Below are 115,000 nucleotides of genomic sequence, written 5' to 3' on the forward strand. Positions count from 1 at the left end.
AGCAAAAAGTCGAAGTGAATACTGCTAGCAAAGAAGACATCACTAGGTTGGAAAAAAAGATCGAGGAGTTAAAAGTAGTACAAAACGAACGTTATTATCAACCTAACAATTCAGGTAAGAAAGATTGAATAAATAAAGATAGATTTTTTTTTCAGGCTTTCTTTTCGCAACTGCAAAAGTTGCGTATATAACTGCGATGATCTTCCTTCATATAATTCTTCACTCCGCAGTTCACATATATGATTTTCATGTATTCATAACTTCATCGTCATCCTTTCACGGGTTTATAACGAAACAATTCAACCACCTGCTCCCAGTTGGCTTGTTAGCTTAATTGGTAGAGCGCTGCATCGGTATCGAAGAGGGTTCGAATCCCGTACGAGCCTGAATTTTTTTCCAGGCTTTCTTTGCGCAACTGCAAAAACTGCGTATATAACTGCGATGATCTTCATTCATATAATAAAGATTGAATAATCGCCTATACTCGAAACTTGAAACACTGAAAATTTTGGACCAGTCTCAGAAACCGGTCAGTATCGGTTTGGGCAAATTAAATGTCGTGCAAATTTCAAGATCGGTAAATTCAGTTCGGACTCACATATATATACAATTATACAATAACTCATCCCCATTTAACGAGAAATATCCACGAAAGCCTGTGTATGCAACTGATATCAAATATTTTCCGCTTTGAACTAGCCTGCGCCACAGACGAAACTAAACTCTAGTTAAGTCCGTCTGCGAATCAGCGCCGAAATCCTTTTTCAGGTCCCCCACCTTTGCTCCCAGATTTGAGTACGAGCCACGAATGGCCTGTTTAAAAAGCCATTATTATCACTACACTAGGCCAAATGATAAACTGTCCTCTCTAAAACGCTCCTTTTCACGGGCCAAACAGCAAATTGCAGGTTGTCAATGGAATTTGCAGCCCGCAATATGCTTTCATGTCAAACAATCACAAATAAACTATATGCCCTCCAAAAGTCATGTGATTGTTCTGTTAGGGCCGTTTATACCAGAGAAAATAATCCGCGGCTTACATAAGACGCGAAGGGAACCATTTATACGAGTACAGCTTACATAAGACGCAAACTACTCGTATAAATGGTTCACGGCTTAGTACTCGGCCAAACCGGTCCAATGATGACGTAGATTGTTTTGGTGCCTCGTGTAATTTGCAGCAATGGCTCGAGCGAGCAAAATTGGTCAGGAAAATCGCCATATTTTACTCGGTCTTTTTCGTTTCAAATTAACATTTCCGATAAGATAAGTGCCGGGCTGTTGCGAAACTTGTGTGGAAACCTCGACGAAAAATTTGTCAGCGATCAATCGAGTGGTTTGAAAGAGATATTCCAGCGAATGATAAGGTAGAGTTAAGACGAAATTTCTGGCTCTCTCGTGCAGGAGGTTATTTTCCCGCCACTGCAGCGTGTGTCTCTCGGCCGTGAAGCTCTGGAATATAATTGAAAACAGAGCATGCGCAGCAATCGTTCATGGCTGCAGCAAACAGCGGACAACGTTTCAGTCGATTTATACGAGTACGTTCTCGTCTGCGGTAAGTCTAGCCCAAAACTCCTCGGCCGGGATAAGCCGCGGCTTGAACTGGCCGTGGGTTGAATAAGCCGTGAACGTAGATTTTGTACCGTTTATATGGGGTGTTGGCGTCTTATATAAGCCGTGGCCAGAGTAAACAGCGGCTTATTTTCTCTAGTATAAACGGCCCTATTGTCGATTTGCCAATCAATATGAAAGGAATGTAACGCATTTCCGGTAACTCGTTGAATTCGTTGAGGGCCCAGAACAAGGATCTTGGGGACGCTGCTTCGCAGACTTTATCAACTGCGGTTTATCATATTTAGGCGTTTGCGACGAAGGCTCCTTGGAACTTATGACCGGGAAAACGGGACCAGAAAGGTCGTGTACCATTTACTTTCCAACCGGAACATTCGAATCGATCCAATAACATTTTGTAAATTATAATAACCACTCGAAGAAGTTTCAGACTACCTTGTTCTTAGATTCTCTCGTCTTTCCCTCTCCTAACAGTAAGAAAACGCGAAAACGATTGGAAAGGGCGAATGACCAATGTATACTTAGCAGCATTCAGGTTGTTAAGAAACAGTAAATAATCTAAGTCATGGAGAGTTAAACTTTGATCAGAGCTTTTTTATGTGTGAAAAGGGAAAACATCTTCTTCTATAGAGAAACGGCCTTTGGCCATAACCTTTTTTTAAAGGCCTCCAGATTCCTGGAGCATCAGTTTTTGTATGGGTAAATTAACAGAGTTTATTGACTGAAAGAATTTAATTTCTATCTTTTATTACTTGTTAAAGTGACAACCCCTTTTAATAAAGTTCAACTATATATATTTTTGCGTATGATACCTCATTATTTTAACTTTCCTTCTTTCACCATGTATGCTAGACATAAAGCCAATAAGAGCCCCTCTTCCCTCAATGGTTCCTAATTTCACTGGGCGACAGAGCGAGGTCGAAGAGATCATCGGACACGTAACTTCCGAATCTACCCGACTGGTGTCGATCTGGGGTTCACCTGGATTCGGAAAAACATCAGTTACAATTGCAGTGGGACACGCGCTCCAGTCTCAAGGGCTACCCGTCTATTGGGTCTCATTACGGGGACTTCAGTCAAAAGCAGATCTGACTTCAAAGTTTCTTCGCCTTTTAAGGCAACCAACCATCAATAATCAACCGTCCGATCAGCGTCTGTCCCCTGACGATGAAATTTCCCAGCTATTCAGCGAAATATCAAAACAGTCTGTATTTATTCTTGATAATGCCGATGATTTGTTAGAAAGTGGTTGCCAAAAAGTGAAGAAAGAGGTCATGCAACTTCTTGAAGAAATACTTAGGCAAAACCCAAGGGTGACATTCATTGTAACCACGAGAGAGTCTCTTGAGTTTATGAACAACCATTTTCAAGGCCATCAAGGCGTGAGAATAAGAACATTGGATAAAGCCTCTACACAATCTCTAATTCATGAGTTACTTCCAATTGCAAGTGCTGCGGATTGCACAGAAGTCGCGCATATCTGCGGACATGTTCCTTTGGCCATAAAATTAATGTGTTCTTTGATTTCTGAAGATAATTCTTTACCAAGCCAAATTATAGATGATTTCAAGGCGTCCTCTACAGAAAGTATAGGGAGCATGTTGGACATTTTTGACTCCTATTTCCAGAGACTTACTGCACTAGAACAAGAAGCACTAATTTCTTTGAGCATTCTCCCTGAGAACTTTACTACTGAGGTCGCTGCGGCCGTTTTAGGCACCAAAAGTGGTTTTGAAGCCATAACGATGTTACAAAACCTTCGGAGGAAGTCACTGATTGATTCAGGCTCTAAACCAAGGACTTTCACAATGCACAAACTATTGCAATCATCTTCGAGAGAGAAAGGAGACACTGACATGAAAGAGGCGATTCTCAACGCAAAGGGTCGTTTGAATGCATTCTATGTCTCGTACTTTGATAAACTAAATAAAGAATTTCTAACCGGGCATTCCATGGATGCATATATTGCATTTTATGAAGATAAGGAGAGCATTATTGAAAGCCTAGTAGAGGGATGTCTTGACTCCAAAACAGCTGACACTGTCTTTGACATATTGGTCAAAGGAGAGTTGTTTCTTGACTCGCTGTTTTGGACCGAAAGTGAAGCGAAAAACTTTGATGACATATACGATGCCGCCATAAAAGCAGCCAACCTGCATGGAAATGAAAAATACCACAGGCAACTACTTATTTCCAAAGCTTTTGCTAAAGCAACCTGGGGAAGAGAAGGAAAGACGAATCAGCTTCTCTCTGAAGTGAAAGTTCTGCAAGCAGCATCGTGCCTTGTTTCTAATCAGGAAAAAGGCAAATGCTTCTGCTATTCAGGAATCTGTTACCTTACCGCTGAAGAAACGAAGAGTGGAGTCCACTGCCTACAGCAGGCGCTTTCATCACTGGAGACTTGCAACGACCAAGAGTCGTTATTTCTAAAGTTTCTTATTCTTCAGATCCTCGTTTGTTATTATCAGTCCCTAAATGACTTCTACAATGCAAGTTACTACTATGACAAATCACTACATCTGTCCGCTGCAGTAGGAAATTGCAAGCTGCTTATTATTACGCCGATGAAAGGCAAAGCACAAAAAACTACCAATGAAATGCAGTTTGAAAAGGACTCAAACATTTTGCTGAATCAACCTTTCGAATTCCAGTTTGTCTGTCTCTTAAGTGAAGCTACAAAGTTGTTCCCTGCCATTAGAACCAAACAAAATACAAGTCACTTGGTTCTTCAAATGTTAGAGTGTGTCGAAAAAGACGTTACACCTTCAACTGGTTTGCTAACTTTTCACACAGCTGTGGTAGAGCTGCTCTGGAATTTGAATAGTGAAGACCCTGAAAAACTATTTAGGTCAAGAATAAATTATCATGAAAAAAAACTCAAGCAAAGCCAAGAAACTTTCCCCACAAGTCACGACTTTGGCGGTTATGGTCAAATACAAATTAAAGCGCTTGTGGACTGCTACTTAAACCTAGGTATAGTTTACAACAACAGAGGAATATATTCCGAAGCTCTTCAGTCATGCAAGCGAGCGCTAAACACAGCAACAAGTTCCTTTGAAAAAGAACATAAAAGCACTGCTGACAGCTACAGGCAACTCGGTGTAACACAAAACAACATGCATGACTGCAGCGCAGCTCTACAATCTCACCAGCATGCATTAGACATTCGTACTAAACTATTTGGAGAGGAACATGAAAGCACTGCTGACAGCTACAGGCAACTCGGTGTAACACAAAACAAAATGCATGACTATAGCGCAGCTCTACGATCTCACCAACATGCACTAGCTATCCGTATTAAACTATTTGGAAAGGAACATGAAAGCACTGCTGACAGCTACAGGCAACTCGGTGTAACACAAAACAAAATGCATGACTATAGCGCAGCTCTACTATCTCACCAGCATGCACTAGCTATCGGTATTGAACTATTTGGAGAGAAACATAAAAGCATTGCTGAAAGCTACAGGCAACTCGGTATCACACAATTCAACATGCATGACTACAGCGCAGCTCTGCAATCTCACCAGCGCGCATTGGCTATCCGTATTAAACTATTTGGAGAGGAACATGAAAGCACTGCTGACAGCTACAGGCAACTCGGTGTAATACAAAACCAAATGCATGATTACAGCGCAGCTCTACAATCTCACCAGCGAGCATTGGCTGTCCGTGTTAAACTATTTGGAGAAGAACATGAAAGCACTGCTGACAGCTACAGGCAACTCGGTGTAACACAATTCAACATGCATGACTACAACGCAGCTCTAAAATCACTCGAACATGAATTAGCTATCCGTGTTAAACTATTTGGAGAAGAACATGAAAGCACTGCTGACAGCTACAGGCAACTCGGTGTAACACAAAACAAAATGCATGACTATAGCGCAGCTCTACTATCTCACCAGCATGCACTAGCTATCGGTATTGAACTATTTGGAGAGAAACATAAAAGCATTGCTGAAAGCTACAGGCAACTCGGTATCACACAATTCAACATGCATGACTACAGCGCAGCTCTGCAATCTCACCAGCGCGCATTGGCTATCCGTATTAAACTATTTGGAGAGGAACATGAAAGCACTGCTGACAGCTACAGGCAACTCGGTGTAATACAAAACCAAATGCATGATTACAGCGCAGCTCTACAATCTCACCAGCGAGCATTGGCTGTCCGTGTTAAACTATTTGGAGAAGAACATGAAAGCACTGCTGACAGCTACAGGCAACTCGGTGTAACACAATTCAACATGCATGACTACAACGCAGCTCTAAAATCACTCGAACATGAATTAGCTATCCGTGTTAAACTATTTGGAGAAGAACATGAAAGCACTGCTGACAGCTACAGGCAACTCGGTGTAATACAAAACCAAATGCATGATTACAGCGCAGCTCTACAATCTCACCAGCGAGCATTGGCTGTCCGTGTTAAACTATTTGGAGAAGAACATGAAAGCACTGCTGACAGCTACAGGCAACTCGGTGTAACACAATTCAACATGCATGACTACAAAGCAGCTCTAAAATCACTCGAACATGAATTAGCTATCCGTGTTAAACTATTTGGAGAAGAACATGAAAGCACTGCTGACAGCTACAGGCAACTCTGTGTAATACAAAACCAAATGCATGATTACAGCGCAGCTCTACAATCTCACCAGCGAGCATTGGCTATCCGTATTAAACTATTTGGAGAGGAACATGAAAGCACTGCTGAGAGCTACAGAGAGCTCGGTGTAACACAAAACAACATGAATGACTACAGAGCAGCTCTACAATCTCACCAGCGCGCATTAGCTATCCGTATTAAACTATTTGGAGAGGAACATGAAAGCACTGCTGACAGCTACAGGCAACTCGGTGTAATACAACACAACATGCATGACTACAACGCAGCTCTACAATCTGAGCAGCATGTACTAGCTATCCGTATTAAACTATTTGGAGAGGAACATGAAAGCACTGCTGACAGCTACAAGCAACTTGGTGTAATACAACACAACATGCATGACTACAACACAGCTCTACAATCTGAGCAGCATGTACTAGCTATCCGTATTAAACTATTTGGAGAGGAACATGAAAGCACTGCTGACAGCTACAGGGAACTTGGTGTAACACAATACAACATGCATGACTACAGCGCAGCTTTACAATCTCACCAGCGGGCATTAGCTATCCGTCTTAAACTGTTTGGGGAAGAACATGCAAAAACCGCTGATAGCTACAGGCAGGTCAAGATCACTCAAGAGGCCCAGCGAAAGTTTAGAGAAGTGAAAAGAACAAAGAGAAAGTGCGTAATAGCGTAACTGTCATTAGCCCGGGACCAGGGTCCGCAGATGGGGAAAAAGGCAAAAAACGGGGTCAAATAGGAAAACTTGGCGAAGGAAGCGAGCCGAGGGGTGGCCTGGGGAGGGCGAAAGGGCGGCGCCACATTTTCCCCTCCTCAGACGGCCTCTCGGCTCGCTTCGCTCGCCGATTTTTTTCTCCTTTTTCCCCACGGTGGAGCCTGGTCCCAGGCTAAACTGGCATCGATAAACAAAATGACCTCCCCAACAGTGATACTGCCCCTTAAAATGGACATTGAGAAATAGTTAGTAGAGCTTAAAGCCTGGGGCTCAAAGATTTATGTAATAAGAAAATTTACGTCATAGCTTTTCAGTGAGTATATCTGAGTATGTATATAATTATAGATACTCATCCTTCACCCCATGTAAGGGAATAATCCTGCACAGTCTTGGATTCTGGATTCCACGATGTGGATTCCGGATTCCAAGTACTGGATTCCAGTATTTTTCTGTAAAACTGTAGAATTCTGGATTCCGATTGTTATTGGGATTCCAGATTCCTTGATCTGTATTCCGGATTTCAAAACAAAGGACTCCGGATTCCATAAGTAAAAATTTTCTGGGAATCCGGATTCCGCCAACAGGGCTTAAAGTTTAAATTTGAGTTTGGAAGCACTTGTGCTACTAGATGTAAATTTTTAAGCGTACTGCCGAAATTTTAGGTGCACAGCTGAAAATTTTAGGAGCACAGCTTATAATAGACTACGAGTAGTCCCCATTTTTCCTCAGGGATAGTAGAGCGAGCGAAATGCGGGCGCGCGTAAAAATTACCCACGCGAGAAAAGGCGACACGCGGCGGGGAGAGAGAAAAATGAGGGACTACAGACAAAGCCCAAGCTTTTGACCCTTCACGGCCGACTTATTTTGGAGTGTGAAGTTCGTATCCCCTTCCAAATCAATTAAGCGCATCCAATGGGATTCCTTCCCTCATTGAGCTGTCATTGCTCTTGTCAACGGTAAACTACGGGGGGATATTTATTGCAAGCAAAGGAAAACCCAGATACTAATTTTCTTCACGGCTATTTCGCGTGAAGAACTTGATAGTGTAGGCAACACACGACTTTTAGTCATGCTAAAATGCTGCTTGTTCCAATAAATTTTTTTTCCCAGACAGTTAGATTATGTTCTGAAGGAAAACGTTTTGACTGAGCAAATGTGATTTTTGCCGCTTATTTCATACTGAAAGGTCGTGAGACGCATATTAATTTTCTGCGGTTATTGTTTATGGTCTGCATGATTTGCCCTCTGATGCAAGAGCATTTTCTTTGACCTCTTTTGAAAAGTAAAGCTCTTCAATGCGGCTAAATAAGGGTTTTGGGTTGTTTAATTTCTCCCGCGATTGCCTCCTGGTTCTCAATAATTTTAAGCGATTTTCTTTTGTCCGTGAATGTGACGGTTTCCTGCAATGTTTTGTCACGCTGGGCCCAGCTCGTTAGCGTTTTTAGCAGGACGGATAGTGATATCCAAATCTCGAAGAATGGATAGCAGCTTAAACTAGAACTACTTCAAATATGGAGAACTGCGATGTGACTCAGTTATGACTGCTCGTGAATTTTAACTGCCGCTTGTTTTTCTGGAGATAATGTGAGTCTTTGGACTGGATTGCGTAGTTCCTCCCTTGGTGATAATCTTTGAAAAAGCTTACATTTGTAACAGCCTTGCGACTGTTCTGTTATTCCCACTTTGTGATCAAGCAAGACCATGGTTTCGGTTCTCCACGCGAACCTCATCAGTTGCCGGGTTGGCTTTCTTCTTAGTTGCTGCTACAAGAGCAAATCTAGTTATTTGTTCTGCAAATTGTGATTATGTCAAGCGTTGATAGCGGCTGGCGCGTTTTTGACAGATGTTGACAGATTTCCATGGAAGAGCCAATCAGAGTTTTGCGTTGTGAGAGCAACGCATTAGTTCAAAAGCTTGGGCTTTGTCCGTAGTCCCTCATTTTTCTCTCTCCCCGCCGCGTGTCGCCTTTTCTCGCGTGGGTAATTTTTACGCGCGCCCGCATTTCGCTCGCTCTACTATCCCTGAGGAAAAATGGGGACTACTCGTAGTCTAAGCTTATAATGTTGGGAGCATCTATTTCAAAAGAAAAAGTAAAAAGCTTTTAAGTGTTAAAACATCGCTACGTTTATACGTCATCTTCAGTTTGTTACTTTTATTTCAGTCCCGCTATTGATAAAACACAGCCGATTTGCCACGCAGTAATACCGTTGTGATTTTTGATACTAAATTCCCTTTTTGACAGTACAGTTGTGACTAAAAAAAACTTACACTTGAAAAAAAAATTCAAAACTGAAAACAGTGAGTATGTCGAACGAGAATGAAAATTTATCTTTAATGAATTTTTTAAATGCGCAATGACTTACATGTAACTGGGATATGAGTTAAAAACTTTCTTGCCTGGAAAAAAAGGCTCTTAATCCGCCCTTTTTTTGTTTTGATTGACCTTAAAACTGAACGTTCGACATGATCGTTCATTGCGCAAAACGCACGTGTTTCCTTTGTAGCATATTTGCACGTGTCAGCGGCGTTTATTACAAAAGAGAAGAGTCTGGGATGGAGTAAAACATCGAGACGAAAATGAACATTCGAGTTCGTGGAATCCATTGGGAGAAAAGACGAATTAAACATACACAGATGAAAGGAAAACAATGTAACTTATTACAGCAATTTTCGGATGACCTTGAAATAAGAACGCGGGAACAAAACAGAAACAGCAAACGAGTGGAAAGAGCGATTTGATTGGTTTATCGAACGGATACAAACGCGCGTGGGTGAAAATACTTCATTCCCGAGAACTTTCTAGAAATCAACCGATACTTCGCTTTGACGTCATACTGCAACACGATTGGCCAATCGAGCTATGCCCTCTCCATATTATGGTTTCTTTGGCGGGAAAACGAAGAAGCCATGTTCTGGTCTTTTCATCCATTGGCTGATAAAACAAATAACGAACACGTATCGAGGTCAAGGTCATACGAAAATCACTCTATCTGAAAAGTACATGTGCGAGCGGCACAAAAGAGGAGACGCGTGAGCGAACTTCGCCGCTCGCTTGCGCGGCTTGTTTCACTCGCCCACTGATGGATAGCTTGTTCGCAGGCTGGAGAAACATTTGAATACCCCTCTGCCTTAAATAAGCTATTAAAGTGACGAATTTTTAGTTTTACTTTAAAACTCTACAAAAAAAGACATTGGAATCAAAGAAAAACAGAACGATAACGGCTTAGTTTCATTTAAAGTTACTCTACTACTTTGAGTGTATGCCTGAAACTTTAATCAGCTTTAAGTAAATCGTTTTCACATGACGTCACGGCGGCCATATTTGTGTACAAAACAATGAATCAGCGGCCATGTTTGTGTACCAAAAAAATTCTTTGGGAATTGAACTGCTTTCACATGTTAATCTTTCTGTTATTCCAAGCAATTTGCAAAGCTGCTGACCACGTGACCAACAACGATCTATAAAGATAATTTAAAGGCAAATAAATTTACCCAATAAAACTCATGTAATCTACACAGCCGTACAGTTAACAGGCTCATTTCTCTAACTGCATACGCACCTGTGTTTAAATAAACCTACTTGCAAAAATTCTATGTCAAGCCGTTTATTCTTTTTATAATTATAACTATCGAATCATGTCAATCTGTGGTAATTAGGTGGAAAGTAGATCAGCAGAGCCTTAATATCAGTGTTACACCCCTCTTTTTAAATTGTGAGGAATACAGTGGAATTCTGACGTTTGGAAACGTTATTTTACGCCCTTCCATGTTATTTATTTATTCATTCATTTATTTATTTACAGATTTAGCATAATAAACAAGTAGGCTACTCAGACGTATTATACGTTTTAAAGAAGCAATAGGTCACTATTTAAGTCACCTACGAGTTTACCCCACCAGCAATTTATACTTTATAGGCAACTGAGTAGAAATTCTATGGACTTGTTTGCCGATCCTAGATAAACACTGTTCTTTTACCCTAGTTTTCCGAGCTAATCCAGTGCTGTGTTACTTTGAGGGTTGGAAATGTGGGGATTCCACTGTATAATAAATGTAATCTCTTGAGCAACAGTCAAGAAAATTGTTTGATGAACTCCTAGCTATAGGTGCCACTAGCGAAAAAGTTCTTTTAAAAATATCTACTTCGTATAACTACTAACCCTTCCCCAATATAAACTACTGCTATAATTTCTTTAAAATCTCTGCTATTGTTCACGTTTTTGTAATATATTTACAAAGTAAAATAATCTCTAAGATATAGTTTTCGTGTAACTGTAATGCTCTATTACATGTTAAGTTTAAGAATAATGTCTAAAAGCCATTTTCAGAGCTGAATTACTTGGTTCTTTCTAACCAGAAGTATCAATAATATCCTAAATGATTCCTTGGAGTGCTGTGGCATGTTTAATCGCTTTCTGTGCAACGGTTTTGAGAGCTAATCATCAAGAATGTTGAGTGTCACATGAAGATAAAGCGGTTTTTGCGTCAAAAGATTTAACCTCTTGCGGTGAAAGTCTGTTGGCTTCTGATACCTAAAAGAACAGGTTAATCCGGTTAGCTTTGTTAATTGAAAGCTAGCAGATTCAGTAAAATACGAGCGGTCCTTGACTACCTTCGGAGACAGCCTTTTCCAGGGATTGAGAGTGTGCAGTGCACAAAGAGAAGTTAGCAGAGATGGGGCGGCGAGAGGTGGATTTCGCGCCACTGTCCACAATCTAAACTTCTGGAACAGATTTTCTCAGGGATAATAGGATGTACAAAGTACGCGAGCGCCGGTGAAAATCGCCGCGAGACACAGGAGACACAGCAAAAACAGGAAAGAGAGACACTCGTTGGCGAGACAGAGGAAGAAGAGAAAACGAAGGTCTCTCATTTCTCTCCTTCCACCGCGTGTAGCCTGTCATCGCGGGCAGCGAATCTCACGCGCGCTCGCGTATTTCGTGAGCCCTAATGAGGGGGTAGTCGTTGCACACGGAACCAGTAGACCCACAAAAAATAAAAAACTTCGCCGTTTATAAACAAAGCCTGTCTACTTACAGTTCTATGCAGGCGGGACCCGGCTTGAACTCATCCTGTTCCATGAATGCGAAACAGCTCGTACTCACGATGTCTTTTTTGGGTTTGTAGTGCTTGAATTCGAAAAATATCGCTGTACCTTCGAACGAAAGACAGGACAGAACAAAAAAAAATAATTATGAGGAAAAAGATTTTCTTATCATTTCAACGTCTCGAAAGAAAGACACGTGCGTTAGCCTGGAATAAGCCTGCGTAGAAAGCGTTGGTTAAGTTTTGTGGTTAGGTTTTACGCTCTCCCTACAGACTGCGAGCAGTCTCTTATTTTCTTCAAAGTCGCTAGGGTAGGACGCGCGAGTCGCGGGAAACGAGGGCGTAAGCCCGAGACGGAAGAAAAATAAGTATTTTCTCGTCTCGCCCCAGTCCCTTTTTGGCTTAAAGCGTTCTCTGTGCCAAAACGCACCATGTCTGAGAACACGACGGATCTTAAGAGAAAAGACGCAGTCTACTCTCCCTAGTGCGCGCGCTTCCACGAAATTTCTCCGTTCGCCCTTACAAGACCGGCGCCTGCTACGCAGGTTAACCTTGAATAGTTATGTGCTCATTCACAAGTATAGTCTGACTGTCAGAAGGGGTGCGGTAGTTGGTTTGTCTTTTTAAAACTTCTTTCCGTCGTCAATTGGTTTGATCAAGAGGCCATCTCTTTTGGTAATCTCTTTTGGTCAGTGTTATACTTATGTCTCCCTTACTTTAAAACGATCTGACTATTTTTAAGATTTTACGCGATATTTTGATACAGCATTTTGTGTTGAAAGCAAAAAATCTCATGGTCATTTGGTAACAGCACGCGTTGTCATTGGCTTCTCCGAAGTCTTTGAGCTGGAAAAACAATCACATTGAATTGTTACGCGCGAATGTTTACCGCTGCTTTGTTGTGTTACTGCTGCGTTTGTTGTGATATTTAACACATCAGCCACTTCATGATTGGAATTTTTGAAAACTAGTTATTTTTGCTTTTCTGTAATCCAAGTGATTCCCCACGACGAAAAATATTTAGAACCCTCTGGGGAAAAAATAGTAAATAAAATAACTTTTTTCTTTGGAACCATACATAAAGTGTCATAAAAGCCATTTTTAGCTACGTTTTGGTTATCCGTAATTCAAAGCACGTGATGTTACCTTCATAAAGAACTGTTTCCTTCAAATGTCGCCCTATCCACCTGCATAATGTATGCAAGCGTATTCCCTTGAGAAAATCACATGGCCTGGGGGTGGTGGGGTGGGGGCTTCTCAGACTGCCCCCCCCCCCCCCCTCCTATATTCGTCACAGCTTATTATCATTTTTACCTCTTGGAAGCTTTTCTATTGGTTTTTGAATCTCCACATCAATGCCAAAGTTGATGTATTTTCCATCTTTTCTGTTTGACATGGGTGTATCTTGAGGCGGGGTCACGTTGACACTGTTAGCGTCTGCAGGAATGAAAAAACCATGTAACAAGTTAGGCAGTCTCTCTTATTTCTGAGACGAGACGAGACTCCCTCGTTTCTGGTGTCTCGCGGTGAACCTCCACTAAAAAGAAAGACTGCTCACGCAGTCTCAGTCTCTGTCTGACGCAATCTAATGAAAGGAAAGATTTCAAATTAAGCTCCTCTTTTCAGGGACGGGATAGTTAAGGAAAAAAAATAGTTGGCGGAGAAAAGAAATGTTCTGGTTATTTCAACTTGCTTCCTTCACGGGCGCTTTCCCTTCACCGGTGAACGGAATTAATGCTTTAGGTTCACGCAGGAGCCGATTACTAATCGGCTTCTGTTTCACGCCATTCTTGCTCAGAAGATAACATACTGGCCGGTGACAAAGACGAAAACGTTTTCCTGGCTGACAAAATTTCACGCTCTACAGAATACAAGCCCGCCACTTTTCTAGTAGAGGAACTGAATTCAATCTTGCATGCAATTCACGCTCGTTTCACATGTACTATAACGAAAAAAGCAGTATAACGCGCACTTCACAATATCGCAATGTTCGCGCTTTCTATATATACATGATTGTAAATGTAAGTTATCTAAAGAGCGAAAAGTTTATCAGTACCTTTAACAGAGACATTGATGAAAGGATTTAGGTAAATATGCGCATCTTTTAGACCGATCCGGTCAATTTGCACAACAAAACGATGAAATCCCTCTTCATATGGTATCCTTGGCAACAACGACCCTCCCTCGGCTGCAAAGCAACGACAGCCAAAAATTCAGTTTCTTGATGCAAAAGTTTAATCAGTGAAAGGAAATATAACTATCGGATGGGAAGAAAAAAAATGTAATGGTAAATTAATAGATATACGTCAAAAAGTCTCTTGTTACTCTCGAAGACATTTCTCACTGGGAGAACGGCTTTGTATGTTAAGGAAGTGCCAAAACCATCTCTTCTTGATTATAGATGCGTGGACAATATATTATCGACGTCCCCTCTTGTTTTAAAGAATTAGTTTGTCTTAGACAAACTGCTTTGTAAAGCCAAGAGTAAATTAAAGTCAACGTATTCTGGTCGGCTTTGGAAACCAACTAAAAACCAGTTTTTCTCAAAACAATTTTTTGCGGGTCAGTACAAGGACTAAACTTGAAAAAAAAAAAAAAAGAAAAAAAGGTAGCGCCATTTTCCTGTTCATTCGTTCGTGGATAAATACAATCACAAATAGTTTCTGTGTGATTATAAAGTAAGCTTTAACTTCTTTTTACTACGGACTCGTGTACTCACCTGCCGAGGCGACAAATTCACTTCCATTTTCCTCTCCATATCCTGCTATACCAGGTCCACTGTTAATACAAATAAAAATGGAGATAATATATTACATCATGATATGATTTACCTGACACGGTAAATATCCAGTACAGAATGAGTGTTCAATTAGCATGAGTATAGGGGGGTTAGGGGAAAGGAGAATTTAGAGAGTTGGGGAGGAGGTGGGAGGAGGGAAGACAGAGAGGAAGTCGCTGTCTCCCCTTCACTCTTCTCTCTACCCTATTTCCTCCAGAAACGCCTGATACTCAGGCTAATGTTCAATGAATTAATCACAAGTTAGTAATACAGATAATGCAAAGAGTTAAATTTGGTACCCAGAGACCAAGAGATAAAAGATGCACAGCCAAAAGAGTTCAGTTGTCAGGGATATCGGAGGAAGCACTGTCTGGAGTGTGAGATATACCTCTAAAATGATTAAAAATGCTTGAAGAAATTCAAGCTGGAGTTCATTATTTTTATTTTTATTTTTTGTCAATTTATGTATAAGATTTCCAAAACTCATTCAAGGTATAGATGATGTTACATGGCCACATGGAGATACAAAATTTCTCTTCAAGTGTTCAAGAATATTTCACGGATGAGAGCAGCAAACAAGTAAAATATTTTTTAACACAAGAAGCAAAATTTTGTATCTCCAAGTGGTCATGTAATGTTCTATTGATTATAGAAACACCAATGAAATACTAAACCATTTCACTTTCATATATTTTTTCTTGCTGCGCAAGGTGCAATTTATTATGTAGCCATAGCAACAGTGCTCTTTTCATTGTGAAGATAACATGTTATTTTGATGTGTGAAGATATCATGTCCTCATGCGAAAGCTCACCTGGTATTTCATTGGTATTTATATAATGAAGTGAATTATCAGTGCGGCTTGCACTGAGCCACATTGAACATGTACAGTGTAGGTGAGATAAATTAAAATGGGATGAATGAAATGAATACCAGCGTCACACTAGCCTCCCTGCAGATGTCCTTTGGGGTTTGTTTGTCACGCATTCATTTCTTCCTCACGGATGTCTGCTAAACACAGCTGACATTTACGTTCACCAATCACAGCCTGTTTAATGATTTTTGTAAAATGTAACACGAGCCGCTTGTTCAGATTCACACGATCAGTGAGGCTTTTGATCAGGTGTGCGAGAAATTTGTAATAAATACAGAGTTAAACAAGTATCAGAGAGAAGCTATCCTGCAAATTTTATAGAGAAGACCAATGAGTTCATACATTTGCCGACGGGATTTGGCAAATCCCTTATGTATCAAGCTTTGCCGCTTTTTTGCAACACAGTGTGTAGAACTGCTGGACATATTGTTGTTGTTGTTTTGCCCCTGGTAAATCTTATGAAAGATCAAGCTACAAAGGTGGCAATTATTGGTATTCCTGCTGTAACGCTCAGTGATATTAGCGAAGGGAATATGAGGGTTGTCGAGAGAGGGGCTTTCTTTGTTGTTTGCGGAACCCCAGAAGCTTGGTTGAAGATTGATCGGTGCAGGAAATGTTAGCGAGTGACTTGCTCAGTTAGTATGTTGCCCTTGGTCCGCGACTTTTCCAACCTGCAGCGTGATTAAATATTCCGTTGAGAAATAAAATATGGTGAAAAATGAAAGGTCCAATGATTTATTGATTATAAGCATTCTTTCTTTCATTGAAGGAGCCAAATTAAAGTTTGTTGACAGGTAGGTTAATTTGTCGTTCTAGCTTGAAGTTTGGACTTCGGCGGCACCGGGGTCATGTTTACTTAGCTTGTGAATAAATGAAATGCAACGGGAAGACGTGCCTTTTTGCAGAACAAGTTTTCAGATAACCTTTTTCTGCCGTTGGAAGCACATTGCTGTAGACTTCGAATTTTTTGTTTTACCGACTCTTGAAAAAAATATAACCAAATTTCGCGTATTGGTGCTTGGTCCGCGACCCATGACCTTGGTGGAATTACATTTTGCAAAAAAGGAAACAGCCTTTGTTTTCGAAGAATGCTTTGAAAATCTTCCCTATACACATTTCCGAATTCTCTTTTCTTAATACTTCGAATATATACAGAGTTAATAGTAACTGTTTTCAACCGTGCTGAAAACCGCTCCACGCTCGTGTGAGACACTGTTTTCTGTAGTCTTTCAAAGAAAAGCAGATTATTTTATACTTACAACAACTTCCGGAAAAACTGTACAGCTGACTACAGCTTTATTGCATCATTTCTGTGATTTTTTCAAAACATTTGAGTTGCCTCTGAGGTAGAAGATAGCTGTGCAAATAAATAATTCACTTGAAGAAATTATACAAAGAAACATCAACGTCCAGAGCACGTTTGATGAGGCTTGCCATGTTGACTGCGCTTTTTCTAAACACATAAACTTGGTCCTTTCCTAAATTACAGCTGCAGAGGAAACAAAAAACTTCTTACAACTTTCTTCGCAGTCTCATCCATGCATAGGCATGGAATAAATATTCCTATAAAAAAGCGAGAAATAATTCGTAGGTGCCGTTTCAGTTGTATTGCAGCTCGTTTTTGGCTGATCGTGACACAATAACTAACCGCTTATTGGCTTATTCAAACAAACAAGAACGTAAATGTTGGCTGTGTTTAGCAGACATCGTGGGGGAGAGATGAATGTCGTTATGTGTGACGAACAAACCCTAAAGGACGTCTGCAGGGAGGCTAGTGTCACACTGAAAAACACAAAATTAATGCATATTCCATTTTTTAAATAATAAAAGATAAAGAAAACAATATCGTATTTGAAGCAAACCTTGTTTTCTACTCTGATAGGAAATGGACCGATCCATCCATCATTTAAGTTCCTTAACACTACAAATTAGAGATAAGATAAATTCTGCATTATTAATCTACATTAATAATATGTAACCTAACATTTATAATCTGATAAATTATACCAGGATAATCTTGTTATTTACCTACCGTCGTCAAATTTTTTGATATCATCCAGGGAGAAGTCGAACCCGATCGCACAATTTGAGGAAAATCGCGTAATTCGTAAAAAAATGCTTCAGTCAAGTAAAGCAAATAATAAATTCTAACTTTAATCAAACATTTTCCCAATCTTAATGTTATTTAAAGTGATTTACCACTAAAGAAAGCCTTGCAAGACGTTTGAAACCTTCGATCACGATATCTGGGCAGCCATTTTGATTTCAGAGACAAGCAGTGCGGTCAGCAGTGTAACGGCGTCATGTAATATTAAACAAGTGTCCTTTTTTCTTGCCTTTTATTAGTTTTTTTCTGGGTCAAAAAAATTGGACAAATTTAACTATTTTGTTTTAAAATAGATGTTTTATTATTCTTTTACATTCAAATTGCCTGTTAAACAACATTAAAGTGATTTTTCTCCTTTGAAAACCTTGTTAAACAATGTAAATTAGCCCTGAAAAAATCGCATAATTTTTCGCATAATAGTCCTATCTTATCGCACAATCTACTCCCGAAATATCCAAAACAATTTCACCACATGTGGAATAATTACACCAAGATGAGGCTGAACATGCTCACTTAAATTTTTTCGTGGGCCATCCTGGGCGAGCAAGAGCATGGGCCCAGCTTGAGACCAAAGGACTCGTTTCACCTTGCCCGCTTGCGGAATCAGCCCTGTAATAAAATAAGTTAATTAGTCCCCGTTTTGGCAAAAGTTATGAAGAGAGAGCAAACCATTAACACTTCTTGTGGAAAAAAATCCTAAGTCGTAAGTAAACGTAATTTCGAAATATTAATTTTCAAAAACAATATTATATATGGTAGAAGGGATTTTGCACGCGCCCCTAGCCCCGGGCCTTAGCCTGCGTACGTAGCTAGGTGGCGGCATTTTTGTGAGGATTTCGTTTGTGCTTTGTAAAGAAAGGAACACGAACCGCGTACTTCACACTCATGGCTACTCAGGCCTATAGTCCCAGCTCCACTGAAACTTTTCTAGCGTGCCCATCTTCCCCGGGGTATTTGTTGGGCACTTTGAGGTACTTACAGCTTTCCGAAGAGAAAATGACACTTATGCCCGAAAAAGTGAGAAAACCCCGCGCGCTAAGAGCCCGAACCTCAGTATTCGAGGAGAATACTCGTTTACCAAGGCATGACGAATTAATCAAAACAAAACGTATCTCGAGGCTCTTCTCCCCTTCTACTTAATTGTGATTAATTAAACTTGATTGCACAAAAATATAATTTTTATTTAAAGGGTGCTTTCGATCGGGAAATCTTGATTTGGTTTTTAAAATACGGGTTTTAAAAAACAAATTTCTACAGGATTTCAACTTTGACAACTCCTTCGTCAAGATGAATTTTAAAGAAATCCAAATCCTGATTTCATGGATTTCCTTTTCTACCATTTTATTAAGATTTGCAAAACTATTCTCGTCAACAGTGGTCGTTTCTTCGCGCATTATCCTTACGCGTGGGAGATCGCTGTTCTTGAGAACAGTTTTTTTCAAATCCATTTTCAGCAGATTTCCCTATAGAACCGAAACAAAGAAAATCCAAGGACATATTTCTTAGCGTTCAAATTCGTGTCTTGATTTTGCGTTTTGTTGCAAATCCGAAATCCGGATTCCTAAATCAAAATCCAGATTTCCCAATCGGTCATGTTTGATGTCTTCTAAGAACACGTGATTTCTCCCTCATTTGACACCCCGTTCTCACCTGACGCTGAATAAAAATGGCGCAAAGGTAACGGCCAAAGCCCACGGCTTTGTACGTTGCTCCACGTGGATTCGTTCATTTACAGCTTTTTCTATGGAAACAGGACTCGGCTTTCACAGGTAACTCCCTTTTTTTTTTCTCTTTTCCTTTGACAATGCGGGGGGGGGGGGGGGGAGGGGGCGGATACACGTACTCTAGGCTAGCAATGATTTGTCGAGACTGTTTATCTTGTCTCTAACAAGAACATTGATCATTGCCACTGATAATTGTTTGTTTCAGGGAAAGTAACTGAGAAACACAAGCCCCCACTAGTCTGCCTAGGGGTGAATTGATTGCCATCACAAAAGACCTTTAAGCTGAATGATTGCCAACGAGGCAACCGAGCTAAGAAGCGAGGTTGACTCGGCGGCAGAATTATAACGCCGCGCAATGTAGGCAAAAACTCTCAAATTCTGCGTAACCCTCTAAAATTTGCATTTTTGATCATATTTGCGTGTAAGTAAGACCCCATATTTGGGTAGTGACGTCATGGTCTTGTATTTACAACTCGTGGTCCGAAATTGGGTGATTCAGTGTGCAGCTGTTCGTTGTCTGTTCAAGAGGACCTAAAAGGTGAGCAAGCCTTACTACGATTTCTAGTTTGAAAGGGCAATTTATATAGTGTTCTGGTTTGCTTATAAATTGCGTTTAAAGCAGCAGCTTTAAAAAATAGGGTTTTATGCTCAAATTTTGTCAGAACCAGGTTGTTCTTTGCAGCTCGATTTACATTCGCTTCTCGACTCAGAACCAGGGTTTTCAGTGTTCTCATTTCCTTTGTGAATTGAATTTTAAGCGGTAGTTGATCAAGGCATAGGGTTATATTCTCAAAACTTTTGTCAGAACCAGCGTGTTCTTCGCAGGTCGATTTACATTGAGCCAGTCCTCACCTCCCGTGAGGAATGCTACGTATTTGCGGACCTTTTATTTTAGAATTTATTCGAGATATTTTGTCAACCAGCATTTTGTTTTGCTGCTCGATTTACATTGAGACAGTCCAAAACTCTCGTGAGGAATGCAACGAATTTGCAGACCTTTTGTTTTGAAGACTGTCATTATGCCTTTCAAGAGACTCTTTGTCCTATGACATTCGCTCATTAGATCTTTGTATTTTATTCAAGTTTATATTTTTATACCTCTGATACATTCCGCCCCATTCTTGCACTTTTCACACATTTTACTTTACACCAATTTTTTCTTACGTATATTACCACGCGAAACATTTTAATTTCTTATCCCTGATGACGCTGTTGCTCGGAATTTAATTATTGTTTATAATTTCAGCAGTCAAAGGCCTCATTTGAAGTATCTTTTTCTTTCTAACGTTTATAGTTTTGATACAATTGAATTTTCCATGAAACGTAAGTACTAACTTGCTCATATTTACCAACAAAGTCTCAAGCCATGTTGTTATTGTTTGATAATAGGCCATTTGCACGATGGCGTCATTTTACTACTACGACCAGAATTCTTTTCGTTTTTCTTTTCATATTTAAATTTGGCAGCGCCAGTGAGGTTTAAATAACAAAAGCCCTAATTTGCACAAGAAAGCAAAACTCTGAAGGATCCTGGTCATAGTAGTAAAATGACGCCATCATGCAAATAGCCTATTAAAAAGTGAAAGCCTACAATGTGCCAAAGTTGTTGTTTTGAAGTTGGGTGCCATCCTTTTCTATATAGCGGAAGCGGAATCCATTTTAAACCTCTAAAATTATGAAAAAAAAAAAAAAAAAAAAAAAATATATATATATATATATATATTTACGAGTTCTCCCACTAAATGACGTCCACAATTATTTAAATGGTATAATTCACATACATTTGCAATTCACAATACTTGGTGACGTTGGGTTCATCTCGCGATCTTTGCATGGAATACGAATGCTTTTACTTTTATCCTGCTTTTATTAATAATGTCACAGATTGTTTTCATTCTCATTCTCATCATCATCATCATCATCATCAGAATAATAATAATAATAATAATTTATATAGCGCTATTCAGCTACTCTTTCATAGCGCTTTACAATGATGAGGTTAACGTAGAACCTAAAAGCTAAAACATATATTAAAATACCGAGATAAATTAGTTTCTAAAAATGAAAGTTAAAAATCTAAGATCTAAAAATACTAAGATAAAATTACAGATAATGAAAGAAATAAAAAAACGTGTATTAAAAATAAAAGTTAAAAACCATAGGTTTCTTTAAAAAGATAAGTCTTCAAATGTCTTATAAAAATAGCGATTTATGGAGATTTACGAATGCTAAGAGGCAAGTTATTCCATTGCCTTGGCGCAGCAATGCTGAACGGCTGATCTCCATAAGTCTTTAATTTAGCCAGTGGCAGTGAGCAGTTCTTGCCCACTGGAGCGTAAAGACCGAGAGCACTTACGATGGCTCAGGAGACTAGAAATGTAAGAGGGTGCTTTGCCATTGAGTGCTTTATAGACTAATAACAGGAGCTTAAAAATAATACGTGAATGTACGGGGAACCAGTGTAGCTTGAACATTATTGGGGTAATCGAATCATACTTCCTTGTTAACGTGACAATGCGAGCTGCCGCGGTATTCTGAACACGCTGTAATCTACAAACTAAGTATTTTGGAATACCATGTAGAAGTGAGTTACAGTAGTCAAGCTTAGAACTAATAAAAGCATGGATAAGAATTGAGCACAGTCCTGGGTGAGATATTCCTCGGATCTTTGATATATTCCTGAGATGATAATTTGCCTCACTACATATCTTTTTTACATGCTGCTCCATGCAAAAGCAATTGTCCATGATGACTCCTAGGTCACGTACAGTCAAATTGGGAGCAATGAACTCATCTCCAACCCGAACATATTCAAGATTTGGTTTATTTCGAAATTTGGAGCTAATGACGACAAGTTCAGTTCTGTCTTGATTAAGTTTCAATAGGTTTTTGCACATCCAAAGGTCAATTTCTTCAACACGGCGCTCAACACGCAACTTTGCCTCATCAAGATCAGCACAGCAATCGGTATTGAAGGAAACATATAGTTGCGTGTCATCAGCGTACAGATGGTATAGTAAGTCATGCTTTTTGATGATATCAGCAATCGGCGCAGTATAGACAAGGTACAGCAGTGGGCCCAGTACAGACTCCTGAGGCACCCCACGCAACAACGGTCGCCTTGATGACATGCCCTCTTCCACATTAACAAACTGTTGGCGGGAGGTTAAGTAGGACTTAAACCAGTCAATGCAGTTCCCTTCACCCCGAAACGGTTCGAGAGTCGAGATATTAGTATTGCATAATCCACCGTGTCAAAGCTGCTGAAAGGTCTAATAAAAGTAATATGACCGACTTGTTTTGATCCAAAGAACACAAGATGTCATTATGTACTCTAAGTAGTGCTGTTTCAGTTGAGTGAAATTCTTTGTATGCTGACTGAAACGTCCCGTCAAGATGGTTGGTCATAACATGTTTCGTCAGTTGAACTGCAACAGACTTTTTGACCAGCTTAGAAATAAACTTTAAATTTGAGATTGGCGGAAAGTTTTTTTTCATGCAATCTTGGTCATTTCTTTTTTTATTTGTTCTCAAGTTGTAAAGAGCTCTTTTAAATTTTGTCTCCGTTTCTTCATTTTTTTTCTTTGTAAATAGCTCCTACTAAGTTTTTTTTTTCGAGGCTTTCACTTGCTTGAATCCAAAATAATCTCATAAAAATTTTCAAAACCGCGTGCCATGTTGAACCAAACAAAGAAAAGAAGTTTCCCGTGACGGTATTCAGTATCTGTACTCTTATAGATCATGGACAACGACCAATCACAGCGCGCGTAGCATTCGCATCATTGTATAAATACAGTTAGACCATTTGTATGCAAAATGCTAAAATATGGGATGCGCAAATTAAATTTAAGCTACGATAAACGTGCAACCCAAACGGCATTTTGCTTTACAACACCGCTGCCAAACGAGTTACGAGCGATTTTGCGGGTTTTACTATCCACGAATCAAGCCTCTCTTGCTAAAATTAGCCAGCGGACGCAGACGTATTTTCGGTCGACGCTTCTCTCCACCTCAGCTTTTGAATGGTGGGAAGCGACGACTGAAAATATTTCTGCGTTCGCTGGCTAGCAAAAAATCAGTATGTTCGCAGGTTACGAAAAGATGTTAAAATAGTAAAGCTTTACTCCCTTTTATGGTATAGAATACAGGGTGTTCCAAAAAATTTTTTCATCTACTTTACGAGTCTGTAACGCAGTACGATTAGACTTGATAAGCAAATAGTTTAAACAAAAGTTTTGTCTTTCAATCTAATTTATTATTTCATACTTGTTGTGCCATCTTTTGACTCGAATATTCGATTTGTGTACTTTCGCGCCAAAGGTGCGCTGCACGAATAAATTTTCCCGCCATATATTTTTCGTATTTTGTAGTCCGAATTGCATGAACTCCTTCCTTTTTTTGTGAATATCATAAAAGATAAACCCTCTCAACGGAAAAACACTCAGCTGCTTAAGAGCTGAAACATGTATACTTCGACCTACTGGCTTATCAGTTAAAGAAATTACTAGAAAAAATGGAAAAATCCGAATGTTTGGTGATAAGATGGTCATAGGGAAATAGAGGTTTTAAAGACAAGAAACAAGGGGGAAGACCGCAAGTCCTGAATAAAAGCGCTAAAATAGTTTTAAAGAAGGCTAGGTACAAAAGAGGAAACCCGACGAGGTAGCTGTCACAACAGTTAGCAAGTGTGGAGCGGGGTTCATGAAAAGGAAAGTTTGGAGACCCCTGCGTTGGCAAAAAAAAAACCCTGAACCTACAATTGTAGTCCGCCAACCAACGTTCAGCCTGTCTGAAATTTGTAAAGAAGGACAAAAGCCTTACTGTGGTAAAGGGCCGGGATGATTATCTTTTCTTGGATCAATGCCCCAAATATTTTTTTTCCGCTGCGTAATGTAAAAAATTATATTGCTTGGGAGTCCAAGTGGCTTCTGCATATACCAGGCGATAAAAAAGCTTAAAATGAATCATCTGTGGCTTTACACGCAGCATGACTTATCCCACTCAATGCCGCAACTACTATAGAGTGTGAAAAAAAAAAACAAAACAAACCAAAAAAAACAAAGGGGTTATGCCGGTTACTGAACTTCTGAATACATGTTCCCGATAGAGCAATAAACATCTTTGCGAAATTTCATGTAAAAATAAAGTTTTTATCAAAAGTTGTAGCTCATGAAATTAGAGGAACGAACTCTTGGGACACCCTGTAGAGCACTATCAGCTATTATATTATAACCCTGAGCGAATTAGTGCGTTATATTCCTCCTATTATCATTTATATTCAGTTGTTTGTGTTTTGCTTGAACCCATGAGTTTTCCCAAATTTCTTATCGTGGCGCAAAGCGCGCTTAAGTTGCTAAACAAACTTCTTAAAAGTAAAGCGCGGATGTCGCCCAAAAATGAGATTATCATTTCCATACTTTATATCTCCTATATTTATACCCTACATATGCTTACCGCAAATTACATCCCTAAATTTTTTACCTTCTTTTTAGGAAATTAACAAGAAGGATTGATGGCCCAACACCAAGAGCTTAAGAGAAAGGTAGATGTTCTTGAACTGCCGGAAAAACATGATACTCCACCTCTTGTTTCTATTGAAATGCCCAAGATGTGTGACCTTCCTAACAAGTCCGAGCCTTGGAGCGATGATTGGCTCCCAGTTGACATTCTTTTGTTGACCGTGGAGGACTGTGAGTTCTTGGCATGTTACGCTTTCATGAAAAATCGCTTTAAAAGTTATCACAAAGACCTTGGAATTGTTTACTTTGGAAACGTGGGTGAAAGTGAGAGCGAACAACTGAAGGTCGCCCTGATGAAGTGTTGTGAAGGTTCTTCCGGTCCAGGTAGCTCGCTAATCGTCACCAAAAATGCAGTGGCGCAACTGAGACCTAAAGTTGTTTATTCTGTTGGCTGCTGTGAGAGTCTTAAACCAGACACGGTGAGGCTAGGAGATGTTGTGATATCCTCAAAGCTTTCTACCGAAGCCTTCAGAACTCCAGTGGGAAAAGATATTGGAAAACTCATTCAGCATTCTAGTGATGGCTGGAATCCACCATTGAGAATTCCAAACACTCGTGAAGTAAATGTGCACCGTGATGGCGAGATATTGTGTGGTGTGGGTCCACCTAGTGCTAAACTGTCACGTGTGTCCAACTCAAATGCGACTGCTGTTGAATCAGAAGGAGAAGGTTGGCCTTATTTTTGCTTTAAAGCTGATAATTTATATTATTTGTCTACGGTTGTGTATCATTTGCAGCTCAAATTCCATTGTAGTCCTCAACATGTTTAACAGGGGCACCCAAAGAGAGTATAGTTCAAAACCACATAAACATAGCATTGTTGAACGTTCTTTAGTATTTAAACGGTAGATAAAGGCTTATTTTTATCCCCTAAAAATTTTTCATCTGTTCGGATTTCCTAGCTGAAAGTATAGTGATCCGAAAATTATAGGGATCAAAATTTACCTTTTCGAAAATTTCAGCCAGAAAAAAGGCTCCCGAAAATTCTAGGTGACCTTTTTAGGGTTAAAATCCGTTAAAAATGGGCAATTATATGATTTTTTTGAAGTTCGAAAAAGGAGAGGCAGGCAAGCAAGAAATTTGTCAGAAAATGATCCGAAAATTCTAGACCTCAAATCGTCTTCCGAACAGATAATTTTCCGAAAATTGTCGTTGGGTGCCCCTGGTTTAACTTAGAGAATGAGCAGCAGTCAAGCAGTGAAGCTGGAAAAGTTTTCAACCCTTTTTTTTGTTTTGCAGAAAAAGAAAGGGTTCCACCTTTTTGTTTTAAAAGTTGTGATGACATGCTTCATATGGGTATCTTTAAAATTTTAGAAAAACTTAAGAATGACAAGAATGTCCTTTGCGCAACATTTCTCGTTCATGGCATAAAGGTATAGTGAGAAAAAAGGAGTTGATCAATTTGCGTGAATTTGAAGAGAAATTGCCACTTACTGCAAAGATTTCATGTGAAGTTTTATCTTATAAAGTGCTCCGTAATTAGAAAAAGCTTAAGGGAATCGAAAAGTAGTTTATTTTCTTGTGCTGTCGTCTGAGGTTCACTATTTGTTCACTATTTGTTGTAGGTGTCTTTGTAGCAGCACATGACATGAAGATTGAATGGGTGATCGTCAAAGGTGTTTCTCAATTCGCCAATGACCTCGACCCTCCTAATAATTTGTGGAAGTCGTTTGCCTGCACTATGGCAGCTTCTCTTGTGTTCAACATGTTAAATGACCCACTCGTTTTTAAAAATTGGCCTCATTTTGACGGTAAGTGTTCGTCTGCTTGGTTGACGTCGTTGCGATGTATAAACCCAGTATATCAACAAGGGTTCGAATCGTCGGATATGTTTGTACAAAAAGGGGGTCCACATTATTGCCATTTGTTCTGGTCACAGGATGTGTGTGGGTTGCCCAATGCACCCAAGCCATACTAAACGAAGGATTCTCTGTTTTAACGTGACGCAATATATGATATAAAATGGTCGCGTATAACGGATAGCGTCTCCCTTAAGATAGTAATGGAGTACTGATCTTCATTCGTTAGCTGGTGCGGGTGTCTGTATTATTACTGGATGTCTTAGCTTGTTAGAGGCGTTTAGAGAGTGGGGAGACATACGGCTACAAAAGTGGTGAGGATAAAGGGGAGTTCTCCTCTTATATTTCAATTTCATTGCGCTACACCCACTGTTCCCCCACTATGCAAATGCCTGGAATAGCTACAGGATTTCCGTTTAAACTTGCTGGTCCGTAAACAAGGTGTTAGCATCGACAGAGGAACGGGGTGTTGACATTCGCTGGTACGGTTATTCACATTTAAGTGTCTGTTCCCTATTAATTTCCGTATTCATCGATTTCTTACTCCATGATGTAATTTTTTCCTGGTCATATTACTGTAAAAACCAAACACAATAATAAAAAGGCGAAAAGGTGAAATTCTGAAACTTCAAATTTTGTGTCCAATGGCAAGTTATTTTCTATTCTTAGACAACATAAACGACAATCATGGGGAGGCAAGTGAGGAATTAGGAAAGATCGGAGGAAGGTTGAATGACAACGATTCATCAGGAAACACAACAAAGGGTAAGTTACAACCCTAGAAACTTCTCCACGAACGTTCGGTGAGGAAAATAGCAGCTGTCAAGAGAGGAATACAATGGAAGTCAAAAGTGTTGGGACCTTTCCAGTAAGCAGTTTCAACAATTTTCAAGGAAGCAGTACAAGCGCGCAAAATTAAAAGATCCTATTGACTTGATGTTGCACCTGCATTTACCAGTTACCCAAAGCTTTAAGACTGCATAAAAATGTCTCGCAAAATAACTTTTGTTGTATAGTTTTGAGCTTTCATTATTTGCACCCTGATCATGTGCTGTTTTGGCGGTCACCCAACTTTAATCGCAAAAAGTCGATTCTGGTATGTGTCAAATTTTAATGATTATACTACATGAAAGAGCTGTGACTCTTTTAGCTAGACCTGAAGAAGCGAAACCCGTGTAAACAAAGGAGAAAATCACACCAAAGTTATTTCTAGCCCACCAAACCTGCCACCAAAGCTAAAGAAATGATGGAAATTTCGGTATCTAAGTAGGTATTGCTATCTGAAAAGCTAAAAAGGTGAGATTGTCCGTCGAAAAATATAAAAAGGAAAAAAAAAACCTGAACAACGTGCAACTGAGAATCGCATCATAATTCTGAACTCGGAAGCCGTGAAAATGCTTCCGCCAGGTCAAGTCCAAAAGGCTTCAAGAACTGCTTTGGAAATGCCCCAATAAACTATCGACAAACTATGCCAGATGATAGATTTACTGTAGTAAACTGAACATGAACATAATACCGTGGGCGAATGATGAAGACCTTTGAATTCCAGGGTAACGAAAAGCCTCGCGAAATTTCAAAGGAGATTAAAATGATTGAACCGCACAAAGATTTATTTACAAAGTGAAACCGAACCGACAGTAATTTTAAAATAAATATATTTTTTTAAATATTACCGATCGCTTCCTCTGCAAGGCCGATTTTATTCTTTAAAAAAAATCCCTCATGACAGTTCAAACTTTTATATGGCAGGTTCGTAGATCTACAGCCACAGGAGTCTGAGAACTGACTGATACATTCTGATACATGCATAACACCTTAATAATCCTTGCAACATGGAACGACTTTGGGAACCGACCAAGAAACTGTCAAATGTTGGAAAAAAGGGATTCCATTCCTATGCAAAATTAAATACGCATGATTTGCTCGTTGCCACTCTATCGATAGGTATACCTAGTATATATATTTTTGTGTATGTGACCTCATTATTTTTACTTTCCTCCTTTCACCGTATATGCAAGGTACGAAGCCAATAAGAGCCACCCTTCCTTCAATGGTTCCTAATTTCACTGGGCGACAGAGCGAGGTTGAAGAGATCATCAGACACGTAACTTCCAATTCTACCCGACTGGTGTCCATCTGGGGTTCACCTGGATTCGGAAAAACATCAGTTGCAATTAGAGTGGGACACGCGCTGAAGTCTCAAGGGCTACCTGTCTATTGGGTCTCATTACGGGGACTTCAGTCAAAAGCAGATCTGACTTCAAAGTTTTTTTGCCTTCTAAGGCAACCAACCATCAATAATCAACCGTCCGATCAGCGTCTGTCCCTCGACGATGAGATTTGCCAACTATTCGCCCAAATATCAAAAAAGTCTGTATTTATTCTTGATAATGCCGATGATTTGTTAGAAAGTGGTGGGCCAAAAAAGAAGGAAGAGGTCATGCAACTTCTTGAAGAAATACTCAGGCAAAACCCAAGGCTGACATGCATTGTAACCACGAGAGAGTCTCTTGAGTTTATGGACATTCATTTTCAAGGCCATCAAGGCTTAAGAATAAGAACATTAGATAAAGACTCTACACAATGCCTAATTAATGAGTTACTTCCAAATGTGAGCCCTGCGGATTGCACAGAAGTGGCGCATATCTGCGGACGAGTTCCTTTGGCCATAAAAATAATGTGTTCTTTGATATCTGAAGATAATGCTTTACCACGCCATTTTCTAGATGATTTCAAGGCGTCCTCTACAGAAAGTATCGTGAGCATGTTGGACAATCACGATTACCCGCCAAGCCATCGATTACAGTTCATTTTTGACTCCTCTTTCCAGAGACTTACTGCACAAGAACAAGAAGCACTAATTTCTTTGAGCATTCTCCCTGAAAACTTCACTACTGAAGTCGCTGCAGCCGTTTTAGGCACCAAAAGTGGTTTTCAAGCCAAAAGGATGTTACAAAACCTTCGGAGGAAGTCACTGATTGATTCAGGCTCTAAATCCGGGACTTTCACGATGCACAAACTGTTGCAATCATTTTCTAAAGAGAAAGGAGACGCTGAGATGAACAAGACGATTCTTAATGCAATGGGTCGTTTGAATACATTCTATGTCTCGCACTTTGATAAACTAAATAAACAATTTCTCACCGGGCATTCCATGGATGCATATATTGCATTTTATGAGGATAAGGACAGCATTATTCAAAGCCTAGTAGAGGGATGTTCTGACTCCAAAACAGCTGACACTGTCTTTGACATATTGGTGAAGGGAGAGTTGTTTCTTGACTCGCTGTTTTGGACCGAAAGTGAAGCGAAAAACTTTGATGATATATACGATGCCGCCATAAAAGCAGCCAAGCTGCATGGAAATGAAAAATACCACAGGCAGTTACTTACTTCCAAAGCTTTCGCTGAAGCAACCTGGGGAAGAAAAGGAAAGACGAATCAGCTTCTCTCTGAAGTGAAAGTTATGCAAGCAGCATCGTGCCTTGTTTCTAATCAGGAAAAAGGCAAATCCTTCTGCTATTTAGGAATCTGTTACTTTACCGCAGGAGAAACGAATAGTGGAGTCCACTGCTTACAGCAGGCGTTTTCATCACTGGAGACTTGCAACGACCCAGAGTCGTTATTTCTAAAGTTTCTTATTCTTCAGATCCTCGTTTGTTATTATCAGTCCCTAAATGACTTCATCAACGCCAGTTACTACTATGACAAATCACTACCTCTGTCCTCTGCAGTAGGAGATTGCAAGCTGCTTATTATTCCTCCGATGAAAAGCAAAGCACAAAAAACTACCAATGAAATGCAGTTTGAAAAGGATTCAAACATTTTGCTGAATCAACCTTTCGAATTCGAATTTGTCTGTCTCTTAAGTGAAGCTACAAAGTTCTTCGCTGACCCTGAAACCAAACAAAACACAAGCCACTTGGTTCTTCAAATATTAGAGTGCCTCGAAAAAGAAGTCACACCTTCAATTGGTTTGCTGACTTTTCACACAGCTGTGGTGACGCGCCTGTGGAATATGAATAGTGAAGACCCTGAAAAACTATTTTGGTCGAGAATAAATTATCATGAAAAAACACTAGAGCAATGGAAAGAAACTTTACCAAATAATCCCGACTTTGGCTGTTATGGTCAAGTAAAAATTGCAGCGCTTGTAGACTGCTACTTAAACCTGGGTATAGTTTACAAAAGAAGAGAACACTATTCAGAAGCTCTTCAGTCATACAAGCGAGCGCTGGACACAGCAACAAGGTCTTTTGGAGAACAAAACACTAGGACTGCCGATAGTTACAGGGCTATCGGTGTAACACAGAACAAAATGCATGACTACAGCGCAGCTCTGCAATCTCACCAGCATGAATTAGCTATCCGTGTTAAACTATTTGGAGAAGAACATGAAAGCACTGCTGACAGCTACATGTCACTCGGTGTAACACAAAGGAACATACAAGACTACAGCGCAGCTATAGAATCTCACCAGCATGCATTAGCTATCCGTATTAAACTATTTGGAGAAGAACATGAAAGCACTGCTGACAGCTACAGGCAACTCGGTGTAACACAAAACAACATGCATAACTACAGCGCAGCCCTAGAATCACTCCAGCATGCATTAGCTATCCGTATTAAACTATTTGGAGAAGAACATGAAAGCACTGCTGACAGCTACAGGGAACTCGGTGTAACACAAAACAACATACATGACTACAGCGCAGCTCTTAAATCTCACGAGCATGAATTAGCTATCCGTATTAAACTATTTGGAGAAGAACATGAAAGCACTGCTGACAGCTACAGGAAACTTGGTGAAACACAAGACAACATGCATAACTACAGCGCAGCCCTAGAATCACTCCAGCATGCATTAGCTATCCGTATTAAACTATTTGGAGAAGAACATGAAAGCACTGCTGACAGCTACAGGGAACTCGGTGTAACACAAAACAACATACATGACTACAGCGCAGCTCTTAAATCTCACGAGCATGAATTAGCTATCCGTATTAAACTATTTGGAGAAGAACATGAAAGCACTGCTGACAGCTACAGGGAACTCGGAGTAACACAAGACAACATACATGACTACAGCGCAGCCCTAGAATCACTCCAGCATGCATTAGCTATCCGTATTAAACTATTTGGAGAAGAACATGAAATCACTGCTGCCAGCTACATGTCACTCGGTGTAACACAAGACAACATGCATAACTACAGCGGAGCCCTAGAATCACTCCAGCATGCATTAGCTATCCGTATTAAACTATTTGGAGAAGAACATGAAAGCACTGCTGACAGCTACAGGCAACTCGGTGTAACACAAAACAACATGCATAACTACAGCGCAGCCCTAGGATCACTCCAGCATGCATTAGCTATCCGTATTAAACTATTTGGAGAAGAACATGAAAGCACTGCTGACAGCTACAGGCAACTCGGTGTAACACAAAACAACATAGATGACTACAGCGCAGCTCTTAAATCTCACGAGCATGCATTAGCAATCCGTATTAAACTATTTGGAGAAGAACATGAAAGCACTGCTGACAGCTACAGGCAACTCGGTGTAACACAAAACAACATACATGACTACAGCGCAGCTCTTAAATCTCACCAGCGTGAATTAGCTATCCGTATTAAACTATTTGGAGAAGAACATGAAAGCACTGCTGACAGCTACAGGCAACTCGGTGTAACACAAAGGAACATACAAGACTACAGCACAGCTATACAATCTCACCAGCATGCATTAGCTATCCGTATTAAACTATTTGGAGAAGAACATGAAAGCACTGCTGACAGCTACAGGCAACTCGGTGTAACACAAAACAACATGTATAACTACAGCGCAGCCCTAGAATCACTCCAGCATGCATTAGCTATCCGTATTAAACTATTTGGAGAGGAACATGAAAGCACTGCTGACAGCTACAGGCAACTCGGTGTAACACAAAACAACATACATGACTACAGCGCAGCTCTTAAATCTCACCAGCATGAATTAGCTATCCGTATTAAACTATTTGGAGAAGAACATGAAAGCACTGCTGACAGCTACAGGAAACTTGGTAAAACACAAGACAACATGCATAACTATAGCGCAGCCCTAGAATCACTCCAGCATGCATTAGCTATCCGTATTAAACTATTTGGAGAAGAACATGAAAGCACTGCTGACAGCTACAGGCAACTCGGTGTAACACAAAGGAACATACAAGACTACAGCGCAGCTATAGAATCTCACCAGCATGCATTAGCTATCCGTATTAAACTATTTGGAGAAGAACATGAAAGCACTGCTGACAGCTACAGGCAACTCGGTGTAACACAAAACAACATGCATAACTACAGCGCAGCCCTAGGATCACTCCAGCATGCATTAGCTATCCGTATTAAACTATTTGGAGAAGAACATGAAAGCACTGCTGACAGCTACAGGCAACTCGGTGTAACACAAAACAACATAGATGACTACAGCGCAGCTCTTAAATCTCACGAGCATGCATTAGCAATCCGTATTAAACTATTTGGAGAAGAACATGAAAGCACTGCTGACAGCTACAGGCAACTCGGTGTAACACAAAACAACATGCATAACTACAGCGCAGCTCTTAAATCTCACGAGCATGAATTAGCTATCCGTATTAAACTATTTGGAGAAGAACATGAAAGCACTGCTGACAGCTACAGGCAACTCGGTGTAACACAAAACAACATACATGACTACAGCGCAGCTCTTAAATCTCACCAGCATGAATTAGCTATCCGTATTAAACTATTTGGAGAAGAACATGAAAGCACTGCTGACAGCTACAGGCAACTCGGTGTAACACAAAGGAACATACAAGACTACAGCACAGCTATACAATCTCACCAGCATGCATTAGCTATCCGTATTAAACTATTTGGAGAAGAACATGAAAGCACTGCTGACAGCTACAGGCAACTCGGTGTAACACAAAGGAACATACAAGACTACAGCGCAGCTATACAATCTCACCAGCATGCATTAGCTATCCGTATTAAACTATTTGGAGAAGAACATGAAAGCACTGCTGACAGCTACAGGCAACTCGGTGTAACACAAAACAACATGCATAACTACAGCGCAGCCCTAGGATCACTCCAGCATGCATTAGCTATCCGTATTAAACTATTTGGAGAAGAACATGAAAGCACTGCTGACAGCTACAGGCAACTCGGTGTAACACAAAACAACATAGATGACTACAGCGCAGCTCTTAAATCTCACGAGCATGCATTAGCAATCCGTATTAAACTATTTGGAGAAGAACATGAAAGCACTGCTGACAGCTACAGGCAACTCGGTGTAACACAAAACAACATACATGACTACAGCGCAGCTCTTAAATCTCACCAGCGTGAATTAGCTATCCGTATTAAACTATTTGGAGAAGAACATGAAAGCACTGCTGACAGCTACAGGCAACTCGGTGTAACACAAAGGAACATACAAGACTACAGCGCAGCTATACAATCTCACCAGCATGCATTAGCTATCCGTATTAAACTATTTGGAGAAGAACATGAAAGCACTGCTGACAGCTACAGGCAACTCGGTGTAACACAAAACAACATGCATAACTACAGCGCAGCCCTAGGATCACTCCAGCATGCATTAGCTATCCGTATTAAACTATTTGGAGAAGAACATGAAAGCACTGCTGACAGCTACAGGCAACTCGGTGTAACACAAAACAACATAGATGACTACAGCGCAGCTCTTAAATCTCACGAGCATGCATTAGCAATCCGTATTAAACTATTTGGAGAAGAACATGAAAGCACTGCTGACAGCTACAGGCAACTCGGTGTAACACAAAACAACATGTATAACTACAGCGCAGCCCTAGAATCACTCCAGCATGCATTAGCTATCCGTATTAAACTATTTGGAGAAGAACATGAAAGCACTGCTGACAGCTACAGGCAACTCGGTGTAACACAAAGGAACATACAAGACTACAGCGCAGCTATACAATCTCACCAGCATGCATTAGCTATCCGTATTAAACTATTTGGAGAAGAACATGAAAGCACTGCTGACAGCTACAGGCAACTCGGTTTAACACAAAACAACATGCATAACTACAGCGCAGCCCTAGGATCACTCCAGCATGCATTAGCTATCCGTATTAAACTATTTGGAGAAGAACATGAAAGCACTGCTGACAGCTACAGGCAACTCGGTGTAACACAAAACAACATAGATGACTACAGCGCAGCTCTTAAATCTCACGAGCATGCATTAGCAATCCGTATTAAACTATTTGGAGAAGAACATGAAAGCACTGCTGACAGCTACAGGCAACTCGGTGTAACACAAAACAACATGCATAACTACAGCGCAGCTCTTAAATCTCACGAGCATGAATTAGCTATCCGTATTAAACTATTTGGAGAAGAACATGAAAGCACTGCTGACAGCTACAGGCAACTCGGTGTAACACAAAACAACATACATGACTACAGCGCAGCTCTTAAATCTCACCAGCATGAATTAGCTATCCGTATTAAACTATTTGGAGAAGAACATGAAAGCACTGCTGACAGCTACAGGCAACTCGGTGTAACACAAAGGAACATACAAGACTACAGCACAGCTATACAATCTCACCAGCATGCATTAGCTATCCGTATTAAACTATTTGGAGAAGAACATGAAAGCACTGCTGACAGCTACAGGCAACTCGGTGTAACACAAAGGAACATACAAGACTACAGCGCAGCTATACAATCTCACCAGCATGCATTAGCTATCCGTATTAAACTATTTGGAGAAGAACATGAAAGCACTGCTGACAGCTACAGGCAACTCGGTGTAACACAAAACAACATGCATAACTACAGCGCAGCCCTAGGATCACTCCAGCATGCATTAGCTATCCGTATTAAACTATTTGGAGAAGAACATGAAAGCACTGCTGACAGCTACAGGCAACTCGGTGTAACACAAAACAACATAGATGACTACAGCGCAGCTCTTAAATCTCACGAGCATGCATTAGCAATCCGTATTAAACTATTTGGAGAAGAACATGAAAGCACTGCTGACAGCTACAGGCAACTCGGTGTAACACAAAACAACATACATGACTACAGCGCAGCTCTTAAATCTCACCAGCGTGAATTAGCTATCCGTATTAAACTATTTGGAGAAGAACATGAAAGCACTGCTGACAGCTACAGGCAACTCGGTGTAACACAAAGGAACATACAAGACTACAGCACAGCTATACAATCTCAGCAGCATGCATTAGCTATCCGTATTAAACTATTTGGAGAAGAACATGAAAGCACTGCTGACAGCTACAGGCAACTCGGTGTAACACAAAACAACATGTATAACTACAGCGCAGCCCTAGAATCACTCCAGCATGCATTAGCTATCCGTATTAAACTATTTGGAGAGGAACATGAAAGCACTGCTGACAGCTACAGGCAACTCGGTGTAACACAAAACAACATACATGACTACAGCGCAGCTCTTAAATCTCACCAGCATGAATTAGCTATCCGTATTAAACTATTTGGAGAAGAACATGAAAGCACTGCTGACAGCTACAGGAAACTTGGTAAAACACAAGACAACATGCATAACTACAGCGCAGCCCTAGAATCACTCCAGCATGCATTAGCTATCCGTATTAAACTATTTGGAGAAGAACATGAAAGCACTGCTGACAGCTACAGGCAACTCGGTGTAACACAAAGGAACATACAAGACTACAGCGCAGCTATAGAATCTCACCAGCATGCATTAGCTATCCGTATTAAACTATTTGGAGAAGAACATGAAAGCACTGCTGACAGCTACAGGCAACTCGGTGTAACACAAAGGAACATACAAGACTACAGCACAGCTATACAATCTCACCAGCATGCATTAGCTATCCGTATTAAACTATTTGGAGAAGAACATGAAAGCACTGCTGACAGCTACAGGCAACTCGGTGTAACACAAAACAACATGCATAACTACAGCGCAGCCCTAGGATCACTCCAGCATGCATTAGCTATCCGTATTAAACTATTTGGAGAAGAACATGAAAGCACTGCTGCCAGCTACATGTCACTCGGTGTAACACAAAACAACATGCATAACTTTAGCGCAGCCCTAGAATCACTCCAGCATGCATTAGCTATCCGTATTAAACTATTTGGAGAAGAACATGAAAGCACTGCTGACAGCTACAGGCAACTCGGTGTAACACAAAACAACATACATGACTACAGCGCAGCTCTTAAATCTCACCAGCATGAATTAGATATCCGTATTAAACTATTTGGAGAAGAACATGAAAGCACTGCTGACAGCTACAGGCAACTCGGTGTAACACAAAGGAAAATACAAGACTACAGCGCAGCTATACAATCTCACCAGCATGCATTAGCTATCCGTATTAAACTATTTGGAGAAGAACATGAAAGCACTGCTGCCAGCTACATGTCACTCGGTGTAACACAAAACAACATGCATAACTTTAGCGCAGCCCTAGAATCACTCCAGCATGCATTAGCTATCCGTATTAAACTATTTGGAGAAGAACATGAAAGCACTGCTGACAGCTACAGGCAACTCGGTGTAACACAAAACAACATACATGACTACAGCGCAGCTCTTAAATCTCACCAGCATGAATTAGCTATCCGTATTAAACTATTTGGAGAAGAACATGAAAGCACTGCTGACAGCTACAGGCAACTCGGAGTAACACAAGACAACATACATGACTACAGCGCAGCCCTAGAATCACTCCAGCATGCATTAGCTATCCGTATTAAACTTTTTGGAGAAGAACATGAAATCACTGCTGCCAGCTACATGTCACTCGGTGTAACACAAAACAACATGCATAACTACAGCGGAGCCCTAGAATCACTCCAGCATGCATTAGCTATCCGTATTAAACTATTTGGAGAAGAACATGAAAGCACTGCTGCCAGCTACATGTCACTCGGTGTAACACAAAGGAACATACAAGACTACAGCGCAGCTATAGAATCTCACCAGCATGCATTAGCTATCCGTATTAAACTATTTGGAGAAGAACATGAAAGCACTGCTGCCAGCTACATGTCACTCGGTGTAACACAAAACAACATGCATAACTTTAGCGCAGCCCTAGAATCACTCCAGCATGCATTAGCTATCCGTATTAAACTATTTGGAGAAGAACATGAAAGCACTGCTGACAGCTACAGGGAACTCGGAGTAACACAAGACAACATACATGACTACAGCGCAGCCCTAGAATCACTCCAGCATGCATTAGCTATCCGTATTAAACTATTTGGAGAAGAACATGAAATCACTGCTGCCAGCTACATGTCACTCGGTGTAACACAAAACAACATGCATAACTACAGCGGAGCCCTAGAATCACTCCAGCATGCATTAGCTATCCGTATTAAACTATTTGGAGAAGAACATGAAAGCACTGCTGACAGCTACAGGCAACTCGGTGTAACACAAAACAACATGCATAACTACAGTGCAGCCCTCGAATCACTCTAGTATACATTAGCTATCCGTATTAAACTATTTGGAGAAGAACATGAAAGCACTGCTGACAGCTACAGGCAACTCGGTGTAACACAAAAGAACATACAAGACTACAGCGCAGCTATACAATCTCACCAGCATGCATTAGCTATCCGTATTAAACTATTTGGAGAAGAACGTGAAAGCACTGCTGCCAGCTACATGTCACTCTGTGTAACACAAAACAACCTGCATAACTACAGCGCAGCCCTTGAATCACTCCAGCATGCATTAGCTATCCGTATTAAACTATTTGGAGAAGAACATGAAAGCATTGCTGACAGCTACAGGCAACTCGGTGTATCACAAGACAAAATGCATAACTACAGCACAGCCCTAGAGTCACTCCAGCATGCATTAGCTATCCGTATTTAAGTATTTGGAGAAGAGCATGAAAGCACGGCTGACAGCTACAGGGAACTCGGTGTAACACAAAACAACATACATGACTACAGCGCAGCTATACAATCTCACCAGCATGCATTAGCTATCCGTATTAAACTATTTGGAGCGGACCATGAAAGCACTGCTGACAGCTACAGGGAACTCGGTGTAACACAAAACAACATGCATAACTACAGTGCAGCCCTAGAATCACTCCAGCATGCATTAGCTATCCGTATAAAACTATTTGAAGAAGAACATGAAAGCACTGCTGACAGCTACAGGCAACTCGGTTTAACACAAGACAACATGCATAACTACAGCGCAGCCCTAGAATCACTCCAGCATGCATTAGCTATCCGTATTAAACTATTTGAAGAAGAACATGAACGCACGGCTGACGGCTACGGGGCAACTCGGTGTAACACAAACCAACATACATGACTACAGCGTAGCTTTACAATCTCACCAGCATGCATTAGCTATCCGTATTAAACTATTCGGAGAGGACCATGAAAGCACTGCTGACAGCTACGAGGCACTTGGTGTAACACAAAACAACATGCATGACTACAGCGCAGCTTTACAATCTCACCAGCGGGCTTTAGGTATCCGTCTTAAATTGTTTGGGGAAGAACATGCAAACACCGCTGAGAGCTACAGGTAGGTCAAGATCACTCAAGATGCCCAACGCGAGAAAGGTGAAAAGAATAAAGAGGAAAATACAGAAACATGAATAGATCTTTTTTAAAGCTAAGTGATTCTTCATGTCTAAAAGAATGATGGGAGTTTGCAAATACTATTCATAGGAGCAAGGATATCTTTTAGAATCTGCTTTTCAATGTATTTTCTGCTCACTCAGCATGTGAGCATAGAATGGATAGGAAGATGATTAGACTACTAGCAGTCTCTCTTTTTTCCCAGTCCGTCAAACAAAATAATAAAAAATAACGTGCGAAACACGCAAACGACGCGTGCGCACTCCAGTTATTAAATCTGAAGACAAGACTGTTTGTAGTCTAGAAGATGATCGTTAATACAGTGCAATCTGCTTTATGGACACCCGTTTAATAACGGACAGTTTCCTTTGTCCTGACAGTAACTGGTTATTGGAACGAACGGTAGTGGTTATTGCAACAGACAACGGACATTTTTATGTGGCTCGAATGACTGGAAACGTTATCAGACACCTTACGTTACGGACACTAGTGATCACTGCGCCGTATACATCGCACCAGCGACAGCCTAAAAGAGGTGGCCCGCGCCTGTAGAAAGGCTAAACAAACGAAGGGTGGGGGGTAGCGCATTAGCCAAGTCAAAGCTACACTTTCCCCCACCCTGTCAGTAAATCGATACTCTATGTGCCAGAGGCTTTTCATGCGCAGTTTTCGGTTTCGGTGACGCTCGTTTCTTCGGCCTGCGGCCGACGAAGCTCCTATCCGCACGCGAGGAAAACCCTCTGGTACCTAGGGTGGGGGGAAAAGGAAAAAAACGGGGTCAAATAGGAAAAATATCGGCAAAGGAAGCGAGCCGAGCGGGGGCCTGGGGAGGGGAAAAGGGCGGCGCCACATTTTCCCCTCCTCAGACTACCTCTCGGGTCGCTTCGTTCGCCGAATTTTTTTCTCCTTTTTCCCCACTGCGGAGCCTCGTCCCAGGCTAAACTGGCATCGACAAACAAAATGACCTCCCCAACAGTGACACTGCCCTTTAAAATAGACATTGAGAAATAGTTAGTAGAGCTCAAAGCACGGGGCTCAAAGATTCATCTATTATAGATATATATACTAAATAGATACTCATCCTTCACCCCATGTAAGGGAATAATCCAGCACAGTAGTCTTGTATTCTGCACTGCACGCTGTGGATTCCGGATTCCAGGTACTGGATTCCGGTCTTTGTCACGTGAACTTTGATTCTGGATTCTAATTGTTATTGGGATTCCGGATTCCTTTAGCTGTATTCCCGATTCCAAAACTCAGAATTCCGGATTCCATAAGCAAAATTTTCTGGGATTCCGGATTCCGCAACAGGGCTTAAAGTTTAAATTTGAGTTTGGGAGCACTTGTGCTACTAGATATAAATTTTTGGGCGTACTGCCGAAATTTTAGGTGCACAGCTGAAAATTTTAGGAGCACAGCTTATAATGTTGGGAGCATCTATTTCAAAAGAAAAAGTAAAAAGTTTTTAACGTTAAAACAGTGCCACGTTTATATGTCATCTTCAGTTTGTTACTTTGATTTCTGTCCCGCGATTGATAAAACACGGCCGATTTGCCACGCAGTAATACCGTTGTGATTTTTTATACTAATTTTCATTTTTGACAGTACAGTTGTGACCAGGCGGTGTGCGCACTACGATCGCTAAGCATCATGGGCGGTATTCAAAATTTGATCATTTGTGTCAAGATGGCGTGCAGTGAACATCTCGACTGCGGAGTGAATATTCGTTAATTACGATGTAGATACATACGATTTTGCTTTGAATCTCTTCTGGAAGCTCTTGAAAAAGAAATTCTGTCCAATTCTCAGGGAAAAAACAGTCTCATTCCGTTGATAAGTGTATTCTGGTGTATTTTGTTCGTAATCACTCGCATCCTGTTTGCAACTGACGGAGAAAAGTCGGCACAGAAACGCTTTGTTCAATACTTCAGTCATGAAAAGTACTGGAGGTAAGACCCGCGGTGCGCCGAAAATTTTGAATTCATCGTGAAATCAGTGCAACTAGTGCTAAGAGGTACTGATATGCATAGCTGTGATATACTCATAAAATACTAGGAGCTTCTTCAGAATACCCGGCCACGGTATTTAAACACAGTGAGCTTATTTTGTTTTGTCATTCAGCATTGCAAGATGTTCACTTGCTAGCTGTAATAAGAGAATCGAAGTTGAGGGGGTCAGCTTTTCAAGGACTTGTTTCTCTGTTGGCACCAAGTCTGCAATTCGTTTTGCTTAACATTGTATTTATCATCACCTGAAGACAAGTAAATAAAGTAGAGAGTATTTGTGTACAGTGAGCTTGTGTCCTGTTTATAGATAATATTAATATTGAGCATCTTTATTTGCCCATATATTTTCTATTGGTATGAGTCATAGAATGTCTTATAACTGGATTGAAACTGAAAATGGCATATTTGTGATTACAAAGCCTGATGCAGTCAATAGATTTTAAAAGCTTCAGCCACTTTTTGTTTAATGATTGTGTGAGTATGTACAAACACATGTTATCACATATTTTTTTGGATTATAAAAACTCTTCAAAATGTGAAATTCATACATGTTTACAAATCTCCTGTAATCAGGGCTGGGGCAACATAGCTTGAGACCCCTTTCCTTTCTCCTCACCCCGCAGAAATTGTCCATCTTAATTTAGAGAAAATTTAGGGGCTTTTTTCCAGGGAACAAAGCAAGCTGTCTGTAATGATGAGCAAGGCTGTGTTTTAAGGAACATTGAAAGGAGTCCAGTTCTCTGAACCTGTAAAATCTAGGCTGCCCAGCATATGATTTGTATGAAAAGTCTGAGATTTTCTAGTCACCCAAAAGCAAAAGTTAGGTGCCAGGGGCCACAGGGCTCTGCTAGAGCACAGCCTTGATCAGGTGTCTGTAGGAAGCGGTTGTCCGTAAAGAGGGCTTTTGGGTTACCAGTTATTGCAGAGGTGGATCCTAGTAGTACAGTAAAACCCCCTGACTTAGAACCTGAATTTTAAGAACATGTTAGGCTAAAATATGCCAGATGAGCCCCCTCTATATAAAAACCTGTTTAGCCTAAAATTTGAAACAGGTTCTTATTTTTGAAATCTATGAAAAAATTCTGTACACTTGAGCAGAGATAAATCAACATTTAGAATCTCCTTTGGAGACAAAGCTGTCTTATCACTCCAACTGCAATGTAAATGCCAATGTTTAAATTTAAATACATTCCTCTTTTTATGTCCATTCTCACATAACTTCTAATTTGGTATGCAGACTTTGTATGAGGAATAAGGTGAAACACAAATACTCTTAGCTACAATTTCTCTTCACAAAATATGAACCCATTTAAAAACCTAAATAGCCTAAACTTGTGTTAACTACTATTTATATAAGAATCTGTTTAGGCTTACTTAGTTAATTCAGGTTCTTAGTCTCACGATTTTACTGCCCCTTTGTTCCACTTTTTCTATTTCCTTTCCCTGTCACCATTTTTTCAGCCTTGGTCCCAATATCAAAAGTACATTCAATGATCAAGCAATTTATATTTTAACTAAAGCCACCAAAATATGCAAATTGCTTGATATGTATTAAACGGTGTAAATGCGTAAACAGATTGAACGACATTACTTACCCTGTGGGGCAGGCATTTCAAAGAAAAGGGAAAGTGGGTCTTGGTGCAAGAGAAATGTGAGGGAAGGAGGGAGGGAAATGCCTGCCATACAGGAGACTAATTGTTTTTTGCATTTTAAACATCAACCCGGTGAATTTTGAAATCACTCCCTCCTTCCTCGTGCACTCTTCGCATTTCTCTTGTGCCACAGACCCCTTTCGCTTTCCTTTTAAATGCCTGGTACAGGGGCAAATCACCACTGAATAAAACAGGGACTAGGCAAGAAACTGACGAAGTCATACCATCTACACAACAACACACACCAATCTTGGAAGTAGATTATGATTTTCTTTTCTCAAGAGTGATGTCCATTTTGAATGTAACAACGTATTGTAACAGTTTTAGCCAAACTGAAGAGGTTTGAATAAACGAAACTTGTCTTAAGGCTAAAATAAAGACTAGTGCGTGAAAGACTATTCGTAAAACTCCGTACAATAGTTATGAGGATGATGTCCATTTTTCTCCGAATAAAAGTAAAGTGCAAGCTTAGTGGATGTTATGAAACTCTTCTTCTACACTGCACTATTCTTGCAATTCTCCCAAAAACCATTTTTCATAAAGGATGGCTGGTTTCAAAATGCACAGGGCTTAACTGTATAATCAAACTTATCATTTAATTTAATACCTGTAATTCTTATCCTACTGATTTTATACCTGCATAAAGGGAATCACATGTATGACTGCAATTTTATTATGCTTTTTTTAGTCCTATTACAAAAACAGACATTCCCACATCAGAGTACTCATCAGCCAATTTATATACCGATTTCGAACATTTTATGCTCACCTAATGCTATTGTTTGGAGGAACCACTCGCCGCTGCTCCGCTATTTTGTGATCAGCTTGTGGTTACAACAGTAACACTTCCAGTAACATGTCACATTGGTCTTCGCGAGGCTTTATTTTCCCATGAAAACATGCCGGTTTCAATTCGGAAAAAGTATCACAAAACGTGGGGCGCGTTGGGGAGCGATAAAAAATTAGCATAGAACAAGGTTTGTAAAAACACTTACAACTATCTTCTACTTTCGACGGGCAATATAATGGAAATTATAGCTTCTTAAAAACCGGGTTCAAATTTCATGCTCTTACAGGAGGAATCTTCGGGCACCACGTTTTGGATTGAAATGAAGAATATTGATTTGTTTTTCTTCACAGAAAAAATCTAAACAAATATTAGCTTATGAAATCGAGAAAAACGATCTAAGGAAAGAACTGTATCTATTGAAAAATAAAGCATATAACCTGCGCAATTTCTCGACCTTCGCCGCCATCTTGAAAATTTTGAATCCACAATGCATCGCAATCGTAGTGCGCACACCACCTGAGTTGTGACTAAAGAAAACTTACACTTGAAAAAAAATTCAAAACTGACAATAGTGAGTATGTCGAACGAGAATGAAAATTTATCTTTAATGAATTTTTTAAATGCGCAATGACTTACATGTAACTGCGATATGAGTTAAAAACTTTCTTGCCTGGAAAAAGGGCTCTTAACCCGCACTGTTTTTGTTTTGATTGACCTTAAAACTGAACGTTCGACATGATCGTTCATTGCGCAAAAAGCACGTGTTTCCTTTGTAGCATATTTGCACGTGTCAGCGGCGTTTATTACAAAAGAGAAGAGTCTGGGATGGAGTAAAACATCGAGACGAAAATGAACATTCGAGTTCGTGGAATCCATTGGGAGAAAAGACGAATTAAACATACACAGATGAAAGGAAAACAATGTAACTTATTAAAGCAATTTTCGTATGACCTTGAAATAAGAACGCGGGAACAAAACAGAAACAACAAACGAGTGGAAACAGCGATTTGATTGGTTTATCGAACGGATACAAACGCGCGTGGGTGAAAAAACTTCATTCCCGAGAACTTTCTAGAAATCAACCGATACTTCGCTCTGACCTCATACTGCAACACGATTGGCCAATCGAGCTATGCCTTCTCCATATTATGGTTTCTTTGGCGGGAAAACGAAGAAGCCATGTTTTGGTCTTTTCATCCATTGGCTGATAAAACAAATAACGAACACGTACCGAGGTCAAGGTCATACGAAAATCACTTTATCGTGGAAAGTACATGCGTGAGCGAACTTCGCCGCTCTCTTGCGCGGCTCACTCGCCCACTGATGGGTAGCTTGTTCGCAGGCTGGCGAAACATTGAAATACCCCTCTGCCTTAAATAAGCTGAGTGACGAATTTTCAGTTTTACTTTAAAACTCTACAGAAAAAGACATTTGAATCAAAGAAAAACAGAAAGATAACGGCTTAGTTTCATTTAAAGTTATTCCACTACTTTGAGTGTATGCCTGAAACTTTAATCAGCTTTAAGTACATCGTTTTCACATGACGTCACGGCGGCCATATTTGTGTACAAAACAATGAATCGGCGGCCATTTTTGTATACCAAAAAAATTCTGTGGGAATTGAACTGTTTTCACATGTTAAAACCTTTTTTGTTCCAAGCAATTTGCAAAGCTGCTGACCACGTGACGAAAAACGATCTAAAAAGATAATTTAAAGGCAACCAAATTTACCCAATAAAACTCATGTAATCTCCACAGCCGTACATTTAACAGGCTCATTTCTCTAACTGCATATGTACTTGTGTTAAAATAAACCTACTTGCAAAAATTCTATGTCAAGCTGTTTTATTTTTGTATAATTAACTAACGAATCATATCAATCTGTGGTGAAATTGATCAGCAAAGTCTTAATATCAGCGTGACACCCCTCTTTTTAAATTGCGAGAAATACAGTGGAATTCTGACGTTTGGAAACGTCATTTTACGCCCTTCCATGTTATGTATTTATTTCTTTATTCATTTAGTCTTAATATCAGCGTGACACCCCTCTTTTTTAAATTGCGAGAAATACAGTGGAATTCTGACGTTTGGAAACGTCATTTTACGCCCTTCCATGTTATGTATTTATTTCTTTATTCATTTATTTATTTACAGATTCAGCATAATAAACAAGTAGGCTACTCAGACGTATTATACGTTTTAAAGAAACAGTAGGTCACTATTTAAGTCACCTACGAGTTTATCCCACCAGCAATTTATAATTTATAGGCAGCTGAGTAGAAATTCCATGGACTTGTTTGCCGTTCCTAGATAAACACTGTTCTTTTACCCTTTGTTTTCCGAGCTAATCCAATGCTGTGTTACTTGGAGGGTTGGAAATATGGGGATTCCACTGTATAATAAATGCAATCGCTTGAGCAACAGTCAAGAAAATTGTTTGATGAACTCTTAGCTATAGGTACTACCACCGAAAAAGTTCTTTTAAAAATATCTACTTTGTATCACTACTAACCCTTCCCCAATATAAACTACTGCTATAATTTCTTTAAAATCTCCGCTATTGGTCACGTTTTTGTAATGTATTTACAAAGTAAAATAATCTCTAAGATATAGTTTTCAGTTTCGTCTAACTGTGATGCTCTATTACATGTTAAGTCTAAGAATAATGTCTGAAAGCCATTTTCAGAGCTGAATTACTTGGTTCTTTCTAATCAGAAGTATCAATAATATCCTAAATGATTCCTTGGAGTGCTGTGGCAAGTTTAATGGCTTTCTGTGCAACGGTTTTTAGAGCTAATCATCAAGAATGTTGAGTGTGACATGAAGATAAAGCGGTTTTTGCGTCAACAGATTTAACCTCTTGCGGTGAAAGTCTGTTGGCTTCTGATACCTAAAAGAACAGGTTAATCCGGTTAGTTTTGTTAATTGAAAGCTAGCACATTCAGTAAAATACAAGCGGTCCTTGACTACCTTCGGAGACAGCCTTTTCCATGGATTGAGATAGTGTGCAGTGCACAAAGAGAAGTTAGCAGAGATGGGGCGGCGAGAGGGGGGTTTCGCGCCACTGTCCACAATCTAAACTTCTGGAACAGACTTTCTCAGGGATAATAGGATGCACAAAGTACTCGAACGCGGGTGAAAATCGCCACGAGACACAGAAGACACAGCAAAAACAGGAAAGAGAGACACTCGTTGGCGAGACAGAGGAAGAAGAGAAAATGAAGGTCTCTCATTTCTCTCCTTCCACCACGTGTAGCCTGTCATCGCGGGCAGCGAATCTCACGCTCTCTCACGTATTTCGTGAGCCCTAATGAGGGGCTAGTCGTATTACACGGAACCAGTAGACCCACAAAAAATAAAAAAGTTCGCCGTTTATAAGCAAAACCTTCCTACTTACAGTTCTATGCAGGCGGGACCCGGCTTGAACTCATCTTGTTCCATGAATGCGAAACATCTCGTACTCACGATGTCCTTTTTGGGTTTCTAGTGCTTGAATTCGAAAAATATCGCTGTACCTTCGAACGAAATACAGGAAACAACAAAAAAATATTGTTAATTACGAGGAAAAAAATTTTTCGTACCATTTCAACGTCCCGGAAAATAGACACGTTCGATAACCTTGAATTGACCACTCCAGAAAATACCATAACATACCATAATGCTCTTTGTTTGTCATCCCAAAATTTTGTATAAGCATCGTCTTCAGTTTCTCTTGGGAGTTAAAATGGCCCCAAGAGAAACTGAAAACAATGCTTATGCAAAATTTTGGGGTGATAAACAAAGAGCATTATGGTATGTTATGGTATTTCTGGAGTGGTCAATTAGCCTACGTGGAAGGCGATGGTTAATGTTTTTGCTAAGGTTTTATGTTCTCCCTGGTGAGCGCAGGTCCAAGAAATTTTTCCCTTCACCCTTAAAAAACGGGCGACTGCTACGCAAACTAACTTTGAACAGTTATGTGTTCGTTCAGAAGTATGGCCTGACTGTTAGAAGGGGTGTGGTGGTTGGTAGATTGGTTCGTCTTTTTAAAATTTCTTTTCACCATCAATTGGTTTGATCAAGAGGCCACCGCTTTCGGTTGGTTTTATACTAATGTCTCTTTGTAATGTCAAACACTTTAAAACGAACTGATTATTTTTAAGATTTTACGCGATCTTTGATTCAACATTTTGTGTTGAAAGCAAAAAATCTCATGGTCATTTGGTAACAGCGCGCGTTGTCATTGCCTTCTTTGCGGTCACGTGCCTGAAGTCTTTTAGCAGGAAAAACAATCGCATTGAATTGTTACGCGCAAATGTTTACCGCTGCTTTGTTTTCGAAGCTCATACTTTGATCTGTTGCGTTGGCTGTGATATTTAAAACATCAGCTACTTAATGACTGGAATTTTTGACAGCTGGTAATGTTTGCTTTCCTGTAACCCAAATGTTTCTCCACGACGAAAATATTTAGATCCTTCCCTGGGGAAAAAGTAACTAAATGAAATATTTGTTTTCTTTGAAACCTGACATATAAAGTGCCAAAAAAAGCCATTTTTAGCTACGTTTTGGTTATCAGTAATTCAAAGCATGAGATTTTACCTTAATAAAGAACTGTTTCTTTCAAATGTCGCCCTATCCACCTGCGTAATGTATGCAAGCGAGTTCCCTTCAGAATATCACATAGCCTGGGGGTGGTGGGGTGGCGGCTTCCCAGACTTCCCCACCCCCCTATATCCGTCACAGCTTATTATCATTTTTACCTCTTGGAAGCTTTTCTATTGGTTTTTGAATCTCCACATCAATACCAAAGTTGAGGTATTTTCCATCTTTTCTGTTTGACATGGGTGTATCTTGGGGCGGGGTCACATTAACACTGTTAGCGTCTGCAGGAATGAAAAAACCATGTAAAAAGTTAAGCAGTCTCTCTTATTACTGAGACGAGACGAGACGCCCTCGTTTCTGGTGTCTCGCAGTGAACCGTCACGAAATCTGAAGAAAAAGAAAAACTGCTCGCGCAGTCTTAGTCTCAGCCTCAGTCTCAGTCTCTCTCTGACACAGTCTAGTGAAGGTGAAGATTTCAATTAAGAGCCTCTTTTCAGGGACAGGATAGTTAAAGAAAAAAATAGTTGGTGGAGAAAAGAAATGATCTGGTTATTTCAGCTTGCTTCCTTCACGGGCGCTTTCCCTTCGCAGGTGAACGGAATTAATGCTTTAGGTTCACTCCATTCTTGCTCAGAAGATAACATACTGGCCGGTGGCAAAGACGAAAACGTTTTCTTTGCTGACAAAATTTCACGCTCTATAGAATGCAAGCCCGCCACTTTTCTAGTAGAGGAACTGACTTGAATCTTGCACGCAATTCACGCCCGTTTCACATGTACTATAACGAAAAACGCAGTATAACGCACACTTCACAATATCGCAAAGTTCGCGCTTTCTACGCATGTTTGTAGATGTCAGTTATTTAAAGAGCGAAACGTTTTATCAGTACCTTTAACAGAGACAGTGACGAAAGAATTTAGGTAAACATGCGCATCTTTTAGACCTGTCCGGTCAATTCGCACAACAAAACGCTGAAATCCCTCTTCATATGGTATCCTTGGCAACAACGTCCCTCCCTCGGCTGCAAAGCAAGGACAGTCAAAAATTCAGTTTCTTGTTGCAAAAGTTTACTCAGCGAAAGGAAATATAACTATTGGATGGCAAGATAAAGTATGTGATCGTAAATTAACAAATAGACATCAGGAAATCCCTTGTTACCCTGGACGATATTTCTCACTGCGAGAACGGTTTTGTATGTTAAGCAAGTGCCAAAATCACCTCTACTTGATTATACATGCGTGGACAATACGTTATCGACGTCTCTTCTTGTTTGGAAGAATCCTGTTTCGGAATTTTTTCTTTCTGTTGTCGTAACTAATCCAGAAAATCTGCGAAAAAAAAAAAAACAGTTTTATCTTGGACCCTCCCCAAAAAACGCACAATTGAAGTGACTGAGCCGTAGGGGCCAATTAGGAGATTCCTTACTGTCGGTTTGTTCAATAAAAATATGCAGTAAGCGTTACCGATTAGTAAAACAGAATCAGAAACAGAATGGTGATCGAATACTTTTTGCCTTAGATGAACTGCTTTGTAAAGCCAAGAGTAACTTGAAGTCAAGCATTCTGGCCGGTTTGGGAATCCAACTAAAAACCAGTTTTTCTCATAACAGTGTTTTTCGGGGCACAACGACTAAACTTGAGAAACAAAACAAAAAAAGATAGCCCAGTTTTCCTCTTGTTCATTCTCGGATGAATAAAACCACAAATTTTTTCAGTGTAAGTATAAAGTAAGCTGACTTCTTTTTACTACAAACTCATGACAAATTCACTTCCATTTTCCTCTCCATACCCTGCTATACCAGGTCCACTGTTAACACAAATAAAAATGGAGATAATATATTACATCATGATATGATTTACTGACACGGTAAACTCTCCAGTAGAAATATCAGTGTTCAATTAGCGCGAGTACATGTATAAAGCCTTCCTTAGGGGTTAGGGGACAGGTTTTTAGAGGGTGGGGGGAGGGGAGTTGGGAGGAGGGAAGACAGAGAGCAAGTCGCTGTCTTTTCTTTACTCTTCTCTCTTCCCTATTTCCTCTAGAAATGCCTGATACTCAGGCTAATGTTTAGTGAGTTAATCACAAGTTAGTAAGACAGATAATGCAAAGTGTTAAATTTGGTACCCAGACACCAAGAGAAAAAAAGATGCACAGCCAAAAGAGTTTGAGTTGTCAGAGATATTGGATGAAACACTGTCTTGAGTGTCTTGTAGTTAATTATTTATTTCAGTTAATTTTTATTTTTCCATTGTTTTTGGGTATGGTAAAACGTGTGCTAGTGAATTTCAAATAAAAGAAAAAATATCTACTGAAATAAAAAATTAACTGCAACATATAAATACCTCTCAAATGATCAAAAATGCTCTAAGAAATTCAAAGCTGAAGCTCATAATTTTTATTGTTATTTTTTGTTATTATGTAAAAGTTTTCCAAAACTCATTCAAGGTATAGAGAATATTACATGGTGAGTATTAAAAAACATCTCATGAGTGAGTCAGCAGCCGGATCGAGTGAAATATTTTTTAACATGAGAAGAGTAATTTCGTATTGCCAAGCAGTCAGGTAATGTCCTATTTATTATATAAACACTAATGAAATACCAAACCATTTCACTCTAATATTTTTTTTTTTGTGCACAAGGTGTGATTTACGATATAGCCATAGCAACAGTGATCTTTTCACATGTGAAGATAACAAGTTATTTTCAGGTGTGAAGATATCATGTTTTCGTGCAAAGCCCACCTGGTATTTCATTGTTATTTATATAATAATTAACAATTATTTTATTATTTTTTAAATAATTGTTTTATTTAAATCACACTGTTAAAGTTACAAAGAGGTACATAATTAGGTAATAAGGAATTGAAAAAAAAACAAAACAAAAACAAAACAAAACAAAACAAAACAAAAAGGGACGACACGAAGTGTAACTTACAATTTATTGACATTGGCTATATAACTATGTAGAGTTAATCAATCACAGTTTTTCTAGCTGGAATAATTAACAACTAGTAGTTTCCAGTGGAAAGTGAAGTGCTGCAAGTAAAGCATGATATTTCAAATAATTTGCATCACTTGCAGTTTATTTAACTGTACATGTAACGCTTACACGACACAAAGGTGATCAACAACTTTGAACCAAAATAAGTGTTTATATCACGCTACATTGTATAAAAGTCTGTGAGAATAAATCAGCATATTATTTGTCTGATACCTGTCCAAGATAAAGTTAAGATCATGTGAGCGTTGGAGTGAGTGAAAGAGTGAATTTCCAAGTGAGTTCAATATTAAACTGGTTCATAAAGCTTCGCGAGCGCATCAAATCATTTTCAGTCTTTGCTTCCGTCCTGTTTTAAACGTTTTACTACCAAGGAAAAACAAACCTTGTCACACTTTCTGGAAAAACTCTTAATAACTAAAGCAATTTATCAATTAAATAAATACAACAAAGCCTGGCTGAATACAAATTTAACCAAAACACTGACTTTATATTTTACTGTAGAGTTCCAGGAATGGCTTCAAATATTCTGAGAAACGTATCGCTTCAATTCACCGAAAATTTTTACCTTCACTTGCATCTATATACTCTGCGCTTGCAAAAAACGAAACAGGATTTCTCACGGGCTTTAAGACAGAATCCACCAGGACATTGAGTAATTTTTATTTTCTGTGGACAAAAATCGTGTACCAGGATAATTTAATTAAAAATAATGCATATTGCATTCTTTCTTACATTTTTCAAGGGCTAAAGATGTAAGAAATGATCTGTAGTAACACCAAAGAAAATTTCTCATGGAAGCCCGAGAAAATGAATGTCAAATTTTACAGAATTATAGCATCTTAACATGAAATTTTCAGAATTTTACCCGTGTAATCACAATTCTTGTGAAATTTGACATTCATTTTCTCTGTCTTCCATGAGAAATTTTCTTTGGTGTTATACAGATGATTTATTATTACATCTTAAGCCCTTGAATCGATTGACTGTGAACGAAAGAGCCTCAATTTCGAGGGCCATACTTGAAATCGAGGCAAATGTGGTGATGTACATACATAAATACATACATAGTTACATCCAAAAATCTCAAATGAACCTGGCTTCAGGCACAGGCAACCCAGGCTGATCATGTACAAGACCTGAATTAGTCTGCTGCGAAGCCTGGTGCCTTCACAGCACTATTGAATGAGCCGGAGTATCATCGGGAGAATTATGAAGATAGAGAGATGTGTTATCAGCTGCGGCCCATTAGCCGAGGCTGATAACACCCTCTGAGATCTCCAACACTTGCTCTGATACTTTCCATCGTTAGTTTTCCCATATCCCCATACATTTAATATGCATATATGTTTCGACTATTCGTGTTAAATATATGTGTGAAATAGTATGAAATTGCTGCATGCATAGTAAATGTATGGAAATCTAACCAAAGTCTCTTATAAGCCTTTATCCCGGGGGGCGGGGGGGGCGGGGGAACTCCCTTTGATGGCCTACACAGGGAGGCTCCACCCAAAAGGGGTATCTTTTTCTGGCTTCAGGTATATGAAAGGGTAGGGATTTGACTACATGAAGTATATAAAAAGAACTAAAAAGCCTCACAGATGAATTTTATGGCTTTAAAAAGTCAAGAAAACGTTCTTTTTCTGTGATTAATTGCCATTTAAAAGACAGTGCAGTTACAGTAGTTAAAGTGGATGCAAAGTTCTAAATATGGTCTGTGAAAGTGATACCATTTGTCAAAAGAAGGTAAACGAAAGGGGTACCTTTTACATAAAAAAATGGTTTATAAAAGTGTAAGGAGTTGGATCTCGGGGCTGAGCCCCCCTCCATAAACATATAAACATTTGTTGAGTACCCTCTCCATACCCCTCTCCCCCTCTCCTCCCCCATGGCCTTATAATTAATACGAGTAAGTGAGCTAAAATATGCACGGAAATGAAACATCCTTCCCATAGTATTACTGGGACGTTTAAAACAATTGTACGGTTCATCCCTTCTGGTTTACATAAACTAACTCAGTTGTAAAACTTTTTAATCTGAACGCACGTGTCACCAAGGGCCATTCCATTTAATATCCACACCCCCCCTATGGATGAGATTTTCTGAGGGGGGCTCCCAGTGAAGGTGAATTTCTGAGGGGTCATCATCGGCCATCGGTCTTCATCGGCTGGAGAGTGAAAATTGCAAATCACGTGCGTTGAGTCGCGTTGAAATCGTCTGTCCCTAGGGACGAAATAGGTGCTCCCCTAAAAAACTCCTGCGTGGGTGTCTACGCAACAATAGACATACAAAAAGGATACATATATTTAAATGTTTGTTTCATTTAGAGGCCTTTCTTTTGTTTTTGTTTTTGTTGTATTTTTTTTTTTTTTTCTAAATCGCAATGTGAAGTAGTCGTTAGGCTTTATTTTAAAAGGTCCAATTACTCACAACAACAGCTTCAATAAAACAACAGTTTCAAAGGAGTAAGGAGTCTATCTTTTTGTCGAGGGTCGAGGGTTCCATGTCGAGGGTCGAGGGTACAATGTCGAGGGTCGAGGGTACCGTCAAGGGTAACTTTTTTTTAATGTGTTGTTGTTGTTGAATTGAAATAGTACGTGAACATTCGAATTCGTTGAAAGCAAAGAACCTTTTCCGTCGCACTAGTAGTTACTAGTGGGAGTCAATTGTCGTTGTTTTTACACATTGACAACTAACAGAAAACATAACTCTTCGTCGTCCGATCATAGGATCGTTTTCCTCCTTTTCCAGTTTCAGGAGGATGGGAGAGATAAAGAAAATAAAGTGCTTGGGGGTAAGGGTAACTCCGAGGGTGAGGGTAAGGGTGAGGGTGAGGGTAAGGGTGGGGGTGAGGGTAAGTGCTCGGAGAATAACAAGCCTCTGACTGTACTTGCCTGGGTAGATGGGTAGACTGTAATTGGCTCGCCTGTAAAAAGTTCCCGTAAAAACGATGAAATGGCGAAGGATCATAAGCTTGTGAATTGCTCGCCTGAATAGGGTTTTCGTAAAAACGTTGAAATGGCGAAGAGTAGTAGCAGCCCCGTCCGTTCACAACGAAAGCCCGAACGTCAGAAAATTTCTGCGATTGTTTCAAAGATCTTCAAACTGATCGTGTTTCACATTGATCACGTTTCCCTGACAAGCGCTGACAGTTACCGTTGTGATTCCTATTGTTTAGCTCGAGATTTCCAAAATCTACCTGCCCCACCCAAGCACTACGGCGTCTTTGGTGTATTTTGCGATTTTCAAAGTTTTTTCCAACTTGAAAACTTGGGGTCGCAGTTGGCAATGTGCCCCGATAATAGATTTCTAACGCAAGGTAAACAAATTCTTCCAAAAATTTGCCAAGTGCTACCCATGCCTTTGGCTAATATTTCAGTCACGTCTGCCTCTTCTCTGCCTTATATGCATTCAGTGGGGTAGTTTGAATATGGATATTTCACCGATTCTTATTTTGCTATCTTGTACGCGTTGGAATTGTCGTGCTTTAAAGTAGAAACGCGCCATGAAATTTTAACGCAAGTCATTGCCAATCACCGACACCGGAAATCGTGACCTACAATAGGTACGTAGGTGCGCAGAATGATAATTTAGATGGTTGATGCTATGGCCAAGTTGCCCCACAAATATATACTCCTTCAATTATCAAATTTCTGCATCTCAAAAAGTATATCACTGCAGAAAACTGAAACACAAAGGGAACGCAAAACCAACACTTGTTGGTGCAGTCAGAGTAACTTGATACGTCGGTAAAGACGACTTGTTGACAGTTTACCTAGGGAAACTTGATTTTTTAAGTGTGACCGATTTTTCCCTAGGTAACTTACCTCGGGGAAATTTTATCGGCTGGGTCTTGGATATGTCTCGAAAACAATAGAGTTTCCCTTGACAGCGACCCCAAAGCAATAGCTAGGGAAAAAATGAAATACCGAGGTTGCTAGCCAATAGACGCTCATCGGCGAAGGTCTTGATGACAGAACCGGACATAGATCACCGTCGCTGTGAGAGTAATTTTGAGAGTCTACGTCTTCGCCTTTCTTCACCTTGCACGTTGAATTTGCGTAAGAAATAACACCGAGATAAAAGAAAAAAAAACGTCTCTTTGATCAGCTTGATCCCTGCGCATTTTGCCTTCTTGAATTTACGCTCGAAAAAATTCAACCGGCGTGAAAATATTGGGAGCCGATATCAGTAGTGTGACCTTCCCATAATTTTTACCTAGGTAAAACAAAATCCGAGCTGAATTTACTTAGGCAGATTTTTGATGAATTTGCCCTAGGTAAAAAGGGTTTACCTAGCTAAAAGTCTGTAGTGTGACCACAGCTAGTGTGATAATAGGAAGTCATTTGGCGAAACTAATTTTAAAATCAGAGGTGTCTCATTGCAGCAAAAAACTCTCTTTCACAACGGCTTCAGCGACTATTTCCGATTTTGCTCAAAAAGGTGAGCTTTTATTCACGAACAGCGATCAGATCGAATTAGACGATTATGCTAACTTCCGATAAACTAAAATCATTTTTAAGCGATCGTCCAAAAGAGCGACTAATCTAAGCCCCCCACCCAGACTAAAAATGACAGACATAAGACAAGACCCACCAACAAGAAATAAAAATAAAGTCTATATAATACTTCCCCCTATGTTCACAGGGTAGAACAAAATTCAACCCCCCCCCCCGCCAGCTTTTCCAACATTTCATGGAAAGTATATGTTTTCTAACTGCGTGGCGACAAGCCGACCGAATGTGCACATACTATTTTCTTTATCCAAAAAAAAAGAAAAGAATTTTAAAAAAATGTTACCCTTGATGATACCCTCAACCCTGGACAAGGAACCCCCGACCATCGACCCTCAACAAAAAGATAGATTCGTTTCAAAGACGTCACTTCTGTCAAATGTGAAGTTTTGACAGTTCCGCCGAAAACGTAATTCATTCATTCATGTGTCAAAAATCCGCGGACTCTGTCAGACGGTCTCGTTCATTGTATGGTGGTTCGCGCTAAAAAATTTACGCTTATCTGGAAATTATTTGTGATTAATATTGCCTTCTTCAAGAACGATGCCTTTGTTTAAAGTGTGCGATGTCTCAAGGAGAAAGAGGAAAGCAGTAGTAGCAAATTCTCTTGAAGAACTTATCGCCAAAGGTACATGATTTAACATGACAATGTTAATTGAGCTTCTTCGAAATGGTTAACCACTACTGATCTATAACAAAATACTGATCATTTTCGGAGTATGAGTCCTTGTACGTTAATTAATAGCCCTCGCTTCCGACCTCAGGAATAATTGTCTATGACGGCTGTTGTTAACACTTTCTAAACAGCTGCAAATATTCACCCTTTAAGACGACAAAAATTTCAAAATTTTACTTTGATTCTACTGTCTCGGGGAACGATTAGGATCCATAAGCCCATGAAGCCTGGCTTTCATCCCAATTTGTTCACTTTAATACTCTCCGACCAAAAGTGCAAAACGAAATACGATTGTAAACGACCGCCCGACCTGGCATTATATTTTTTCATTTCATTTAAATTTTGCTTTGAAAAGTGGCCAGGAACTAATACTCATTAAAACTAGGTGTTTCTGATTTCTATCGACAAGAGGAGGAATTCCAAGCAGGTGCCGACAAAAGTAACCCAAGCGAGCCCAATTAACTTAGACAACACAAGGGAGAGTATTTCTACCTTACACAGTTTATAAATACTTATAGTGCTGTTCATTTGTCAAATCTTATTTTCCTCAGGTAAAAAAAAATTATGCCTGGAGGAAAAGGAAGAATGTTTCTTATTTGAAGAGTACGATGGTACAGAAGTTGATGATGACGAAAGTCTGGTAGAGTACGAAAAGGGCAGTTCTTTTGTTCTCGGTAAAGAGTGGATTGCAAATCCAGGCACAGCATCTACACAAAGCTCTGCTGATGCTTCCCCTAAGGAAGCAACTAAAGAGCATCCCGCCCACTTCAGTGAAGTTCTGGTCGAAAGCAAAGCAGAGGAGCCTCCTACAAGCTGGCACGAAGTTGCCGACACAGAAACGGGATCAGAAGAGGACATCCATTGCTCGACTGCTGAAACAAGTGGGTATGCGATTACCAGGATCTGGTAATCTTCTTTAATCAAGTTCAGATTTTAGATTAGTCTGCTTGGCAAATGCGAAGATAATGAAAAAGCGAGAAAACCGGTCACCGCGCTTAGCGCAGAGCATTAAAGGAAAGGATAGAAGTCACATCGTGTTTCCCTGTTCCTCAGTTGTTCTTCTCAGGCAAATCATTTCTTCTCATTTCTTAGCCTCTTCACAAATACTGCCCGCATCTACAACGCAGACGAATTAAAAAATCCTGTGCGGTAATACCAATTAATCGCACTTTTAGGGGAAAAATTGCATACATTACATTATCATGACGGTAAAACGTATATTGCATTTTTTGGCAGTTGCCGAACAGGAGGAAAAAAAAACTAAATCTGTGGACGAAACCAAAACAGAGGAGCCTCCTACAAGCTGGCACGAAGTTGCCGACACAGAAACGGGGTCAGAAGAGGACATCCATTGCTCGACTGCTGAAACAAGTGCGTATGCGATTACCAGGATCTGGTAATCTTCTTTAATCAAGTTTGGATTTTAGATTAGTCTGCTTGGCAAGTGCGAAGATAATTTAAAAAGTGGGAAACAATGTCACCGCGTTTAGCGCAGAGCATTAAAGGAAAGGAGAGGAGGCACATCGTGTTTCCCTGTTCCTCAGTTGTTCTTCTCAGACGAATAATTTCTTCTCATTTCTTAGCCTCCTCACAAATCCTTTCCGCATCTGCTACGCAGACGAATTCAAAAATCCTGTGCGGTAATACCAATTAATCGCACTTTTAAGGAAAAATTGCATACATTACATTATCATGACGGTCAAACGTATATTGAACTTTTTGGCAGTTGCAGAACAGGAGGAAAAGAAAACTAAATCTGTGAATGATGTTCTGATGCGGACGCCCTACTATCACGCCAAGACGAATAATATGAAAATATATTCGCCAAAGGAGATCGAATCAGCAACCGGAATGGAAAAGAAACGACGCCAGTTTTGGAATGACAAGGCGGAGCAACTGGCCCGAAACCAAAAAACTAGAAATCAATCAAAGACGGTGCTGAGTGGTTTAATCGACGTTTCCTGGACGCTGCGTAAGACGTCCATGCTTGAATCCGACGTGAAAAAGCTTCTGGATGAGGAGAAAGTTCTTTTTCGTAAAGATGACGTCGCAGGAAAGAAACTCGGAACTCAGAAAAAGGACACCATCAGTAAAAACGTGGAGAGGATGTCAGCCGCTCATCACGCAGTAGAAGGCATTGATCAAGAGGTGGAAGAGGTTCAGGAAGCCTTTCAGGCAGCACAAACTTTGGTTGACAGGAGAAAGTACTCAAAAGAGTATGAGAGGAAGAAACTCCTGTTAGATGGCGCCTACACCGAACTTAAGCGCGCCCAAGATGCGTTAACAAAATCAATGAAGGCTAAAGAAAGGGACATAGAAAATCGCTTAGCAGAAAGAAGTGGTAACGTCGATGTGGAAGAAGATGATGCATGTCCTTCTAGTCTGGGGGAAATTTGAAAATATACTCCACAATTCACGATTCCCATTTGACATTACATTCTTTTTTAAACTACATTAGTTTGACAAAAGAACAAATTTATAACTATTGGGGAATCTTGATATCTCTACAGTGTATCTCCCTGCTGGTTTCAACAAGTGAAGTCGGCGATGATTACCTCACATTGTTACGTAGGGGAAAATTATTAATAGCAGATCCGGCTGTGGAGAAGATTTCTATAGTATCCATAGATTTGGTATGTGGTTTAAAACTGTTGTAAAAAATAGGTTTTCTGTTCGAGGTAAGAAGTAAGATGAAAGCCTTGGACAAATTTTGAGTGAAACTGGAGATGAAAGCTTCACAAATGTGGTTTGCAGTAAAAATTGGGAATCGTGAATTATTCTCTTTACATAATATTTTAATTTTGTGTTATATGCCGGCTTGATTTTCTCAGCAATATCCATTCGGTGCAAGTTGTAAACAATGGACTGTTTATGAAGACATTGTTGGTTTTGTTCGACCGGCCCTGCTCCCAATTATCAACAGTTTATTTTGTTGTTGTTATGACAGCTGTTATGACCGTGAAGAGACATAAAAAAAGATTCAAAACGTAGTAAATAACAACTTCGCCAGGAAAGGTTTCTGCGACTACGAGAATTTTTTTTTTTTTGCCATCTCGTCGAGCGTCAAAATTCCACACGAGAGGCATTCATGAACACTGTGTTTGTTCAGTTTTTCAGATGGGCTCAAAGACAACTACAAAGCGCAATTATGGGAACACGGGCACGAGTCATCCGTGACAGGAAGTTTTCGCTAGTATTGAAAAGGTTAAAAAATTCTGAAAAATATGACGTTCAACATGCTCAATGAGATAATCTTTTCTTGGAGAGTCAAGAGTTCCATATCATTATTTCATTAAATAAATCCTTAAAGAAGTAAATGACGTTAAAAGACAACAACAATAATTTTGCCTGACTGCGTATAAGGAATGGGTGGAGTAGGGAGCACTGCTACTCTCCTTTTTAACCAATGCATTGCATTGCATTAAAGAACTATTATAAAAAGAGATTGATGTCGCGACAACAGGAAAAACGGTTTCCGGAAAAAACTGTTTGTTGGTTTCACAACTTGACAATGCAACTCTTTAGATAATTAATATATTCACTCGCACAGAATTCGTCAAATTTTCTAAATATGATTTCCTGAAAATTACGCCTTTCAAAGTGGAAACTAGCCTGCATAGCAAGCGTTTCCGAGCAAGTTCAGTCGCAGAAGAAACGCGACGAACTTCTGTTAACTCCCAAAGATATATTGAGACGATTGTTATTAGTATTAAAGGGAGAGTAGAAACGCGCTATGCTTTATATCCAAAGATTTGATTGACTGATTACCAACACCGGAAATGGTGTCCTGGTATGCTTGTTTTAGCGTTTTTATTTGCTGATTTTTCTCGATACGTAAAAATAAATTCCTTCGGAATTATCAATGTTCTGCAGCTTGGACAGTAAATCACAGCAGAAATTTCCAAACGCTCATCGAGACATTACATGTGTGTATGGCGACAGTAGGATAACAATACGATGTTGTCAAAGTAATTTTCAGTTTTCAATCGATCACCAGTCCGTGAAATCAGGGGTCTCTACATGCAGGCTACCCATTTTCGGGGCGAGTATTTCTTTTTTCACTACAAGAAGAATACACTCGACGGACATGGTTGACAAATTATCCCATTTCTGCACGTGAAACAAAGCCATATTTTTTCAAAATCGCCTGGTCTGTGAAGCTTCATTTCAATTACTTGAAGTATCTAAAATTAATATACTAAGATCATCTCTAAGTTGAAATGGCTCTTGTGTAAAGACTATCAGTCCCATTCCGACTCGGCATCAATCTAGACGATCTTAAAAAAAAAAAAAAAGTCTCAGTGATCTGGACCGTCTGAAAATCAGGTGTAGGTCGTCTCATGATCTGGTATCAATCAATCAATGTCACCGTCTCTCCAGATACCACACACACACACACCATGACACACGTAGCCTGCGAACAGCAGACGTATTTCCGGTACGACGGGAAAGTAGTCTGTTGTTCACAGGCTGGGACACACGTGTTTCATAAACGCCAGCGAATTCTGCAGCCTTCAGCAACCAAAAGATTTCTTTCGTCTCTAGCTATTTTTTCTGTACTTGGTAGTTATTTGCCGAGCATTTCTGAAGACGTAGAAGCCCTCACCTTCGTTTCAGCTTACGATTAAGTCAGGTAAGACGTGTTTCTTTTTTAAAATAATATTTCCGACTGATTGTTATCACGGCTCTTTTTTTTTGGGGGGGGGGGGATTCGCAAGCCAAAATGATCCATATCTTCGGTGTACGTTGAAAAATAATTTATAGGCTTGATTTATACCAGCGTTAGTTTACATCGGCGGATGATTTTCGAAGGCGGACCATTCTAGCTGCATATTTTTCTGTATTCACTTAATATGCAAAATGTACATGTTGTACTCTGTGTTTGGAATTTCCTAGTACTGGGATCTTCCCGCTAGTAAAGACAAAAAAAGCCCACCCAAAGTTCTGCAAACGAACAATTGCTTGACCTTCCTAGTCACCGCTAAGATCTGTCCTTTCTCCATGTAGGTAGCCCCTTTAAGCAGTAATTTACAAGAAACCCCGGTAAACTTCCTATTAGTTATGGGCTCTCACAACAGTATTGACAATAATGCGCTAAACTGGAAGGGGAAAAATGTTTTTTTCAGATTCACGAAATGGGGAATTTTTTCAGACCATCGCATGTTGCAAGGCTGGAAAATGAAAAACCTAATGAAACTATGAACTAAGTATATCTAGTCTGAATGCGCGGAGTTGGAGAGACTTGCCGCCGGTTTAAGCAGCGTGAAATTTTCAATCCTTTTACGCTGTGGTATGGCCGGTCAAGGTTTTCAAAACAGAAAAGTCTAGGGATTCTGAAATGCTTTATAGATGTAAAGTTGAGTGTTTGGTTTACGCTGGGCTCAGAAAACGAAATCATCCCAGGATCGCTTGACTTACCTTAATCGACATATGATAGTTTATATCAGCTGGATTTTTTCTAGTGTTTTGACAACCTTGACCGGCAGTCGACCTCAAAAAAGTTCTCAGAGTCAAAAAATATGGCTTCGAACGTTTCTGAACCCAGAATTTCACATGTGCCTAGCCTGCCTAGCCTTTCCCTTCCCTTTCAAACGCCTGCCACGCAGACTAACATGTGACGAACCTATATTTTTCAATATAACCGCGCTTCTGATTGGCCATTTATTGGGCTTTCGCGCCTGTGCGGACAGCTCACAGAAGTAACGACGTTTACCAGCATTCACGTTCAGTAGATGTTTTTAGACTGAAACTGGACAGTTTAAACCGTCTTCTAAAAACTTGCTTCTCTTTATATGCATAAAGAAATCGTGATGTTTTTTAAAATTTATGGCGTTATTTTGTCCAGATATCAAGATCATGATCCCCTCAGCTGTCTCCTTGCCGTAACAGAACACTCACACAAAAATCAAAACAACAGTTTCCAGCCGTGGTGAATTTTACTTCTTTTAGTTCATTTCCCTATTTTATGGAGCCGTAAGGATTTTATTTCTTTTCACCACGAATTAGGTTGGGCACATGTAAAGTTCGACCGGCTAAATCAACAGTCGAACTTATAGTTTTGGAGTTGACCTATAAAATAGGTGTTAGGTTCGGCATATCAGTTGGACGTTTGAACCGGGCCTTAATGTTTTGAAAACCTTGACCGGCAGTCGACCTGAAAAAGATATCAGTGTTACAAAACATGGTTTCGTTTCCTGAACCCAGCGTATACCAAACGTTAAACTTGAGATCTATAGCATTTCAGGTCAGTCTGCCTGTCAAGAGTTTCAAAACAGTAAATGACCGGCAGGAGTCCGTTATTTTTAATACACAATCCAGCCATAAGTTAGTGTACTCGCGCAATTCAGGATCGCTTGACTTTTGTTAATTGACTTATAATTCAATTAAGAACTTTACATTTCAAAAGAGTTCAAGAAAAAATACTCTAGCATCAGCGGGCAAATCATGCCGACCAGAAACAATAACCGCAGATAATCAATATACGTGTCACGACCTCTCAGTTTGAAATAAGCAGCAAAAATCACATTTGATCAGTGAAAACGTTTTCCTTCCAAAGCATAACCTACCCGTCAGAGAAAAAGAAAAAATTATTGGAACAAGCAGCACTTTGACATGAGGTAAAAGTCGTGAGTTGCCTACCGACCCTCCCCCCCCCCTTTTTTGCGGTATGGTATTGTTAACGCACGAAAGCTCCAGTTTCTGCAGTTTGTTAGCAGCCATTTGAAATTATTAAAGGGAAAACTTCCTTTGGAAAAAAAAGTTCAATGCCTTTACAAGGAAACTGTATTGTATTCGTTAGCAAACGAGTCTGGTTTGATCTGCGCGCGAGTATCTATTAATTGCGAAACCACATTGTATCCACAAAAGCAAACGTACTCCGGATGAACATCATCTGTTGTACATTGTACATTGTCGAATTCAAAACTGTATTTACTTGGTCGTGTTGGAATTGTTGCTGATTGTGTTGGAAGCCTGTGTTTTGATATGTAATCAAAGATACGAAGAAGTTTGATTTTTAAAAAGGACGGGTTTTTAACGTTTTAGAACGGGGTATCATTTTTAGAGCAATTTTCGTTAAAACGGGGTCCAAACTTGGAGACACGGGCGACACATATCCGGGTGCCCCCTGGGTTATTTATTCCGACGAAGTCAATCGAACGTTCGGTAATCAAACTCAATCAAACCCAATTGTTCGCTATTCGACTGTAAGCAGCTAAATGAGAAAAGATTTTAAACTTTCACTTCAGAAGAGGACCAAAGGGAACCACCTCCATATAAAAAAGTACGGCATGGTGCACCGTTTTCCCAACCTTATCATAGAGCATTAATAAACGCTACTTTATAAGCGGGTCAAATTAACATAACACACCTCCAAAGAAAAGAAAAATCCATTTCAGACATTTCTGACGTGTTTGAAAAGATTCGGTCGTTGGGTGCCCCTGATTGCGAAGTCTACAGTTCTTTGATTGTTACCATGATCTTCAATTAGGAATGGATCAATTGAATGACTCGCAGATCAAGGAGTTGGCTAAGTCACTTACAAGTAAAGAGGCAGCACAGGAGATACTACACAACTTTCTTCCGCTGCTTCATACTAGGCTGCAAAGTTCGAACACTGGTCTAAGACATCGACGCATTGACTTGTTGTCCAGGGCGCTTCTGCCATCAGACTTTAAACAATGGTTGGCAATAGAAACAAGTGGCGATGGCAGCTGCCTGTATAACGCTGTTTCTCTGTCATTGGTGGGTGATGAATCTCTTTCAGCTCTTCTGCGTATGCTAACCGTCTCCGAGCTATTTGCCAACGCTGAGTTGTATGCTAATCATCCCCAAATCAAAGAGTTTGCCTCAGCCTCTGGCTATACAAACTCAGCCATCATAAGCATTTTCCTCAGTGAACAGAAGTCATTAGCAACTTATAATGGTGACTGCAGCAAAGTTGTTCAAGCAATACAGGTACTTGCTCAAGAAACAGCAGAGCCCTCTGTTTATTCTCGGCAATTCCACATCTTATCCCTCGCATCTGTCGTTGGCAAACCTATTTTTGCAGCATATCCAGATATTCAATCAGCTTGGGCAATAAAGTTGGCTTGCCATGGGTATTTTTATCCAAGAGATGTCTTTGCAAGTGACGTAAATCCGGAAACATTAAAGAATGACGCCATCTTCGTTATGTGGACCAGAACCAACCGAATACCCCTTCTTGGCTGGGAACCCAACCACTTTGTTCTTCTTAAAGAGGCCAACTCAATTCCTTTAACCAAGAGTTATGCCCAAGTTGTTGTTAACGGTAAACCAAATATAGCAGCATATTCCACATTCCCTTCAAAACAAACTACGGGTAATGCAACTTACACGAAGGCACCAGAAAATGTCCAGACCCCTAAAACACAAGGAAAAAGCGATACATGGGAAGATGCCACACCTTCCAAAAAGACAGCTACACCCGACGTGCCTATGTGGCAGAATTCAACCGACCCCACTTCTCCCACACTCGCCCGGCAGAAGTCAACAAACTTTACACCTCCCGAAAAGCACGCTAAATTTACCACGCCACCTACCTGGCAGAATTCGTCAGACTCTACAACTCCCGAGAATCAAGCCTCATCCACCACACCCCCTGCCTGGCGAAAGTCAACAGACACCACTGCTCCCAAAAAAAGAGCCTTCACGCCCCCCACCACACCTAACTGGCAGAAGTCAACAAACTTCATACCTTCCGAAAAGCACGCTAAATCTACCACGCCACCTACCTGGCAGAATTCGTCAGACTGTACAACTCCCGAAAATCAAGCCTCATCCACCACACCCCCTGCCTGGCGAAAGTCAACAGACCCCACTTCTCCCCAAAAAAGGTCCTTCACGCCCCCCACCACACCTAACTGGCAGAAATCGACAAACTCCACACCTCACAAAAAGCACGCTACGTCCACCACACCTGCCCGGCAGAAGTCAACAAACTTTACACCTTCCGAAAAGCACGCTAAATCTACCACGCCACCTACCTGGCCGAATTCGTCAGACTTCACACCTCCCGAAAAGCAAGCCCCATCCACCACACCTACCTCGCCGACCTCAACAAATCCCAAGCCTCCCAAGAAGCGCGCTGCATCCAACACACCTCCCTGGCAGAAATCGGCAGGCCCCACTTCTCCAAAAAAGAAAACAACCAGTCATAGTGAAAAATTACACTTTGGAATTTACTCCACCCCACGAGTGAGGCGAGTGAAGCGAGGGTCCAGTACTGGAAAACATTCAGAAGATAAAAGAAAATTGGACGAGAAAGAGAACAACCGGCCTATGAAGAACAAAAATCTACTCTCGTTTTTTACGAAACAAAAAAAAGAGGATACACCGAAGTACTCTGGGCAAAGGGGGGAGCGGAGTACAGAATCTATCGAGAAGGCCGCTGAACGAGGGGAGGAGGAGACCACAGAAGAGACTTTAAAGAACTTTGGACGTGAGGAGGAGGTAAGGACAGTCGAACAGACAATAAAGGATTATGGTAGTGATGCCGAGGATGATGGAGTGTTATTTCCACTTCGTGGCCCAGGCTTTGAGTGGTATTTGGACAAGGGCGTGAAATTGAAAGCAAACGTAGCAAGAACAGAAGAACGAATGAAAAACACAGTCATAATGGAAAATAATGAGATGAAAGGACTCACGAGGGGAGCTGCAACAGGGTCACTGAGTGAAAATGTCGATGTACTTATGGACAAGTTAAGCTCTGCTGCATCTTCAAAACAGCAAGACCATATGAGCGCCATGATATCCATTGCTTACTTCATAATGAATAACGGACTTATCATTCCCACTCAGGTTCTTGCAGAGAAGTATAAGGAAGTGAAAGGTTTGAAGGAGTCCACTCGCCTTGAATCTGCACGTTTGCTGGAGGTGTTGACCAAGCATTTAAACGTCGTTCAAATTTATATAGACGGAAGGGGATATATTTTAGAAAACCGCGGCCTCGAAATTGAGAAGATCTTGGACTCTTTAAAGAATGTCCAAAGAAACGATCAATTAACTGTCAACAAAAAAGTGGAGGAGGCGATTGGGTCTAATTATGAGACATTAATGGAATATCTAGACAGCAAGCGAGACAGAGATACTCTAAAGGCAGTGTTGACTAAGGTGACAAGTGTCAACTTGATGACCAGACTGGCAAGTGTACAGGACAAAAGGAGCTTTCAACGGGCTAAAGGTCTGGTGGGTCAGAATTTGGAACTTTTTAAGGACATGAAAAACAAATTAATGGCCGATTCTGGTTCACTTAGTGACGCACAGAAAAAGAAGAAAAATCGCCTTCTTCAAAGCATGAAACTTGAAAAGCTTCGTCATATCTTCAAGGGAAGGGGAAGAAGGTTAAAATGTGAGGAATTCCCAGACCTTGCTGCTATTTTGGAATTTGCCTTTGGAGAAGGAGATCGAGTAGATAGAGCTGGAGGTGGTTTAGAAAGCCATCCCAGACTTACCGATACCGTGCTTTACCGGGCTGCCGACAACAATACCGTCATGAGACAGGCAAGAGAAACCGTTTTAGCTCTGGCTCCTGAGGGATTCAACATCAGCCTGTCGTCTTGTTTTAATTATACACAAAATTATCGGGAAGGGACTTACCAAGCCAGGAGACACCATTCTGGTAGAGGAATAAATGCTTGTTTGTCTCTTCACAAACCCCCTCGCACTGGAGTGGAACAATTTGTCATCAATCTGCACTGGTCCACGCAAAATGTTAACCTAACACTAGATTTATCTCATGCATACCCCGACAACATTCTAGTTGATTCCAAAGACGCCAAAGCGAAGATCCATGCCGATGTCTCTCCCGTGCAAAAACCAGGAAAAACGTGGCGAAAGATCATTTTACCAGACCACGACTGGAGCAGATTAGCTCATAATGCCATTACCCCTATGACTCATCTTTTCTTGAAAACGGAGACCATTTTGGAAGAAGAAGAGGAGAACAATATTTTACACAATGTTCGAAGGACAGGAACAGCAGCCACCCTTTTGAACTTGTCTTATTTCGAGCCAGAGACCGTCCAAAGAGTCTTCAATGAGCTTTTCCTTCTTCTCAATAACCCTGCACTGGACCATTTGTTTCGAAATCCAAAGACTAACAAGCTTAAGGAACATTTTGTCTTTGTGGTGGACAATGGTCCCTCTGAGGCTCCAGCAAGTCCTCTGGTAAGAATGTGGTTAGTTCGTTTGGCAAGACTGCTTCAATTAAAGACTGTCACCCAGAAGTCGTTTGCAGAGTACCATAGCAAAAGAAACCCGGTAGAGCGAGTACACGCTGTCCACAACCACACCCTTTCCAATGAACAGTTTTCAAGTAAGGAGGTGCACAGTGAGTACGAGATTGGCGACACCAAGCATAAAGAAAACATGGAGCATATGGCTGAAAAAGTGAGGCAGTGCTTAATGCACGCACAGTATGGTGGAAATCCATGTCACGCTCTACGAGGAATTGGCGCAGATGAGAATTTTATCTTCGACGATGAAGAGGAACTCGTCACCTTTCTTGGTAAAAGTGAATTTCGTAAAAACGAGGATGAGGGTCAATACCAGCCTGTTAAAACAAAATTGTGGAGGGACGTAGCTACCGTCTGGAACTTAAACGAAAACTTTGTCGGGAGCTACAGAGACGACTACCAAATCGTGCAAAACAGCTACGACGAAGAAGGCGAACGCACTTGTTGGTCCGACAAGTATTCTACGGTTATATTCAATCCTGACATTTCACGTGCAAGACAAGAGAAGTGTTTTACCATGCAACCCATTCCTGATTATGTGAGGTGGCTCAAAACAGGTGGGGAGATGCATTACTTGCCGCTTGAGAAATTACAACAGCTACACACAGAGGTTGTTGATAACACACCTGCAGCGTTCCTACCATCAACAATCTTAGAGCTGACGTGTAAGGTGTTTTCTTATGGAGTGGAAACAATTTTGCCATGTATTTCGTTTATTAGCTGGTGCACAGAGGAGGACGTCAACGTGTTCTTTAAAGACTTCAAGGAAAAAAACGATAAATCATTTATTAATGACAAGGAGAGAGAATATTGGGCACAACACGAACTTTATCAAGAGAAAAGCAAGGACGAATTGCAAGCACTATGTCGCCAAAAAAAGCTCCCAGCAGAAGGGAAAAAGCATGACTGCGTCAAGCGCCTTGTAGAGAAGATGGAATGTGAACTACCACCTGCATTAAACGTGTACAGCGGGCAGCTCCATTCTGTGCCGAATTCAATCTCCGAAATTTCAAAGTTGTCCGTGTACAAACTCCGTGAGATCCTGCGCTTTCACAACATCTTAGACTGCAGCACCAAGGATGAACTGGCAATAAGGGTGGGAATGCTTAAATCGGGGAGAGCTTATTTAGCATTTCAAAAGGAACTAGAGGCCATAGTGAACCTTGTTACCGCAGTCACGTCACTAATAGCTGCAGAGAAATCCCTGTACCTGGCAGATCCACGAATACTGCATAAAAGGAGGGCGTTTTCAACTCCTACGCAAAGTTCCTTAAGCACGAAAAGGCCCAGAGATACTGCCTCCATAGCAGCTAGAAGGCAAAGTTCATTTCTGACTGTCCCTCGAGGAATTACTCTAGACAACCTAGAGGAAGTACTGGAGCCTTTGAAAGTTGAACTCGGCCTTTACGAGGAGCGCATACGGTTAGCCAACAACAACTCGGGGACAACACCAAGGTCAGAAGATGGTTACCAGATGGACGCGATGAGATTGGTTGGCACAAGGGTTTTGGCTTATTGGAGCAAAAATGAAGTTGGAAATACAGGATGGACAACGGGTAAGAAATTTAGTTTGGAAAAATCATAAATATGCTGTATTCCTCTTTGAAATCCTGCAGTTTAGATATATGGTACGGTAAATGCCCCTATAATAAATCATTGCTTTTTGGAATTTAGGTTGTTGATAGGGTCGTTGATACGAAATGTAAGTTGGGTAAATTTCAGACTGGACAGTGTTTTCTTTAATAAATTTATCGCTAGGTTGGTATGTCGGGACTGTAAAGAACTATGACAAAGAGAAGGATGAAGTTGGGATAGAATTCGACACAGAGAGGGAAGCAACGTACAAGTATTGTGTTGCTCAAGAATTTAAGACCAACCGATTGAAGCTGTCCAAGGCCACCACAAAGAAACTGGAATTCTACGAGGAAATTTTTGAAATTGGTGCAAGGGTCGATATGAAATGGACAAAGGAAGACCTTTCTGAGACGGAATGGCCAGCTGGTAAGTAAAATTAGGGGTAGTCTTTGTGCTATGTCAACACCTGGAAGCCCCTAATATCACATTTCAGGTTGCAACAAACTAGTGGCCTGGGAACCTTTATAGATGAGAGACCAGTGGGAGAGATGTTTGTAAAATTGTTTCTTTGCTGTTTAATACCTCTATACCACTGCGATCCGTTCAATAAAAATCGATGTCTTCCGTGTGAGATTCAATTGCAGAGAAAGCGGGACTTAACTAATAACCATGGAAATTAAATTAACACGTTAAATCAAAATCATGGGACTTTCTTTACTTACATACATAACGATAAGGAAATCCGTTAACCAAAAGGTGAAAAGCTTTCATTAAATATCATTTAAATGCAAATTTATAACTTTAAAATGATCGAGCATTTGTTTAGGAAGTACTAGATTAATCAAATGTTTCTTCAATTAGGTTGGTACGAAGCAGAGGTTCAGTCCTGTGACCGTGACGATGATGAAGTGGATTTGGTGTTTGTTGAGGAGCCAGGATTTGTGTACAAAATCCCTGTTCTCCCAAACTTGGTTTCTGGCAAACTGCGCATAAAGAAAGGATGACTCCAATCAAACAAACCAAACTATACATTGCTCGCAACGTGCATGATTTTCTGAAACGTTTCGTGAAGATGAACAAAGATGACATTATAGTGATTGATTTGATTGACATATTAATTAATTGACACATGGACTTAGAGAGGGGGGCATTGAGGCCTGTTACAAAAGCACAAAATCACATCCTCTTTTGGGGAATTTTTTTTCTAACAAAAACGAATAATTGCTTCCATGTTGTTTAAAAATCGAAAACCATATGCTAAAAAGGAAGAAATTACACGGCAAAACTGCATTCTTTCGATGCGAAGACCGAAAAACCGATCACAAAAATGGCCTGAGTGCCTCCCTCCTTAGGAAAAGGATCCAGGAGAAAAATATGGGCACAACCCGTTCAAAATTGGAACAATGTACACAGTGGAACCACGCCTTACGGCAATCCCGTTAATAACGTCACCTCGTTTTTATGACCACATAATCTTGAATTGTTAAACGTTGAAAGAAATCTTCGGCTTTAGTAGTCATGCAGTTTCATCTAGTTTCCACGTAATCAGGAAACATTTTTAAATTAGAGATTGTTACTATTTGACGAAATCAGATTTGATCATCATATTTTTTAAATGGGATATAAATCTCTTATTTGATGGCTTAATTCAATGTTAACGTATTTTTGATTGCATCAATTTTCTGGGTGCTGGTAAAAAAAAGGATAGAATAGATAAAAGATAATTATTTTACGAGCTGATCACTTTCTGGGTGTTGGTAAAAGTAAAAATATGTCAGGTATTTTTGAGGGATATTGTTGAGAGTAAACGTAAATCAATAGGTATTTCCGAGGGGGAATACATAGGCATTCCGAGTGAGTACTGGTGAAAGTGAACTCATCTGTAGGTCTTTCTGAGGGTTACTGTTGAAAGTAAACCCTTCTATAGGCTTTTCTGGGGGTATAGGTGAAAGTGAACTCATCCATAGGCTTTTCTGAGGGGGTACAGGTGAAAGTGAACTCATCCATACGCTTTTCTGAGGGGGTACAGGTGAAAGTGAACTCATCCATAGGCTTTTCTGAGGGGGTACGGGTGTAGGTGAACTCATCCATAGGCTTTTCCGAGGGTCCGTCGATTAAAGAAATTGTTTCTGAGGGGTCATGAAATAACTGATGTCATCTATAGGGGGGGTGTGGATATTAAATGGAATGGCCCCAAAAATATAGAACTTACCTCCAAAGTGATCGTTTTCCCAGTCAAAGTTTTAACGAAGATCTTTAGCAGAGAAAAGCGATCGATGAGCAATTACGCGAAATATTTTTGCTTCAATGTAACGAAAAAAGGGGTACAGATGCGCGATTATTGCTTAAACTTCGAAGCTTGCAAGATGGCCGCAGACCAGATAAGTTTGCTGCAGGGCAAACTCATGCCCAATCTCTTATCGGCTGGCTCCAAAGCCAGGGAAAAGCGCCCTTGGGACGAGGTTGGTCGTCCCTGACAATTTTCTTGTTCCGTTGTCAAACTTAATTTCCGCATTCTTGATTATAATGTTGCTGCAGTTTGTTACTCCACACCATGAACTGCTGCTTATAAGCTCCCCCAGTTATCGTCCCATACAAAGAAATACACCCGATAAGCCCCCCCCCCCCAGTTTTTTTCTTTTCGAGAGAAAGTCATAATCACATTCCAAGAAATCTGTACTAATTCGAACAGAAAATTTGTAACGTGATTCAGGCACAATAAGTTTATTTCTTCTTTCTAATTATCAACTCTTGATATAACTACAACTTTAATGTAAAATACTGCTTTACTTTCAGGATGCTGTACTTGGCTGTACACACACAAATTAAACTTCCGTTTTTGTTACATTTCGCGTTGAAATAAATTCGATCGATTATGACGTTTTTAGACTTAATTAAAAACCAGTAAAACGAATGTTGCTCAGCACCCTTTAAAGCATGTTTCGAAACACTTTTTCCTATTCTGGTTGTAAGCCCTCCGAGAACCACTTAGGAAGTTGCATAAGCCCAGGCTTATAATCGGTAGCCTACAATATATGGTCGTAGTTTTAACGTTTGTTTAATAATTGTCGCAGACCGTCGGCTGAAATGTCTCGCTTGCTCTGGCCTCGTCTACTGTCTCTACTCATCTCGACTGCGCCTTGTTCTAGGAGCAAATTCATAATACCCGTCTGTCGGTCACGGTTAGGAACGTTAACCCATGAGCTGAGGGTCAAGTCCACTTCCGCGGTTCACCTTCACTGATCGCGCGCAATACACAACACAATGGGCCCAAATTGCCTCTGCGGTCTCTGACGTCATCGCGGTTTGCTGAATTTTCTGTTCCCTGCCTCACAAATCTTGAGCATCAGTTCTTTTGGGCGCTGTTCAAAAACATGGTAAAGAGATATCGGCGTTTGTGATTGTGTACTGTTGTTATTCGTGCTTGGTTAAAGAATTTGACAATCTTGAGGCTGATACCTGACACGGTGAGCATCTAACGAAGAGTTGATGTCTTAAAGGTAAACTTTGTTGGAATTATGAATTCTAATAACAGAGTGATGTTCACGCTCACATTATCAACTCAGTAGATACAAGTTTGGTACGGAAAGATATTTTCCGTACAGAGGCATGCGGAAAAAAGTAAAGCTGTTTCGACAGTTTTACCGACGAAGCAAAATTTGACTGCGACAACAATTACGATATCTCGAAATACAAATTACTTTAGGCGGTTCAGTATCGATTTTATTGGAGCAAACGCGATCAGTGGGTAAAAGCGGCTTTTTACTTCGTTTTTGCGTGCAGGTTAAGTTCAATTCATGCTGAATGTATAAGGAAATAACTCCGTTTCGATAGGGTTTGATTATAACAGCGCCACTAATCAACTTCTATGATGAGTCAGCAGTGACATATTCGCAGCCGTATATATAGTGAATCTCAAAATAACGCAAAGGGAGTTGATTATCTGTAACCCGAGTGTAACTTAAATTTAAAGCCCTACGGTATAACTGATTTAAATAGAAATTCCTGCTCCTCCTTCCCTTTGATTTATCATGAAATCAAATGACGCATTGTGCCGGTTTCTTTGACTTTTACCCGCAACGTTGTGTATAAAAATTCTTTTCTTAAAGAAGATGATGAAGAAAGCAAACAATCATGTACCAAAAAGAACAACCGCTGTATAGTAGTTTGCAAAATAAATTAACGAAACGTCTAGATTTATTTGCATGAATAAATTATGCACAACGCATCCAACTGTTCATTTTGGCTCAACTTAACTATCGATAGAGCCCTCACCACATGGGTAGCTACTTCCATATATGGGCTATATAGGTATGTAGAAATCAGAAAGTATGTGTCTAGAATAGGGTGTCATTTTCGAGAAAACTGATCGATTGATTGAGGATTAGCATGCGAGTGAGGTTTTGGCAACGAAGCCGCCATTCTCTCGAGCGTGAATTCGCAACTCTCTGCCTCAATGCGCGCTGACGTGGCGATTCCACCAGCTGCCAAGGCTAATCGAGGATTTTAGTTTAGACTAGGAAAACCGGGAATTGACAATAAACTGAAAAATAAGATTGGCAAATACAAATTTAGCCGCAAGTCAGTTTGATAGGAAACAAAGCGTCGATAGATGGGAAATACAGTGAAACAGGGTAGCGGGTCTAGTATAGGCTAAGGTTTCCAGGGGACCAGCTACATATCCCCGCCAAAAACTTCCTAATTATAAAGTACCCCACCAGGCCCCCACTGAAAGTCAATATATATGATTTAAACCGGCTTTCTGTTTGTCTGTCAGTTACTCTTGAAGCATTTCTCGTAGACACTTTTCTCCCTCTGATAGCTGGACAATGTTATATTAAATCTATATTTTTGTGCCGTCCCAACTCGTATAGGGTCGCCGAAAAGCATGCGATCGCGAAATACACCGAAGAAAAACGCTATTTTTGGGAATGAAGGGGAGTTGAGTTTAATTGTTGATAATTTCTTTCTTTCATCAATTTTAGTTCCTTCACCTACTGCGTTTTCTAAGTGGAGATGACAGCACTGCAGCCGTTTACTGACGAACAATTAAATTTCTTCAAGTTCTCGTCCTTAGTATTAAATGAATTCCCCAAAGCCTTACGGCAGACATTTAAAACCATGTGGGACTCCACCTATGGACATCGCCCTGGTTTCCAGCTCTGGGATGATTCCACTGCTGTCAGAAATATGTTTGACTCTGAAGAAGCAAAAAGTGGCAAGAAGACTAAAGTTCCTGTTCTTCAGTCCTACATCGAATGGGATTGTACCAGTCTGTTTCAGGCTACTATATTTGCGAGGTCCTTTGCCCCACCAGCCAGTACTGGTTCCTTCACCACACTAAATGATTTGTACGTGAAGCCCTGTGCAGTACCTTATGGTAGTTTCCACGCATGCGTGGTCAGCCCGGGTGGAAACATGACGGAGACCACTGCACTTGCGATTGATCAGCTTCGTCTTCTTAGAAATTCGCTCTGTCACTCTACCAGTTCTGAGATGGACAAGGCGACGTTTGACCAGCGCGTGAATTATGCCAAAGCCGCGTTTCAAGCCCTTGGTGTCCCGACAGCCTCAATTGACGCACTTGGTAGTTTGACGGAGTCAGACTTTCCCACAAATGAAGTTCGTAAATTGGAAGCAACAATCCGAGACGAGACGCGGGCGTACATCAAATGTCTTGAGGAGGTGAGCTCAGACGTCAGTGAGCTAAAAGCTTTATTAAATTCCATAAAGCAGACAAAAGAAGAAGATGCTGCAAATATCGTTTTAGTGTTAGAAAAAAAGATAAACGCATTAAAAGAAGCACAAGATCAACGTCATGATACGAACACGCAACACTACACCATGATTCTTGAGAGTGTAAGTTCAGATATTAGCGATCTAAGAAACCTGTCATCGGCCATGAAACAAGCGGCAGACAACACTGCTACAAAACACGACATCGCCATGTTAAAAGCACAAGAAGCTAAAGGTCTGGAGTGTGTAAGTTCAGACATCAACAATTTAAAGCAAAAAGTCGAATTGGATACTGCCAGCAAAGAAGACATTACAAGGTTGGAAAAGAAGATAGACAAGTTAAAATTAGGACAAGACGAATGTGATAATCAACCTAACAATTCAGGTAAGATATTGAATAATCGTCTACTCGAAACGTGAAACGCTGAATTTAGGACTCCAGGAAACCGGTCAGATTTCGGTTTGGGCGAATGCTAAGCAAATCTCAAGACGGATAAATTCCGTTCTGACTGGCAGTTACCATTACCACAAATCATTCTAATTTACTGAGAAAGCCTGTTTGAAACAGCTATCAAAGATTGGTTTGAAGAAATAATGGAACACGATTTTCCACTTGGAACCTCGGACCGGGAAAAAAGGACGATTTTCCGTTTGAGACGCTAATTTCCCACTAGAATGACCCGGAAGGTCGTGTACCAGTTACTTTCCAAGCGTAGCTTCCGAATTGATTTCAGACTACCTCGTTTTTAGATTCACTCTTCGTTTCGTCTTCTAACCCTGAAAAAACACGGAAAAGACTGGATGAGGTGCAAATGGGATGTCTTAACAATGATTGTATTGAGTGTTGCTTTTTATTCAGCCCACTGATTCAGGTGGTTAAGAAACAGTACTGAAATAATCTAATTCATGGGGGAGTTCAACTTTGACTGCAGTACATACCTACATAGTTTATTGAAAGGTCAGTCAATAATAGGCAGCCAAAGGATGACCCTAGTGGCTCTTATTACCTGTAAAATGGGTAATCATGCATCTACTTCTATAGAGAAACGGACTTTGGTCATAACTAAACGATTCCCAAAACATTCCTATCTTCCATGATCAACGCGACAATATCTTTTAAAAAGTTGTCTTATTGCCAACGAGCCATCCGAGCGAGACGCGAGGATGGCGAGGTGTAGGCCTAGATCCTGCCTAGATCACGAAAAATCGCCTAAACACGTTTCCGAAAATTCCCGATTTTTTTTCTAAGTATCTCAAAAATGTTCTAAATATCTCAAAAATATCTGGCTCCATTTCATAAATATTACAGTAAAAACACAAAAAAATAGCCGGTTATCTAGAATGGCAACACAAATTTCAGCCATTTTGTTGAACATTCAGTTAGGGACTGTGCAATAATTATCAGGAGGGGGGGCTGAAAAACTAGAGTTATCTAGCAAAAACTTAGACAGTACCCCCCCCCCCTCCAAAACAAAAAAAAATAGTTCTAACCCCCCCTCTGTTATGTTAAAAATAACGTCGCACCCTCCCACCACACTGGTAAACTCAAAACTGGACTGAGCTACCATCACAGCTTCAATAATGACAAACGTTATTATGTAACGTCTAGTATCGAGAAGGATGTTGATCGCTTGATTGAAGATTTAGACAAAGCATTTGCTAAGTACCGGGGTGCTTACAACATTGGCTCAAAATCTAAAATTTCTGAAGCCAGAAAGAGAAAGGAGCAGAGAAAAAAATCAAAGAACAGGAGATTGAACGCTTCAAATAACAGACGAAAAAGAGCTTGTATTATATTTAGATCCTTGAGTGGAGAGCCTGTTGAACTTTATTATGAGCCACATATATATGGAATTCTGCAAACCGATTCAGTCCATGAAGAAACATTACTTTTTGTCACATCAAAAACCGACAAAGCTTGTCTACGAGATCTGTTTGATTCCCATTGTTTTATGGGGGAAGCTGAAAAACAAGTTCATGATTAAGGCTTTACATAGGATCAGCTCAATTAATTAGAAGACGGCTAAAAAATTGATCAGTTGTGAATTTGCTTTTCATTTTGATGGAATATTTTCAATAATCGTTTAACAGCTGTTCGTGTTGATATTTGTTACAGTCTATCATGATGCCTGTATTGAGAATCTTTTATTGCGTTTAATTTTATTTACATTTCGAATAAAACTTAAGGCCCCCCCCCTCCGTCAAATGAGTGCTTTTACTTTGAGCCCCCCTATCTTGGCAGCAATTTTATGTAATGCCCCCCCCCCCCCTCTGGTTTTAGGCCCCCCCCCTCCTGATAATTATTGCACAGTCCCAATAGCCACATGGCACATACTATAATGGAGATTATTGCTGAATCTGATTACGACAGGCCCATATGTGAAGATTTGTTTGAATTTCCGTCACTAAAATGCCCATGCCCTAATGAGCATTGCAGTAGCTTCCAAGAAAAACATGATTTCAGTACTTGTTTCGTAACAAAATTCTAATTATCACAATTTTTTCCTAAATATCATGAGATTTTCTAAATATCTCAAAATCTTCTACATACCGTAAAATTCCGAAAATAAGCCCCTCCATGTATAAGCCTCTCCAAATATAAGCTCCCCAAACCGGTAACGCAAAAAACCCTCCGTAAAGTCGCCCCTCCAAATATAAGCCCTCCGGGGGCTTGTTCTTGGAAAATTGACCTCAAATACAAAGTAGAACAAAGCAAAAATGGTAAGTTTACTTCCAACTATAAGGGCTAGCCCAATTGACTTTGAAACGCAAATTTCCCTCCGTAGATAAGCCCCTTCGAATATAAGCCCCTCCAAAAATAAGCCCCTCGAAAAGGGCCTTTGAAAAATATAAGCCACGGGGCTTATTTTCGGAATTTTACGGTATCTTAAAAAATATCCGGATATTTGTATCTAGGCCTAGCGAGGGGGCAGGAGAATAGAGCCACGCAAGACTGGGTTGCAATAGGCAGAAAAATTCTCGATCGAGCTTCAAAAAGTGTAACCCGTAATTCGAAACCCGTAATCTGGGATCAATGTAATAAAACTTTTACGTCGTGTAATTTAAAAGTATAGTCGTTAACGGGTGTGTTCCTTTCGGTGAATCCAAAAGCGGATTTTAGATCTAAGAACGGATTTCGCGTTCCTTTCGGCAAATCCAAAACCGGATTTTTGATCCGGTGAATCCTTTTTGAAAAAGGATTCATTGGATTTGAAATCCGAAGAATCCAAATCCAGATTAACGGATTAGTGATCTGCGCTGTTCCATTCACAGTGGATCCGAAATTAGTCAGATGATCCAGCGGTATTTCCAGTTGAAGTATTCCCATAGAGGCCGTAGAGTTTCCTCGTTGCTGTCATTTGCCGCAAAACATCTGAAAACATTAGAAGATTGTTCCTGGTACATTAAAATATCCATAAACTAACCATTTGTCTCTAACAGGAGCTGTCTCTAAAGATTGCTTGAAATCAGAAATAAGTAAAAGTAACAAATGAACTGCTATCTAACTACAAACTCGCTTGTAGACGCGACAGGAACTCGATCGTGTTACATAAAAAAATTCGAGCTATGGAACTGGATCAAACTGGTCGACATTCTTTGATAATTTTCAATTTTAATGCGCTTCTTTCTTTGTCTGATTTATATGTTCCATCGTCGCTATTCGAACTGCGGACCACTAAATTCTGCACGGTATAATCGCATAATTTGTCAAACAGTAGAAAACTCGTCATTTTTTGAGAGGCTGTCATGTATATTGCACGCGTTGGCGAAAGGTTACTAAGGTTACAAATCCAATTTCGGATTTCACGTTCCTTTCGGCCGCGAAATCTGGCAAATCTAGGATGAAAAATCCGTTTTTGGATTCGCCGAAAGGAACACACCCGTTGTTTTAGGAGGGTCTCAATGGGGTTAACCGATAGGCGTAAAACGGCCAAAAAGTTAGTCGATAGCCGTAAAAATTCAAAAATTTTAACCGTTAGCCGTAAATAGGGTAAAAAAGAGTTAACCGTAAAAGAAATTGTTACCTAGATTGGCTACTTTTAAGGAAGGTGCTAAACTTACTTATGGTTGCGTTTTTTACTTCCCGGCTAGTGTGACTCCGTACGCACGTTAGGCAAAGCGCCTTGTAGGTGTTAACCAAGACCTAGGCACACACTAGAGCTAGAAATTGATCATCCGTCTGAGACTAGCCTGTGTACAGTCGCGCCGTCCCCACAGACACCCCTTCTCCGATTTTTCTGCGGGGGAGGGGGCGGCTGTACACAGGCTATCTGGAGCGGATAATCCCGTCTTCAAAAGTCAGGCAGATTGTTCATTCAAAATTAAAACTATTCCATTTTCAGATTAAAACGTATTACCTATCTGACGCGAATCAACAAACGGATAACCAGTCTCACACGAATAATCCTTCTCTAGTGTGAAAACGGCCATTTCTGTTATAATGAATGTCGCGCCCCGGCCTTGAGTTGGGCGTTTGCGTGTCTGCTTTTGCTTTTTCACGAAGATTATTTTTAAATTGACTATTGACATTTCTATGTGTAAAATAATATTAGAAGTGGAATACTTTATAAAAAGTATTCAACCTTTTGATATATAAAATGTTAAAATTTTTCAAAAGAATAGCTTACTTCATCCCGAGATGATCCGAAGACCTTTATTTGATTTAAAGATATAAACTAGGGTATCTAAAAGATAGTAATGCTGCGGCACATTCTGTTGATACTAGCATTAGTTAGGCAGTGAGACTTAAAAGAATCAAAAATGACATTGAATGTCCTATTTACATGTTGGAAAGTACTAGAATAATGACTATCAGCCTATAGAAAGAACTCGTGGGAACGTTGTTCAGAAAATGATCAAGTGGTTATCAACTCTGGTTTCCCACAGTAAATTGTAGGAAATAATAGAAATTCAGATCGTTTATCCATATATTTAATATACGGTGCACGATATTTTCTCTGGAAACACAATACTTTTCTTGCTGTTTGTTGCACTTTATTAAGTAACAGTTATTTAGCTATATATTTATAGAAAACAACAACACAAAAAACGGGCAAAAAAAGAAAGAAGGAATAAATAACTCAGTAGAATTTGAACCCGGCACCTTCGACTCGACGCGACTACACTTAACCACTACACCACAGAGACTGATTACGTAGACTTTAGGAAAAGTCTTTCATTTTATTCCTTTTCCATGAAACTTCCGCCGGCAAGATGATCGCCAACCGCATTAACCGAGCTATTAAGAGTGAAAAAACAATGTAAACGCATATTCCATGGCAATAAATAAATGAAAGAACATAATTATGCTTTTCAAAACGCCGATACACGTCCTCGTCTGCAAAGTAGGACACAAAACATATGTTTTGTTATCTCGATTTCCGCTGTTATTTTGAAGCGAATAGTCAAAGTCACATCCATTTTCGGCTCATACAGTTTCTTAAGAATAGCATTGCATGACATTTTCTCACTTTCACAGCACCTTCTAGCAAGCTGGAATTTGTATATCCCCCGTGTTGTGGAGTCGAAGAGCAAAAAAGGCTCTTGAGTCAAAAAAGGCTCTTGAATTGAAATCCAATCCCCAAGTTAACCATCGTACTCATCTGAAAGACTCCTACGTGTCTTAAAATTTGGTAAGACTTCTAACCGTGCTGTAGAAAATTTGCCACAAAGAAAACTCTAAGTCTGAGCAGCGAACGATGCACTCTCTCACCCACCGAACTTCCCCCTGTTTTTATTTGAGTTGTTCGTGGCGCAATGCACTCTGGTTAAATGCAATGCATTGTGGTAAAAAGTGTGGTTAAATGCAATGCATTGTGGTAAAAAGTGATGAATTCGAGAATTCGTCGCCCCTTATATATTTCCTTTAAATCCTGATTATGTTGCTGCTCGCTCCCTTCGGTCGCTCCGCAGCAAAAATACGGGGTAATTAATATTTAACTTTTTGAAACAAAAGAAGTTAATTTTTAACTTTTTCGTTAACCGTAACTGAAAAAAATTAACCGATAGCCGTAGAAGAGCCAAAATTTTAGCCGATAACCGTAAAAGCCACCACCCCATTGGGACCCTCTTTTAGTCTGACAACAATAGCTACACTTGTAAATTACACTTGATGTAAAAGTTTTATAAAGACCAAGTGGTGTGACAGTTGTCAACCAATCACAGCCCACCTCGGCGGCGCGGGTTGATCCTGAGGCAGAAGTTGAATGTGGTCAGTCACACAAGCCCGCCGTCGCGACTTCCTGTATTTATTTACTTAAATTTATTTGTCAAACCTGGCCCGTGCCCCGGCAGTCAACAATAATGAGTACTTTATACATTGCCTTAATTTTGGGGGCCATTAATGCCCGGCGCAGTTTTAACGAAGAGAAGCTTGTAAAAAAAACGAGCAATTCTCACCACTAAAAAAGTCAGATTACACGCGGAGATAAGGAAAGCTTGATACGAAAAATATAGTCGCTTCTCTTGTAAAATCTGATGTTGGGGCGAAAATCTAACCCGCAAACGCAACAATAAGACTGAAAAAGAATAACAAGCCTGAAGCAAACGAGAAAAAGAAAACAACGCTATTTTTTCAGAAACCTGGCCTGGCCGAGTTTATAACAAAATGAAAATAAAATACCGACGAGCCGTACATCACATCACATTTCCTTGAAAACATTTCAAACAGCAGCGCAGCAAATCATTAGTTTCAATCGGGTAACAAAAAGCCTCGGGAAATTTCAAAGGAGATTTAAATGATTAAATCGCAGAAAGATTTATTTACAAACCGAACCGACAGTAATTTTGTTGCTGGACCGGTAAGAGAAACGATTATTACATGTTTAAAGCTTATGTTTTCCCCCTAAATATTACCAATCGTTTCCTCTGCAAAACCGATTTTATTCTATAAATAACAAAAATCCCTCATGACACGTCAAACTTTTATATGGCAGGTTCGTAGATCTAGAGCCACAGGAGTCTGAGAACCGACTCTTCTCCGGAACCTTGATACATGCATAACACCTTACTAATCTTTGCAATTAGAACGGCCTTGGGAACGGACCAAGAAACTATCAAATGTTGGAAAAAAGGGATGCCATTACTATGCAAAATTAAATACGCATGATTTGCTCGTTGCCACTCTATCGATAGGTACACGTAGTATATATATTTTTGCGTATGTTACCTCATTATTTTTACTTTCCTTCTTTCACCGTATATGAAAGGTATGAAGCCAATAAGAGTCTCCCTTCCTTCAATGGTTCCTAATTTCACCGGCCGACAGAGCGAGGTTGAAGAGATCATAGGACACCTAACTTCCGAATCTACCCGACTGGTGTCGATCTGGGGTTCACCTGGGTTCGGAAAAACATCAGTTGCAATTGCAGTGGGACACGCGCTTCAGTCTCAAGGGCTACCTGTCTATTGGGTCTCATTACGGGGACTTCAGTCAAAAGCAGATCTGACTTCAAAGTTTCTATGCCTTCTAAGGCAACCAACCATCGACAATCAACCGTCCGATCGGCGTCTGTCCCTTGACGATGAAATTTGCCAACTATTCAGCAAAATATCAAAACAGTCTGTATTTATCCTTGATAATGCCGATGATTTGTTAGAAAGTGGTTGCCCAAAAGTGAAGGAAGAGGTCATGCAACTTCTTGAAGAAATACTCAGGCAAAACCCAAGGCTGACATTTATTGTAACCACGAGAGAGTCTCTTGAGTTATTTATGGACATTCATTTTCAGGGCCATCAAGGCTTAAGAATAAGAACATTAGATAAAGCCTCTACACAACGCATAATTCATGAGCTACTTCCAAATGCGAGCCCTGCGGATTGCACAGAAGTCGCGCATATCTGCGGACAAGTTCCTTTGGCCATAAAAATAATGTGTTCTTTGATATCTGAAGATAATTCTTTACCACGCCATTTTCTAGATGATTTCAAGGCGTCCTCTACAGAAAATATCGTGAGCATGTTGGATAATCACGATTCTCCGACAAGTCATCGATTACAGTTCATTTTTGACTCCTCTTTCCAGAGACTTACTGCACAAGAACAAGAAGCACTAATTTCTTTGAGCATTCTCCCTGAAAACTTCACTACTGAGGTCGCTGCGGCCGTTTTAGGAACCAAAAGTGGTTTTAAAGCCAAAAGGATGTTACAAAATCTTCGGAGGAAATCACTGATTGATTCAGGCTCTAAACCCGGGACTTTCACGATGCACAAACTGTTGCAATCATTTTCGAAAGAGAAAGGAGACACTGAAATGAAAGAGACGATTCTCAACGCAAAGGGTCGTTTGAATGCATTCTATGTCTCGCACTTTGATAAACTAAATAAACAATTTCTCACCGGGCATTCCATGGATGCATATATTGCATTTTATGAGGATAAGGAGAGCATTATTCAAAGCCTAGTAGAGGGATGTTTTGACTCCAAAATAGCTGACACTGTCTTTGACATATTGGTCAAGGGAGAGTTGTTTCTTGACTCACTTTTTTGGACTGCGAGTGAAGGGAAAAACTTTGATGACATATACGATACCGCCATAAAAGCAGCCAACCTGCATGGAAATGAAAAATACCACAGGCAGCTACTTACTTCCAAAGCTTTTGCTGAAGCAACGTGGGGAAGAGAAGGAAAGACGAATCAGCTTCTCTCTGAAGTGAAAGTTCTGCAAGCAGCATCGTCCCTTGTTTCTAATCAGGAAAAAGGCAAATCCTTCTGCTATTTAGGAATCTGTTACCTCACAGCAGAAGAAACGAAGAGTGGAGTCCACTGCCTACAGCAGGCGCTTTCATCACTGGAGAATTGCAACGACCCAGAGTTGTTATTTCTAAAGTTTCTTATTCTTCAGATCCTCGTTTGTTATTATCAGTCCCTAAATGACTTCTACAACGCCAGTTACTACTATGACAAATCACTACCTCTGTCCTCTGCAGTAGGAGATTGCAAGCTGCTTATTATTCCTCCGATGAAAAGCAAAGCACAAAAAACTACCAATGAAATACAGTTTGAAAAGGACTCAAACATTTTGCTGAATCAACCTTTCGAATTCCAATTTGTCTGTCTCTTAAGTGCAGCTACAAAGTTTTTCGCTGACACTAAAATCAAACAAAATACCAGCCACTTGGTACTTCAAATGTTAGAGTGCCTCGAAAAAGATGTCAGACCTTCAATTGGTTTGCTAACTTTTCACACATCTGTGGCTAGGCTGCTGTGGAATTGGAATAGTCAAGACCCTGAAAAACTATTTTGGTCAAGAATAAATTATCATGAAAAAACACTCAAGCAATGCAAAGAAACCTTCCCCAAAAGTCACTTTTTTGGAGGTTATGGTCATATACAAATTAAAGCGCTTGTGGACTGCTACTTAAACCTGGGTATAGTTTACAACAACAGAGGAATCTATTCGGAAGCTATGAAGTCATGCGAGCGAGCCCTAAGCACAGCAACAAAGTCCTTTGGAGAAGAACATGAAATCACTGCTGACAGCTACAGGCAACTTGGTGTATCACAACAGAAAATGCATGACTACAACGCAGCTCTACGATCTTACAAGCGCGCATTGGCTATCCGTATTAAACTATTTGGAGGGGAACATGAAAGCACTGCAGACAGCTACAGGCAACTCGGTGTAACACAAAACAAAATGCATGACTACAACGCAGCTCTACAATCTCACCAGCGCGCATTGGCTATCCGTATTAAACTATTTGGAGAGGAACATGCAAGCACTGCTGACAGCTACAGGGCAATCGGTATAACACAATACAATATGCATGCCTACAGCGCAGCTCTACAATCTCACCAGCGCGCATTGGCTATCCGTATTAAACTATTTGGAGAGGAACATGAAAGCACTGCTGACAGCTACAGGCTACTAGGTGTAACACAACACAACATGGATGACTACAACGCAGCTCTACAATCTTACAAGCGCGCATTGGCTATCCGTATTAAACTATTTGGAGGGGAACATGAAAGCACTGCTGACAGCTACAGGCAACTCGGTGTAACACAAAACAAAATGCATGACTACAACGCAGCTCTACAATCTCACCAGCGCGCATTGGCTATCCGTATTAAACTATTTGGAGAGGAACATGCAAGCACTGCTGACAGCTACAGGGCAATCGGTATAACACAATACAATATGCATGCCTACAGCGCAGCTCTACAATCTCACCAGCGCGCATTGGCTATCCGTATTAAACTATTTGGAGAGGAACATGAAAGCACTGCTGACAGCTACAGGCTACTCGGTGTAACACAACACAACATGGATGACTACAACGCAGCTCTACAATCTCACCAGCGCGCATTGGCTATCCGTATTAAACTATTTGGGGAGGAACATGAAAGCACTGCTGACAGCTACTGGGAACTCGGTGTAACACAATACATCATGCATGACTACAGCGCAGCTCTACAATCTCACCAGCGCGCATTGGCTATCCGTATTAAACTATTTGGAGAGGAACATGAAAGCACTGCTGACAGCTACAGGCTACTCGGTGTAACACAACACAACATGGATGACTACAACGCAGCTCTACAATCTCACCAGCGCGTATTGGCTATCCGTATTAAACTATTTGGAGAGGAACATGAAAGCACTGCTGACAGCTACAGCGAACTCGGTATAACACAATACATCATGCATGACTACAGCGCAGCTCTACAATCTCACCAGCGCGCATTGGCTATCCGTATTAAACTATTTGGAGAGGAACATGAAAGCACTGCTGACAACTACAGGGAACTCGGTGTAACACGACACAACATGCATGACTACAACGCAGCTCTACAATCTCACCAGCGCGCATTGGCTATCCGTATTAAACTATTTGGAGAGGAACATGAAAGCATTGCTGACAGCTACAGGGAACTCGGTGTAACACAACACAACATGGATGACTACAACGCAGCTCTACAATCTCACCAGCGCGCATTGGCTATCCGTATTAAACTATTTGGAGGGGAACATGAAAGCACTGCTGACAGCTACAGGCAACTCGGTGTAACACAAAACAAAATGCATGACTACAGTGCAGCTCTGCAATCTGAGGAGCGTGCATTAGCTATCCACCTTAAACTGTTTGGAGAGGAACATGAAAGCACTGCTGACAGCTACAGGGAACTCGGTGTAACACAATACAACATGCATGACTACAGTGCAGCTCTACAATCTCACCAGCGCGCATTGGCTATCCGTATTAAACTATTTGGAGAGGAACATGCAAGCACTGCTGACAGCTACAGGGCAATCGGTATAACACAATACAATTTGCATGCCTACAGCGCAGCTCTACAATCTCACCACCGCGCATTGGCTATCCGTATTAAACTATTTGAAGAGGAACATGAAAGCACTGCTGACAGCTACAGCGAACTCGGTGTGACACAATACATCATGCATGACTACAGCACAGCTCTACAATCTCACCAGCGCGCATTGGCTATCCGTATTAAACTATTTGGAGAGGAACATGAAAGCACTGCTGACAGCTACAGGGAACTCGGTGTAACACAACACAACATGCATGACTACAACGCAGCCCTACAATCTCACCAGCGCGCATTGGCTATCCGTATTAAACTATTTGGAGAGGAACATGAAAGCACTGCTGACAGCTACAGGCAACTCGGTGTAACACAAAACAAACTGCATGACTACAACGCAGCTCTACAATCTCACCAGCATGCACTAGCTATCCGTATTAAACTATTTGGAGAGGAACATGAAAGCACTGCTGACAGCTAAAGGGCAATCGGTATAACCCAATAGATCATGCATGACTACAGCGCAGCTCTGCAATCTCACCAGAGCGAATTGGCCATCCGTATCAAACTATTTGGAGAGGAACATGAAAGCACTGCTGACAGCTACAGGGAACTCGGTATAACACAATACATCATGTATGACTACAGCGCAGCTCTACAATCTCACCAGCGCGCATTGGCTATCCGTATTAAACTATTTGGAGAGCAACATGAAAGCACTGCAGACAGCTACAGGCAACTCGGGGTAACACAACACAACATGATGACTATAACGCAGCTCTACAATCTCACCAGTATGCATTGGCTATCCGTATTAAACTATTTGGAGAGGAACATGAAAGCACTGCTGACAGCTACAGGCAACTCGGTGTAACAAAATACAACATTCATGACTACAGCGCAGCTCTACAATCTCACCAGCGCGCATTGGCTATCCGTGTTAAACTATTTGGAGAGGAACATGAAAGCACTGCTGACAGCTACAGGCAACTCGGTGTAACACAATACATCATGCATGACTACAGCGCAGCTCTACAATCTAACCAGCGCGCATTGGCTATCCGTATTAAACTATTTGGAGAGGAACATGAAAGCACTGCTGACAGCTACAGGCTACTCGGTGTAACACAACACAACATGGATGACTACAACGCAGCTCTACAATCTCACCAGCGCGCACTGGCTATCCGTATTAAACTATTTGGAGAGGAACATGAAAGCACTGCTGACAGCTACAGCGAATTCGGTGTAAGACAATACATGATGCATGACTACAGCGCAGCTCTACAATCTCACCAGCGCGCATCGGCTATCCGTATTAAATTATTTGGAGAAGAACATGAAAGCACTGCTGACAGCTACAGCGAACTCGGTGTAACACAACACAACATGCATGACTACAACGCAGCTCTAAAATCTCACCAGCGCGCATTGGCTATCCGTATTAAACTATTTGGAGAGGAACATGAAAGCACTGCTGACAGCTACAGCGAACTCGGTGTAACACAATACAACATTCATGACTACAGCGCAGCTCTACAATCTCACCAGCGCGCATTTGCTATCTGTATTAAACTATTTGGAGAGGAACGTGAAAGCACTGCTGACAGCTACAGGCAACTCGGTGTAACACAGTACAACATGCATGACTACAGTGCAGCTTTACAATCTCACCAGCGGGCATTAGCTATCCGTCTTAAACTGTTTGGGGAAGAACATGCAAAAACCGCTGATAGCTACAGGCAATTCAAGATCACTCAAGACGCCCAACGAAAGTGGAGAAACTGAAGTGAATAGAACAAAGAGAAAATTACAAAAATATGAATAGAACATTTTAAAGTTAAGTGATTCTTCATGTCTAAAAGAATGATGGGTGGGTGGGGGGTAGCGCATTAGCCAAGTCAAAGCTAGTCTTCCCCCCAGCCCTGTCTGTAAATCGATACTCTATGTGCCAGAGGCTTTTCATGCGCGGTTTTTGGTTTCGGTCACGCTCGTGTCTTCGGTCTTCGGCCGACGAAGCTTCTCGCCGCACACGAGGAAAAAACCTCTGGTACCCAGGGTACCTGATATGGAATAAAACTTTAAAATAACCGCTCAAACACAATTGTAAGAAGGTATAAATGATACAACAAATACAAAAGAAAGCAGGGATTGATAATAATTATAATAATAATTTATTACATTTAATATAGCGCTTTAACTATTAAAATGTTCTAAAGCGCTTTACAATATGTACAAGAAAATAAATATATATATATATATATAATAAATGGACAGAAATAATAATAGTAATAAGAATATAAAATTACAAATTAAAAGCTTTCTTAAAAAGATAAGTCTTTAACTGTACTTTAAAAGTTTTGATAAACTTGAAGAAGATTGAAACAGATTTTTATTGTGATTTTGGAAAACTTGTTGACCTAACAGGTTTTCAAAGTTCAATTTTGTTGTTTGTAACGATTGATAAGATGTGTTGGAGACACGAAGCTTTGATTTTGTCATTCAAAGGTAAATTCTCAAGTTTCATAGCGTAACTGTCATTAACCTGGGACCAGGCTCCGCAGTGGGAGAAAAAGGCAAAAAACGGGGTCAAATAGAAAAAATATCGGCGAAAGAAGTGAGCCGAGCTTAAAGCCTGGGGCTCAAAGATTCGTGTAATATGAAAATTTACATCATAGCTTTTCAGTGAGTATATCTCAGTACGTATATAATTATACATACTCATTGCTCACCCCATGTAAGGGAATAATCCAGCACAGTCTTGGATTCTGGATTCCACGCAGTGGATTCCTGATTCCAGGTACTGGGTTCCAGTATTTTTCTGTAAAACTGTAGAATTCTTGATTTCGATCGTTATTGGGATTCCAGATTCCTTGATCTGTATTCCGGATTCCAAAACTCAGCATCCCGGATTCCATAAGCAACATTTTCTGGGATTCCGGATTCCGCAACAGGGCTTAAAGTTTAAATTTGAGTTTGGAAGCACTTGTGCTACTAGATGTAAATTTTTGGGCGCACTGCCGAAATTTTAGGTGCACAGCTGAAAATTTTAGGAGCACAGCTTATAATGTTGGGAGCATCTATTTCAAGAAAAAGTAAAAAGTTTTTAAGCGTTAAAACAGTGCTACGTCTATATGTCATCTTCAGTTTGTTACTTTTATTTCAGTCTCGCGATTGATAAAACACAGCCGATTTGCAACGCAGTAATACCGTTGTGATTTTTAATACTAATTTTCCTTTTTGACAGTACAGTTGTGACTAAAGAAAACTTACACTTGAAAAAAAAATCAAAACTGACAACAGTGAGTATGTCGAACGAGCCGTGAAAATTTATCGTTAATGAATTTTTTAAATGCTCAATGACTTACATGTAACTGAGATATGAGTTAAAAACTTTCTTACCCGGAAGGAAAGGCTCTTAATCCGCACTGTTTTTGTTTTGATTGGCCTTAAAACTGAACGTTCGACATGATCGTTCATTGCGCAAAAAGCGCGTGTTTCGTTGGTAGCATATTTGCACGTGTCAGCGGCGTTTATTACAAAAGAGAGGAGTCTGGGATGGAGTAAAACATCGAATCGAATTCGTGGAATCCATTGGGAGAAAAGACGAATTAAACATACACAGATGAAAGGAAAACAATGTAACTTATTAAAGCAATTTTCGTATGACCTTGAAATGAAAACGCGCGAACAAAACAGAAACAACAAACGAGTGGAAACAACGATTTGATTGGTTTATCGAACGGATACAAACGCGCGTGGCTTTTGGTTGGTTAAGCGAACACTCGGGTGAAAAACCTTCATTCCCGAGAACTTTCTAGAAATCAACCGACACTTCGCTTTGACGTCATACTGCAACACGATTGGCCAATCGAACTATGCCTACTCCATATTAGGGTTTTCTTTGCTGGGAAAACGAAGAAGCAATGTTTCGATCTTTTCATCCACTGGCTGATAAATCAAACAACGAACACTTACCGAGGTCAAGGTCATACGAAAATCACTCTATCGTGAAAAGTACATGCCCGAGCGGCACAAAAGAGGGGACACGTGAGCGAACTTCGCCGCTCTCTTGCGCGGCTTGTTTCACCCGCGCACTGATGGAGAGCTTGTTCGCAGGCTGGTGGAACAGTTAAATATTCCTCTGCCGTAAATAAGCTAAGAGACGAATTTTCAGTTTTACTTTAAAACTCTACAAAAACATACATTGGAATCAAAGAAAAACAGAAAGATAACGGCTTATTTTCATTTAAAGTTAACTCTACTACTTCGAGTGTTTGCTTGAAACTTTAATCAGCTTTAAGTACATCGTTTTCACATGACGTCACGGGGCCATATTTGTGTACAAAACAATGAATCGGCGGCCATGTTTGTATACCAAAAAACTCTGTGGGAATTGAAATGTTTTCACATGTTAAAACTTTCTATTCCAAGCAATTTGCAAAGTTGCTGACCACGTGACCAAACACGATCTATAAAGATAATTTACCCAATAAAACTCATGTAATCTCCACAGCCGTACAGTTCACAGGCTCATTTCTCTAACTGCATACGTACCTGTGTTAAAATAAACCTACTTGCAAAAATTCTATGTCAAGCTGTTATATTTTTTATAATTAACTACCGAATCATATCAATCTGTGGTGAAATTGATCAGCAGAGTTTTAATATCAGCGTGACACCCCTCTTTTGAAAATGCGAGAAATACAGTGGAATTCTGACGTTTGGAAACGTCATTTTACGCCCTTCCATGTTATGTATGTATTTATTTGTTCATTTATTTATTTACAGATTTAGCTTAATAACCAAGTAGGCTACTCAGACGTATCATACGTTTTAAAGAAGCAATAGGTCACTACTTAAGTCACCTACGAGTTTATCCCACCCGCAATTTATAATTTATAGGCAGCTGAGTAGAAATTCCATGGACTTGTTTGCCGTTCCTAGATAAACACAGTTCTTTTGCCCTTTGTTTTCCGAGCTAATCCAATGCTGTGTTACTTGGAAGGTTGGAAATGTGGGGATTCCACTGTATAATAAATGCAATCTCTTGAGCAACAGTCAAGAAAATTGTTTGATGAACTCTTAGCTATAGGTACCACTACCGAAAAAGTTCTTTTAAAAATATCTAGTACTTCCTATAACTACTAACCCTTCCCCAATATAAACTACTGCTATAATTTCTTTAAAATCTGCTATTGTTCACGTTTTTGTCATGTATTTACAAAGTAAAATAATCCCTAAGATATAGTTTTCAGTTTCGTGTAACTGTAATGCTCTATTACATGTTAAGTGTAAGAATAATGTCTAAAAGCCATTTTCAGAGCTGAATTACTTGGTTCGTTCTATCCAGAAGTATCAATAATATCCTAAATTATTCCTTGGAAAGCTGTGGCATGTTTAATCGCTTTCTGTGCAACGGTTTTTAGAGCTAATCATCAAGAATTTTGAGTGTGACATGAAGATAAAGCGGTTTTTGCGTCAACAGATTTAACCTCTTGCGGTGAAAGTCTGTTGGCTTCTGATACCTAAAAGAACAGGTTAATCCGGTTAGCTTTGTTAATTGAAAGCTAGTAGATTCAGTAAAATACGAGCGGTCCTTGACTACCTTCGGAGACAGCCTTTTCCAGGGATTGAGACAGGGTGCAGTGCACAAAGAGAAGTTAGCAGAGTTGGGGCGGCGAGTGGGGGATTTCGCGCCACTGTCCACAATCTAAACTTCTGGAACAGACTTTCTCAGGGATAATAGGATGCAGAAAGTACGCGAGCGCGGGGGAAAATCGCCGCGAGACACAGGAGACACAGCAAAAACAGGAAAGAGAGACACTCGTTGGCGAGAGAGAGGAAGAAGAGAAAATGAAGGTCTCTCATTTCTCTCCTTCCACCACGTGTAGCCTGTCATCGCCGGCAGCGAATCTCACGCGCGCTCGCGTATTTCGTGAGCCCTAATGAGGGAGTAGTCGTAGTACACGGAACCAGTAGACCCACAAAAAAATAAAAAACTTCGCCGTTTATAAACAAAGCCTGTCTACTTACAGTTCTATGCAGGCGGGACCCGGCTTGAACTCATCTTGTTCCATGAATGCGAAACATCTCATACTCACGATGTCTTTTTTGGGTTTGTAGTGCTTGAATTCGAAAAATATCGCTGTACCTTCGAACGAAAGACAGGATAAAACAAAAAAAAATAAATTATGAGGAAAAAAATTTTCTTACCATTTCAACGTCTCGAAAGAAAGACACGTTCGTTAGCCTGGAATTAGCCTGCGTAGAAGGCGCTGGTTAAGTATTGTGGTTAGGTTTTACGTTCTCTCTAGTGCGCACGCGCGTCCACGAAATTTCTCCGTTCGCCCTTACAAAACCGGCGCCTGCTACGCAGGTTAACCTTGAATAGTTCCGTCGCAGCTTATCATCATTTTTACCTCTTGGAAGCTTTTCTATTGGTTTTTGAATCTCCACATCAAAACCAAAGTTGATGTATTTTCCATCTTTTCTGTTTGACATGGGTGTATCTTGGGGCGGGGTCACATTAACACTGTTAGCGTCTGCAGGAATGAAAAAACCATCTAACAAGTCAGGCAGTCTCTCTTATTTCTGAGACGAGACGAGACGCCCTCGTTTCTGGTGTCTCGCGGTGAACCTCCACTAAAAGGAAAGACTGCTCATGCAGTCTCAGTCTCTGTCTGACGCAATCTAGTGAAAGGAAAGATTTCAAATTAAGCTCCTCTTTTCAGGACGGGATAATTAAGGAAAAAAATAGTTGGTGGAAAAAAGAAATGATCTGGTTATTTCAGTTTGCTTCCTTCACGGGAGCTTTACCTTCAAAGGTGAACGGAATTAATGCTTTAGGTTCACTCCATTCTTGCTCAGAAGATAACATTCTGGCCGGTGACAAAGAAGAAAACGTTTTCCTGGCTGACACAATTTCACGCTCTACAGAATGCAAGCCCGCCCCTTTTCTAGTAGAGGAACTGAGTTCAATCTTGCAAGCAAGTCATGCTCGTTTCACACGTTCGATAACGAAAAACGCAGTATAACGCACACTTCACAATATCGTAATGTTCGCGCTTTCTATGTATGATTGTAAATGTCAGTTAACTAAAGCGCGAAATGTTTTATCAGTACCTTTAACAGAGACAGTGATGAAAGGATTTAGGTAAACATGCGCATTTTTTAGACCGATCCGGTCAATTCGCACAACAAAACGATGAAATCCCTCTTCATATGGTATCCTTGGCAACAACGACCCTCCCTCGGCTGCAAAGCAACGACAGCCAAAAATTCAGTTTCTTGATGCAAAAGTTTAATCAGTGAAAGGAAATATAACTATTGGATGGCAAGATAAAAAATGTAATAGTACATAAACAAATAAATATACCGGTATGTCAAGAAGTCCCTCGTTACTCTCGATAATATTTCTCACTGGGAGAATGGTTTTTTGATGCTAAGCAACTGCCAAAATTACCTCTTCTTGATTATACATGCGTGGGTGGACGACCCATGCGTTATCGACGTCCCCTCTTCTTTGGAAGAATTAGTCTTAGACGAACTGCTTTGTAAAGCCAGGAGTAACTTAAAGTCAACGCATTCTGGCCAGTTTTGGAAACCAACTAAAAACCAGTTTTTCTCTCGGGATACAATGGCTAAACTTGAAAAAAAAGGTAGCCATATTTTCCTGTTCATCCTTTCGTGGATGAATACAACCACAAATAGTTTCAGTATAAGTATAAAGTAAGCTTATTTCTTTCTACTACAAACTCATGTACTAACCTGCTGAGGCGACAAATTCACTTCCATTTTCCTCTCCATATCCTGCTATACCAGGTTCACTGTTAATACAAATAAAAATGGTGATAATATATTACATCATGGTATGATTTACTTACACGGTAAACTCTCCAGTAGAGAATCAGTGTTTAATTAGCGCAAGTACATGTATAAAGCCTTCCTAAGGGGTTAGGAGACAGGAGATTTAAGAGGGGGGAGGTGAGAGGAGGGAAGACAGAGAGGAAGTCGCTGTCTCCCCTTCACTCTTTTCTCTTCCCTATTTCCTCCAGAAACGCCTGATACTCAGGCTAATGTTCAATGAATTTAATAATCACAATTTAGTCATACAGATAACGCAAAGTGTAAAATTTGGTACCCAGACACCAAGAGAAAAAAAGATGCACAGATAAAAGAGTTTCAGTTGTCGGAGATATCGGATGAAACACTGTCTTGAGTCAGTCTTGTAGTTAATCATTTATTTCTAATCAGTTAATTTTTAATTTTCCATTGTTTTGGGGTATGGTAATGTATGCTAAAGAATTTAAAATAAAAGAAAAACAAAAATTAACTGAAATAAAAAAATTAACTGCAACTTATAACACCTCCCAAATGGTCAAAAATGCTTTAAGAAATTCAAAGCTGAAGTTCATAATTTTTATTGCTATTTTTTGTTATTATGTAAAAGTTTTCCAAAACTCATTCAACGTATAGAGGATATTACATGGCTGCATGGAGATTAGAAATTTCTCCATGAGTGTTAAAAAATATATTAAACGAGTGAGAGCAGCAATTGAGAGAAATACTTTTTAACATGAGAAGAGTAATTTCGTATAAATCTCTAAGCAGTCTGGTAATGTCCTATTCATTATATAAACACTAATGAAATATCAAACCATTTCACTTTAATATTTTTTTTTTGGTGCGCAAGGCGCGATTTACTATATAGCCACAGCAACGGTGATCTTTTCACATGTGAAGATAAGTACAAGTTATTTTCAGGTGTGAAGATATCATGTTTTCGTGGAAAGCTCACCTGGTATTTCGTTGTTATTTATATAATAATTAACAATTATTTTATTATTTTTTAAATAATTGTTTTATTTAAATCACACTGTTAAAGTTACAAAGAGGTACATAATTAGGTAAAAAAATTAAAAAAAAAAAACCAACAGACAAAAAACGGACGAAATGAAGTGTAATTTACAACTGACATTGGCTATGGTATGTAGTGTTAATCAATCACAATTTTTCTAGCTGGAATAATTAACAACTAGAAGTTTCCAGTGGAAAGTGAAGTGCTGCGAGTAAAGCATGACATTTCAAATAATTTGCATCACTTGCAGTTTATTTTGATTGTTGATATCATTTTGACATTAATCGTGTCAAATAACTGTGCATGTAACGCTACAAGACATGAAGGTGATCGATAAAAACTGAACTTTCAACCAAAATAAGTGTTTATAACAAGCTACATTGTATAAAAGTCCGTGAGAATAAATCAGCATATTATTTGTCTGAAACCTGTCCACGATAAAGTTCAGAGCACGCAAGCTTTGGAGTGAGTGAAAGATTGAATTTCCAAGTGAGTTCAATATTAAACTGGTTCATAAAGCTTCGCGAGCGTATCAAATCATTTTCAATTTTTGCTTCCATCCTGTATAAAACATTTTACTACCAAGGGAAAACAAACCTTGTCACACTTTCTAGAAAAACTCTAAATAACTAAAGCAATTTATCAATTAAATAAATATAACAAAGCCTGGCTGAATACAAATTTAACCAAAACACCGACTTTACATTTTACCGTAGAGTTCCAGGAATTGCTTCAAGTATTCCGAGAAACGTATTGCTTCAATTCACCAAAATTTTTTACCTACACTTGCATCCATACTCTGTGCTTGCAAAAAACGAAACAGGATTTCTCACAGGCTTTTAGACAGATCCACCAGGACATTGAGTAATTTTTATTTTCAGTGGACAAAAATCTTGTACCAGAATAACTTGAAGCATATTGCATTCGTTCTTGCATTTTTCAAGGGCTAAAGATGCAATAACTGATCTGTAGTAACACCAAAGAAAATTTCTCATGGAAGTCCGAAAAAATGAATGTCAAATTTCACAGAATTATAACGTCTTACACATGAAATTTTCTGAATTTTACCTGTGTAATCACAATTCTTGTGAAATTTGACATTCATTTTCTCTGTCTTCCATGAGAAATTTTCTTTGGTGTTTCTACAGCTGATTTATTATTACATCTTAAGCCCTTGAAAAATGTAAAAAAGAATGCAGTGTTCGTTAAATTATTCTGGTACAAGGTTTTTCCCCACTGAAAATAAAAATTACTCAATTTCCTAGTGGATTCCGTCTTAAGTTTTCCACACCACACTTTATTTGTGTTCTGAATGTTCTTTTGTTTTCTTTCTGAATTGATTGACTGCGAACGAAAGAGCCTCAATTTCGAGGGCTGTACTTGAAATCGAGGCAAATGCGGTGATGTACATACATAAATACATACATAGTTATACATCCAAAAATCTCAAATGAAGCTGGCTTCAGGCACAGGCAACCCAGACTGATCACATATGCTACCTGAATTAGTCTGCTGCGAAGCCTGGTGGCTTCACAGCATTATTGAATGAGGCTGGGTATCATGGGAAGAATTATGGAGATAGAGAGATGTGTTATCAGCTGCGGCCGATTAGCCGAGGCTGATAACACCCTCTGAGATCTCCAACACTTGCTCTGATACTTTCCATGGTTAGTCTTCCTATATCCCTATACATTTAATTTGCATATGTTTCGACTATTCGTGTTAAATATATGTGTGAAATAGTATGAAATTGCTGCATGCATAGTAAATGTGTGGTCTTGTACGGAAATCTAGCCAAAGTCTCCTGTAAGCCTTAATCCCAGGGGGGAGGGGGGGGTACTCCCTATGATGGCCTACACAGGGAGGCTCCACCCAAAAGGGGTATCTTTTTCTGGCTTCAGGTATATGAAAGGGCAGTGATTTGACTAGTTGAAGTATATAAAAACAAGTAAAAAGCCTCACAGATGAATTTTATGGCTTTAAAAAGTCGAAAAAACGTTCTATTTCTGTGATTAATTCCTATTCAAAAGACAGTGCAGTTACAGTAGTTAAAGTGGATGCAAAGTTCTAAATAAGGTCTGTGAAAGTGATACCATTTGTCAAAAGAAGGTAAATGAAAGGGGTACCTTTTACATGAAAAATGGTTTATAAAAGGGTAAGGAGTTGGATCTCGGGGGGGGGGGGGGGGGGAGGAGCCTCCCCGTATAAACATTTGTTGAGTAACCTCTCCCCCTTCCCCCTCCCCCGTGGCCTTAATACGAGTAAGTAAGCTAAAATATGCACGGAAATGAAACATCCTTACCATAGTATTACTGGGACGTTTAAAACAATGGTACGGTTCATCCCCTCTGGTTTACATAAACTAACTCAGTCGTAAAACTCTTCAATCTGAACGCACGTGTCACCAAAAGTATAGAACTTACCTCCAAAGTGATCGTTTTCCCAGTCAAAGTTTTAACGAAGATCTTTAGCAGATAAAATCGATCGATGAGCAATTACGCGAAATATTTTTGCTTCAATGTAACGAAAAAAGGGTTACAGATGCGAGATTATTGCTTAAACTTCGAAGCTTGCAAGATAACCGCAGACCAGATAAGTTTCCTGCAGGGCAAACTCATGCCCAATCTCTTATCGGCTGGCTCCAAAGCCAGGGAAAAGTGCCCTGGGGACGAGGTTGGGCGTCCCTGATAATTTTAATTCTTGTTCTCTGGTCAAATTCTTGATTATAATGTTGCTACAGTTTGTTACTCCACACCATGAACTGCTGCTTATAAGCTCGCCCAGTTATCGTCCCATACAAAGAAATACACCCAATAAGCCCCCCTCCAGTTTTTTTTTTTCGAGAGAAAGTCATAATTACTTTCCAAGAACTCTGTACTAATTCAAACAGAAAATTTGTAACGTGATTCAGGCACAATAAGTTTATTTCTTCTTTCTAATTATCACCTCTTGATATAACTACAACTTTAATGTGAAACACTGCTTTATTTTCAGGATGCTGTACTTGGCTATACACACACAAATTAAACTTCCGTTTTTGTTACATTTCGCGTTGAAATAAATTATGACGTTTTTAGACTTAATTAAAAACCAGTAAAACGAATGTTGCTCAGCACCCTTTAAAGCATGTTTCGAAACACTTTTTCCTATTCTGGTTGTAAGGCCTCCGAGAACCACTTAGGAAGTTGCATAAGCCCAGGCTTATAATCGGTAGCCTACAATATGTGGTCGTATAGTTTTAACGTTTGTTTAATAATTGTCGCAGACCGTCGGCTGAAATGTCTCGCTTGCTCTGGCCTCGTCTACTGTCTCTACTCATCTCGACTGCGCGTTGTTCTAGGAGCAAATTCATAATACCCGTCTGTCGGTCACGGTTAGGAACGTTAACCCATGAGCTGAGGGTCAAGTCCACTTCCGCGGTTCACCTTCACTGATCGAGCGCAATACACAATACAATGGGCCCAAATTGCCTCTGCGGTCTCTGACGTCATCGCGGTTTGCTGAATTTTCTGTTCCCTGTCTCACAAATCTTGAGCATCAGTTCTTTTGGGCGCTGTTCAAAAACATGGTAAAGAGATATCGGCGTTTGTGATTGTGTACTGTTGTTATTCGTGCTTGGTTAAAGAATTTGACAATCTTGGGCTGATACCTGACACGGTGAGTATCTAACGAAGAGTTGATGTCTTAAAGGTAAACTTTGTTGGAATTATGAATTCTAATAACAGAGTGATGTTCACGCTCACATTATCAACTCAGTAGATACAAGTTTGGTACGGAAAGATATTTTCCGTACAGAGGCATGCGGAGAAAAGTAAAGCTGTTTCGACAGTTTTACCGACGAAGCAAAATTTGACTGCTACAACAATTACGATATCTCGAAATACAAATTACTTTAAGAGGTTCAATATCGATTTTATTGGAGCAAACGCGATCAGTGGGTAAAAGCGGCTTTTTACTTCGTTTTTGCATGCAGGTTAAGTTCAATTCATGCTGAATGTATAAGGAAATAACTCCGTTTCGATAGGGTTTGATTATAACAGCGCCACTAATCAACTTCTATGATGAGTCAGCAGTGACATATTCGCAGCCGTATATATAGTGAATTTCCAAATAACACAAAGGGATTAGATTATCTGTAGCCCAAGTGTAACTTAAATTTAAAGCCTTACGGTATAACTGATTTAAATAGAAATTCTTGCTCCTCCTTCCCTTAGATTTATCATGAAATCGAATGACGCATTGTACCGGTTTCTTTGACTTTTAATCGTAACTTTGTTTATAAAAGTTCTTTTCTTAGAGAAGATGATGAGGAAAGCAGACCGTCATGTACCAAAAAGAACAACTGCTGTATAGTAGTTTGCAAAATAAATTAACGAAACGTCTAGATTTATTTGCATAAATAAATTATGCATTACGCATCCACCTGTTCATTTTGGCCCAACTTAACTTTCGATAGAGCCCTCACCACAGAGGTTGCTACTTTCATAAATGGAGTATATAGGTATGTGCCGCTGTGAGACTGTGCTTTTCAAGCAGTATAGTCTGGGATAGGGTGTAGAAATCAGAAAGTGTGTGTCTAGAATAGGGTATCATTTTCGAGAAAACTGACCCATTGATTGAGGATACACATGCGAGGAGGTTTTGGCAGCGAAGCCGCCATTCTCTCGCGCCAAAATTCGCAACTCAATGCCTTATGCACCTATCAATGTAATGCCGGCGGGGAGGGGGGGGGAGAGGCAGGGCACAGGGTGGGGATTTGACTTTTTTCAAAAATTTTCAATCAAATTCCCTGCCCACGGGCAAATCATTCCAGTCAAATGCAACCAAATTTCCCCACCCCAGGCTGCACATTGCTGTCCATTCCAAGGCAGAACCTAAGAAAGGCACAATAAAAATATCTCCAAATAAAACTCTGCAATCTTTTATAAACGTTGCTGCATCCTCAAAGATACATGTTCCTGTTACAGCTGCAATTATACGTTTTAACATTAATCCGTGTTACACTGCGTAGAATTAATACATAAACCTTTAGGAGAAAGTCCACATTTTGTAAGTCTAAATATACCGTTCTTAGTAAAGGGTACAAAGAAAGTCAGTTTTATAAGTTTACAGTGATTGTAGCGAATGAGCCATACACTAATCAATTGTACTTGCAAAAATCGAATCGCTTTCTCTTTACTTCCGCTTACTTTGATACCACAGTATATTAAGAGGTTCAATTGATCAAAAACACGCTAAAACAAACGAAATTTGAAGACAAAACAGTTAAATCCACTCAGCCTTCGCCTGTTCTCATTGGCCTCCATGACTTCCTGATCTTTTCAAACCGTATGGCGCATGCGTGAAGCGTGGAAGCGGGAAACATATGTTCGGTCTCAGTCTTTTTCGTCCAAGTCGGCAGTCAAATATCTCCACGTCGGGCGAAGAAAGATTCAAATATCCCCTCCCCCGGGAGAACAAGATAAGTCAAATGCCCTACCCCAGGGACAACAAAGACAATCAAATCCCTACCCTATGCCCTGCCCTCCCCCCGCCGGCTTTACATTGATAGGTGCATTAAGTGTGCTGTCGTGACGATTCCGCCAGCTACCAAGGCTAATCGAAGATTTTAGTTTAGACTAGGAAAACCTGGAATTGACAATTAACTGAAAAATAAGATTGGCAATTTATATTTAGCCGCGAGTCAGTTTGATAGGAAAAAACGGCGTCGATAGATGGGAAATATAGTGAAACAGGATAGCAGGTCTAGTATAGGCTAAGGTTTCCAGGGGACCAACGAGATATCTCTTCCCAAGACTTCCTAATTATAAAGTACCTCGTGAGGCCCCCACTGCATGTCAGTTAATTTAATTTCAACCGGCATTTTGTTTGCCTGTCAGTTACTCTTAAAGTATTTTACGTAGACAATTTTCTTTGATCCCTGATAGCAGGAAAATGTTAAGGCTATCTGGTTTTGCCGTCCCAACTCGTATGGGCTCACCGAAAAACACGTGATCGCGAAATATACAGAAGAAAAAAGCAATTTTGGAAAATGAAAGAGAGTTGAGTTTAATTGTTGATAATTTCTTTTTTTTAATCAATTTTAGTTCCTTCACCTACTGCGTTTTCTAAGTGGAGATGACAGAATTGCAGCCGTTTAGTGACGAACAATTAAATTTCTTTAAGTTCTCGTCCTTAGTGTTAAATGAATTCCCCAAAGCCTTACGACAGACATTTAAAACCATGTGGAACAACACCTATGGACATCTCCCTGGTTTCCAGCTTTGGGATGATTCCACTGCTGTCAGAAAAATGTTCGACTCTGAAGAAGCAAAAAGTGGCAAGAAGACTAAAGTTCCTGTTCTTCAGTCCTACAACGAATGGGATTGTACCAACCTGTTCCAGGCTACCATATTTGCGCGGTCCTTTGCCTCACCAGCCAGTACAGGCCCCTTCACCACACTAAGTGATTTGTATGTGAGGCCCCGTGCAGTGCCTTATGGTAGTTTTCACGCATGTGTGGTCAGCCCGAGTGGAAACACGGCAGAGACCTTTGCGCTTGCGATTGACCAGCTCCGCCTTCTTAGAAATTCGCTTTGTCACTCCATCAGTAGTGAGATGGACAAACCGACGTTTGACCAGCGCGTGAATTACACCAGAGACGCGTTTCAAGCGCTTAATGTCCCGACAGCTTCAATTGACGCTATTGGTAGTTTGACGGAGTCAGACTTTCCCACAAATGAAGTTCGAGAATTGGAAGCAAGAATCCGAGACGAGACTCGGGCGTACATCAAATGCCTCGAGGACTTCAGGGAAGGTCTGAAGAGTTTGAGTTCAGACATCAATGGTTTAAAGCAACAGGATAATGCCAGCAAAGAAGACATTACTAGGTTGGAAAAAAAGATTGATGAATTGAAAGTAGGAAGAGACGAACATAATAATCTACCTGACAATTCAGGTAAGATATTGAAAAATTGTTCCAGCCGAAGGGTCCGTTTACGGTTTGGACAAACAGTAAGCAAACTGCAATTGCAGGACAGGCTAATTAAGCCAGTCCCATTTTTAAATAAACAACCTCAAAGCATGACTTTTTATTGTTTATTAGAGCTTTCACATATATGATAAGGTCATTAAAAAAGGTAACAGTCTAAGCCGCGAAGAGTTAACCTTTTTCCAGTTAGGGTTTGTTTGCACCCACTAGTCTCCTGTAGCTCAGTGGTAGAGCATCTGTTGACTCTGTTGACTCTGTTGACTCCTGTTGGCGAGTTCTAAGATTTTTTATTTCGAGTCGTCTGTGTCACTGTCTCAAGAACATCTTTGTCAAGGTTTTTCTATGTGTGGAAAAGATTACTATAAGCTTTCTTTATGTAAACAGATGGAGGAATGGCCTTGGGTCGACGTCCTAACTAAACTCTTTTCCTAAATCATGAGTTTTCGTATAAATAAATTTACGGATTTAAATTCACTGCAAGAATATCATTTCTGCATTAAAAAATGGGTCAAAATTGACTTATTTATATAATTCATTTTTGAATATTCTCACCCTTTTTCTCTCTCTCTTTTTTTTTTCATTTTTGGTCTTCTCTCATCATAAAAGGTACGAGACCATCGCTCTCTACAGCCTACCTTCCTTCAATGGTTCCTAATTTCACTGGGCGACAGAGCGAGGTTGAAGAGATCATCGGACATGTCACTTCCGATTCCACCCGACTTGTATCGATCTGGGGTTCACCTGGATTCGGAAAAACGTCGGTTGCAATCGCAGTGGGACACGCCCTTAAGACTCAAGGCCTGCCTGTGTACTGGGTTTCATTGCGAGGACTTCAGTCTAAGGCGGGTCTGACTTCAAAGATGCTAAGCCTTCTAAGGCAACCAACCATTAATAATCAACCGTCTCATCAGCTTCTGTCCCATGATGATGAGATTTGCCAACTATTCAGCGAAATATCAAAACAGTCTGTATTTATTCTTGATAATGCCGATGATTTGTTAGAAAGTGGTTGCCCAAAGGTGAAGAAAGAGGTCATGCAACTTCTTGAAGAAATACTCAGGCAAAATCCAAGGGTGACATTCATTGTAACCACGAGAGAGTCTCTTGAGTTTATGAACATCCATTTTCAAGGCCATCAAGGCGTGAGAATAAGAACATTGGATAAAGCCTCTACACAATGCCTAATTCATGAGTTACTTCCAAATGCGAGCGCTGCGGATTGCATAGAAGTCGCGCATATCGGCGGACAAGTTCCTTTGACCATAAAATTAATGTGTTCTTTGATTTCTGAAGATAATTCTTTACCAAGCCATTTTTTAGATGGTTTCGAGGCGTCCTCTACAGAAAGTATAGGGAGCATGTTGGACATTTTTGACTCCACTTTCCAGCGACTAACTGCACAAGAACAAGAAGCACTAATTTCTTTGAGCATTCTCCCTGAGAACTTCACTACTGAGGTCGCTGAGGCCGTTTTAGGAACCAAAAGTAGTTTTGAAGCCAAAAGAATGTTACAAAACCTTCGGAGGAAGTCACTGATTGATTCAGGCTCTAAACCTGGGACTTTCACAATTCACAAACTATTGCAATCATTTTCGAGAGAGAAAGGAGACACTGACATGAACAAGACGATTCTCGATGCGAAGGGTCGTTTGAATGCATTCTATGTCTCGTGCTTTGATAAACTAAATAAAAAATTTCTTACCGGGCATTCCATGGATGCATATATTGCATTTTATGAGGATAAGGACAGCATTATTCAAAGCCTAGTAGAGGGATGTCTTGACTCCAAAACAGCTGACACTGTCTTTGACATATTGGTTAAGGGGGAGTTGTTTCTTGACTCACTTTTTTGGACCGAAAATGAAGCGAAAAACTTTGATGATATATACGATGCCGCCATAAAAGCAGCCAACCTGCATGGAAATAAAAAATACTACAGGCAGCTACTTACTTCCAAAGCTTTCGCTGAAGCAACCTGGGGAAGAAAAGGAAAGACGAATCAGCTTCTCTCTGAAGTGAAAGTTATACAAGCAGCATCGTGCCTTGTTTCTAATCAGGAAAAAGGCAAATGCTTCTGCTATTTAGGAATCTGTTACCTTACTGCAGAAGAAACGAAGAGTGGAGTCCACTGCCTACAGCAGGCGTTTTCATTACTCGAGACTTGCAACGACCCAGAGTCGTTATTTCTAAAGTTTCTTATTCTTCAGATCCTCGTTTGTCATTATCAGTCCCTAAATGACTTCTACAATGCAAGTTACTACTATGACAAATCACTACATCTGTCCTCTTCAGTAGGAGATTGCAAGCTGCTTATGATTCCGCCGATGAAAAGCAAAGCACAAAAAACTACCAATGAAATGCAGTTTGAAAAGGACTCAAACATTTTGCTGAATCAACCTTTTGAATTCCAGTTTGTCTGTCTCTTAAGTGAAGCTACAAAGTTTTTCCCCGACATTAAAACCAAACAAAATACAAGCCACTTGGTTCTTCAAATGTTAGAGTGCCTCGAAAAAGATGTTACACCTTCAATTGGTCTGCTAACGTTTCACACAACTGTGGCTAAGCTGCTGTGGAATTGGAATAGTGAAGACCCTGAAAAACTATTTTGGTCAAGAATAAATTATCATGAAAAAATACTCAAGCAATGCAAAGAAACTTTCCCAAACAGCCACGACTTCGGCGGTTACGGTCAAATACAAATTAAAGCCCTTGTGGACTGCTACTTAAACCTGGGTAAAGTTTACCACAAAAAAGGAAACTATTCAGAAGCGCTTAAGTCAACCAAACAAGCGCTACACACAGCAACAAAGTCCTTTGGAGAAGAACATAAAAGCACTGCTGACAGCTATAGGCAACTCGGTGTAACACAAAGCGAAATGCATGACTACAGCGCAGCTCTGCAATCTCATCAGCATGCATTAGCTATCCGTATTAAGCTATTTGGAGAAGAACATGAAAGCACTGCTGACAGCTACAGGCAACTCGGCGTAACACAAAACAACATGCATGACTACGGCGCAGCTCTACAATCTAGCAAGCATGCATTAGCTATCCGTATTAAGTTGTTTGGAGAGGAACATGAAAGCACTGCTGACAGCTACAGGCAACTCGGTGTAACACAGTACAACATGAATGACTACAGCGCAGCTCTACAATCTCACCAGCGTGCATTGGCTATCCGTATAAAACTATTTGGAGAGGAACATGAAAGCACTGCTGACAGCTACAGGCAACTCGGTGTAACACAAAACAACATGCATGACTACAGCGCAGCTCTACAATCATTCCAGCATGAATTAGCTATCCGTATTAAACTATTTGGAGAGGAACATGAAAGCACTGCTGACAGCTACAGGCAACTCGGCGTAACACAAAACAACATGCATGACTACGGCGCAGCTCTACAATCTAACAAGCATGCATTAGCTATCCGTATTAAGCTATCTGGAGAGGAACCGTATTAAGCTATCTGGGTGGGGGGTAGCGCATTAGCCAAGTCAAAGCTACACTTCTCCCAAGCCCTGTCAGTAAATCGATACTCTATGTGCCAGAGGCTTTTCATGCGTGGTTTTTGGATTCGGTCACGCTCGTGTCTTCGGCCTTCACCCGACGAAGCTCCTCGCCGCACGCGAGGAAAAACCTCTGGTACCCAGGGTACCTTATCGAGTAAAACTTTAATATAACCGCTCAAACACAATTAGAAGAAGGTATAAATGATACAGCAAATACAAAAGAAAGCAGGGGTTGATAAACTTGAAGAAGATTGAAACGGTTTTTTATTGTGGTTTTGGAAAACTTGTTGACCTAACAGTTTTTCAATGTTCCTTTTTGTTGTTTGTAATTAACGATGATGTGTTGGAGACATGAAGCTGTGATTTTGTCTTTCAAAGGTAATTTCTCAAGTGTCATAGCGAAACTGTCATTAGCCCGGGACCAGGCTCTGCAGTGGGGGAAAAAAGGCAAAAAACGGGGTCAAATAGGAAAAATATCGGCGAAAGAAGCGAGCCGAGAGGTGACCTGGGGAAGGGGAAAGGGCGGTGCCACCCTTTTCCCTCCTCAGACTACCTCGCGGCTCGCTTCTTTCGCCGATTTGTTTCTCCTTTTCCCCCCACGGCGGAGCCTGCTCCCAGGCTAAACTAGTGACACTGCCCCTTAAAATAGACATTGAGAAATAGTTATTAAAACCTAGGGCTCAAAGATTCATGTAATAAGAAAATTTACGTCATAGCTTTTCATGAGTATATCTCAGTATGTATATAATCATAGATACTCATCCTTCACCCCATGTTAGGAAATAATCCATCACAGTCTTGGATTCTGGATTCCACGATGTGGATTCCGGATTCCAGGTACTAGATTCCAGTATTTTTCTGTAAAACTGTAGAATTCTGGATTCCGATCGTTATTGGGATTCCAGATTGCTTGATCTGTATTCCGGATTCCAAAACTCAGGATTCCGGATTCCATAAGCAAAATTTCCTGGGATGTCGGATTCCGCAAAAGGGCTTAAAGTTTAAATTTGAGTTTGGGAGCAATTGCGCTACTAGATATAAATTTTTGGGCGTACTGCCGAAATTTTAGGTGCACAGCTGAAAATTTTAGGAGCACAGCTTATAATGTTGGGAGCATCTATTTCAAAAGAAAAAGTAAAAAGTTTTTAAGCGTTAAAACAGTGCTACGTTTATATGTCATCTTCAATTTGTTACTTTTATTTTAGTCCCGCGATTGATATAACACAGCCGATTTGATTTAGCTATAGGTACCACTACCGAAAAAGTTCTTTTACAAATATCTACTTCGTATAACTACTAACCCTTCCCCAATATAAACTACTGCTATAATTTCTTTAAAATCTCTGCTATTTTTCACGTTTTTGTAATGTATTTACAAAGTAAAATAATCTCTAAGATATAGTTTTCAGTTTCGTGTAACTGTAATGCTCTATTACATGTTAAGTTTAAGAATAATATTTAAAAGCCATTTTCAGAGCTGAATTACTTGGTTCTTTCTATCCAGAAGTATCAATAATGTCCTAAATTATTCCTTGGAGTGCTGTGGCATGTTTAATCGCTTTCTGTGCAACAGGTTTTAGAGCTAATCATCAAGAATATTGAGTGTGACATGAGGATAAAGCAGTTTTTGCGTCAACAGATTTAACCTCTTGCGGTGAAAGCCTGTTGGCTTCTGATACCTAAAAGAACAGGTTAATCCGGTTAGCTTTGTTAATTGAAAGCTAGCAGATTCAGTAAAATACGAGCGTATCGGTTGGTTTTATACGTAATGTTTCCCTATAATCTGGAACACTTTTGAATGATCTGACTTTTTTTTAACTTAACACGATATTTTGATTCAACATTTTGTGTAATTATTACGCGCGCGAATGTTTACCGCTACTTGGATTTCAAAGTTTATATGCAGATCTATTGCGTTTGTTGTGATATTTAACACATCAGCAAATGAATGATCGGAGTTTTTGAAAGCTAATTATTTGTTGCTTTCCTGTAGTACAAATGTTTCTACAAGGCTTAAGCAAAGACGTTTTTGAGCGACGCAGGTCAACCAGAAATGAGTTGTTTTTCCTTTCAATATGACATGACGCTACTAAATTTGTATTTCCAAGTATCTTTTCTCTCATAGAGACGATCTGCCCTAAAATTAGGTCAAAATCACGCCCCAAGATTGCAAAATGTCTACTTCCCTCCTCGACTTTCGATGAAGATATAGGGAGGCAAGAGTATCCACTCTAGTTTGTTGCAGGATATATCAGTTCGGTGTTCAAACTCAAGTTCAGTATTCTCGATCATGTGGGGGTTATTCAATAATTCGAATCAGGTGCCCATACCCCTGTCCATATTTGGTGCAGTTTTAACGTTTGTTCAATATTTTTTTTTGCCTTCCTGAATACACAGAGTGCCAGAAGTTTTTCTTTTGGGTGCGGATTTTTCGGTGTCGGCCGCAGGCACTGGCGGCGAATGATCAAATGAATCAAAAATTGAAAATCACCTTATAAATTTTTCATTTTCAATTTTTAATATTCAGACTGTTCAACCTTTTGAGTACGTATCTGGATGTTTTTTAAATAACCGACGAATCACGTGAGCGCCGAGGGTGCGAGCCGCCCAAGGGGGTCTGGAAGCGTGCTATCCGAGAAAATTTTGAAATTTGGATGCTGTGAAACGCTATTCTTGTGTTCTGAGAGGGCGATTTATTTCTAAAATGTTCGCTAAATTGAGTGTTATTATTATGCCTATTTTTATTTGCGTGTTTTTACATATAAGTACTCGATTTTGTTTTATATTTCAGGAGGTATATTTACGTTTTCAGGGTATCGGGGGGGGGGGGTACTGCCATATATGGGCTATATAGGTACGTGCCGCTGTGAACGGTATGATTTTCAAGCAGTTTACTATGGGATAGGGTGTATAAATCAGAGAGTTTGGGCTAAGAAGAGGGTATCATTTTTCAGGAAACTGATTTTAGTCTAGACTAGGGATTCGGAAAATCAAAAAAAATCAAATCGGTTTTGTTTTGGCTGGACTGTGTTAGTGACCTCAGTTGTTTCTGGAAAACAGCTACCCTAGGATAGGAGGGATTTGGGGAGTTTAGTCTATATAGGGTAGCAAAATGCACTTGAACTAGCCCTGGTATAGGCTAAGGGTTCCAGGGTCCCAGCGGCAAATCCCCACCCAAAAAGTCCTAAAGTACCCCCCCCCCCCCCCCTGCTACGGGTTCAAATTAAGCGCACTCGTTTAGGTGTTCTTGTGTATTTAGGGACGGACCATTAGAAAAGTTATGGGGGGGGAGGGGAATTTTCGAGCCGCAGGAATTTTTTTTCGTTATCAATTTCCCTGTATGAATTTTTTTCAGGCCCTTGCATGAATATTTCTTAGGGTTAATTGGCGTGCAAGAATTTTTTTTAATTAAATTTTCCCTTGCGCGAATTTTTTTTGTACTTCGCCCGCCGCCCCCATAAGTTTTCTAATGGTCCGTCCCTTACAGGAGCCCATGATGGGCTTCTGGTATTTATCAAAACAGATGTCACAATCGGGACATATTCGTCGGGATTCGGAATTTTCAAGCAAAATCGGGAGAATCCTGGCGAGATCGGGATGGTTGGACAGTCTGAATTAGTGATTGAAATTCAAATGGACAAAAACCACACGCGAGGTGAAAGTTACGCTTCCGTTTTCCTGTTTAATGTTCAAGTTTTCGTTCATTTGCAACTACTACAATATATATGTTATTTTGAGGCTGAAATTCGAAAGAACAAAATTAGCCTTCCTTAAAATGAAGCACTCCTTTATCTTTGTCTGTAGGGTCCCATTTGCGATAACTGAAACTGAAATCGAAACCAGGGGCGTGTTTAGAAGTAATTAACTGAATTAAGCCCTATATCCAGAAGCAATGTCGTTTATGAGCTCAGACGGAAGTCAACTTGTAGAGGATTCTTGAGCAGTGGTTTTGCCCAACTTTTCTGGCTAATCATCTCAATAAGAGTTAAGACATCAGGCAATACAAATTTGATAGTGTCAAGGCAAAGTTAAAGGGAACAAACCTCAATCCGGTTGGCGTGCGTCGCTCAAAATCATCTTTGTTTATTTAAGCTTAATCCCCTGGCCGTGATATTAAAGGTCACGCACACTCTTTTGAAATATTTGTCTTGAAAGTTTAAAGTATACCTTATGCACTGCCATCGTCGTTTGGATCAAGCTGCATGTTTTTTTGGACAGTTCAATGACGTACTGAACGTCTAACCTGCCTTAGACTGATCTTCGAGGTAAAGTTATTTTCTATTTTCCTTACAAAATTCATTTTTTATTTCTATGAGCAATCTAGAAAAGCGCACCCGACGTACCACTCCAACCAGCGGCGGAAGCAGAGTGTAGAGTTAAAGAAGCCAATTATAAGAGCAGAAAGCAAACAATACTAATAATTTCTGTTCCAGGAACCTGAAAGCACGTAAATCAGAGGAAATTCACCATTCTGTTTTATGGGACCATTATTTGTGGTGTCAAACTTCATCAACGTTAGCGCCTCTTCAATTTTGCCCATTAACGGTATCGCGACAGCTCGATTCAACAGTGAAGATCCACTGCAAATTACTTTTGCGACAGCAAATTTGATGTGAAAAGATCTTATTCAGTTGTTAATTAGGTGAGTGCGCAAGTTTATCGTGTTTTTATAGTTCAGGGATGGTTATTAAGTTTATTATGATACCTCTCCTCCTCCCTCGCTTTTCTTTTTTCGCGCTCCTTTTTACTTCGCACCGCTCCCCACTATCTGAACGCCTGGAACAGGCTAGTTCAAGGTCCACCTGAAAACAAAGCGAGGATGTCGCGACCAAGCTCAGTCCCCCTCTACTTTTTATCGCTTTCTTTACTTCGCACCGCTCTCCACTATCTGAACGCTTGGAACAGGCTAACCTTGAACTCGAAAAACCATGACTCTTTCATTGTCGTTTACACGGTTTGGCTTTCAATCAAAATCTGATACAAACGTTAAACGTCGACAGTTGCAACCATTGTGATTCATCTCTTGGTTATCGCCCTGATTCTCTACTGCTTTCCCCTCTGTTGATTTTAACCGCGCAAAGCGAAGTGAGCTGCGTGAGCATAAGGCCGTTATTTTAGATACCTTAATTGTTTACACTGGCCCCGGTATTAGATACCTCGTTCTCACTAAACTGGGAACTATTGTAGACATCATGATTTACAATCAATTTTAAAAAAAGACCCCCATAATGGGGGTTCATCGGTCTGCCGACTGCGAGTTTTTAAGCCGGGGCTGTAAAGTAATTTAGCCTTATGGAACAAGAAACGAATGGGTCTGAACAGTAATTTTCTATTTCTTAAAACTAGGACTTCAGTGGTTTATACTGTTTATAAATAGTTTGTGAGGTATTTGTGTAGATTATAATTACATTTTTTTCGGGCTTGAGAAGCTACTCCTAACCCGTGGAATAGGATACAGATAGTTTCCCTGTCTTTATTTTTAACTGGGACATTTCCACAGCTCGCCCCTTCCCCCAATCCCTTTGCCCCACAAAATATAGCAAGACAGTTATTTGATCCGTAGCCAGAAATCCAAAAATCATTGTCGTTCTACGCGGTATAAAATGTGATAGGGTCAATTCTGGTAAGTACTTTTCTGTTTCTTAAAACTTGCAAAGCAGATTAATTTTGACGGAGTGATCTACAAATAGCATTTTCGTTTCTTGTAAGGAATCGGAAATAATTTTCACAAGAAGGGAGAGAATTGCAACTAGTTGAACCTTTTCTCATGGGGATCATGTTCGCGCTTTCAACGCATGTTTGTAAAAGTCAGTTACCTAAAGAGCGAAAAGTTTTATCAGTACCTTTAACAGAGACAGTGATGAAAGGATTTTGGTAAACATGCGCACCTTTTAGACCGATCCGGTCAATTCGCACAACAAAACGATGAAATCCCTCTTCATATGGTATCCTTGGCAACAATGACCCTCCTTCGGCTGCAAAAAAAGCAACGACAGCCAAAAATTCAGTTTCTTGTTACGGACTATCGTGAATGCCGTACGGCCGTTCTTCACGATATTACAGTTTAAAGCAAAACAGGGTTTATTTCACAGCTTCAATCCTCACAGTACAATGGCTCGCTCACACACTACACAAAATTCACAAAATCGTGACTTTTGTGAATCTAGCAGCTTTAGTTGTTAATCCGATCTGTCAACAAGTTCTTTGTGGTTATGCAGGCGTTCATCTTTCATCACGTTTCTCAGCCACTTCGCTGCTGCCACGAACGTTTTACCGTTATCGGAATAGATTTTCTCTGGACGGCCCTTTCTGGCGATCAGGCGCTTAAGGGTGCTGATGAACTCGTTAGTCTCCAAGGTTTTGGTAAGCTCTAGGTTAGGTGCTCGTGTCAGGCTAGAGGCGTACAGGACAATATAGGCTTTCCCTTCTCTGATTTTGCTTGTGCGGTACTTGATGGGACCGGCGTAGTCAACACCAACAACTTGAAATGGTGAATTTCCTTCAGTGCGGTCACGAGGTAAATCTCCTTGAGGTGGATTACGTAGTGATCTGAAACTGTTTGCATCCGTAGCATTTCTTGATTACTCGTTTAACAAGCTTGCGCAACCTCGGTATCCAATGAGAGTCTCGCACTTTGGCCATGGTTAGTCCTACTCCCCCTTGAAGAGTAATCTCATGAGCGTGTTGCACTAACTTCAGAGTGTAGAGAGCACTGTCAGGAAGATAGACGGGATAGTTTCCCTGGATTCTTCCACGGCACTCGAGAACCTCTTTTCGGTTTGGCTGCAGGTTAAATCTTAACTGGTCTTCCTGGAATTGATCAGATCCCTCCCACTGTTTTTGAGTCTTCTTCTCCCGGAACAACCTCTGCTTGTTAACTGAATTCCCTCGGTAGTCAATTGGCCTTTGATTCTCTGATTTCTTGGGGATTTGTTGTTGCGCAGGAATCGTGCGACCCACGCCCCCACTCTCAATGTGCGCCAAAGGGATGATCTGAGTAACAGTTCGTCCATAACATCGTTGCTTTCTACTGTTATGGCAAAAATCTGCTTGGAGGCTTTCGCTTCTGCGTTAGATTCTGGACTTGCAACCGTTATGATGTCCGATGGCCAGCTGTCTTGTTCCTTCAACCATGTCGGACCATTCCACCACAACGAGTTATCTTCCTTCACTAGTCCTCCTCTACTTGCTAAGTCTGAAGGGTTTTCTTGGCTCGGTATATGCCTCCATGTGAGTCCAGTTTTCTCTCTGATTGCTGACAAACTGCTTGTATTCCCTGCAGCCCCTTATCCAGTGTAGGGCGACACTACTGTCTAGCCATGCGTACAAGGACTTAACTGGAAACCCGATCAGCGCATCTCGCACATTAGTTAGCAAGTTAGCCGCCATATGACCAGCCACTAACTCAAGTCTGGAGATAGTAAGACCTTCTTTGGCGAGACGTGCCTTCGCTGTGACGAGTCCCTGCGTCACCGCTGAATGTTGCTGGACATAAACAGCTGCTGCTAATCCCTGTCCACTTGCATCGCCAAAGGCATGAAAAGTAATTTCACGGATTTCTTCTCCGGCTACAGCTAAGGACCTGGGCACTTTAACTTGATCAGGCAGGTTATTTCCCACTTGCTCCACTTTTTTGCGATTTGTAATGGAATCTCTGCGTCCCACGCGGTCTTTTCCTTGCATATATCGCGATACACAATCTTTCCTTCTAGGGTTACGGGCGCAGCAAAACCGATAGGGTCGTAGATCTTCGCAATTTTGCATAGCACACCTCTTTTAGTAGGGTCAGCAATCTCTGTAGGGAAGGTTACAGCTATTTTATCATCTTCTTTATTCCATCGCAATCACAGAAGGCCACACGCGCCTGGTTTCTCTCCTAGCTGTTCTTTAGCGTAAGGAAGCCCAACTTCATTGTCAGTTGTTTCGGTTAATTCTAGCTCTCTAGCGTTTGAGATCCATTTGTGTAAAGTGACACAAATGCAAATATTTCTGTTGCAGTCTTCTTAACTTGTCGCGCCTTTTCAACTGTAGGACCCCCTGTCGTAGTGATGCAACGACGGCAAAGTTGTTGTTTGTTAATATAAACATTTTTTTGCCGTTCGCCTTGCCGTCGCCGTCGTCGTTGGTTTTGTTGTCATCCAGAAAAAGTGCTACCGTGGTAACGTGACGTCACACTTCTCCTCTCTGTTGGGATCGTCCATTTAAAGCCTCAGTGCAGTCCGTGACATGAGGTCCGTGACGCGAGGCCCGTGGATAAGGATCAATGGGCAGTTGGCTGCCTGGCTTAGTACGATACGATATTTCTGTCTAGTGTAAATCAGCCCAGTGGCGAGTAGCTTACCCTGTCGCATTTTATACTCGTCGAACAACAATAATTTTTGGAATTTCCGGTTACCTCAAATTAGTCACGTTATACTGTCACGCTATATTTTGGGGGACAGAGGGATTGGGGGAGGGGTGCGTGAAAATAATGCAAATCGTTTCCTGCTTAGAACTAATGGCTAACTTGAATGTTTATTTCTATTCATAATGGTGGAATTTAAAAAGTTACTATACAACCCCCACGTAAAAATTCTTCTCATTTTTTTTTTACGAAAGTCTTTCAAAAGGGTACAATGTTCTGAATGAGTTTATGATTCAGTCTCGCATGAGATTCTATGTCACGCAATGGTCGGCGACAAGGTTTTATGGTAGCCTGAGTGTGTGTAGCCGCCCCCTCCCCTCAGAAAAAAAAATATCCCCTTGGCAGCCCAGTTAAAAATCGCCTTTCGGCGATTCTTGTTAGGTTGTGGTTTTGGTTTTCATTATATAATTTAAAAGCAAAAACAAAAACTGAAAATAAGAATTTAAGGCATATATGAGAAAAAAAAAACGAAATAGAGAAGTCAAAGCAAAACTGAAAAGTAAAACGAAATAGATCGGTAAAAATCAAAAAGTTAGAAATAAAAAGGGAAAAGTAAAAAATAAAAACCGAAAGGCAAAATAGCGAAGTGAAAATCAAAACGTTAAAAACGAAAACGGAACTTGGTAAAAAATAAAAACGGGAATCTCAACCGAAAAGCAAAATGGCGAAGTGAAAAAGCAAAAAGTTGAAAACAAAAATGGAAAAGTGAAAAATAAAAACGAAACCACTAAGTGCCCCCCCCCCCCCTCCCTGGGCTTCCGTACT

General features: G+C 40.3%; 5 protein-coding genes and 2 pseudogenes across 5 annotated transcripts in view; 6 read left to right on the forward strand and 1 right to left on the reverse strand.

Annotated features, from left to right (window-relative positions):
• Positions 1-6,884, forward strand: part of LOC140943453 (uncharacterized) — a 7,975-nt gene extending 1,091 nt beyond the window's left edge. Inside the window, exons 1-4 of the mRNA XM_073392542.1 lie at positions 1-114; positions 2,425-4,663; positions 4,823-5,293; positions 5,546-6,884. The exon at positions 1-114 is cut by the window's left edge and continues 1,091 nt beyond it. Coding sequence (XP_073248643.1) covers positions 1-114; positions 2,425-4,663; positions 4,823-5,293; positions 5,546-6,884 — 4,163 coding nt within the window. The remainder of the gene's footprint in view (positions 115-2,424; positions 4,664-4,822; positions 5,294-5,545) is intronic.
• An 18,071-nt stretch (positions 6,885-24,955) lies between these two features.
• On the forward strand, positions 24,956-27,581 carry LOC140942742 (death domain-containing ATP nucleosidase-like). Its single transcript, XM_073391721.1, has 3 exons — positions 24,956-25,639; positions 26,536-26,721; positions 27,439-27,581. The coding sequence occupies exons 1-3, from the start codon at positions 24,964-24,966 to the stop codon at positions 27,549-27,551; spliced, it is 975 nt and encodes a 324-aa protein (XP_073247822.1). The 5' UTR covers positions 24,956-24,963; the 3' UTR covers positions 27,552-27,581.
• Positions 27,582-29,203: 1,622 nt separating this feature from the next.
• Positions 29,204-59,049, forward strand: LOC140943454 (uncharacterized). The gene is made up of 7 exons (XM_073392543.1): positions 29,204-31,141; positions 33,485-34,363; positions 39,279-39,379; positions 56,516-56,604; positions 57,204-57,533; positions 57,889-58,023; positions 58,379-59,049. Exons 1-7 carry the CDS (start codon positions 29,210-29,212, stop codon positions 59,047-59,049), a joined length of 4,137 nt encoding a protein of 1,378 aa, XP_073248644.1. The 5' UTR covers positions 29,204-29,209.
• Positions 59,050-74,064: 15,015 nt separating this feature from the next.
• LOC140943457 (uncharacterized) overlaps positions 74,065-115,000 on the forward strand; it is a 53,798-nt pseudogene continuing 12,862 nt past the window's right edge.
• Positions 90,832-94,332, reverse strand: LOC140943204 (axin interactor, dorsalization-associated protein-like; the record flags this gene model as incomplete). Its single annotated transcript, XM_073392274.1, has 5 exons — positions 90,832-92,017; positions 92,526-92,643; positions 92,912-93,034; positions 93,615-93,746; positions 94,260-94,332. Coding segments are annotated over 5 exons (543 nt in total), but the record flags the coding sequence as incomplete, so codon positions are not given.
• Positions 101,434-105,046, forward strand: LOC140943206 (uncharacterized). The gene is made up of 3 exons (XM_073392276.1): positions 101,434-102,286; positions 102,926-104,902; positions 104,988-105,046. Exons 1-3 carry the CDS (start codon positions 101,467-101,469, stop codon positions 105,044-105,046), a joined length of 2,856 nt encoding a protein of 951 aa, XP_073248377.1. The 5' UTR covers positions 101,434-101,466.
• The window catches only part of LOC140942740 (uncharacterized), a 32,828-nt pseudogene continuing 27,817 nt past the window's right edge, over positions 109,990-115,000 (forward strand).

Source organism: Porites lutea, chromosome 7, assembly GCF_958299795.1.
Source record: "Porites lutea chromosome 7, jaPorLute2.1, whole genome shotgun sequence".
Lineage (NCBI taxonomy): Eukaryota > Metazoa > Cnidaria > Anthozoa > Scleractinia > Poritidae > Porites > Porites lutea.

Coding starts and splice junctions, on each gene's coding strand:
- LOC140942742 (XM_073391721.1), top strand. CDS start 24,964: ATGGCCCAACACCAAGAGCTTAAGAGAAAGGTAGATGTTCTTGAACTG. Junction 25,640..26,535: donor TGTTGAATCAGAAGGAGAAG/GTTGGCCTTATT, acceptor TATTTGTTGTAG/GTGTCTTTGTAGCAGCACAT. Junction 26,722..27,438: donor AAATTGGCCTCATTTTGACG/GTAAGTGTTCGT, acceptor TTCTATTCTTAG/ACAACATAAACGACAATCAT.
- LOC140943454 (XM_073392543.1), top strand. CDS start 29,210: ATGCAACTTCTTGAAGAAATACTCAGGCAAAACCCAAGGCTGACATGC. Junction 39,380..56,515: donor AACACCGCTGAGAGCTACAG/GTAGGTCAAGAT, acceptor GCCTTCTTCAAG/AACGATGCCTTTGTTTAAAG. Junction 57,534..57,888: donor TTGCTCGACTGCTGAAACAA/GTGGGTATGCGA, acceptor ATTTTTTGGCAG/TTGCCGAACAGGAGGAAAAA.
- LOC140943206 (XM_073392276.1), top strand. CDS start 101,467: ATGACAGAATTGCAGCCGTTTAGTGACGAACAATTAAATTTCTTTAAG. Junction 102,287..102,925: donor TAATCTACCTGACAATTCAG/GTAAGATATTGA, acceptor TCATCATAAAAG/GTACGAGACCATCGCTCTCT. Junction 104,903..104,987: donor GCTGCTGTGGAATTGGAATA/GTGAAGACCCTG, acceptor TTTCCCAAACAG/CCACGACTTCGGCGGTTACG.